Source organism: Parus major, chromosome Z, assembly GCF_001522545.3.
Source record: "Parus major isolate Abel chromosome Z, Parus_major1.1, whole genome shotgun sequence".
Lineage (NCBI taxonomy): Eukaryota > Metazoa > Chordata > Aves > Passeriformes > Paridae > Parus > Parus major.
Genome location: NC_031799.1, coordinates 10,307,099 through 10,449,557, shown reverse-complemented (window position 1 = coordinate 10,449,557; position 142,459 = coordinate 10,307,099). Strand labels below are relative to the sequence as shown.

Here is a 142,459-nt window from a genome sequence, read left to right as displayed (position 1 = left end):
CAGCCGGCGGTACGCCCGCTTCAGCTCCTCCTCGGCGGCGTCGCGCCTCACGCCCAGCACCTCGTAGTGGCACTTCATGGCGATGGCGGCGACCGGCGGGGCGGGGATACCGGGACAGCGGGCACCCCGCGCCGGCAGGGGAGAGGCCGGCAGCGGGAGGAGCGAGGCGGGAGGGGCGGGACCTGCGGCGCGGTGTGACCCGGCTGCCGGCTGGGCCCGGGGAACGCTTCTCCCCGGCCCGCGGCCGGCTTCGGGCGCTGCAATCACGCGGTGTCGGGTTAACCGGATACCTTGTGCTGGAATTCACAGAATCAGTGAGGGTGGAAAAGATCTCCGAGATCACCGAGTCCTAGCTGTGACCCTACACCTCTATGTCAACCAGACCAAGACACTGAATGCTGCGTCCAGGCTTTTCTTAAACACCTCCAGGGCCGGTGACTCCAACCTGCCTGGGCAGCCCATTCTAATGTGCGACCATCCTTTCTGTGAAGAAATTACTCCTAATATCCAACGTTAACATCCCCTGCCACGGCTTAAGGCTGTGTTCTCTTGTCCTGCTGCCAGTTGCCTCAAAGTCTGACCCCAGCCTGGCCACACCTTCCGTTCAGGGAGTTGAAGGAGGCAAAGAGGTCTCCCCTGAGCCTTCTAATTTCCAGGGGAAATTCCCCTGCTTCTCTTAAGACCTGTTCTCCAGGCTTTGTTGTGCTTTCCAGCTTGGTTTCCCTTTCCTGCGCTTGCCACAGCACCTCAAAGTCCTTCCTGAACTGAGGAGCCCAGACCTGAACACTGGACTCAAGATGTGACCTCACTAGTGCTGAGCACAGGGAAAGAACAGCTTCCTTAGGCCTGCTGGCCACACTATTTCTGAAATAGGTATTTCTGATGCCTGTGGGTGTTGAGGAGCTCAGAAGCACAGCCAGCACAGTACAAATTCTCAAGGTAGCTTTTTCCTTTTACCTGTGCTCTTCAGACGTTTTAGGGTTGGTCCAAGTGGCTTTCCTTCTCTAGGTCAGGTAAGTAGGCACTACACAAACTGTAGCATAGAGCTTTGGATCAGACAGCAAGATCTGGAGGACCTAATCTCAGTGTTTAGTCCAAACATGGCAAATTGAACACGTGTCAGGAGTGCCCTGGCAGCCAGGAGGGCCAGCCCTGTCCTGGGGAGCACAGCATCACCAGCCAGGCAAGGGATGGGATTGTCCTGCTCTGCTCTGCACTGGAGCAGCCTCACCTCGAGTGCTGGGGGCAGTTTGGGGTCACCTCAATGTAAGGATATAAGAAAGCTATCAGAGTCTGCCAGGAGGAGGGCAGCTTAGATGTGGAGAGGTCTGGAGGGCAAGACTTGGGAGCAGCTGAGGTCACATGGCTCGTTCAGTTTGGAGAGGAGGCTGAGGAGGACCTCACTCCAACGTACACCTTTGTCACAGAAGGTTTTGGCCGGAATAGTCAATTTTCATCACAGTAGCAGCTAGGGAGTACTTGGATTTGTACTGAAAATACAAATGTTGTGTTGATAGTAACAGAAGAGCTTGCATTATTGCTGAGTAGTGCTCAGACTCATGGCCTTTTTTGCTTCTCATCCACCTGCCAGAGAGGGGTACACAAGAAACTGAGAGGGGACACAGCCAGGGCAACTTACCCCAGATGACTGCAGGTGTATCCCACCACACCATGCTCAGCATACAAAGCCAGAGGAAGAAGGGGAGAACATTCAGAGTGACACATTTATCATCCTCAGTCACTGTTACATCTCATAGAGCCCAGCTTTCCTGGGAGGGGAATACCTGCCTACCCACAGGACATAGTTGATAAATTCCTTGCTTTGTTTTGCTTCTGTGCATGGCTTTTGCTTTACAGAAAAGCTTTGGGTTTTACTAAACCTGTATCTCAATTCACAAGTTTTCACTTCTACCCTTCTGATTCTCTTCACCACCCTACCAAGGGAGAGTGAGCAGGCAGCTCTGGGGCTGAGTTAAACCACAACACTGCATCAGGGAAAATCCTAGTGGACACAAAGATTGTTCATGCAGAGGGTGGTCAGTTCCCAGGGAAGTGGTCATGGCACTAAGCCCATCAAGAGTTAAAAAGGATATGGACAGTGACCTCAGTCAAATGGCTTATATGTGTTAGTTCTGCAAGGAGTTAAGCTGGACTCAATGATACTGATGGGAGTCCTTTCCAACTCAACTGTGTCTAGATAATAGATTATGTGAACTGAGGACACGCCTATATATTCACCAGTTTTTTTTCCAATCATATGAAACACAGACCACTTTGCTGCTAAAGTTATATAGGATTTCCCTCGCCTTGTTGGGTAGGTGATACTTCAAATTTAACAGGTCAGCTTCCTCTTGAGCCAGCTGTGTCCTTTCAGCATTATGCTGGAAATTGAAACAGAGGGATCACATAGAAAAAGGGCATGAGCAAGACTTTGAAACACAAGCTTGGGTGAGTGCACACAGAGACAGACTTGGCAGTGAAAGAACCAGATCATGAGGTCAGGAACTGTGAACTAGATTAATGGTATGTTATAAAGAAATAGCTCCAGAGAAGTTGTCCAGAGCAGCTGTGGATGACCCATCCCTGAAGTGTTTAAGGCCAGGCTGAATGAGATGCCATGTTATGTCTCAAAACCCAGAATCCCAGAAGACAATAGAAGAATGCAGACTCAATCTTTATAAAGAAATGTATGTCTTGTTTACTTGAAAACTGAAGTTCAGACATGTTTGTCTGTACAATGAAAATTCAAATATTTACAATATTCAGTTAATATTGTATGAAGTTTCATCCCTCGTAACACCTATGTAGATCCTTCAGTTCTGAATAGCTTTTTTTGCTTCTTCCTCTGAATTTTGCGTAGCTTCTTCTTATCTTTAACAATTGGCTTTGACTCTGGTTTCACAAGCTGTATTTCCACTGGCTTTTCTTCAGCTGGAGTTTCAAAGACCACTTCGGTAGGATCTTCTTTAACAAGGACCTTAGTCCCTTTCTTCTTAAGCTTTTGCACTTCTTTCACTTGCTGCTTCTCTCTAAACTTAGCTGCCACTGACAATCTTATCAGCCTTCGATGCTATGAAAGTAAAAATTTAAATTTCATCATGTTTCAAATAGGCAAGGTGGAAGAAATCTGGTATTAAAGAAACACATGCTAATTTCTCTGCTTAATGGTCAAGGCTCTCATCTTGTAATAATGACGTGTAATGTCATCTTTTCAGTGACATGATTCCTGCATTCATTTCATGATTACAAAACTAGTCTCTTCTCAAACTGTCATTAGGCATACAAAGGGTCATGGGGGAAGGCATATTTGATGCTCCTGCACAGACTGACTGTAAGGCTGGTTTTCAAATTAGTTTCTAAATGAAAGAGAAATTACAGAAAAAATGGAAGAGCTGCTTACCATATTTGGGGACTGGTAATGAGGATTTTCATACAGAGTTGGTCCTCCAAAACTACCTTGGAAGATTTTTATGAGGTTCAGGACAAAACGAGGTCCAATTTCTACTAGAGATGCATCTTCTTCTATTATCTGCAATAAAAAGAAAACTTTCTCTATTTCTCACAGATTGAATCAAAGCATATGACCTTGCAGGCACCTTGCACATGGTAATTAACATAGCTGAGTTTAAATCCGAGGTACAGTACCCAATTAGCTAGATTTGTATAAACTCAGTTCTATACATAAAGTAGTTCTTTGAAATTCAAGCAAGCTTTTGGAGTACAATGTATTTGTGAATTTCTTCTACAGAAAGCAAGCTCTAGATCACTTTGGATCAAGGCAGCAATTTAGGTTAAGGCACAGTTTAGGCCTTGAGTAGTATATCCTGCTACCAAGACATCCCTCACAGAATCACAACTCAAGTTCAGTGAACCAGATCTCTCCAGAGATATGGAAGAAGGTAAGTCATTTCAGAACACTGAATCTGCAAGCACTAGGGTCTGGCATATCCTGATTAAAAAAAAAAAATATTCTTATCTTATTTTAATTAATGGACTTGATAAAAAATTACCCCACTGACCTCCTGAAGAGCTAAGAGAGACCACTCACCTGGTAATTGCGAAACCAGATCCTTTCATCAGTGACGGTGAAGGTGAAAACATGATCAACAAAAGGCTGGCTTTTGGGGTGGTAGTATGGTGTACTAAATATCTGTAAAAAAAGGGCAGTGTTTCTGAACATCCGCAATTGGAGAGGTCAAATATAAATGGCTTATTTTAAACTCATTTTAATTTACTAAGATCTCAAACCCAGGTTATATTTCATAACCCAAAACTTAAGAACAAGTGTCTTGAGTCATGCTGAGAATATGACCCAAATCCTTTGTGATCTTTTCAAAGTTCAGAAGTGTAAAACTGCTACTTGAAAAAAACACTTGCAATTTTTAACATTTAAACATTTTTAACAAAAAAAACCCATCTCCAGTGAAGAAACACCAGACAGCAGAACTACAGACTGACCTGAATAAACAATTCTTTTAGCAGGGCATAGTGTGGCTCCCGGTCAAATACCTACAAAAAATAAAAATATTATTTTACATATAAGACTAAATGCAAGTCATGCAAAAAGAATAAAAATGTACCCAAATGAAATTAAATCTATACTTACTGGATCAAAAGACAAAAGAGGTCTTGAACCCCTTAAGCAATTTCCTGTCATCTTCAATTCAGCCAGTGTGTGAACTACAGTGATTTAAAAAAACCCCAAAAATTATTACTTATAGAAAACTTTTCAGACAAAACAGCAAGAATACAAACACAATAATGGCCACCAGCTTACCATTCTGCACCAAGAATTTTGCAGATGGTCCCTGTGGTGTGTTTGAAAGCCTGCAGAGGACAGGTGATGGGGAAGAGAGAAAGAAAAATGTTAACAGCATCCAGACGACATGCTGCATTTCCACATGACACCCCAAACAGTTATTCTGGTATTGAAGCAGTTTCTGTTACTGCACTGAGTTCCTTTAACATGCTAATAGACATTTGTTTTCTAAATAATTTTGTTAAATGTTTCTGCAAACAGTCTCCAAAAGCTGTCATGCATTGTAAATTTACATTATCTATGGAAGTGCAGTATTAGAACAAATTTAACTAAGCAGCACCATTTAATGCACCTTCACTATTACAGTAGAATTCAGCTAGAACTGAAGCATCTGCAGCTATAAACAGAAATGTAACAGAGCATAACATTTCCTTACCACATGTAGAGATCCTGTTTCTTTTTGGCTTCAAAAAAGATGCACTTATTGCAGTTTTTCATTTCACACACCTACACAAGACACATCAAATTAGCTGATTACAAACATCCCGAAGACAATTTTGAAAATTTTCCACATTCCTAATATTTTCCCCTCTCCAAAATTCAAGTTCAAAAGCAAAGATCTTGTCTTATGAAATGACATCTACTGATAATTTTGGCTTGTGCTTTTTTTTGGTTTTTTTTGAAATCTCATGTACTTACTACAAGGAGTAATAACTTCATTAAATCTACAGGACCTGAGACATTAGGTTCTAGATTCAAAACTCTCAAAGTCCTACTAAATTTGGGTTGGCTGCTATTTGTGTCCTGCACTGTTCAGGTATAAGCTGTATTACACCTCTCACCTGCACAGTAAAGCACATTATGCTGTATGTCTTCATGATGATAATCTGTATCTAATTAAAAGTTTCATTCTGGTTTTATTAATCAAAAGTCAATTTTCTGTTTAAATGAGTGCTTTTTGGATACCAATTATTTTCCCCTACAAAGTTACACTTTGAACTTGGTTGCCCCTTTCCCTTGCACACTGAAATTCCATTGAAAATAAAATAAAATAAAGAATTGCCAAGACAAATCCTGTATTACCTCATTGATTACAAATAACTGATCTTTACGGTCCATTTTAGTATCTGGAAGAAAAAACAGCATTTACAAGGCTGAAAAACCAATTTAGTACACGAGATTATTTTAACTATAAATTTTTGCCTTTTTAGCAAAAATTAATTTTACTAGTTTATAAATGAAAGGGTAATTATTGCATTGTTTCTGTCATGTTATGGAATAAATAAACATAGCAACAAACAAACTGCAGGTTCAGGACTGATGCCATAGGATTCACTTCCCAGAAGATATTATCATACAACAATTGCTGTACTTGTTGGCTCAAAAAGTGCTTGTTTAAGACACCAATTTCATCAAAGCTCTTCTGTACCACATTAGAAAAAAATAAAAGAACAGGATGTTAAGAGCTTTTGGCTTAAAAATACTCAAAATATAAGTTAGGAATGATGTTCAATCCCCACCTGCTTTAGAGTGAGGCATCAATGTCCTTAAGTCCTGCATTAGGTGTCTTGTTCTGAAATTAATTCCACGAGAGGAGAATATCAACACTCGCTCCTTGTTTTTCCATTTGCCCTAAAAAAAAAAAGACACAACAGTTACATGGGAAGCTTCTGGCCTTCATACTGTTAAAACACAGAAAAAATAAGTTTCCCAGACAGCCCAATGCTCTCGGCAGCAGTGGAGACTTGCCCACAGAACAGGGGGGCACTGCTTTTACAGGAGGAACCGTCCCCATCCTGATCCACAGTGTGCTCACAGGCACATCCTTTCACTCCCACCGAGGTACTAAAAAGCCACGTGCATTGCCTGTTTTCCTAAAAAATGGGCTCCGGGACAGAGCACAACCCAGCTTTTCCTGCCGACAAGCATGTTGCGAAATCTTTGTGTTTACATGCAGTACTTTACGTTTTTTTACAATCAAACAATTACCGAAATCTTCTCTGTATGATTCCTAAATGGAACAGGCACAATTTCCATACGGCCTCTGTATACAACAGAATTGCCCAACTCTTTCCAATACTTCTGAGACTAAGGTAAACACATCGACATCAACCAGAACAGCAGTTTTCCCCGATTCTCATGGAAACAACGCACCGCCACGTTTACTTTCACCGGTGCTGCCATTATAAAAGATTACGAATAAACCTCTTTGTCCCGCCTAAGCAGTCGTGTTCCCTCCGGCAGCCGGAGCCCCGGGCCGAGCGGCGGTACCTGGGACACGGGCGGCGGGATGCTGTATTCCTGCGGCGGGACGCTGCTGTTTTCCTGCGGCGGAACGCTGCGCTCCCGCGGGCCGCCCGCGCTCGGGGCGCTCCTGGCGCGCTTCGCCTGCCCCGCGGCCGCCGCTCCACGCTTCCTCTTGGCCGCCATCCGTCCGCACGCCATGCTCGCCACTCGCCTGCTCCACCTCCCGTGCCGCGCTTCCGGTGTGGGATTTCCTGTGCTGGCGGCGGTCTGATCTCACTTCCTGCGCTCGCATTGGCTGTGTTCGCTTTCCCGGGGCCGCGCTCCCGCTGCCGCCGCGCTCCCGCTGCCGCCGCGATGCCGTTCTCGGCACAGCCGCCCGCCAGCGGCGAGCGCTACGCGCTGTCCGCCAGCCTGGACAATGCCCGGCACCTGTCCAGCCTCCTGCGGGCCGTGCACTTCCAGGACCACGCCACCTGCCTCGCCACGGCCAGCGGGCTGCGCGTGACGGTGGAGGATGCCAAGTGCATCCAGGCCAACGCCTTCATCCAGGTACGGGGACATCGGCCGGGGGAGGGCACGGCTGCTGCAGACCTTGCACAGGGCCCCCACAGGTTACCGCCGCTGCCGCAGCGCCGGGAGGACAAGGAGCCACTGGACAGGGTACAGCGAAGGCCACAAAGATGATTAAAGGACTGGAGCATCTCTGTTGTGAGGAGAGCCTGCAGGCGCTGGGCCTGTTTAGTCTGGAGAACAGCAGACAGAGAGAATCTCATTAATGCACATACTTATCTTAAAGATGGGTGCCAAGAAGATGGAGCCAGACTCCTTTCTGTGGTGACCAGTGATGACAGGAAGGAGAGCAATTCAAACAAACTAAAACACCGAAGTTCACCTCAACATGAGGAAGAACTTCTTTCCACTAAGGGAGCACTGGAACAGAATGCCAGGGAGGTCGTGGAGTTTCCCTCTCAGGAGACATTCAAACCTTTCCTGGATGTGTTCCTGTGTCACCTGCTTGAGGTGACCCTGCCTTGGCAGAGGGGTTGGACTGGATGATCTCCAGAGGTCCCTTCCAACCCTAATGATTCCATGTGCTCACCTGTGGAGAAGGGGAGACTTTGCTGGAGCCAAGGCAGAGGTGCCTGAGCTGACATGGAGGAAGGGCCATGGTGAGGCTGCCCTTGTTTATGGGTGTCCATGCTGCTGGAATTCCAAATCCTTCACCCAGTACATCCCTGCACATTAACAGTGTAGTGTGTTTGTGTCCTCATCTAATGTATTGGTGTCTGCCAAACTCACGGCTCCTTCTGACCATGCTGTGCTTAGCTGCACAAAGAAGCGCTCATTGTATTCCTCTCTAAATGTTTTTATAATTCATCCCAAAGCCAAAGTGTTTGATTTATGTCAACTGTGAAAGAGTACGAATTCATAGACTCCTGATTGAAGATACTTGTGCTGTGCTCAAAACCCCAGGATGGGGTTTTCCTTCTGGGCTGCCATGAAAATATGACATTACTTTCCCAAAAACAGCTCACGACACCCTGCTTTATTTCTGAGATACTTGGTTCTTGTAGGTGCTACAAAGCAGTGAGTGCCAGTGTCAAACAGGATAGCATGGAGCAGTTTACCACCATCAGGCTAGTCAAAGGCAGGATTCAGCACATATTTCAGAATGGTGAAGTCACTGGTTTGTTCTTACATTCTTACATTCAGTACTTGGAATGTTTATTCATGCTCTGAGCATAAAAAATGTAAGTATTGCTACTGAACAAGAGTGACACATTTTAGAGTTCCATGAATTTTTCCAGCTCCAGAATTGAGCAGGTCTAGGCTTTAGTTTGTAGCTTGTACATAAATGACAAGTGTTTAGGACTTCATGTTTATGCCATCCTACCTTGTTTCAATTGTGGCCTGATAGTATTTTCCCAGTTTTAAGGATGAAGACCCATTTTTTTATAATTAATACTGTGTTGCATGTAGAAATTGCTTTGTGTTGCACTGATTTCTGTTTGGGAAACTCTGAAGTTTAAACTGGAAATAATTGCAGAAACTCCCAACTTGTCATCCCTTTGCTTTAACTTGCAGGCAGAAATTTTTCAGGAATTTTCTGTTCAGGAGGAATCGGTGATGTTCCGGATCAGTTTGTCTGTTCTTCTGGACTGCCTCACCATTTTTGGAACCAGCTCCTTGCCAGGTGTGGTGTATTTTCCATGAATCCATGAAAGTCTGTGTGGGCACTGCAGGATGTGTACCCAGGTGGAGTGGGATGACACCATGACAGCTTTCTGGGCAGTTCTACCCTTGCAGCTCTGTGTTGAACTCCTCATTCCTCTACAGTTTTGGTTTTGACTGACCTACCCATTTAAATTGAGTGTGCTAAAAGCACTGTGATTTTGGGAAAACTGAGGTTCAGGTGCTGATAACTTGCAACAGGAGGGTGTGACCACAGCACAAGCTCAGCTGCATTAACTTCAGTTTGGGTTGCACAGGTAATAAGAGTAGTAAGAAAAGATGATGAGGATGATGAGAATTTTCCAATTCCTCTAAACTATTTGTAGCGTGTCTTCATTGTCACAGCTGGTGTTTCCTGTCTAGTGGGTGAAACTATTTGGATTTCACTTGTCTCTATACAAGTAATTTCATTTTACTGCATAACCAACCATTAGCTTTTCAGAGAGTATCTAAGAGGCAGCACTAAGTGTGCTTCAGTAACATATTGGAGGCTGGACCAAACAAGGTGAATCAAATTGATCTATGCCTCTTCTGCCAGAAAAATGTGAGTTTTCTAAAATGGTCAAATGTCCTAGCTATGGTCTCTGCGGAATGTATATTTCATTCTCTTTTTCAGGAACATCAACGGCCCTTAGAATGTGTTACCGTGGTTATGGGTATCCCCTGATGCTGTTCTTGGAAGAAGGAGGAGTAGTAACAGTGTGCAAAATCAACACTCAAGAACCTGATGAGTTGTTAGATTTTGATTTCTGCAGTACAAAGGTTGTTAATAAAATTATCCTGCAGTCAGAGGGACTACGAGAAGCATTTGCTGAACTGGATATGACCAGTGAAGTTCTGCAGATTACCATGTCTCCAGATAAACCCTACTTCAGGTACTAGAAACAGCTTTAAACTCAAATATTCATGCTTGGCTTCCTCTGGTGAAGACTGGAAGTTTTCACAGTGGAGAGAGGGGAACAGTTTTAGAATACTGTTTCATTTTGGGAAGAATTGTAATGAGTATAGGAAATCACAGGATGTACTCTTAGTAATAAGCATTTTGACAGCCTGGTAAATGTGACACTGGTGTAAACAGTTTAGCATTTTTGATTTAATAAAGTGAAACAAACAGCAGTGTTTTCTGAAACAGTCATTGAGATACAGTGACTCATTTGAAGAGTTTTTACAAAGCTCTCATCAGTTATTTTGAGATGGTGTTTTTTGTCTTCCAGGTTATCCACTTTTGGAAATGCTGGAAGTGCACATCTAGACTATCCCAGGGACTCTGATTTGATGGAAGCATTCCACTGTAACCAGACCCAGACAAACAGGTCAGAAAGTCTGTGGCTGATGCCCTCTACACCAGGTTGTGCATTATTTATGGGAAGTTCAAAAAGTGGTTTTGCATTACTGAAACATTTATTTTATTAGTATGGGGGGCAAAAATACTCCCCATCTGATAAAAGTCCGTGAATGTAATCAAAAGCTAAGTGCTGACAATCTGACAATGACAGTTTAATGTTGTTACCAAGTAAAGACCAAATAAGCGTGTTCCTAATTGTTTTTTGTTTATTCTGGGTTTTTATTCGTGAGTAATGTTTCAGCTCCTCTTTGTACAATGTGTTTTTTTCATATTACTGTTTTTTCTCTTGCAGGTACAAGGTTTCTTTGCTTAAACCATCCACAAAGGCACTGGCTTTGTCTTGTAAAGTGTCCATTCGAACAGATGCTCAAGGATTTCTTTCACTGCAGTATATGATTAGGAATGAAGATGGACAGATCTGTTTTGTGGAATACTATTGTTGCCCTGATGAGAACATCACTGAAGCAGAACTGTAGGTGTGTGTGTGCTAGTGCCTGTGATATAGTTTTGGTTATATAAAATATTATATTTTTTTACAAAACTGAATGAAAGCTGTAAAGTTTGATAGAGTTAGTACTGTTTTTATTTTTTAACTCTGGAATAAGAAAGCTGAAGATGCATTTTCTTCCACTGCAAACATTTCTTATCCTTGACTCAAACTGAAGCTGAAAAAGCAGAAAGGGGGGTTGATGTCCTATGGACACTGCTTCCAGCACAGATGTTAAATTACTGTTTGTGTTATATATTGATGCTTTTTACAAAGTTCTCCAAGAATTTTAGTTTGTGTTATGTTTTTTGTCTTTGGCTTTTAGTAAGCAATTACACAAGGGAAAACCCAAATACTAGCTGTTATGTTAGCCAGTTAACTTTCAGTGACTTAAAACCAATTTTGTCCTGTAACAGAACAGCATATTCAGACTGATCTCTTAATAGCAGCAGGTCTTGCTGGCAAATGCTGACATGTTGTCAGTCAAGCCACTAGGCTTCTCCTCATCTTGATTAATTCTTAATATAACTGAAGTCTTTGGAATGCCATCTGACACCAATTTACAGTTTTGTCTGCAAACTGATGTTAAACTGGTAAATTGATATAGAAGCCAGGATTTACTTACTCATTACTCATAACTATTGTGGCAACATCATTGTTTTGGATAAGTAGTTTATTAGATATCTGCAAAGAATGCTGCAGCTGAACTGTTTCTGTATATTCATGTTCCTCTTCCTACTCTGCTGCTCTCTACTGGTGGTGTTAAGAATGGTGAGAGAGAAAAGTTTCATATTGAAATTTATTTATGAAATCTGTTTTCCTTCTCAGTAGCCCTTTTCAGCAGCAGGAGTTGCTCCTAAACTGCAGCAGGGGAGTGTCTGCCTGTGTCCTATGCAGCAGTGTATTCAAATCACTGCTAAAAATGGGGCTGACCTTAGGCTCACTGAAAAGAGAGTGTGGTTCCTGGGCAGCTTTCTGCACTGTCCCATCTCCAGAACAGTAGATGGATTGTGTTTAGGTCAAAAGTCCTTCTCCTTTCACACCAACCAGCCAGCTCAGAAGGGGAAGTACCTGGGAGCAGCCAGGCATGGGACTGGATGCAGAGTCTGCAGATCACACACAGAGTCCAAGCCCTCCCTGCCTCTCTGCTGTGGGATGTGATGGAAGAGTCAGCAATCTGCAGGTGGTCTCTACAGATTTAGACTCTGGTCAAGTTTTGTTGTCTGTCAGATCAGCTCTTTGTTTTCTGTGGAAAACAGTGTGTTCATATGTTACCAAATTGATTACTCCACAATTCAACAGAACCCTTTGGGTTTATTTTAAGTTTAAAATGCTGTTGTGGATCATTTTTCATCTCTTGCTTAGTCCAGCAAGAGTATATTTTTGGCATGCACAGTGTTAACAGTTCACTTTCATTGTTTTTTTGTGCAAATCATCCATTTATTTCAATAAAGTTTACAATAAAGTTAAATGTTTGTAATTTATAAACAATTACAAATTTTTGAACTACAAGGCTGACATAGATACCTAATATGCTAAATTACTCTTATTCACTGTGGGTTTTTCCCAAACTAAAGTATACCCAGGACAAGTATAAATGAACTTCCTTCTGGCATACTGTCTCAGTTTCTTCAACAAAAAAAGTTATGATGTCACTGGGAATTATTAATGTTATCCCTGACTACTGAGTATCAAGGATGATTTACATAATCCTTGGGTGACAGGATAAAAATGAAGTAGAACACACCACTTTCTTGGTGTGATTTATTTTAGAATATCCAAGTTTCTTGTATTGTGTTCAGGAATTGTGGCTTAAGATTTGAATTTTTATATAATTGCCTACAGATGTGTTGGGTTACTTCTTGAAATAGTACTTCTAAGGGTTTCCTCTATAGCCTACCAACAGTGATCATGGAAGTAATACACTAAGAAGTTAGAACACCTCAAAATACCAGAAAATAACTTGCATTTAGTAAATATTAGGTACTGAAGACACATGTGGTTTGTGCAGGACATAATGTCCATACCCCAAATGGGCTGAGTCCTGGCCTGGTCTCCCAGAGATAGGGAGGTGCTTGTGCACTTTTGACTTCATGGATATGATTCTAGGGAGACAAGAATGTGGGAGGTCTGGGGTACAGACTTGGTGCTGAAAGGCAGTGAATTGATTTAGGATCCAGCTGTGATGTATTCAGTTACATTTCTGCATTCAAAGAGTAAAATAAAAAGGGTGAAGAGAAGGATGATGACTGAAAGGGCACTGTGTCTTTTTGACCTAGTAAGTTACTTAAATTCTGCAGATCTCCACTGCTGCAGTAGATTTCCTGTTACACTTTGTATGGGATCAATAACTCAGGTTACTTTTGGTAGATTTTGTCTCTATATTTAACAAGACTTTTGCCCTTGCAGCCTACAGGAAACCTGCAGTAGAAATGTTCAGCTCGTGTTTTTTTTCCTTCAGTAGTATCACAGAAGAAGCTTGTCATAACTTAGATTTTTCCCACCTGCTTTCTTTTGAAATGCTGCATGCAAGCAGTCAGAATTGTCATGTAAAGTAAACCAGTTCCTGGGGTGTGGGTTGTAACCATTGCCTTCCCCCTGGGTTCAGCTCTGGTAGGTGCTGCCTGGCAGCTCTGATGGGCAGCACTGGGGGCTGTGGGCATCCCACATCCCACAAATCTGGCAAGTGATTGTCCCTCCAATTATTTTGATTTGTGATTTTCAGAGTAGGAACTGACCTCTGGTCTTCAAGAAGGCACTTCTTTGATTCTGCAGAAAACTATTGCCATTAGGCCTTGGGTCCCCACCCGTCTTTGAAGATTCCAGAAGTCAAAATAATTCCTTTGGCTCCTGAAAATCTTCATGCAACTAAACACCAACAGTACTGGTGCTGCTGTTACCTCCTGCCTTCCAATATGTTGGATTTGTCTCCTTGGCTTTCTACAATGATTTGGATTTGTAAAGGACAAAATTCCCCAGGGGGAATTCAGTTCTATACCTCTATTTTAAAGTCAGTGGTGGGAAAGAATCAGTTGCTTAACTTTTATTTAGTTTAGTTGTTTATTATTTATTTACACATGAATTTACAAGGAGATAGTACTCTTGTATACTTGACTAGATGAGTCTTTAGTGAGGTTAGTGGAGCAGCTGGAAAAGCTGGGGTAAGCCAAATGCTGTTTCCTGTTTTTAACCTCATTTTGTAGCAGCTTGAAGAATTCAGCAGGTGTGTCATACCAAAATAAATATGCAGAAACTGTGTGTAGTAGCACTAAGCAGTGCTTTTGCTAACAGTAACATTAAAAAACACTGACATTAAACTGAAAAAATACGGAATTATTTTTAAATGCTGCTGCTGCAGAATAGTCAACTGATGCTTTCTTGTTGAGAAAAAAACTCATTTTTATGTGTTTATGTGTTTGGTGGGTTCAGCCTCTTTCTACCCTACTTCTGTCCTTAGCCAGGTCTAAGGACAACAGGGCAGGGCATTAGCATTGCTACAGCTAATTGCAAGGGCTCTTCCAAGCAGAAAGTGTTAGAGGGAGATGCAGTTGGGTGCCCCACACAGCTGTGATTTCTGTGGAGTGATAGACTCTCACAGAAGTGAGAAGTGGGCTTGAATGTCCACCACGACTATGAACGCCAATCTGTGTAAGTGTTCTGGTGGAATGCATCCAAGGGGGTTTAGAAAGAACGGCACTGCCCAGGAAAAGCTTCCCTTTTGTAATTCCACTGAAAATCTGAGCAGAGAGACAATGGGAGTTTCACTCCCACTTTCACCTCCACCATGTCAGCATTTGAGGTGGGGCTGTGTCTGTGTGGGAATTAAAACTGAACGGCCTCCTACCCCCTCCAGTTCAGATGTAACCATGGAGTTGACCAAACAAGAGCAAGTGAGCAGAAAGCTGGAGGTCTGAGATAGGAAATCTGTCTGAACATATTGTTAGGATTTTACCCAGTAAATGCTGGTGGAATGCAGGAATGGGTTTGCAACACAAGGGAGGTGTGGAATTACTCCACCCAATTAGGTGCTTGCACCCCATATCAACCAGAAGCGAGATTTAATCCATGAAACACATAGCAGCTGAGAAGCCCTAAGTTATATCCAGGTGTTGGAAAGATAAATTACTTGTTGGCAGAATTGCCTTGTTAAACTTTGATGATCTCATACCTTGGGGGAGGTTAACAAAGCTTGGGAAGAAGGATGTACCACTGATAGTAGGTAGACACAAAGAATGCAGGATTTTAGGGCCACAAGGAGATTTGGCAGAAGTCCCAAGATAAGGGAGAAGCTAATAAAGCCAACTCAGCAACTGTGCTGAAACTGACTGACTGGCTAAAAAGAATTCCAGCAGGGAGAAATCATGACAGACTGACTCATGGCCCACCATGTCCAAAGAAGATGAAGACTGAGGGTGCAGACTAATTAGCACAAGAACTGAGAGAATCATTAAGCAAAAGAAGATAGAATACTAATTAATAAAAGAACTATGTCCCTTGTAGCCCATGAACATTAATGCCTATGTTTGCTAATGTTGAGGGATACATCTGGTGCAGGCAGCTGTGTTTGCACGCTGAACTGGAGATGCAGGGTGTGAGCCCAGAGAGAGACAAGAGGCCATGAACTGCCAACCCTGTGATTAACAAAGAGCACAAAGCCCGGTGAAACCAGCCCAGTGAGTGGACACTGGAAACACAGCAGAGGCAGACAATTAGGGTAACAAGAAATGAAGATGGGTGATGCCAGCAAGGTGAATTGACACGGAGAGGGTGGCAGGAGCTGACTGGAGAGGAAGAGCTACACTTGGGTAGACAGTGAGGGCATAAAATTCCCCGTTGTTCCTTTTTTGAGGGTCCCTCCTTTCTGTGTAACTGCACCATGAATAAATGGCTTTTTGGAATGAGATGACTGAGACTCTTTCATGGGATACCTGGGGTGGAACCAGCAAGGTAACCTGGTCTGACTGTGAGTGGAGTGTTTGAGGCATCAACTGCAGCCCTGGTGCCACCCACTGCGAAGGGCTTTGGTCCCAGCTGTGGAAGTCTGGCACTGGGAGTGTGACTGCCAGAGAGGCTCAAGAATGGTCAGACAGGGGAGTTTCCTTGACACTAGAATGTATAAAGCATAAAAAGTTTTGAGAGTTGGTGTGTTTGATTTGTGCAGTACCACTGAGCACCCAGGCTTGTGCAACTGGAATAAATAATCAGTGTTTCTCTTGACTGTGTAATTAGTTGCTTGTTGCACACTGGGAAATGGGATTTTTTCTGGACAAACAAGCTGGCCACATTTACTCTCCTAATAAACGAAAACTAAATAATGCTAATAAACTAAATAGTGGCATGGAACAGATTCCGGAGGAGCTGGGATATATCCAGACTGCGAGCAGTCAATCTCCAGAGCTGACCAAGGCTCCCAGAAAAGTTGTAAGAGGGTCACAGGCTGTGCAGAGCTGCTGCGTCTCCCTCCATGCTGCAACTCAGCCTGGGCGACCCCGACTGGCTTTAATTATGTAGGTATTTGCAAGGGAACACGGTGCCAGACACCCACTGGCCAAAGCATCTGCAGAGGAAACTCTGCCAGCGTGCCCCTCGCCGGCTGTCGGACGGTGACACGGATTCTTCATGTGGCAGGAAGGGCAGGAAATTTAGAGACACTCTGAAAGCCACACAGCCACCCTCGGGCAGCGCAGGGCATGGGGACAGACCCGCTCCCACCGCTGGCTCCCAGACCCTCGGCACTTCGTGCCGGGGACGATGCGGCAGCAGCACAACCAGGGAGCACCTGCGCTCCCCACCGGCACCTCCCTGCCGGCGCCCGGCTCTGAAATACTTGCACGGGTACCTGAACGCCGGCTCTGCAACATCTGTCCAGCTGTGCTCACAGTCACCTGTGGCCCCAAGTGCTGAATGCAGCGCTGCTCGTCTGGGAGCTGCACTTTGAACAGCGAGAATCCAGACAAACTATTTCTAGGAATGGTGCAGTGCAGACCTCTGTGTTTTGAGCTGTCACTCCCCACTGTTTTCCAGCTGCGAGGGAGGCTCTGAGGGGAAGGATTGACAGGTTTCTTTCTCAAGAATGTTTTGAGTTTTTTCTTTTTGTCTGGAAAATTAATACAGCATCCCCCTTTCTCCTCAGACTCTTTGGGGGATGACTCCTGCTGAGCAGTAGTGAGTTTACAAAGAAGCGAATGCATCCAACCATTTTTGGACAGGGCTTCAGAACGTGCAACAGGACTGTTGCTGCTCTACGACAGGGAGGGCAGGAAGAGTGCCGTGAACTCGAGCCCAGGATCACATTAGCAGCATTTCTGCTAATCCCGAAGGGAAATGTGATCACAGCAGAGCAACAGCTTCCCGTACAGGCACACTGGGGTGTTTTGATGCAGGCAACGCTAATCTCCTGAGGGTCACTGGGTGTAGGGTACCAGCTGCAGCATCCCTGCCGGGCAGGGTTAACACCAGCACACCGTGAGCAGGCAGGCAGGAGCAGACAGCCACCCGTGGGGACAGGGGGAGACAGGCTCCAGCCCTGAGCTCCTTGCAGGAGATGATGTCACTGACATCTGCCTGTTTCCAATCTCCAGCTGCTGGTAGGAGGCCCCATTACCAACTGTCTGAGCATTTCAGGCTGTTGGAAAATGTACAAAGAGGGCTGTGAATTTGGGCAGATCACCATGTGAGCAGTCTTTTAAAATAATAGACTGAAAGCCCGATGATTGCAAAAATACCTGTGTTAAACTGATCAATTAAGAGTCTGTCAGGGCAGCCAAAAGTTTGTAAATACCTACAAAGCATTGCCATAGAATGCCCCAGGGACTAGGGGGCTAACACAAAACAGAACCTCCTGAAGCCACCTGCAGGACTGGGGGACTGGCATCAGCAAGGCTAAAAGCACAAACTTTTGCTGCTTGTGCAAAGGCAAAAAATGGTCATCAGAGGAGACACATGTTAGTGACAGTCTGTGCAGGATGCCACTGTTGTGTCTGATGCGACAGAGGCTGTCATTTCTCCCAGAAGACTTTTTGTCACATGGTACCAAAGCCTGGGGAATGCAACTAAGAGTTTTGGGCAAAGCACATGACTTTCTTACCAGCATACTTGGCTGGTAGATCTGCTCTGTAGTTAAAAAACTTTTAACTCAGGCTTCCTCAAATTAGGAGACATTTACTAAATCACTGATTTTTATTCAGCTGCAATTTACCCCTGTAATTCTAAGACAGGGGTTTTAAGGAAATTACTGTTTAGAAGAATGAATTTGTTACTGCCCTGAGAAGAACACAGATATAAAACCAAAACAAAATACGGTTCTAGTCTGTGCTTAGTGTCTCTTTTAATTATGTTCAAAAGGATCATGAAGGATCCAAAGAGAGGAGGAGGCAGGGATGAAGAAAAGCATTTGAAACTTCACTTCTATGAAATGCTCTGCTGAGAACTGGTGAGCACCCACAAGCACACACAGTGACCCATGGCTGCAGAACCAAGTGGTGCTACAGATGAAAAGTTTCAGGGTATTCCAACTCTTATACTGTGCTTAGACAGTAAATTCAGTACTTTCAGTATCCTCTGTGGCAGACCAAACCCAGTTAATAGATGATTTAGATCACTGAACTGTCCTAAAAGTCTTACACCAATTATTATTTGACTGAAAAAATTTGCTGTGTTACAGCTGTGCCTGCAAAACATGTGCTGGGCTACATCACATCTGCTTGCCTATGCTACTCTGAAACCTCCACACCTAACTCCCCCAGAGCTTTTCCACACATTATTCAACATGCACAGCTGCTCTGCAGCCTGGATCCCAAGCAGCAGACTGAAGCCCCTGACCCTCCAGACAGCCAAAGAGAGTTGCCTCTGCCCCAGGACCTGCCCTGCACTGGGAGGCCTGACCACACCACCTGAGGCAGCAATTCTCCCCTGCAGCACTTGGGCCTCTGTCACATCTAAGAGCCTCTGCCCTCTGTGTCTGCCTCTTGCTCAGATGAGGGCTGGCATGGGTGTGAGGAAAGCCTCAGGATGCTTTGGTGGGGCTGACCCAAGTAAAAGCCTCCCTGGAGAAGGTCAGACAGGCAAAGGGCACATGAACCCCCTGTTCCGGTACCATGAGCCAGCTCTTCTCCTACATCCCTTGTGATTCCTCAGCCTCTTGGCTTACCCTCCCCACTCCTGCACACTCTAGGCTGGTACCCCCCCTGCCAGGCCCCTCCAGAGAGCAGATTTGTGGTATAAACACAATATACATACTGTAGCAGTAACTTATGTCGCTCTGAAGTACCCAACAGTGAAATCACATGCCACCTACCTCTTTCCCCCCAGCTAGCTACTCTCAGACAATCTCAAGGAACATGAACTGGGCTTTAACAGCTCTGTATAGTGAAATGGCACCCGCCAAGGGATTTCTTGCCAGCTTTTCCACTGGCCCTTTCTTGGCTGCTTCTCCCAGGGCCCTGTGTGTGGTCTGCTGCAGCACAGAGCAGCGTGGTCTTCCCTGGGCTTTTGCTGTCTTATGCTGACATGAAGCACATCACATCACCATGGAGCTGACCTGAGGAGAGATGGGAAGGCTATTCTGCCATTCCTGAGCCCCCTGCTCAGCCAGCACAGGGCAAGATTGGCCCTCTACCTGTGCTTCTACCCCACTATCTGCTCCAGAAGAAAGTCTGCTATGCCACCTGCCCAGAAACCCAGACTCATCTCAGAGGATAATGACCCCTGTGCTCAGGTGCTGGTTATGCACCACTACGTGCTGCTGCAGCCAAAAGATCTGTCCAGCAAGGATACATGGCACACTGCAAAAAGTTCTCCTCTCATTGCTGCTGAAATCTTCTGGGTTTTCATCCTCCACAATCTTCTCATGTTGATTTGGGCTGGCAAAATAAGGGCCCTGTGAGAGCTAGATGATAAATAACCTAGGCAACACCTGCTTACAGGAACTTGCCCTTAGTTTACAGCAAGAGAAAGGGACAAAAACGAACAAACAAAAAAAACCCCCAAACCAAAAAAACCAAAACCAAAACAACAAAAAACCAAAAGAAAAGGTGAACTTAATGCAGATCTAGGATGTTGTTTCCTCCAAAATTCCTTCTGAAGCCTGCTACCACTATTGTCACCATTCCCTGCTGTGACAGGACATAGGGTGGATGAGAAGAGCCAGTACACTCAAGCTCTCTGACCAAATTACACCTGTTGTGTGCAGACTATAATGAGCAAGTTGGGCAAGAGGAGTTTATTCCCAGTACTCATACATTTAATGGAGAGAGGGAAAGGAATTCACTATAATAAGGCTGCCCATGCTGTTATGACTGACCATGCAGGAGGCCAGAAACAGGTGTGGATGTTTCAGAGTAGCAGCTTAGGCAGATGTAGCCCACAGGCCCAGATCCTGCATGTCAGCCTGTCCATCTTAAAAGGAAACCTGGTGCTGGGCAGTTTACAGAAATTTGCCACAAGAGGCTAAAGAGCCTTGATGTGATCACGAGATGAAATTGTTTCAAGAAGAAGATACTAGCAAATTAGTCACTGATGGAACATTTTCTCAAATAAAACTGAGAAGAGATGATGATAAAAGGCAATGGGGCTGTGTAGCTGAAAAGACAGACATGTCCACATATCCATATGCATACACACTTACATATATTCCCATTGTAGTTCTGTGTGTGACAGAGAACCACCAGTTTTGAAGAATTGTCGGACAGCATCAATCTGTGCTACAGCTCTAAGGTATTTTAAACTTTGCTGGAATAAATTCAGTGGCAAATGGAAAACCTGTCTGACACCTAGCAGGATGTTCATGTGAGAAATGGCAATGAACTTATCAATGACATAGAAGGCATCATCTGCAAAACTCATTGCATGGGGTTTGGACTGGATTTATTCCACACAACAGATAAAGATAGTTAATAATGAAGATGCAATTTCAGGGAGGAAAATCTCGTTCTTGTGGCATCCATTTGAACAGGAGATATAGAACACATCTGTACTATGTTAGAACAGTGTAATGAGATTGCTCTCAATAAAAAAAGTAAATGAAGACAAAAATGAAAAAAGAATTGGTAATAGTTTATTTGCTGCATGAAGAAACCTTGTAAATTACATATAAAGAAACTTGTTATGCTGTAGTATATAATTTCCAATATTCCACAAAGATAATTGTAATAAATATACAAACCAAACCAAAGTAGAAGACTAAATCCATCAGGCAACCTACAAAATGGTTCATCAAGTTTTATACTTGCAGCATTAGCATGCTTAAAAATTTTGTTCTTTTTGAAGTGATGCAGCAAAATTTTTTTCACATTTCTTTGGAGCATTTTCAAAGCTGTCTAACTATAAAATACTGTTCAAAATTAGACGGCATTAGTTAAACCACTCAAGAAAAGTAACACCAAGGTCTAACTGATGCAAAGGTGGTGTTTTTCTTTTTGCTTTTAAAATCCATTTAGCTTTGCCAGAATTAGGAATTATCTGATATAAGTGCACTATGAGTCCAGTCAGCCTGAGGCACTGCTGACTCCTGTCATATTATGACTCTATATAAACTTCATAGATTATATAGCTCTGAAAGATTTCTCTATTAATAGAGACATATCCCCATAGAATAAAAAAAAAAAACCACAATACCATATTGAAGCTGCAAGCTTGTTAAAATGGTTGTACCCTCAAGTGCAGTGTGTGCTTAAAACATTTTTCCATAGTTTCATTCTATTCCACATCAGGCATTTTTATTTGACTTTAAATGTAGAAGTGCTGATAAAGGCTTTATTGATGCCCCCAGCCTCTAGAAACAACATACAAAAAATTTTGACACCTCCTGCTGTTCTCTACCTATCATTTCTAAATTTGTTTGGAACAGCAGGCTGAATTTTAGAATTCACTGCTCTGGACCACACTGACAGACAGGTCTATTATTCCATACAAATTTCTTACAAACTGAAAACACTTCACTATACTTCACTATTACTGAAACTTGGGGGTATAAAAAGAAACTCTCTAAGACACAATTACCTAAAAATATTTGTTAATAAGCTTAATGCAAATATTATATAGAAAAAATGGTTTAGTTACAAAAAAATTCATTAGAGGGCCAGTAAAAATATACCGAAGAGAAGATCTTTACAAAAGTGAGGTTAGGAAGTATGAGGCATTGACATTCACTGTAAACATCCTGTGTTCACTAGAATCCTTTGTCTAAAAGTATATGACCTGGTTTTGTTCCTGAGCTTCATGGCCAACGCTTGCATAGACAGCTAAACCTACCATAAAGGGCTGTTTATAGAGACAGTTCTGTTTGTACATAACTTCAATAAACTAATGCTTTTACCTTCTGAAATAGTTTCATTCCACTACCAGGTAGTTAAGGAAACTATGAAATATGGTATGGGTTTTGTGTACTCAGTGCATTGGGTGAATTGGGGCAGCTACATTTTAGTGTGTTTATCTTAAATAATATTACACTAGAAGAGTAGCTGTTTGACACTCTGGCTTAGCATAAATATCTACTCCTGCTCACTGTTGCAACGTTCACTTCTGCTCTGCCAAAGACTGCATATGGCAAAATGTCAGCAATCTGAGTGCTGCAGCTTCAAACACACCCAGCAGCGAGATGCAGCTTCTAATCAGTACAGAAGACCTCACAGAGAATTTCACTTTTACCCAGGCAACACCAGTGCTTTCCTCCAGGTTAACTTGCTGCTGTTGGAGGAAGCTGGAAAAGTACTCACAGGGTAAACACGACATGGAGTGGCCTATGTAAAAAGTCTGAAGAACATACTTGCATTTTGGGTATGAAAAGCAGGCATGTGTTTAGCTACTGCACATGGAAATGCACATGGAAGTGGTACAGACAGACAAATATATCCCCCTCACAAATAGCACAACAACACAGAAGCAGCAAATTGCCAATTTGTAATCTTATGTTAAGGCAAATCTAGATAAAATAACCATAACAGGATTAATAAAAACAGGGAGTTTTCATTGGCTTTTTTGTTTACTTTTTCTGTGATTGGCTTTTACACATTGATAAAATTTGTTTAAGCACTTTCTGGACATCTTCATCCATTTGACCCTAGACAAAGGGAGAGAGAAAAAATGATGACTGAATTCAGGCAGCTCTAGTCTTTAAGAATATTGACAACTATTTATCAGGTATAGTAATTAGATCAATTTCCTAAGTGGAAGCAGTGTTAAATTTGTTCTTGAACTGTCATACCTTATGGGAGGGATGTCTTAGTGAAAACATGCAAAATTCTTACTAGATCTGAAGAAGAAACATCTTCAGTTAAAATACTGAGTGACTGACAACATGCAACCATACCTGCACAGCATAGAGAAGGTGCATCCTGTAAACTGAGACAATTTCTTGGTGTTGTTTCTTTGTTTCCTAGAAAACAGTTAAGCAGAAAGGCACAGAGCATTCAGAACCATTGAACTGAGAACTAGATTCTGACTGGGGAAAACTCAAACCATAGTCTCATGTAACACATTGAAGACCATCTCAGACAGTGTTGTGTCACCAGGCACTCTAAATTTGCTTGGAAGCATGTCCAGCAAAATGCTGTAGTTCTGCCTACACCAGTAAAAGAACTGGTGAAATCATCAGTTTCAAGAAGTGCTGCGCTGCAAGGTGTGGAATGAGCATATACTCTATTTCCAAGCTTACGAGGAAGCAGAACTGAGGAAAGCCAACTCTGGCAAATGAACTCTCAACTGCAACTCAGCTCTTCCCCAAAGGCAGTGACCCTGATGCCTTAGGATTTTAGCTTTTATATTTTTCAAATCCTGTACTGCCTTAGGGTATAACTCTTTAACTCCATAGCCTGTCAGCTACTGTTTCTCCCATTTTATTCAGACATAATAATTCCTCTCTAGGCCTGTAACTTAAGAACACCCTACTGCCTCAGGCCCCAAGAAGTATAAACAAAACTGAACTGGGGGGGAAGCAAACTGGGGGTATATGACTTCACTACCTGAAGCTGTAACTGGAGGATTAAACCCTGATATGCAAATAGAACAAACTTGTAATTGTCTGAAAAGCTCCTGATCATCATCTATTTTGGGTGTAGCCCCTTTGGGGAAGCTCTGTCTGCCTTTAATGTACCTGAAGGCCCTTCATTAAATATATCTGCTTTATTCTCTTAATTCTGTCTGGCCTCTGTTTTCAGGTGAGCCCGAAAAAGGCATCAACCCCTCTGTTAGAGCTGATGCCTCCCCAGATGAAAGGAGGTGCTTACAAAGGTGTTACTCTGTAAGACCCTGTCTTAGAAAGCCACCCAATCCTTTTCAATCATCCCAGACTGCCAGGACTCAGAAGCCACCTGTCCAAAGACACATGGAGCTGTTAGGAAAGCTAAGCTACAAGAAGGAAAGAGTGCTTCTGTCCTGTTTTAAATGCTACCTGCTTTCCTAGTATGCTGCACACCTTTGCACTTTTTTACACTACTTTGCTGGTCCTAATTAGTGGGAGATGAAGGGTCCTTTCAGACATGGAGCACTGGAATAAGAAAGTCTGGGCCTTCACACTGACAGGATGCTCTGCCTACCATTTCTCTCATCTGCAAGGGAATTTTTTCTGGTGTACTGAGCCCTCTTTTTTCTGCTCAGAAAGGTAGGAAGAAGACACCACTTAGCATGTCAGCCTGGGAATTCTCCTTTCAGAGGCACTCCAGAGCCCTCAACAAAGGCCTCCAGTGGATAATACTTTCTTTTCATCCTCAACAGCGAATGAAGTGCTCCTTTGGGCAGGCAAGCTCTAGGAAATATCAATTATGACTCAACCGAGCTTAGACGGCTGGACCTTTCATGCACAAACAACAAAATTTTAAAAAAATAGATCTGAAAGGCATTTAGAATTCCAGAGAATAAACTATGCTCCCCATAAGCATTGCATTTGCTTGACTTCAAACCTCATGCTTTCTTCCAAAAAGCTTAAATACACAAAACACAAAACTTCAGCTGATGAATGTTCTTGAAAGTGCTCTGCACAGTGATCATACTTTTCCACAAATTAAGGTCTGAGCAGCAGGTTTCGTCACTCCATTTTACTACAAGAAATATGTTTCTCAACTGGTCTGAGAAAAAAAATGTGGAAAACAAGCTTTCTTTAGTTATGCTCTTTCTAAAGTGCTATTCAGGACTTGAAAATTCCTACATGTTTCAGAGAAACAGAAATTACAAACTTTTTTGATGAAGATTCTTCTCCCTGTACTCACTGATTGTACTCTATTTTAAATAAGGAAGAGTGAAGACTAGTACATGTTTCCTTGGAGAACTGGAACTAATGTTAGGTTTACGAATTATCACACTTACAGTCAGTTGGTTTTGCAACTGCTTCACTTGTTGCTGTAACACTTCCAGCTGCTGGCTTTGTCTTTTGGGGGCACTGGTTGAATAGGAGAGCTGAGAAAGGCTGTTCAATGCTTCTTTTAACTTGCTAATTTCCTTGGACATTTCATTGATCTAGGGAGGTAAAACACAGGTTTTCATTAAAAGATGCTATGAGTACTGTATTCCTGTGTGTCTTATCTTTGAGTTATTTGTGATTTAAATTTAAGAGGTAGGGAAAACTAAATTATAAATAAACTCTATGGACAAACAGAATGTCATATAAGCAAAGGGTTACAATGCTCCTCTATTCCCCATCCTAATCTAGTCTATTCAAACTACACACCTTGTTCTGAACATCAGCAATATTTAGCAAGAGCTGCATTTGCCACCTTTACCAATTTTGCTGCTGAACCAAACACAGGCCAGCTACTCACAGCTACCAAAATGCATAATTCCTTATAAAGAACTTGTAGTGAGGCATATGCTAGCTGCAGAGGAAAATTAGTGAAATCATGCTATGGTTGAGATGATGTAGTAATATCCCAACACTGAATTTTTGCTCCTTCCTGATATTTTGTTTTCTTGTCTCCCCTGGAATATCCTCCTGCTTTAAATCTGACTTCTTTGACTTCAGCGGCCTGAGTGGTGCAAACCCAACCTACAGAGACCTTAAAAGAGGTAAATTGAAAGATCATGTGTATCTCCACAGGGGAGAGAAACCAACTGCAAAGCCAAGCATACAGAAACCTTCTTTGTCTTTGATACCTGGATTTTCAAGGGGCAAATGCACTCAGAAGTTACTTGAACCAATATTGTCTGTTAGGTCACTTTTCATTCAGACACAACACGCTTTGCACTCTGAACTCACATTACCCCTCCACTGTACTGAGACACTGACCTTTTTGTCTTTATCTTCTTCTATTTTTGATGAGTTTTTCATTTCAATAAGAGCTTCTTGGACTTGGTGGTACTTATGCTGAAGATCAGTCACCTCCCGTTCCTTTGCTTCAAGCAGCGTATGCATACCTTCTTTTGCTTCTTTCAAGTGCAATATTTCATTTCTCAGTTTCATGGCATCTAAGGATATATTCTCCTTCTCTCGGATTACATCCTTCAGTTTGGATGACAGAGCACTAACTTCACCCTCTAATGAGGACTGTAGCTTTTCATATGTGGCCTTGGGTACCATGGCGTCATTAATTGCAGCTTTTTCTTCCAGTAAAGTCTTTTCCAAGTTTCTTAATTCACTTTCCTTGTTGCTAAGCAGTCGTTTGAGCTCATTTATTTCTTCCTCCATCTCCTTTATGGTATTTCTGAGTGCATTGATTACCTGACGGTGTTCAGTAATTGGCAAAGAGTTTTGTTTCTGAGTGTCTAACAGTTGCTTGAGTTCTTCTGCTTCATCTAATACTTTTGTGTACTGGGATTTCACTTCTGATAACTCATTTTCTGCTTTGTATTTCAAAGAATTTGTTATCTCCATCAGTTTTTCATGTTCATCTCTAGGAATGTAGTCTGAAGTTATATCATCTAGAGTTTTTTTCTTCCTGTAGTCTTCAAGCTCTGTTTGTGCTTCTTTGTACAACTGAGACAATTCACTAAGTTGCCTGTTGAGCTCATCTATCGTTCTGTGCATCACATCTTTCCTTTCTCCAGCTTCAGCACTAGATTCCAACTGCATCTGGTTTGTCAACTTGTCCTGTAGCCTTTTAATTTCCTCTTGCCCTTCCTTGTACCTCTCAATCAGCAGTGCTTTCTCCTGATTAATGTTATCAATAACTGAACAATATGAATTCTTCATTTCCTCACACTCTTCCACAGACAATTTCCCTGCCACATTCTGCTCTCTGTCTTCAAACATTTTCTGTAGCTCTCTCACTTTTTCTTTTTGTCTTTCACTTTCCTCCAATGCTTTCTTTAATTCTTGCTTAAGTGCTTCAACTTCTCCATATGTAACCAACATACTCAGATCAGAACTGGTTTCCTCACTTTCAGAGCAAACAAGACCTGGCTTCTTTTGCCTTTGTACATTCAAAACCTCTTTCACAGCTTCCTCATGCCTATTTTGAGTTTCTTGGAACTTCCAATTAATATCAGAACCATTTTCTGAAATGTCTGGGCTATTTAAATGACCTGTTTCTGTGACTCTAGACTGGACTTGAGTTTCCACATGCTTTCTTTTGGCTTCAGAATTCTCTAATTTTCTCTGCACATCCTTTAAGTCCTCCTGCAGGTACTTCATTTTTTCTTCTCTAGGGCTTGTCAACTTTTCTTGGATTTGAGTGGCATTTAATGTAGGCTTCAGCTCCTGTGCCAAGAACTCATTTTGTCTCTCTGCTGTTTGGTCAAACTGTGTTTGGGTTGAATAAGATTCTACAGCTGAATCCCCTTCTTTAGGTGTTCTTTCCTGTCCAAAAAAACCCACCAACATTTGCACAATAAAAACAAGTACATGATTCTATTTTTTCAGACTAGACTAAGCAAGGAATATTGCCACATCCTACAGAGGAGATGATTAAAGAGCCATGGAAGAAAGTTCTAGAAAAGCTAAAAACTCAGCTACTCCCATTTGTCATCTACAGTGAGAGAAGGCAGTAAGTGCCAAGCTCCTCTGAAAGTCTGGGCTGAGCTCCATAAGCTAATAATCAAAGCTATGCAAATTAAAATCTGCTAGCACAACTCTTAACAACATATTTTAGAATGTGGTTATCATAATAAACAAAGTTATTCAGCAATTTATGGGAATAGTGAGAAGATCAAAACACTGATTTAATCCTTTGGGGATTTTCAGTGTTTCCATGATCTTACCAACAAGCTTGTTAAAAGATCTTCACAGTACAACTCTTTAAAACAGTAAGCAGCTCTTTGTTCTGCCTAGCAGATTAAGACAGCACCAGAACAGCGCAAAAATATGCCACCTGTAATTTGTCCTGCAGCTCCTTATTGTGCAATGTCAGAGAGGCAATTTTTGCTTGCATCAACAGAAGTAGATCTTGTTGGTCAGCTTCAGAACTTGCATCCAATAAACTATCAGCACCTTTGGAGAAAAAAAAAATATCAAAAGCTTTCAGAAAGCTGAAATGCTAGTTAATTAGTTATTCCAACAGTACAAATTAAACAGTTTGTTCCCATGACCACCTAATGAGTGAGCAAGCACTGTTCCCTAAGAATGTCTTAAGTTAATGCAATAGAAGCAGGATGTTTTGGTGGGGAGCTGCTTGTGGAATTACAAAACATCACTCTCAATACTTAGTGTGTCTCATGTTCTAAGTGGAAAGGTACAGAGGTTTTCAGCATTTCATACCACCTAAAACACCTAATGAGATAAGGATTAATTGTATACCTGTTGTGCTGTCACTCAGTCTGTCCTTATTATCCCTGTGCAAGGAGCTGAATTCTTCCTGCTAAGACATCAAAAGAAAACATCTTCACAGAAAGCAGATGTAAAGCTGGACAGCTCACCAAAAAGAACTACAGACAGTACAGATTCTGCTGGATAAAGCCTGTCCAAGTGGATGTATTTAATTTCTAAGGTCTTGTTTAATTGTAGCATGTGCTCAGTATTTGAAAGTGTGCTACAGCCATTCAAGTTCCATTGCCCAATTCCCATTAAATACTAATGAAATACAGGCAACTATCTTGTAAATAGTTTGGAAGACTGCAAACCCTGAGATAAGTAATAGCAATATACTGACGTATTAAAAAGTCTTCAGCAACACAAGGTAAAGATGATATAGGACATAGTCAAGCCTTTCACTGACATCTTTTGGTAAAATGGTCTCTTTTTGCACTGCCCACTCCATGCACTTTGCTGGTATTAGAAATTGAAGTCTTGGAACATAAATACTTTCATAACCATACTCCTAAACACTAGCCCACCTATGACTATTTATAGGTACATATTTGTTACACATTAAAGTAATCCTTACACTTGTTTTATGAATTGCATTGAAATAGATTTGGATTAATTTTTGCTCCTAAAATTCAGCTAATTAAGTCATAGAAGACTCTGCAGTCATCAAAATAGAACATCAAGCAAAACAGATCCTGTATTTTCCTTCCCCAAGCTCATAAGAATGGAACACTGATACCTTGCACACTTGATCAGCAAAGAAAGCGTGCCCTTTTCCAGTCATGGGAGTTGAAGTTGATGAGTGTGGAGAGGACAAATCATTAATCTGTAAGAAATTTTATAAATAGATATGTATATGTGCATGCACATACAGATACCTCTCTAACATGTGCCCATTTACATGTATGTATATATGTGTATATCTATATCTATACATACATACACACACATATATATATATGTATACATGTGCATTAAAGAGTACTTTCACCTGCACTAACATAAGTCACAATTCTAGATTACTTTCAGAGAACAGATCTAATTATTTAGTACCCTCCTGAATCAGTATTACATAAGGAGTGTAGCTGTTACACAGATTACATTCTGGTTTAAGATTAAACCTAACTATTAAATAGACTTATATAGTATCAAAATGCAGTTAAGTATTTTATTTTGATATGCATATATTCTCATAATATGTATCCATATATACATATAACTAAAATATAAAAAACTTATTATTTACTTACTGAAATCAGCAAAAATGACAACTTCAACTTTAATTGGAAGAAGTAATTGTACAGTAAAAATTGTACAGTTGTATCCTAGGCCTTGCTGTATTCTAAGCAATTTTGCTTAGTTATTCTAAGCAACATGTGGTTTCATGATGTCATCCTAATGTTAGGAAAAGTACTCATGGTAAGACAGGCATATAAAATAACAGCAAGAGAAAAAATCCTGCCCACATAATTCTAATAATGTTCAAAATGCTTTATGTCCCCTAAAAGAATCTCAAAATTGGTCTTTTCTTTACCTGAATAGGACTGATAGGAGGAGGTGGGGCTTTGCGTTTTTTTGGAGTTCCACTTCTTTCTGAACTTAATTTAGAGCCTTGATCATGCTGAAAGTTTCACCAGCCAGAAAAGGTAGGTTTGTTAGTTTGGTTAGTATAGTCTGAGCAAGTTGTTTTATAAAAAAAAAAAAATAAAAAATATAAATCCCACATTAATATCAACTTTAGCAGCTCATGCAGTGCCTTTTTTTCCCCTATGTAAAGACCACATCTCTACTAACACAAAGTTATTAAACATGCCTGACAATAAGTATCTGCTCCCTTGTAAACCATGCTTCAGTGAAAACAAACAAGATTTAGTGAAAAAGCAGAAGCTGACAATAGGCTTAGCACCAGTGACCTTAAAACACTTCCATTCGCACACAGCCCAGTCATGCCATTCTTCAGAGCCACCATCTTTCCTCTCCACCAGCTTCTGCCTGAGCCACCCAAAAATTCCACCTCTGCACTCAGAGAAGGAATGAACCAGTGCATTGCACCCTTGTCTACTTCCCAGCCACCAGTAAGTCAACAAGGTCTACTTGCACACCAAGATATGACGCTAAATAAAAAATGTAAGAAACTAATTAAATCGCCTAAATCTGCCGTGATTCTCACAAGAAGGGGTTTCCAGCAACTAAGGATAACCTTCAATTTTATGTTTTAGAAAGAGAGAATTTTTCTAAATTCTCTTTTCTGCAGCTCAAAGAGACAGGACACATAAAAGCAAAGCTCCTTCACTACACATGAGGAAAGCAGGAATCATCCCAGAACACATGCACACACACTCGCCCTCCTTTCCTCCCCTCACCAAAGGTGCTGGCTGCTGCTACACAGGGAAGCCAAGTCTAAAAATAACGTTCCTGAAACACATTTCTTAACTAAGCAAGAAAAACCTTTTACATTACATAGTAGTCATGGCAACCCATCTCACATTGACATTTACTAGTGCTTCTGTTACTGTTTTTTGTTATGTTACAAGTCTAGAGAGTCAGAGTATTTTCAAGACCAAAAGAACAAATACCTGCTTCGCTTTTGTTGGAGACTTTGCCTCTGTGGAGCAGAAAAGAAGTGGAATTAAAAAAAATTATTAAAGGAAGAGTTATTTGCTGTTCTTAATCCACCTCTCTGCTCTACTTCTCATACCATAGATAAATGGTTGGGTTTTTGAATTCCTGTCTGAAACCTGAGAAATAGAATTTGTAATTTCCAAGTCAATCACATCCTTTCTCTTCTACTGTCTGGTTTCATTTTGAGAAAAAATTTGAAGAAATTCTTCATGACAATTCTTATTCTATTATAATCTTGCACCATTCTTACACATTAAGCTTCCTACTTTAGAAATCCATTGTAGTTTGACCATGCAATGCTCTGTCTAATTTAGTTCATTCTCCAATCCCTCTGCTGAGGTGTTCTATGTAAAAAAGAGAATCCATTCCAAATTGTATGCAAAATTTCATGATGTGGCCACATCAAGTTGTCTTTCTCCAAAACACCTTTTAAAGTCCTGCTCAGGGCTTTATCCCATGCTAAATATTACCACCTATGGCAAAGAGTTTTTGGGAAGTCTCAGCCAGATAATCTTGCAAATGGCTTTTGCAATATTTCAGGCTACACTTTGAAGTAAATTTGTTCAGTGCTAAACATCCATTTAGCCTGTTCAAGAAGTGACAAACTACAGGTCAGCCTCTCTCACATACCTGCATCCTGTGATATCTTTGACGACAGGAGATTCTGGATCCCTGTATTCTCCGAGAGTTTGGCGTAATGCAGGGCATTCTGTCCAAAGACATCTACTAAACTGACATCAGCACCTCTCCTAAGGAAAGCATCCACCATGTTAAGGCTACTAGCTTCACAAGCCATCATCAAAGCAGTTCTGAAGAAGAGAAAAGAAAACACAAATGGCAAGTGTCAATGGCATTCTCTTTAGCAGCTCATTTTTCAGGGAAAAAAAAAGGGTGACTGTTATTGTGCAATAAAGGTCAAGATTCCATCAACATGCTTATTGGTACATAAATATAATTGCTGTTTCTTCTTACAAACACCTGCCAGCTCTCCCTCCTCTTCCTCATACACGCCATCTGCAAATACAAGTCTGCAAACATTTCTAAAAATGGCTTCTTGAGGCTGAGAGGAGAGTCAAAGATAGAAAAGACTGCAGGATAAAGTCAGACTAATAAGCCTCACTGCTACACTCTGATTACAGTGGTGGTACAACATGAAAACCTTTATTTCATTCCTGCTCTCTTTCACATGTGTTCGAGACAAATCAGACAGATTTCAATCAAAAAGACAAATAAATCTAAAAGATCTTCAGTGAGTCCAAGAGATGAGTTTGACCTCAAACCCTGTCAGCCTAAAAATAAAGAAAAAAATAAGTTAATGAGAAATCACAAACAATTCCCTTTCCAATCCAGGGCAGCTGCACAGAGAAAGCTCCTAGAGTAAGCACAGCATACAGAAGGAATCTTCTCCCAACAGGTTGTATCTGCTTTTCCCAATTATTTGAAGGGGTCGAAAGAGACACGCAGAACAAACACACAGAGAAATTACAAACACACAGAAAACCTCAAGCATGCTTCCAAGCATGGTCTAATACTGCCTTCCTGCTCAGGCACAGTTCTCCTTTCTCAGCATGAAAACATGTCAAATAGGTTGGCCAAGTTTACTGTCAAACACATTCCTCAGTGCAGATATGATGCTGAAAAGTTACTACAGTGATAGTATTTGCTAACTATTAAGACAACAGTTTCACTAATGAATTAAACATACTGTAATGGGTGAGTCACTTGGAAAAGTGATGATGCTGCAGTGCTGTGATAAAAGTAGTGGTGAGTGATAATTCGGATAACATCTCCTGAGTAACAGGGATGGTTTTAGATTGCCAAAATAATTCACTTAGTCTGGACATGATAGGAATCTGGAGATGCCATTTTTGAAGGTTATCCCTCTTTTCTCCCAAGGAGGTTTCTCCTGTTTCAGTAAAATCTTAACTACTTCTGTGAACATGAAATGCAGGATTAGTCATCTTCCCTCATCACAATTAAAGCAAGAAGTAAACCAGCATATTCCACATACAAAGTTTTGTTGCTCCTACACACAGTACTATCTTAAAAAAACACAGAAATGGGATCCCTATCTATGACTCCTCCGTCCAATTAAAGCAGAAAGTCTGAACATTGTCTGCTGATTAAACACCAGGAGAGTGAGGGGAAGGCAGAGGCCCCAGCATGTGCAGCACCGTGGGTTCAAAGCAATAATGAGGCCATGAAAACTGACAGAAAACAAAGGGGTTTTCTTCAGACAATTGGAAACAAAGAGCACTCTAATGAACTTTGGACTGATAAAAAACAAGTCAGGGCCCAGTTTTATATTCACAGGTGTCGCCAGAGAACAGAATCAGCATTGTGTCACACAGAATAATCAAAATTGCTATGAAGTGTAAATGCCAAGTCTTCTCAGTATCCTACTTTACCTCCACAGTTTAAACAGCTGTTTATAAAACAGTCCACAGTTTTCTAAGACTCTTGATCTTTGTCAGTATCATCAGAACAAGTCCATTTTTCTCCACAAGGATGTCGCTTTTCAAAAAGTTTTCTGATACATGCACTACTTCTTAATGCAGAAAAATCTCTAATTGGCACCTTCTAAAATAACAGTATCTCCAATACAGAGATTTACTGTATTTTTTCCTTGCTGCTGTGGCTGCATTATGGCAGAAAAAGCAACCCTCCACAGATTTTGCTCTCAAGTAGCGGTTTTAAGTATTTAAGTTGGAGGTATTAACTCATTCCAAGAAGAGAGCAGCATTTCAAACTGGGACACTTAGAAAGTGATGTGTGGGTAAGTGCTATCAATCATATTCATATAGGGATCATTTTAAAAATGGGCTATACTGCTCTGGGAGCCTAAGGGAAATCTCACAGGCAGATTATTTTTATAGTCACATAGTTTCTGCTTCATCTTTGACTTCAGTCAGATTTCAGTAAGCCTTCTCAGCAGTCAGGATATGCTATCTAGTACACAAAGCATTATTTCACCTAACATCAACAATTTTGGGAAGGATCTGAGAAGAAATCTTCATTTTACTGTCAGCTTTGGTGAAGAATCAACATGTTAACCTGCCGTACCTTCCATTTTTATCCCTGGTGTTGATGTCTGCTCCATGATCCAGAAGGTATTTGCAAACATCTGTATGACCATGTTGTACTGCAAGCAACAGAGGTATGTTCCCATCCTAAAAATGCATACAAAGAAACTATGAACAATATTCCATCCACTTACAAAAACACACTGAGATTTAAGGTCAGCTATAAATTTTAACTTCACATAGCAAAAATGAGGTGCTATTAGTACATTCTTCCTGTGTACCGTAAACATTGTTGAGTGTGCTATAATTCCCTTGTCTTCTGGGGATGATGCAAAACACAGGGAATAGGAACAATTTTTGCCTTTGTATTCCCTTTGCTGTTTGCCTAATGCTAAAACACCATTATTTTGAAACTACAAAATATCTTTCCATAGCTCTACAACAAAAATGGTAATTTTAACTAAGTACTAGGCAAAAATACAAGCTTTCATAAAGTCATAGAATAACACAGTTGTAAGACACCTTTAGAGGTATCTGGGGTTTCTCAATCCAAAGCTTAAAGGTAAACTTAAAGTTTCAGCACATTGCTCAGAGACTTGTCCAGTCATGTTTTGAGCATCTCCAAAGGTAAAGACACAGCTCTAGGTACCAGTTCCAACGTTTGATCAACTTCTAGGTGAGGCTATTTTTTACTAGTAGCTAACTGGAATTTGCCAATTAGGTCCACTACCCAAATTCTGACCTTTGCTTATCATTTTGTCATGCACCTCTGAGGCTGGCCTCTATTTCCTATAACCAGCCATGATGCAACTCAGCACATTTTTAATATACTCCTACAGCCTTAAGACCAAACAAACCTTTTATACCTTTAAAATGCATCTACTGAAATCTTAGATCAGATGTCTGTGACATATTTGTTTTTCCTAGAAAGACCAGATATAGACCAAAGCCGAAACCAAACAAGTTTGAGTACCTTTATCACTTCCTCCTGGCCTCTGCTTTACAGATCCCTTCCCTTTGTCATTAGGTTTTCTATCAGGCAGTTGCATCATTCCCAAAACCAGACCTGGTTGGTTGTAGACATTTCACAGTAGTGAATGTAGTGTCTGAACCTTTGGAATATGTCAGGTGTATTTTTTATTTGCAGGTTTATCATACTCTGATTGGGCTTTGTGAACATTTTGCAGCCCTTGGCAACAATATTGGACCTTTTCCAAAGCCTCCTGGGGACAATGGAAGCACTTTTAATTATGTTTTGAATGTGTAAGAATTGATCCTAACTACTGATGCCAATGCCTCAACAACCAGCAAATCCTGCCACTATGTTATCAGATGGTGAAGTGCTTCCACACTTCTGCAATGGCAAGCTGCAAAAGGAACTTCTTCCAGCAGAGAAACCCCAGAAGGTATGAGCACAGCATTGCTTTGAACTACTGCACCTGAGATGGAGCGTGGTAATGGCATGGCATGAGGGCAACAACAGCTCTGAGGAATCTGCAGTACACAACAGAAGGGGTACGTACCAAATCTTTGATGTTAATGGGACACTTGTGCTCACACAGGAGTTGAACTGCCTGAAGACACCCACATGCAGCTAAAAGAAAATAAAATTAAATTAGAAAAAACCAAGACAATTGTGAAAGCCCATTAAACCCCAACTTCACAATTTTTATCTCACACTTCTACTTGCAATACTCCAGAATTACAGTGCGGTACAAAAAACAAATTCTAGGCTGATGAGCTAGGAATATCAAGCACCACAAAGCAGGACAAACTTTCATCAAAGAAGTTACCTGCATAATGTAAAGCTGTTTTCCCAGAATTGTCAGTGCTGTCAGCTGGGCATTTACTCTGCATAATTCAGTAAGGAAAAGGAAAAAAAAGCAATTAGAGAAATACAAATAAAATAAAACATATGTTTTATATAGACAGAGTGCTTAATACCTTTGCAAAAATATTTATGTGCTGCTTTAAAGAAGAACACTGAAGGAAGGTACAGCTTCTCCCTCTACCAATCTGCTATTTCCTGTCTTCATACCAACTTCAATTGAAGCCACAGTAAATACTCATGGTTAAGAGAACTGTCCCTAAAAAATGTTATGGTTTCAGAACAATTTAAGCCAGTCAATAAAAAATTAAGTAAGTAAATAAATAAATAAATCAGTAAATAAAATCTCTCCTTTGCCTCAGATTTTTTTTTTTAACATTTGAGTAAAAATCAAAGCAGCCATGTCCTAAGGCAATTTGTCCTGCATAATTTCATAGAACTGTGGTATGGTTTGGATTAGAAGAGACCTTAAAGATCATCCTGTTCCAACTCCCTGCCATGGGCAGGGACACCTTCCAACAGACCAGGCTGCTCAAAGCCCCATCCACTGTAGCATTGAACACTGCCAGCACGGGGCATCCACAGCTTCTCTGGTCAACCTGTGCCAGTGCCTCACCATTCTCACAGTAAAGAATTTATTCCTAATACCAAATCTAAACCTACCCTCCTTCAGTTTGAAGCTGTTGTCACTTGTCCTATCACGACATACTCATGTAAAAATTTCCTCTCTGGTTTTCTTGTGTGGCCCCTTTAGATACTGAAAAGCAGTTCTAAGGTCTCCTGGGAGCCTTCTTTTCTCCAGGCTGAAACACTACAGACTCAGCCTGTTCTCACAGCAGAGGTGCTCCATCTCTCTTGATGCCTTAAGTTGTAGCTTTCATATTTTCCAGATTCTGTACTGCATGATGATATAACTCTGAACTTCATATAAAGTATTAGCAAGATCTCCTCACAGTTTAGTTAGACAAAACAATCCTTTTCCAGCCTAAGAACCAAGGACACTGTTGCAGCTTCAGACCCCAAAAAGGATAAACAACGGTGAATTGAGGAGAGCAATCTGGGAGGATGGGACTTCAGAACCTGAAGCTGTAACTGGACAATTGACCCCAATAAGCAAATGGACCAAACTTATAAAAGTGTGAAAATGTGTGACCCATTGTCCATCTTGGGTGTCGCCACAGCCAGGCTCCTGTACTGCCCAAGGCACAAAAGTATCCTTTGAAGGCCTTTTTAATAAATACCTATTTTATTCCTTTAACACTGTCTAGCCTCTGTTCTGGGTAGCTTCTCAAGACATCACTCTGATCACCTTCATGTTCCTCCTCTGTGCTGGCTCCAGCAGGTCCCTGTCCCTCCTGTGCAGGGACCCCAGCTCTGGATGCTCCAGCTGGGTCTCAGCAGAGCAGAGCAGAGGGGCAGAATCCCCTCCCTCCCCTGCTGCCCACGGGGCTCTGGATGCAGCCCAGGACACGTTTGGCTCTCTGGGCTGACCCAGGTGCAGCATCAGCACCTGGCCTTGTTAAAGTTCATGAGGTTCCCATGGGCCCACTATCAAATGCAATAAAGGTTTATTAGCATTTTTAAAAATAAGCACCAGCAGTCCAGTTATATCTTGCTGTATTATAATTATCAGATACTATTGATCAATCTAGACTTTGAAGCAATAATTAGTAATGAAAATATAATTCAAGTCCTTATGAAAGCTCATTTTGGTACAGAAGATTTTTGTTTTAGTTACAACAAAGACAGTTAAAACAAAGATTGAAACTTAGGTCACTTGGGTTGAAAATAACCATCATGATGATCAAATCCAACTATTAACCCAGTACTGCCAAGTTCATCACTAAAACATGTCTCACATCTACACATCTCTTAAATCCCTCCAGGTGAAGACATTTTCCTAATATGTAAAGTTCCCTGGGTGCAACTTGAGGCCATTTCCTCTTTTCTCATTGTGATATGCTCTACCCTAAGCCTCCTCTTTTCCAGGCTAAATACCACCAGCTCCCTCACATGACTGATTCTCTAAAGCCTTCACAATGATCAGTGTTCTTCCTTGGACAGGAGAAGACAGGACCCTAAAATGACATGTTGCTAGAAAACAAACATAATTTTTGACTTTCACATGCAGCACTGTCTCCAACATGCCTATGATTATCTAGGAAAACAGGATTACACAGACTGTTACACTGTGTAACAAAAATGTCATGATTCTGCCTGTGTAAAATAATTATTCAGCCTGTTTTAGTTCAACATCAGTTAGACATTCCTTGCACACACACTAAGGTCCACAGAAGATACTCCTAAGGGCATGAATTACTGGAGAATATTACCAACATATTGCACTTAGGAACATATTTATAAATCTGCATATTGGAATAAAACTAGAGAAGCATCAACAAAAGCAGTGTGTGGCTGCAGCAGTCAAGTGGAAGGGCAGCAGATCCTTGGTGCTAAACACGGTTTAACATGTTTAGTTCTAATTTAACATGCTAGTTCTGAGCCGCGGGTGCTGCTGCCGCGATGCCGGCAGTGACGGCCTGATGGCGATGTGCATCGCCGCGATGGCACGGGCTGCGCTGGCTCGGGATAACCCTTCCCGCCTGTGCAGCAGCAGGGCAGACAGCCTGCACGGGGTACGGAGCTGGGAATCAGTGAAACTGGACTCTGTGCTGTCAGAGACACTGACAGAGGTCAGTCACAGGACAGCTGGAGAGCCCTGAGGCAACCAGGGAAAAACAGTCTGGAGGTTGGGATACAGGATCCAATCTCTTTCTGCACCATCGTATTCAGGTGGGGCTGTTAATCATTATTTCATCTGTATTCTCAGTCTGTATTCATTATTTTATCTGAGATTTACTGGTAACTCCAAACTTAGAAAAGTATGTTCTGTTTCTCTGATCACCACCATGAAAACTTATCTGTATTTCTGAAATGGAGCTGACATAAACAGCGTCTTTGCTTACTAACACTCATCTTCAACACAATGAGACTCTTCTGCTCATCTTCACTTCTGTTTCTCTTATTTTCTCTCTCCATTCTTTCAACTCCCTTTCTAACCCCTCATTGTCCTTTACCTCATTTCATTGAAGATTAGATAATTTCTATATTATTTTTGGATCCAAACTACTTTGTTTTCATCTTTCTTTGACTTTAAACTTGAAAACATTTCTACTGTGAACAGACAGAAAGCATTCCAGTGGAACATTATCAGAATTCCCTCAGAAGAGAAAAACCTCTTCCCCTGTAACTCTTCATGCACCCAATTCCAAGTCATCCAACCACAAGAAGTTAAACTGAAATTACAACCTACTTGAAACCCAACCAAGCTATGTCAGAGCAGCTGGACATGGAAATACGTATTTGCAGACCACTCAGGGAAGACACACTGTTTTATATCATCCATTCACAGTGCCCAAAAGGTTCTTAAATTCTTCGTGTTTAAACTCTTGATGCCAAGGAGAGTATAGACAGCAAACAGTACAGAAGTGTGGTGCAGATTATTAGCATAATAATCTATAATAATATTAGCATAAAGCGAGTCCACATCTAATGGAACTAAATTAAATTTTCAGAACTCAAAATAAATTTGATTTTTCTTTTACCTGAAGTAACCTCTTAACGCAATCAGGATGGCTGTTCTTTGCTGCAAGATGTAAAGCACTGTGCCCTAAATGAATAAAAGCAAAGAAAATTAATTATTCAATCATGCCAAAGCACAGGAATAAAATCATCCATGACAAAATCTTGAATTATCTGTTTTGTTCCTGTCATGACACATAAAAAGTAAGGGTAGAGAAAATAAAGTAAAAACCTACATCAAGCAGAATGTCTTTACTACCTGTTGTTCAGGCAAGTAACAGGATACTTGAAGTCTTAATTCATATAAAGGAGTGACAGAAACCTCATGTCAGAATACACCTTGGCAGAAGTAAGTGTAAGATTGTACATTATGTCTTGTTTCTTAGAAAACAATTCTCCACTATTCACAGTCTCCCTTGCACACAGATGTCTGTTATGATTCCTGATATTGGCAATGAAAACATAAAACAGCATCAAGAGCAAAACCTGGCAAATTCACCACCTACAGCTATACTAAATTTGTGTCAGCCATGAAATGCACTTGGAAGACACAGGCCTACTTTAGTTTGCAACTTACAGATTCCCTATTACCTATCAAACACAGGTCTACATTGATTTGCATTTCAAATAATTTATTTAGCCCCTCTGAATTCATATTTAGCTACACAATGCCACGATCTACTGACTATGGATTTATGATGAAACACTGAAGTCTCTCCTCCAGTTTCATCTTACAGAGCATTTGAAAAATTGAAGATGACAAGACAGTAAATGAAGAAATTATCCATGCAACTAAGAAAAGAAGGACTCAGGATGTAGTACTCAATAAATACAAAGACAGTCGTGACAGGAAACTCTCGTTGCAAATTATGTGGCTTTTACATAGAGCTGTCACTAAAGAGCACTGGGCTGACACTTTCAGGTAGAAGGTAGAAGTAGGCAGGCAACCTCTTACTGAGCAAGCAACCCATTAATCATCAGGCCAGGTGAAGCATGAATTTGGAATTATAGTCTGCATCAGGTGCATATATTCCCTTATCATTATGTAAAATACAAATACTTCTTCCAGTATCAGAGACACTTCTTTATAGAGGCAAATCATTCCCACATATGACAGATTCCCTCAGGCTGAAATGAGTGGCAAAACAGAACCCATGAGCCCAGCAATTACAGATCATTCCTGGAGAGACAGAATGCTGACAGGTCATCCAGGTGGCTCAGCTAGCCAGAGAAAATGCTGGGCACAGATTCTGCAGACGTGTCAACTGAAATCTATTAAGGAGAGTTTGCCAGTTTCAAATTCAGCTCCCATCATTCTCCTAGTGAAGCAGTAATTAAGCACAGGACTTTTGAGAACTGAAACATCATATTTAATAGCTCTCAGCTCTGTTTTGGCCTGTATCAGCTGTTTTCACTTGTCATAATCCTGAGGAAATGTCTTACTGCATCTCCTGTAAAGTTAATGGGATTAATAGCTTGGATAAACATGAAAGCCAAACTGAAGATCTTGATGCAATCTGTAGTAATAAGAAGAGGTGGGGGTAAGAATTTTTTTTTTTTGGGGGGGGGGGGCAGGGGGATTGGGTTGTTTTTGGTTTTTTGTTTTGTTTTTCACTTAAAAATAGCAATCTAAAAAAAATGAGCAACTATTTTACATCTACAAATGCTGAAACGTATAGTATTAGGACAAAAATTTTAAGGACTTTAAATTCTGAATTCTCTCTGCAGGAAAGCAAGTATGCCCAAACCTGCAAGTGTTACAACTGCTTTTCCTACAGGGTGTGTGGGGGAAAGCAAAATTGTCAAATCTGTATTTTCACTCTCCACATCAATATAATAATAATAAACAAATTGAGTGTATCATACTACTAGTATAGGTTCAGAGAGGCATACCTGCACCATCTTGGGCTGTCACATCTGCACCATGTGTTACCATGATCCTGAGGCACTCTGCATGCCCTTTCGTGGCTGCCAGGTGAAAACTGGAAGAGAACATTTATACATCTATATTATTATTAGTAGTAGTAGTAGTATTAGTATTAGTATTATTATTATTACTATATAATTTCTCTCTCATTCACTAACTGCATACTGGCAAGTTCTTTCCTCTCTGTCGTTAGATCTTTTGGCATCCTTCCACTGCCTCCCAGAAAGATAACAGTTCTGGAAGTGAGATGGCACATCAAAAAGACTTTGTAGTCATACTTTCACAATGCAGCTCAAATAACATGTGCATTTTGGGACCCTCATTACAACAAAGATGTTGATGTGCTGGAATATGTCCAGAGAAGGGTAACAAGGCTGGCCAAGATTTAGAGAACAAGAACTTGAGGAGCAGCTGAGGTAGCTGGGGCTGTTTAGTCTGGAGCAAAGGAGGCTCAGGGGGAACCTTGTCCCTCTCTACAACTCCCTGACAGGAGGGTGTAGCCAGGTGGGGGTCAGTCTCTTCTCCCAGGGAACTCAGGATAGGATGAGAGGAAATAGTCTCGAGCTGCACCAGAGGAGGCTTAGATTGGACATGAGGAAAATATCCTTCACTGAAAGGGCTGTCAAGCCCTGGAAAAAGCTGCCCAGGGAGCTGGTGGTGTTACCAGTCCTGGAAGGCTCTTGGACATGTTTAAGAGACAAGCAGATGTGCCACTGGTGGGGGAACACTGTTTAGTGGCAGACATGGGTTAATGGTTGGACTCAATGATCTTAGAGGTATTTTCCAACCTGAACATGACATGACAACCCCCATGACTCTATGCTTTTACACAGGCTGCTGTCCCATCAACTCATATCATATACCTCATGTACATCTAGTCCCACACAATTTCTTAATTTATGTCCCTAGTGAGATAATATATTCCCAAAGAATGCCTGGGCTTGGAGAATTAATAAAGAAGACAATCACAGTAACTGACTTTGTAGTAGACATTTCAGTCATAATAGTCAGATTTAGTTAGATTTAGTCAGATTTAGTTAGATTTTCCCCTTTCAGTGGACAAAATTTAGTTCCTCTAAAACATGATTCTGCATTTCCCTAAACTACATCAAGTTGTACTTCTGCACTGTCATTTTTAAAGCTCTTCTGTCCTTTGTGTCTGGGTTGGGGAAAACACTTTAATGTGCGTATCACCTGGAGAAATCAAAGACACTTGTGAGACTAGGCAGAGATGTATTTTTTCCACCTGTGGTTTTTCTGCTTACCCCAAGCACTTGCTTGTTTAGACAGTATGAAACTGTAGACATTACCAACCACACCATGGCAGGATGCATTTTCAAGCATCAATTACCTAAGATGTAATTACAGAACAAACCAAAGAAATTATACTGAATTCAAGCCTTTTTACAGCTGAAATTTTATGTTTGACATCCTCAGGCTGGGCACATCAAAATTCATAGGAGTGCTACAGAGATGCTGCTGACTTCATTTTGCCCTGAAGCAAAAATGAAGGAAAAGTTTCTGAAAACAGAGAAGTGTTTATCCTCCTGATGCATAGTGCCAATGTCGTCAAGTCTTAAGATATGGGCCAACATCCTGCTACCATGTGAGTCCTACCAACATTAGCCTGATGTGCACAGAGCAGTTTTTCAGTGGGAGTAAAGTAAAACAAAAATTCAAGACAAAACACTTCTTATTACTATTTCTTTATGTGTGGAAAGCTAGGACCATCATCAAACATGCACCAAACTGAAATAGCCAGTATTCCTGGGATGGTTTCTAGTATCTTTTGAAGGCGGTAATAATTTTTAACATTATGCACCCCTGTGTAAAAGGAATTTTCCCCTGGAATGTAAAAGAAACATGATAAATCATGGAGCCACATGGCTCTCCATCTAGGAGTTAATACTTTGAACAACTGCTTCCTTTAAGTGTTAAAGCTAACACTGAAAGTTCAGCCTGCTAACCCAGGAAACTTACAACAACAGGCAGGAATGAAATGGGTATTTCAGACACAGAGTCTGTCAACTGCAACACCATGTTTCTCTAAGCCATAGACTTCTTTGCAGCCTTCTTGAAAACTCAGCAGAGAAAGAAACCTACAGACAACATCTGACTAAGAGGAGAATTAATCAAAACAGGAGAGGTTCTGGAACAGTGCTATCATGTACAGCAACCACCTCACTTCCTAAAAGGAGTCCTTTCTTCTACACCAGCTGCTACTAACTGCAAATGGCAGACAGGCAGCACTTAAGCCTTGAACCTTTCTCTGCAAATATAAAAGCATTCTGTGTGTTCATCCTGCAAATTCTGCCGCCATAAACAAACTGAAGAGTTAACACTTCCAAGAGCACAAGCAGCACTGCTGCTGTCTGTTCTCCAGTCATTCAAAATCAAAACTTCATGTACTTGGTGACCAATGCAAAGTTGTATAAACATTCTTTGGAAGAAGTGGTTTCTCAGGCTCTGGGAAAATGACTGGGGGAGGGACACAAGAGGAGTCTGACAAATTCCAACACCTCTAATTTAGCCAGCACAACATACCAGCAAAATACCAAAACATGTTCAGATACATTTGTGTAAACACAAAATATAATCAAATTCACTTATGTATTAGGAAGATTGTGAAGCACACACTCAGCTAACTTACATTTGACAATATTCATAGTAATAATAAATACCTGAATAATAATAACTTGGCTAAATCTGGGGCACTGAGGTTTTATGGACAGACTTTGTAGGACAGTGCCAAATGCAACATGAACACGCAAGTGCTAAAGAAGTTTTATTTAGGTAAAATCTGACTGCAAAGAAGTATCAGAGAAAATTAAAAATAACTCTTTTCAGGCTATGCTCCTATGAACACATGAATCCCACCAACAAAAACAATTCCCATGGCAGTTCTCAACAAGTCATTACACACGCAGATGTTTTATTTCACTAAGAATGGCTTGCTGTGTGTCTCCTCTCTGCATACTTGTTCTAGTACTATCTCTCACACAAACCTGTAGTGAGAAATTTCTTCTTAATAGTCTCAAAGCAATTGGAGGGGAATAGGGATAGGGTTACTTAACTGCTGGTTTAGTAAATACAAGTCCTGATCTATAGAGAGAACAACTCCAGAATGGAATGAATCTATTACAGTCATATTTAAGCTAAACTATTTAGAGTGTTAGACAATCCCTCCCCGTTTAAGAACCAATTCTGATTTTAAAGGTAATAGCCCCAACTTTGGTTTGGGGTTTTTTGTGTTTGGTTTTTTGGTTTGTTTTTTTTAGTTACAAAACCCAAACAAACTAAACAGCCAACACAAAACAAAGAAAGAAAAACCCCAAACCCAAACACTTGACTAGGATACTGAAGACTCCTATATACCAAGGCAGGCTCTTGAAACAAAGAAGACTGTAGACACTCATTTCAGTACAGAATAATTCTTCACAAGCTACATAATTTCCTAAAATATTTGAGGAAAAAACTGCAGGTTTCCAAACACTGGAGTTCTCTCCATCTGGACACCTTAAGGAGTGGTGCATTTTAATTGCATCTTCTGTGAATAAACTTTCCTTGATATGAAAGCAAACAACTTTTCCTCCCATTTCCTGGTTGTGCAATGACTTAGGTAAACAAAAACAAACATGTAAGACTTGATTTGGACCAAGGGCTACATTGAGGGTTGGATTCTCATTCCCATTACAACATAGCTCATTTTCTCTTCACAATAGATAAGCCTGTTATTGCCATTTAGAGCCACATTCTTGATAGCACAGCCTGAACTGATTTGAGATAGATTTCTTTTATTGCTGTAAAACATTTCTGTTCTTCCTGAGGAGAGGGGTGGCCTCTTTTTATTGCATCCAGACGTTTCAGTGAGCAGAGGAGCAGCTACCATTCCCACCAGTTCAAGAGCCACCTCTGCAGCAGGTGAAAGATCAGTAGGTTGATCAGTGCTTTTTCCTATTGGAAATGTACAGGTCTCATAACTACTCAGTACTTAACAAGAAAAGGTGAAAAATTATGTTCATTGTGAGGAATGCAAAGCCCAGTTGGGGTAAACAGACTGTTAGAGTAAGAGTGAACTAATTTAATGAGGTTCAGGTTCAACTGGAGAACAGCTACAAGGCTATCACAACAAAATCTTGTCAGGACCCCAAATCTCTTGACCTGAAGTATTACTCAGATAAAAACCCCACATTGACAGACACTTTTTATGATGTTTTCTGCCTCAACAGAGGGCACAGCTGTGTATGACATCCCTGAACTACTCTGAAGCAGGAGATTTTTTTACAGATATGAGATGTCAATGGGTGAAGCACTTACATCTCTCCTAAACAAGAGATTATTCAGGGCAAATGACCTTTTCCGCATTTTGGTCACAATATTAAACCAGCAAGGGAATGAAGACTTCCTTAACCAGCATTTGATAGACAAAGCACAAGAGTTCAGACAGAGCCAGTCTTTGCCAAAAGACCAAGAACGAGTGTTTTCAGAAATTATTTAAATGTCAGTCTAACTTAAACTAAAAAGGACTGTAATTTTTACTACTCAGCTCACATAAACTTTCTTTATAAATCATTACACCATACGTAGAAGAACAGAAATAATCCACATTTAGGGGTTAGACTTGTAAAACTGTAGCTGATGGCAATTGCTAAGGTGGTATTAGCAGTAAGACATGGCTCTGCTGTAGTGAGGTTCTCTGCTTAACCATTTGCAGAGCTACTTCCTGCAAATCCTCTTACTGAATGGTATTTTGACAGCTGGCTTAAAACAACTGGGTGGTCCATATATCTAGGGGAAGTGCCACAAAAGTAAAGAGGAACATGATAAAATCAGAAAAAAAATAAATATCAAGTCTTAATTTAAGACACTAAAGGAAATTTTCATTTGTGTAAAGAAAAACGGGGGGGAGAAAAAGCAGAATTACACCACATCAGAGGGTTCAATCTCTGTCTGGACCTTGCTCTTGTCTGGAAGAAGGTCATGCTCCAGATTTTTTTCTGGGCAGAATTAACATTCTCTGTAATACAGATTTTCTCCAGGGCCTGAAAGTAGTTCAACACACTACTTACCAAAATCCAAAGCAAATAAAGAATACGGCTGAATTATGGATGCTAAGTGAATATTGTATTTGCTATTTCCTATTATGACAAACATGGAACCCAGTCAAACTTATATGCAAGCGTATCATAGTATTGTTCTCTGTAATTTCAATCTGAGTGCTCTGAAAATATTTTAAGTGCAAGAATGTTTGAAAAACACTATGAACTCATATACACTCATTGTCAAGGTTTATTTTGAGTAAAAACATCCCTCCCCAAGGCAGATCATTCTTCTTCATTTTCTAATGGATGTCAACCCTTTGTTGACTTTTAAAAAGTCTAACTTTCCTTCCAACTATATGACGATTTACTGTTTCCTCACCAACCAATACCTTCACACAAACAAACAAGAATGATAAAGATACAGAGCTGCCTAGAGACCCCGTTTTGCTGATTAAATAAAAGAAAAAAAAAAACTAGAAATAGAAGACATTAAAGCTTTGCTACTACCAGGTCAGACAGGCAAGCAATTCACCAGGTATCTCAGCCACAAAGTGACTCACTGATAACCTGGCTGACTTTCTGAACTAACTGTAACGTTTATATATTTTAGAAGCAGCACCCAGCTCAGCATGCTATCCCTCATTGCCTCAACTCCTCCTTCAATAATAACAGCTAAAATAAACACAGTAGATGACATCTGGCTTTTGGTGGCTTTCTACCACAGGCTGAGTGGCAGAAGCACTGAAGTTCCCGAGACCTGGCCTGAAGGAGAAAGGGCCATGAGTTACCACTAAAGCAGCACTTTCTGTGTATGAGGAAGTCCAGTGTGGTCTCCTCTTACATGCAGCACGCTGATCAGTCACTGTAGAAGAATACAATTTACTGATCTGTGAATGGCTTGAGATTTTTATCAGCATTAAAGCAATTTTAAAAATAAGCCCTTTTTGACACATCCCAAACTCAATAATGGAAAAATTACCACCCTCAGATTAAATGTTTGGGAAAACCCCAGAACAGTCCTGAAACTGGAGGTGTCTTCTGCCTTCCTCTCTGGCTTCTGCTTCCTCCTTAAAACAGCACAGGCAGGTAGGTAAGTGTGGCTGGTGAGCTGGCACAGGAAACAAGACCATTTGAAAACCAAGGCTGCCTTCCACTGCTTCATCACACAGTGCAATCTGTCTGTGAAAAATAAGGAGCAGCATGTAGAATTTCACAGACCTAAAATTAAAACATGAAGGTTTTGCTATGAAAGTCAAAAGGATCTTCATCTTTTCCTGACTGCATCACCAAGATACTCTCACTCATTTGAGTATGAGTACAAAATCACTCATATTTTGTAGGGAGAGACATACTGATGTTTGGCAGATCAGACTGTCTTAAAAGAAAAATCTAACATCTACAGGTAATCATTATCAATACTTACCAGTTATTTGGGTTTTTTTATTATTTTCTTTAAACAAATAAAAATTATAGCTTCACACTGCACCCATTTTACATACTCCCAAGAGCAACTGTAAAAAATGTGGTTTTCAATAATGGTGGCATTCCATATCATTATCCTGTCACTTGCATACATGTAACCAAAAGAGTTCAAAAATTATCTTAGGAGAAAGAGAGGAAATACATTTTGTTTTCAAATCAGACCTGGCACCAGTACAAGCTGGGAAAATTATGTATTCAGAGTTTTAAAACATTCAATCAGTGAGTTTCTGCAAACAACTTCTAGAGTGCAGTGCAAGTTTTTAAGACATTGACAGAGGCAGGTATGGATTTACCAGGAGCTGTGTGAGATTATTTTCCCCTCTCTCCCCTTTAGCACCAGCCACAGTAAAGTGAAGTGCTGCACACAGCCTGTGTCCTTCTATTTTAATATGAGATGGCATCTGCCAATACACACAGAACTCTCTGATAAAAATCCTCCATGCCCCTTCTGTGTTAGCATGTATTCTGGGACAGCTTTCAAAAAAGCAATAAAACCAAAAAACCCGCCACTGAAACCAAAACAAATGCAGTTTTCATATAAAATTTCCAGCTTTGCATCATAGCATGATAAGTCTTGTTTCAGTAATACATGCTTTGAACTACAGGGCATTAATAAAAGGCAAGCCTCTTTAATGGCTGCTTTCTTACAGAAAAGAAGCAATTGCCTTATGCAACACAGGAGCTGGCAAGCTACAGACTCCTGATTTTAGCCTTCAAACTCAGCAAAATATCCACCCAGCTGCTCTTCAGAGAGATTTCTGGGATCCCCAGAAGCTTTATACTTTTCATTCTCAGGTTGTGCTCCAGCAGCTCCATTTTCACATACAATTTTCTTTGGCAAACTCTATTACCGCATTAACACAAACTCCCACTTCAAGTCTGAAATGTATGGACTTTCCTTCCATGTACCATTAACTGTAAACACAAGTGCTCACAATTTAGATTTATCACAAAAAGTTTCTCGCACAGTGTCTATTTTAAAATTCCTCAGGAACTAATGTCAGCGAAATGCAACAGAGATTCTGCAAGCAGAAGCTTCAGGGCATTGCTAGGTGTTGACAGAAAGTCTGAAATTTAGACATACTTCTTTTTATTATTTTTGGAGTTGTAGGATAGAAAAATTGACAAATGATGAAGTTTCAAAAAGCTTAAAGACCCCAGAAATCTGTGCAGTATGGCCTGAGCCTCCAAAGCAGGAAGGCAGATAAGTAGGGAATATTACTTTAAGGGAAGTAGGGAAGATAGTTTTTTTAAGACCACATCCCATGTATAAAGTCCAAACAGCTGCTCAGTTACATTCCCAATATACATGCTCTCTCTGGCACATCATCTTTATAGCACAGGGTGAAATCCCTGAGGATGTGCCCAGCTAGCCATCTTTAGCCCTTTCAAGGCCCAACAGAGTTCAAAGTTAAAATTAAGCCCAAAAATGAGAGCAATGACTACATGCTCCAACACAACTCACTTGGTATTGCTGCCTGTGGGTCAGCAATTGCTAATAATCACCTTAGGATATGGAAAGTTATGAACATTAGAGCAATGTAATCCTGAACCATGTTGGCATAACAAGAGGCCAGGAAAAGGCTTAAAAGAGTGAGAGCAATTGAGTAAAGGTTAACCTAAACCAAATATTTTTGTAACATGAAAATGCAGCAAGACTTAAAAACTGCATCTAGTGTTCCAAGACTTGATGAGCAGAAATATCCTTATGAACCTGAGGGATATTGACAACGGATAGCTCAGGATATGTTATCCTTGCTGTTTCTGTATCTTTTATGCTCATAATACTTTCCATCTCTTCAGATTTGAAGCACCTGTTTGGATTTACTTTTTTTTTTATTTTTTATTAAGCTGTACAAAGTGAACTTCCCTTACTTCATGGGATAATTGCAAACCAATTTACTTACAGTAATTAATCTACCTGTAACACTTTCTTCAAAGACCACTGGTTACTATGACCACTTAATATTTTTTTTAAATAAACTCTTTGGATTATTATGGCAATATATGTTCTATTCTGTATTTCAGAATAACTGTCCACCTGAAGATTCTGTATTTCGGAAGAGGACTAGGGGCTGGACCAAAGGCCAATGTGCAACTTCAGAGTTTTTCTAAATTTTTCATTAACTTTCCAGCTACTTTTCAGCAGTTTCCTAACACAGAATGCATCTGTAAAGAAGGTAGCAGAAAACAGAGTGAAACACATCCAGTAAATAAGCAACCACCAGCACAGTCTATTGCCTGAGATCTCAGTTTGAAATTCAAAAAAACCCTAAGTAAACTGAACATTTGCACATTGCTCTGTTTTGGCTGTCTGCTCCCCTTCCTAGATTAGAGTACATTTTTAAGCCAGTAACAACCAGTGGGTATAATTAAAATCTACACATACAGCTCATTTGGTTGCATAAGTCTTTGAAAAACATGTAAAACAACTGCAGCCCATTATGTAGATATAAATCTGAAAAACAACTGCAGCATTAACCCTGTCCCCTCCAGCCTTGAAGAAGTTGAATCTGGCCCAACCCATGAGAGACACGCTTCCCTCATGGCTCTCCTGCCAGCTCAGATGGGACAAGTGCAGGGAGTAGCCACAGCATTCCCCATGGGAAAGTGGGGCACTGGGTTTTGCCTCCACATGAGCCAAACTGCAGCTGTTTCAACCCAGGCATACAAAAACTCCCAATCATCCAGGCTGTGCTCTGATCCAAGCAACTGACAAACTTGTTGAAAGCTGGCCAGGTCTGGCAAGATCTGGGTATTTGGCAACTCTGCAAATGGAGCTGAGTTAACAGAGAATTCCAGCTGCTGCCTGATGCTGCATTACAGGTTTGGCTGATCGTGCCTGTGGCAGGAGGCTCACAGGCTCAGCTCACAGGCTACCCAAACATGAGTACAGGGGCCCTTCAGAAGAGCATTTGCTTCCCTCTGAGAGGACAGCCCCAATAAAAGACAATGAAATACAAAAGTTCTTAAGAATAGCCATCAGCTGTGTAGAAATGCAAATACAGAACAGAAGACACAAGCTGGCTCCTACAAGAAATTCCAGACTGATTGTTTTGCCTTTGAACTTTAGATATCATCTGCATTAAACCCTATGCATGTAAGATGCAAAACCCATTGGGAGGCTTCTCAATGCTTAGAGAACTTTATATGGAATAGGGAGTTCATTCTTTAAATACATGGAATTTGTTTAATTTATAACATAGGAAATCACTAAAGAGATAAAGTAAAAAGTTTAGTATCTTTGTAACTGAAATACAACTAAAGATGATTCATTTCTGTCTCTTCAGAAGATGGCCCCTTCTCTATTTTTTATTTTTTTTTTTAATTTTTTTTATATATAACAGGAAGGTATAAAAATGCTAAAATGTCTTATAAAAATTGCTTTAAAAATGTGTATAATAGAGCCTGGATGCTACTGATTTCAAATCCTGTTGAAAGTGTAGGCAAGAACTAGTGAGGCGTTAAAACCACCAGAAATGGTCTACACAGTTTCAGTCAAGAGCCAGGAACAAACCACTGTCATGAATTCTACTCCACGGATCTCATTTGAAAGCCTGCATGATTGCCAATATGGTGATGTTTGTAGGCAGTGTGGACTTTTTCATGTATCGCCAAATTCTAAAATCAAAGTTAAGCATTACTCTTCTCTTACGGAGATAAAAGCATTCCCTCTCACCATACATTAACAATCAGCTCATACCGAACATAATAGAAAGTTAATTAGCCCAATTTAGTATCCTGGCAGTGGACACATTCATCCACCCATGGCCTAGAGTTTCATTAGCATTTCTGAGCATTTGTCTAAAGCAGAAAGCAATTTTTCAGGAAACTTAATATCAACATCTTAATTAAATTATATCCCTAACAATGCTGCAGGGCAGGGGAAGGGACAAAAAGTGAACAATCACAGTTTGAACCTAAAAAGAACTTCAGAAAAGATTTAGAGAGACAACAGCTTTTACACCCAGATCTCCCATGGAAATAAACTTTATTAGAAATTTTGGAATAAAAAACAGATTTCAGCCATCTGTTGGCTAGAGATAAAACAAAGGTTGAGTTCCCTGTGGTCTTTCTTTGTCCATGTTCAGAAACCTAGACATTATTGCTACCACCTGGACCATCAGAAATTAAATACTATGATAAAAAATAATATTTTTTTCCTCAGAGATCAAATCAATATAGTCAGTGTGCATTCTGATGCATTTGTGTGCATCCACATGACACACTCTTACAAGTGCCAGCTCCTCTATCTGGGCAGCAGTGTCTTGCCACAGTTCATCAGCCCAGATGGGTTTCCCTCTGCATTGCCAATTGGTCCTTTTCTCTCAGTCCAGGCACAACCACAGAGTGTTTGCCAACACCCACAAGTCAGTGTAGAGGTAGAGCACTGTCCATTTCTCTCATTCAGCAATATGTAAAGACAGCAGGGTGGCTTTCAGCTCTGCAACCTGTGCTTCAGTGCCCATCACTTCTGAGGCAGCCTGAACCCCTTCATAAACTGCTAGAATCTTTTTCTCAGCTGGGGTGTAGCTGGCCTCAAATCCTCTGTATCCCAGACTCCTGAACCCATGAGGTCATCCTCGAGTCTCTCCAGGTCCCTTCCGTCCATTCTCCCTGGCTGCAGCGTACAGCACATTCCACACAACACGCCCTGTTCTGACTGGCCCAAGGACTCCTGCATGGGCAACCTCCTGCTTAATTTGTTCAAAAGCTTCTTTTTGTTCAGGGCCCTGTTTGAAATAATTCTTCTTCCACGTCATTGATAGAGAGGGCTGACAATCTGACTGTGCTCTGAAATATTCATTCTCCAAACCCCACAGTGCCTAGGAAAGCTTGTGCTTCCTTCTACCTGGTTGGCAGGGACTTAGCTGCTATTTTGTTTGCCACACCCACTGGAATCTGATGACTTCTATCTTCCCATTTTACTCCTTAAATTCAATTTCCTGAGCAGGTCCCTTGACCTTTATGGCAAAACCAGCCTTCAGGAGAACCTGGATAATCTCCTCCCCATTCAAAAAATTTTCCCTGCTGTGTTTGCTCATACAATGATGCCATCAATGTTCTCTAAGTATTCTGGAGCCTTGCCCTTTTCCAGTGCAGCCTGGATCAGCCCATGGCAGGGGGCAGGACTGTGCTTCCACATGTTCTTCATGTGGAATGATGCTTCTCCAGGTGAAAGCAAACTGTGGCCTGCATTCTACTGCCAGTGCAATGGAAAAAAATGAATTGACAGTCAGTGGTGTGCACTGACATTTTAGTGCCTTGGACTCCAGTTTGTACTGAAGTGCCAGCATACTGGGTACAGCAGCACCCAGTGATGATGGTGTGACTTTGATCAGGCCTTGACTGTCCAGTGTCAGTGTCCAATCTGCATTGGATTTATGTCCTGGCTGCATGGTGCTGGCTATTAAAGAGTGATTTGTGGCTCTGTTAACAGAGAATGTGTCATGAGTGAAGTGGAGACTGGTGGCCTCAGAGATGACAAAGTGATCAAGTTTAGAATCTCTGTTGACAGGGCAGAAGTGCCAGCAAACCTTCAGCCTTGGACTTGGTGAGATCAGACTTCAGGCTGCTCAGGGAGCTAGTGAGTAGGGTCCCCTTAGAAAATGCTTTTGAAGGGGCCCCATCAGTGCCTGCCACTTGCTAAACATCACCTCCTAAGTGCACAGGAGCAGGTTATTCCTAAGTGTTGGAAGTCAAGCAGACGAGCAGAAGGCCAGCTTGGCTAAGAAGTGATCTTGTCTTGGAAATAAGGTGAAAAAAGAAGGTTTATGTCCACTTTGTGGGTGTAGGTCAGGTGCTATGGGAAGAATACAGATATGCTGCTGCCACTGTAGGGGGAAAACTCATGTGGACTTGAAGCTGCCCAGAACAGTGCAGGACAACAGAAAGAGTTATTTTAAAATACATTAATGGCAAAAGGCAGGGCAGAAAACAGATCAGCCTGTTACAGGATGGGGATGGACACCTTGCAAACAGGGATATGGACAAGGCTGAGATGTGTTAGGCCTGTCTTCAATACTGATAAAAGGCTAAGAGGGTCGCAGTGGCCTGAGCTGGAGGACCACGGCTGGGAGAAAATTAATGCTAAGTTGACCATAAACTTGTGTGGAATCTGCTGCTCCAACTGGATCCCTATAAATCTAAGGGGCCTGATGGAATTCATTTGAGAATACCTAAAGAGATGGCTGATGTCTCCACAAGGCTTCTCTCAAAGACTCTGAACAGTCCTGGGAATCCAGAGAGGACCCAGGTGACTGGAAGATGGCTAATGTTGTCTGATGACAAAAAGGGCAAGAAGGAGGACCCTGGAAACTGAGTCTGTCAGTCTCATTGCAATGCTCAGTAAGGTTATGGAGAAGATTCTTCTGGGAAGTACTGAAAAACACCTGGAGGACAATGCAGTCACTGATCACAGCAAGCATGGCTTCATGTGGGAAAAGTCCTGCTTGTCAAACCCAACTTCCTTCCATTACAAGGTAGCCCACATAGTTAAGCAAGGGAAGCCAGTGGATGTTATTCTTAGCTTTTTGCACTTCAACAAAGCTTTTGATACTGTCTCTCACAGGATCCTTCTGCGGAAAATGTCCATTTCACAGCTGGATAAACACATCCTTTGATGTGTGAGCAACTGGCTCATGGGTGGGATACAAAGGGTTACAGTGACAGGGGTGACCTGTCACTGGTGGGGTTCTGCTCCATCCTCGCCTTTTGCTCTTCAATACCTTCATAAATTACTTGGACACAAGACTTAAAGGCATACTAAGTAGGTTTGCAGATGATTGGGAGGAGCCGTTGACTCCCTAAAAGGCAGGGAGGCCCTGCAGAGAGACCATTACAAATCAGAGGCCTGGGTAATCACCAACCATATGGAGTTTAACAAGGGAAAGTGACAGATTCTGCTCCTGGGCCAGGGCAACCCTGGATGTGTGTACAGACTGGGGAATGAGACACTGGAAAGCTGTGCTGGGGAAAGGGACCTGGGGCTGTGGGTCCATGGCAAGTTGAACAGGAGCCAGCAGTGCCCTGGCAGCCAGGAGGGCCAACGCTGTCCTGGGGGCATCAGGGACAGCATCACCAGCCAGGCAAGGGAGGGGATTGTCCTGCTCTGCTCTGGGCTGGGCCAGCCTCACCTCGAGTGCTGGGGGTAAGAAGGTGTAAGAAGGGCATTGGACTGTTAGAAAGTGTCCAAATGATGGCTGTGAGGATGGTGAAGGATCTGCAGGAGAAGCCGTGTGAGGAGTGGCTGAGACTGACAGGACACCTCACTCCAGTTACAACACCCTCCCAAGGGGAAGCAAAGGAGCAGACACTGGTCTCTTCTCTGTGGCGACCAGGACCCAAGGAAACAACCTGAAGTTGTGTCAGGGGAGGTTTAGGTTGGATAATAGGAAAAGGTTCTTTGTCCACAGGGTAGTTGGACACTGGAACAGGCTCCCTAGGGCAGTGGTCACAGCACCAGCCTGACAGAGTTCAAAATGTTTGGACAACGCAGTCAGGCACATAGTGAGACTCTGGGTGTCTGGTGCAGGACTTGGATTTGATGATCCTTGTAGGTTCCACCCAACTTAGATTATTCTATCATTCTATGTATTCTTCTAATAGCTTCTTTTAAGGTAAATATTAATGCATATAAGGAAAAGTTCTCTCTCAAAGGTAATTAAAACACTACTCCTTTTGAAAAGTGATGTTCTTCATGCCAGTCACCCTCCTTATATAGTAAGATCCGAAAGGGAGAAAACAAAAAATAATACTATGTACATAATAAATATCAAGCATTTACAGTTGGAATATGCTCCAAAATTTATTTTTAGTTCAGCCTCCAAGGCATGAACGGTCTCTTTCAAATGAAAATATAAATTTTCTATTAACTGCTATGGGCAGCAGTTTTGTGGAAGAATCCTTAAAGAGCAAATTTACAGAGGTTTCTAAAGCTTTTTTGTATGATTGTTAGAGTAATTTTATTAAATAACAGCTGATTCAATTGCAGTTTAAAAAATTGTACAAAGATCTATTGTTTCACTTAATAGCCAAAAGCATTTAATTCTAGTTTAGTACCTTGCAGAAACATGCAAACATGGCAGTAATGGACTGGCACACTGACAAAATAACTTCAGGACAAGGAAGTGCTACCATTTATACACTGTAAATCCTTTCCAAAATCCTTCCCCCACCCCCATCCCTCCACTTCCCCTCAATAATGGCAGTAGCTTCTTAAAATAACAGCCCATTTGAACACTTGATCTTGTGGAAAGTACAGCACATGAATTAATCCAATCCTATAGTTCCTGAAAGAGATCTTTTTGAAAACCATTTATTGCTATTTTAAGTGGATTTAAATGATCAAATTCCAAGCTGGAAAGACACATTTTGTTGTTTAAGGAAGCTGGACCAAAAGAAAAAACAACCAGCCTATCTGGCAAAGTAAGACTACAATGGCAGAGTCAGATTTCTAGACAGGTTCTATTACAACTATGCTTGGCAATAGTCTGTGCTATGTAAGTGGGAGCAACAATGGGACTGTGTCAACTTATGCCAAAGGTGGATTTGCTCCATGGCCTTAAAAGTGATTTATTGTTTATAGAAAGAACTTAGTCAAAAGCAGGGCGATGGTGTGGAAAGTCAAGTGAGTCTTAAAAAACTATAATTTCATTACTCTGACAAGGTATTTTTTAAATACCTTTTAAATACCATTTTTTAAAGAGATACTGCTGAGGAGTTATACTTAGTTAAAATTTGTAAATATTATCTCTAAGAAATACCTGCCTTAATACTAATACCTTGAATTTAGGAAGTATCTAGACTTCACTCTTTTAAGCACCATTTTATTGCATGTCAACAAGTCACAAATGACAGGGACTAAAGAGAACACCAAGAGGAAATTATGCCCAAAACTGAGCCAAAGCTGCTGCACATCATAGCAGGACTCAGTGGGATGATACATACAGTCCTCAACAGGGTGAATAAAGAATATCATCGGTTCTGGTCTCTGTTCCTTTCAGTTACAGCATTTTATAATAGGAATCCATATAATTATAAAATAGAAATTTAAAAGTACCTCTCTGAGCATAAAAAATGATCCTCTCCACCTTCTGTTTAAAATAATGCACTATATTACTGTATCTCAAATACCTGGACAGAATTAAAATTTTTTCTTGTAGGGTTGTTAACAAAAAGAATGAAAAAGAAAAGTCTTAAAAAAAACACGTCACACTTAAGGGTACAGACAATGATGGAACTAACAAACCTGTATTGCAATGTGTAATTGTTTCTACTTTTTGCTTTCAAGCACATTCCAAAGTCTTTAATCACATTATGCACTCTGTTACATAATTGAATCCACCATGTTCTTCTGATTCGTCAGCTTCATCCCAACCAAGTAGACAAATGCACCAATATTTACTCACAGGGATCAATAGAACACTCATCCAAAGAGCTCACCTCTCACATGGCACTGCAGACAACTTCCTAAAATGTAATCAGTGAAACCACATGGGCCTTGTGGGGTGCAACAAGGCCAAGTGATGGTCCTGCACCTGGGTCACGGCAAACCCAAGCATGAAGACAGGCTGGGCAGAGAATGGACAGAGAGCAGCTCTACCAAGAAGGACTTGGGGGTGCTGGTGGACAAGAGGCTGGACATGAGCTGACAATGTCAGCTCACAGCCCAGAAATCATATCCTGCTCTGCATCAAAATAATTCTGTGGGCAGCAGGTCAAAGGAGGTTATTCTGCTTCTTTACTCTGCCCTCATGAGAGGGAGCACCGGCCCATCCCATAAATCCATGTGTCTCCAGGCTGTGCTGTGCAGGACAGTGTCAAGTGTTCTGCTCAAGTCGAGGCAGATGATATTGTTGCTTTTTCTCCATGGACCACAGCTGTGACCCAGCTGCAGAAGGCCAACAGATTTGTCAGGCATTATTTGCATTTATTGAAGATCCATGTTGGCTGTCACCAATCACTGCCTTATTTTCCATGTGCAAGGCTCATGAGAGGAGGCTCTGGAGAGACCTTGGAACACCTTCCAAGGTCCTAAGAGGGAACCTACAGGAAAGCTGGAGAGAGACCTTTTACAAGGACACGTCTCTACATGGACATGTACAAAGTGGACAAACATGGACAAAGTGAACGGCTTCAAACTGAAAAAAGGGTGGGTTTAGATGAGGTAGTAATAAGAAGTCCTTCACTGTGAAAGAGGTGAGGCACTGGAAGAGATTTCCCAGAGAGGTTGTGGATGAACCATTCTTGAAGTGTTCAAGGCTAGGTTGGATTGGGCTTTGAGTAACATGGCCAAGTGTAGGTGTCCCAGTCTGTGACAGGGTGATTGGAATGAGATAATCTTTAAGGTCTCTCCTAATCCAAACCATTCTGTGATTTTGTGAAATCTGAGCACAAGAGTGGACTGCTCTCCCAAGAAGCCCTGTGAAGATTTTCAGTGATTTCCAGCACAGAAGTTACTGATGTTAGAGATGGGGTAGCTAACTAACCAGCACTACGCTCTTGCAGCACACCAACAGACCTCAGTGCTGGGCTGCAGAAGGGTCCACTCATGTAAGCAGAGTTTCTGAAGCCAGGCACATGGCAGGAATGAAGTGCTGTCATCACATTGCAAACATAGGAGAAACAAGTCTATACCAAAATGATGGTTGTACTCCATTTTGTACACACCAAAAAAATACTGAGTGATAAAAACACAAACAAGACACAGCCCAATATTAGTAAGAGATGCTGGAGAACATTTCTGGCCCACCTTTGGTAGCTATGTCTCTTCAGGTTAGTGCCATTGCTTCTACACCTGTCAGTCTCTATCTTTTAAAAAGTAGACAGAAATAACCTGACCAGGTCTCCTAAATTTTCCAAAGCACAGGAAACAGAATGAGACTTGACATGCTGTATTTCTTCATCACTGCAATGCTGCTTTCTTTCTTCTCTCTCAAGAAGAAAACGGTGTTGTGCCTTCTAAACCACAACACAGAAAAAAAATTAAAAGTAAATGACAGTTAAATGAGCACACAGAACAAGAAGCAGCAGAGATCTTTATAGCGCTAACTCACAATTGGTGCAAACAATTGAAAGAAGTATTTACAACTGCATTATCAGTAGCAGCATCATTCATATCTATATATGCTCACTAACTTCTTTGCAGCTGCAAATAAAGAATGACAAAGGCAATTTTTTTGGTAACCATGTAAAGCAGAAAAAGCCTCGCACCAATACCTAGCTACATTCTTAAGAGTTAAGAGGTACTGATAAATTCAGTCCTGGGTGGTTCCCTAGAAAAATCCATAGTATCAATTTATACATGAAATTTGCAAAGTAGGTGCTACACTGGATACACTGTATGCAGAAGGCAGCTTAAGAAGACATTAAGAATCGAAATCTGAAGTTACATTTGTTGTAAAAACATAGTAAATACTAAATATAGCTGTAATTTTGAAGATTCAATGGCCAAAAGAAGAACCTATGTAGGCAACTTTTAAAAATTAAAAACCTATTAAAGTATGGAGGAGAAAGCCTGGTTGACGAAATTGATGACTTGGACTTGTGCAGTAAGAAATTGCAGGTCATTATGAACCAATCCATCACTCAGTTTCTTCAGATGCAGAGCAGAAATAAGAGCAAACGTAGGAAATTGAACCAGACCAAGAAAGAAGCAGAGTATGACTCAATAAATGTAACCCAGAGGTAATTTATCAGAACTTATAGTTTGGTATAGACTGCTTTGTGCTGCCTTTCCCAAGATAAAACTGCCTTGCTGTGCCCTTCCAAATCCTCCTTTGTCCACAACTATCCAGAATTTTATCAAGGTTTTGGTTCTGTAACAGGACACGTGTTTCTCACTTATCCACCAAATCATCTTTCTGTGCCATACAGAAGAAAGTATAAGCACAGCAATCTTTTGGCTGTAGTTTTCTTAGTGGAATTTTTATCTTCCACAATTCAGAACGTTCACAGGAGAACAAGAGGAAGAACAAAAAATGAAAATGCTATATATGAAATAGTTAACAAAAGGAATCTCGTTCAGTCAAACCCATTAGGATGAAAATATATCTTAGTTTCTGTCTTATTAAAGTAATGTCCATGGGAAAAAATATCTCCAAAGATTAATCCCTTTTGGAGAGTGCAGTCTTCAGTCAGCCATGAAATTTGAAAACACCCTGTCTTAAAATGGTCCCAGTCTACCCAGTAGTTTGTTAACCTTCAAGTTACCTCCATGGGTTTATGATTTTGAAATGGCATTTTAAACAAAGAATTATAGATCAAGACTTGCAGAATGTGTTGTGCTTCAGAAGAATAAGAAACCATTTTCAGGATAGTATCTGTTTTTTAATTCACAGAAGAGGCACGTGCATCTAGGGCTGGGGTTTTCTATGAGTTAATCACAGGTTTTGGTTGGACTTACGCAGTTTTTCCTTCACTATCTTGTTTGGTGGCACTGGCTCCCTTTTTACCCAGCAGTGAAGCAACCTTCTCAGGGTCTCCATTCTCCACCGCCTGCAGCAACCGATCGTCATTCTTGTTCCACTCGTTCGTCTGAGTAAAAGGAAATGAAAGAAGAAATATTTTCAGTACCAGTTCAGTGTACAGACTCTCAAGAATGATCCTGCACACATTTATCACCATTGAAAGCTTAAACAAAGGCCCAACCCAAAGAAATGGCACAGACAAAGCTGCATAAAAGCAATCTGCAAGCTGTGCAGCAGAGGCTCCCAAGGATTTGATGGCTTAAGCCAGGGCCTAAGCGATGACTAAAGATGAACTGTAACTTGGAAACTATGTAGATGAGTTGCGGGAAAAAAATAGCACATTTTCTTACTGTATTTTCAAAAATTCTCCTTTATTTTTCTAGTCCTGGTTTCCATTTCAGAGCTGCACTGGCCCCATTGGACCTTCATGACATACATCACATGGATAAGCAATGAGGTGCCTCATCTTATCCAGACCCCACCCTAACAACCCAAACCAGCCAAAAACTTTCCATATTAAAGGCTTTTCCCAGCTCACATTTAGTAGAGGTTAATGGGTGAAGAGACTGCCCTTTGCAGACTGCAGCTAGCTTTATAGGGTTTTTTATCCCACGTTGGTCTTTAAAAAAAACAAACAAATCACTCACACAGCGCTACTGAAAGAAAAGAAAACCATCGTACTTTCAGATCTTTCCAAACCTAATACACTAAATCTTTTTGATCCCTCTCAGCAGCTGAATCAGTCATAGAACATGACTTCCCAAGCTGATGACTCTCCATCCTCTGAACCATCAGGACAATGGCCTATTTCCTCTAAAAAATTTCCAAGTTGAGTCTAGCAAGATCCTAAGAAAAGAGGACAGTTAACCTTCTGTATCCCATGTGATTACAGCAAACCTAGCTCTGGAAAAGGAGTTGAAAGTTGCACACATGCATTCTAGTCTGGACCAACAACAGTGTTCAGACTCCAGGAAAAACAATCTGGTGCAGTTAAAAGCTGTATTTGAACCAGTGTTAGCACCCTGGTACACTCAGGAGAGTTAACTTCAACAGCTGTGGCTTTCTCTTTGATATCAGTCAGCTCATCTCCACCATGACTGCCTGTCCATGAGCATTTGATTTGTACACAACTTCTAAAATTACTGAATTCATGTTAATACACACCTTGAGAAACTCGACTTAATAAAAAACAATAAAAAACCACCACCACCTCCCCCACAACACCTTGTCCTGATGCTCTATATAGACTTTTTTCCTACAGATACATAAAACCTTTGACATTTCTCTGTCTGGGCTTGTGGGCAAAAGTGTATGATGTGCACACTGATAACCCCACAGGCTATTCACACCCTGAAAAACAGGAGGAGCAGGAGGAAAGTGTTCCAGGTTAAAAGTTATTATAAAACAAATTAAAAGAACCATTAGGGAGAGAGCAGTACTGTGAGGAGAGTAGACAAGAGTAGAAAGAACACCACCTGGAACCAAGAGTATGAATGGCAGCTCTGCCAAAGGAAGAGATGCAGAGAGAGCAGAGAGAGCAGCTGCAGTCTGTTTTGGCAGTGGAGTCTGGGTCAGTGCACAACCTGCAGGTTATAGTCTTTACTCTTATGGCACTGCAGTAAATTTCTATAGACACTAGAGCACTAATTACATCAGCAAAAAAAAAAAATTGTTTCTCTAAGCAATATTTAGACTCCATGACAATGAGTGGTCAGCCAAGCAGCAGGCTCCACCCAAAATGAGACTCATTGCCCATTCTGTATTTGGGGAATTTCATGCTTTAAAGGCAGCCTATTATTAAAAGCAGATGTTAAAAAAAATGTATCTCACTTGTAAATAAAAAACTTTAAAGTTAACACTCTTTATTTCACAGTACGTCTTTTGTTTTGGAGCTTGACCTGTTTCTGAGCTTTTTAATTATTCAGTCATATAAGATATTTAAATACAGGCTATTTGATGAATCAACCTTAGGCTACACACACCAAACACACACATCCAATCCAATACTAACCTATACTTTGAAGAAAAAACACAACACCTAAATTAAGATTTTTTCCTGACCTGAAATCACCAATTTACTTTCAAAGCATGAAATAGAATAAACTACAGGAAGATGTTAAGATTAAGGCCTACTGAAAATCCTTGGCAGAACAGCTTTCAGAAGAACATTCAGCTATAGAGTACAAAAATGGCCACATCTTCAAGAAGTTTCATGAATATTCCTTTAATAGTCAGCTATTAAATTGAAACGTTATTGACATATAATCCAATATTCAGTGTTCTGGTACAAGCAAGAAAGCACACAAATACTAACTCCCATATTTAAGAAATATCTGAGATGAAGTGTCAGTTTCCCCTTTGAGAAGATGCTGTGGTAACTGTATTCATCTGTAATTACACCATCATAAAAATCCCAGACCAAATAGGTAAGAACACAGTTGTGTCCCAGATTATCCCTCATGTACTGACGTAGCATGGAAACTGCACTGAGGAAATACTCGGATATTGAATTGAGAACCCTGGAGTATTCAGAAAGCGATTCTGATGATGCAGAGCAATGTTCACGCTAACAGTAAAACATTTTATGACATGTGGAATCACTCTTTTAACCTGTTTTAAAGAACAGATTCTTTAACTCATCTTTACTGAGTTAAACAATCTGTTCAACCATATTCTTTTCTGGCTTTCTGGTATTGTAAAATGAACACTCGCACACAAATACAATTAAGGAAATACTTAATGACACCTCAATTAAAAACTGCTGCTTACTTATCTGTACAGCTAAAAAGATTCCCCCATACTTGAGAAATAAATAGAACTGAACTTGGACAAGCCATTAAATGACCCTGAAAACACTCAGTAGAATCAGATGTGTCTCAGTGTCAAAGAAAGGTTATCGGTGTACATGTTTTTATTTTTCTCACAGAGCCGGAGAATTAATTCCTCTTCCTGCTTAGAGGAACGTGGTAGAGGCTGGTTAGGCTAGATCTGTATTTGGCAGTCATTTTAGATTCCTGTTTTCAGCTCTGTATCTAAGTAGTGTTTCTTCTTGCAAGCATTGTGACTCAGAGATGTTAAAGGAATGAGTAATTTTAGAGATTGTCACACATCTAAATCCTCTTATATTAGTTCTTGTAATTGCATGTTTAACATCTATTACCTACTGTACCTGAAACTTTGCTTTGTTCCTGAAAAACAAAAGAATACATGCAGTTTCTCTTCATCATTGCGCAGCAAAATTATGCTTATTTATAAACTAAAATACCTGTGTCCTACCCAAGTTGTTTAAAAGCCATCACACTCTATTTCTCACATAAAGTCATTCATCCTTTCATTAAAGCAATAAAGATTCCATTCTAAGGCATCAATAACGTGTCATCATCATAACTGTACATGAAATGTCAATTTTATGCAAGCTACAATAATCTATTTACAGAACTTGTTTTATTTTTGAAATAAAATTATGCATAAATCTGTTCACACAGAAGAAACAAGTATGCAGGCATCAATTGTTGTTCAAATATTCCTCTGATAGGATCAAACTGTTTTTTTGCTTCCCCATTGTGCTCAAAAACCAGCACTATACAATGCATTCCAAAAGTTAAAGGTACAGCTAATAAAATAAATGGCACACAATGGACTCTCAAAAACCCATTTCAATATGGAATTGTAACACTACTGTCCATGTTCTTCAAGGAAAGAAAAACCTTGAAGGGCAGGGAACACATATGACAACCAAAAATACGCTGTACCCAGGATTGGGCAAGAAAGTATGAGGTATTTAAGTCAGAAGGGCTCTCAAAGTGCCTCATGCAATCAAACATTGCACAGACACTGCTCTCCATAGCAGATCAGAAAACCCAGATTTCTGAACAGAGGCAGGGACTGTTGCATTACATTACATTTTTGGAATCTCTTCTAAGAGTAGCCTGGTTTTGACCCCACAAGTCACACATCATCAAGCATACACGGAAGACCTGGGAGGTAACTTCTGGGATACTTCATGGGTACTCCCTGTTACTGTTCTTTGTAAAAGCCACCTTGAACTGACACCCATCATGCAGCGCCAGCACTTGTCTACTGGAAAACACATGGAGATGCTCTCTTTTGCCAGGAGTACAGGATGGCCAGCAGAACTGGAGACCTTAACTTCATAAACCTACTGCATCAAGCTTCCTCCACTGCAGTCCTCCAAACCATATCCCACTGCACTTTTCCAAGCCGCCCATACGTTTCTGTAAGGCCCCTTGTTCAGCTGTGCACCACATCCTGTCCCCTCCATCTAAAGATTTCTAACTTGCCTTGCTCTCAGATCTCATCCAAATAGCATGGCACTATCCACCACACAGCCCTTGGGAAGCTTCAGTTCTGTTGTACCACTCATCAAGGTAACAAAAAAGAGTGTCGGAGAGGTCTCCACATATAACATTGAGTTAGAAACGCAGAGCACTTCAAACTCAAGGTTGGCACCAAATAGCAGCACAGTCTTCAGGAAAACCTTTATTATAGCAGAAGAGCAACAAAACCACAGCTAAGCAGGTACTTCTCACCACCAACAAAGCTAGGGCTCTTTTGTTTTGTTTGGAGATGTTTTCTGTTTTGTGTTAAGGCTGATGCAAATGAACAAGTTAGTCAACTGAGTATATATCGCAAACCTGAGCATTTCAGAAAAAACACGTCTGTGTAATGAATTTGGAAGAATCTAATCCTTGAAAAGACTGCACATGTGAGTTCTCTTCACCTCCACCCTCACCCTACACACACCCCCCACTCCTGTAGGCCACATGCCAAACAGTTATCAACAGCCTTCCTTTAAACAATTAACATTTTGCAATAACAATGGCTTGTGAACACATGCAAAACTGATGAAATGTATTTCAGCTTCACAGACCACAGCCAGAGCTCCACTCAGTACTTCTTCAGGTTTGGGGGAGGGGTAAGAGTTAGTATGTTGTTTGTTCGGGTTCTTTTAAAGGTGTATAGTCTTCAGTATAGGTAGCAATAATGAATATTACATATGCAGAGACAAAGTAATCAGAACAAAGCTCAAGACGTACAATTTTTTGGATAAAACAGGTGTTTTTCAGTCATGTCTAAAAATAGTTAACATTTTCCTATTAATGTGCAGGGAATCAGAAAATCTGTTGTCCCTAATAAATCTTAAACTGACAGCTGAAAGGATGGAATGCTAAAATCCAAACATCAGGTGGCACTGAACATCCCTCTCAAGCATGCTTTTTATTCTTGATTTTCAGTTTTCAGATGGAAAAGTGAGCTGTAGGGCCTCACTCAGAAGCACCTCCCGGGTAACAGTTCAGTTTTTCATACTGAAACGCTCATGAACCTGAGAAAGGAGCTGGCAGCACAGAGCTCACAAGCTCAGGATGGAAAGCCACTCCTGCACAAGCCACTGCGTGGTCGGTATTAATGAAGTGAGGCTGAGAACTTGATTGACTTGATCTACACCACTGATTGATTTATGACTAGTGATTAAAAAAGGCAATACTCAAGCCAATACAGAGTGCTCACACCACCATCAGGATGACCTCTCAAAACCATGGCTCCATCACAAACTTCAGCAGCACTTACCAACAGCAGCTGCACTGGCTGCTGTTGAGTTTCCTGTAAGCTCTCTCTGTGCACAATTTATTTCCAATTTAATCATTGCAAGATATTAGTACAGTACTTATCTCAGTTGTAGGGCTGAAATCATTCAGTAAAAATCCTTCATGTTTGGGATCACACATATCATGTTGACAAGTTGACAGATTTTGAATCCAAAGAGAAATCTTAATCTCAAGGCCTGTTTTCCTACAGAGTTAAAGCTTTCCCTAGCTGTTTAAAAAATGGTTTTCTCTGCCACAAAGTGAACAATTTCCTTTCCAGAAGTGAAGCTGAGGAATCAAAACATGTTCGAAAAAAGTACCTATTCTTGTTTTCATCACCACCATATCAGGATATTAAGCCTCAATTGTCTGAGATTACCAGCACATATCAAGAAATAACGAATAACAAGAGGTGATAGTTCTACTTAGCGCTTGTACAACTTTTTCTATGAGCAAATACCTGAACAAACATTAACTGGCAACAACTTTGTTTCTTTATCTTTGGCATGCAGCCTACAGGAGATGATTTAAGTGACCTTGCATTGTTGCAAACCTACTGGAGACAGAGTTATGTTATCTTCACTGAAATCAGAACTACAGGGAAGCTGAGTAGCAAATTGAAATTCCTGATAATTTCAAACTCAGCAACTCAGTGTCTGAAAAGGAAAGGAATACTTAAAGACTGGCGTCACAAATGCATGGTAAAGACACTGAACACCACTGCATCACAAGGCCATCCATAAAAGTCCACATGTGCTGGACTTCCCTAGAGAGTTTTAAAAACAAGAACAATCTTATTGTAGTGAATGCATTCACTAAACAAAACATTCCTTGAAGTTAAAACAACAGATGACAGTTTTTCTCAAAAGAATGGCTTATCTGAAAACACTATAACCTAGGAGCCAGTGGTATGTAGGTAAGGAGCTTACACCTTTCCTGGCCTTCCCATCTGTAATTTAGAGATTGTATTTGCCAGCAGCAAGCTTGGGTGGTGGGAGTGGAAATCTCACTTGCAGATGGGCAGGATGTTGTTTACCTTATCAGCAACAGCTTATTCCAGTCTGCAGCAGCTTCTCCCAGGACATTCAGAGCTCAGCAGATGCCAGCAGCTGCTGCCTCCCGGGCTCCTTCCAGTTGCTGTGACTCCCAAAGCCTGCCCTTGGTGCAGATGCAGCACAGTGGCATTGCAAGCTGACCTCTGCTGCACCGCACCTGACCGAGGCAGCGCCCTGAAGGGCCATGCCAAAAGATGCTGTGTTCATTAACTTCACCTCAAGTAAGGGCTAGACCTCTAATTAAGTTGTCAGAAAAGCAAAGTGTGACAATGGCTTTCAAAGTATTCATAGTGATATTATCTAAATGTCACTAATTGCTACAACCCAGTCTTTTCCAGCTTCACTTGAACATCCATGTGGCCTGTTTTAGGTGACTGATGGCTAATAACATTAATTATATTTATATAAGATGAAACATTCACAGCTCACAAGATGACACATACCATTCTTTAAAGGTGGAAATTGCAGTAATGCAAGTAACCTGTGCAGATTTTACAACCAGAATCGTCAGTCCATTGCCCTCCTCTTGCTTCTTGAGCTATGGTGCCTAGCTGGAGTAACTAGCCTTGTGAATTGCATGAAGTCCGTTCGACACTGGAGACTATATTTGTATCAGACCATGAATTTCATTTCAATCAGAGATAAAAAGCACGACAGGGAAGGCAGGAAGCAGTTGGAGTGAATGGACAAGGAATGGTAACAGAAGACTAATGGCAGATTGTCAGTAAACCTTGATAATTATTCATTCACTGGGTAGCTTCTCTAGATAAAGGAGTGATTATTATCCAAGCAAATCATTTTTTCATGCTGAGCCCCAGAATAACGCAACCGAACAGCAAGTCACTCAGCAGGGCACTTCTATCAGCCAGCGAGGCTGCCCGGAAACTTTCCTGGCAGAAGGGGACCAAAAGCTGTGAAAAGAAAGGGTCTTTCACCAAGAGAGAAGGGGAAAGTTGACCTGACTAAAATGGTCATCTGAGACTCTAAGTCTGGCGACTAGGGGTGTGGGGGAAGGGAAGTTGTAGAAAAAACTTTATGTGGTCTTCGCTTAAATGATGACTGGAATTTGCAGCAGGTTGTGAGCTGTGCTCGAAGAGCACTCAAGAGGGAAATGAAAGTGGAAATAAGCTTACTGTTTTGCTGAGATTTGTTTGTATTTATTGCATGCAAGTTTCTTGGGTGTTTTTTGTCTGTTTTGGTGGCAGTTTGGTTGGGTTTTGTGAGTGAGGTTTTTTTGTTTGCTTTTTGCTTTATTTTTTGTTTGGGTTACTCTAAAAAACCCCTATGGTTAGTTTCAGTTTCAGTCAGGCTTTTAATGCAGAGTAGCCATAAGGTGAGGAAGTTAAAGCACAGAAAAGGTGAGGAAGTTAAAGCACAATAAAGCAGCCACCTTGTAACTCAAATGCAAGACTTCCATTTCTGTGAGAGCAAGAAAGTGAAGAACCTGAGAGCAAAAGTCAGCAAAGGAGACCAAGAGAGTGTTACACAGCTCACCCAAACCAAGGAATACAGCTGGCCCAACTGCAATTTCAGAGGCTCATGGTGGAGTTTTGTATGTGTTGGGAGGCACACAGCTCACACATGCTGCTTGTTTCACTTCATACTGAAGGCTACAAGGATTCTTTCATTCAGATACAACTTTTCAGCCCTTCTTAAAGAGATAAATCAATCTTTGCATTTGAGGAACAGTGGTAGTTCCTGCTAACATTACATCTAGGTACATCAGGTGTTTTCTCTTAAGAAATTACTGATGTTTTCACTAAAGTCATTTCATTCCATTGAGTATAAAAGAAAAGCAATGAGCAAACAGCTCACAACATGCAAGGCATTAGAACAAAACAAGAAAAAGTACATCTAAATCATTAGTAACATACAGCCAGAGCACTGGCAATAAGTCCAGCTACTGTCCATTGTTTATCATCTCACACATCATCAGTACAGCAACTGAAGATTTATCTTTATTTTCAGATAGCAAAGGATGTAGCAGTAACTGCACCACATGCAAACAATCACTCTCAGTAAGACAGAAGAAAGTAAAGCCAAGAATTAATTGTGCATATTTGTATAAATGAAACTTATGTTTATCTTAACACAGGAAAAAACACAAGGGACTTTCTAAAAATAAAGATGTTAAATCTATTCTGTTTGAAGTGGCCATCTCCCATTGTTCTGTCTTTTCTCAAAGTTCTAAAGATCTGAGCTACACAGAACTCAGATGACTGTTCTCATCTTGAAATTACTCAATAATTTCACTAAAACTAAAACATATCTAACAAACTACTGATTAGTGCTGGACACATGGGAGCTATTCCCTTCAAAAAAAATCCATGAGGTGTCAAAACAAGACTTAAAAATGACCACATTTCTTAAATGGTTATCCAAGGATCCTCAAGTTTTCCTTACCCTTAAATATAAAAACCTACATAAACAGGAAACTGATAATCAGCATGAGACATATGAAAAAGACTGCTTCTAACAAATTATTAAGACTGAAGAACTACTTAATCAACAGACTTTAGTTACTTATAAAGGTCAAATAGCAGCCTACATAAAGCCTTTCAAGTTTTGGGATATCTGCTGCACAACTGTATCACAGTCAGCTCGGAAAAAGGAGAAATCAAGAGGTTCAAAGTAAAATTGCTTGGATAATCTAACATGAACTTTCACCTGGTAAGTATATTTCAGTAGTAAGCAGGCTGTAAGATACAGGGAGAATGCTAACTCTGCAAGCAAAATTTATTCAGCTATTGTGTTGACGATCTGGACAATCCTCAATACTGTGCTGACACTGTGGTCTGTGAAGACCACAATCCACCCAAAGACCAAGGACACATCTGAACTCCTTGGTTCTAGAAAGGAACAGGAATAGTCCCTTAGACTTCAACATTTAATGCCATAGATATATGACTTACTTAGCGGAAGGTATGTAAATTCTACACATTAAGCCATCAGAGAACATCCAAAAGAGGTGAAGGGTCTGGAGGGGGAAGCTGAGGGCATTTGGTCTGTCCAGCCTGGAGGAGACTGAGGGGAGACCTCACTGCAGGTACAGCTTCCTTGTGAGGGGAAGAGGAGGGGCAGGCACTGATCTCTGCTCCAGGGCGACACTGACAGGACCCAAGGAAATGGCCTGGAGTTGTATCAGGGGAGATTTAGGCTGAATATGAGGGAAAGAGTCCTCATCCAGAGGATGGTTGGCCACTGGAACAGTGGTCACAGCACCAGCCTGACAGAGGTCAAGAATCATTTGGACAATGCTCTCAGGTACATGGTGTGTGACCCTTAGGGTGGTGCTGTGCAGGGTTGGGAAATGGACTCCACAATCCTGATGGGTCCATTCCAAATCAGCACACTCTATTTATTCTACAACCTGGTTTGGGTATCTGAGCTGATTATGTCAGCTAGACATAATCTACCTAGATTTTTAGTAGCATGCTCCAGTTTCTGTTGACTAGTAAACTTAGAGAATACAGGTACTTAATGGATCTTCTTGATTTCTGATGGCCAAATGGACATCCATTCTGTACTGCCACTTTAGACCTAAGCCTCCATTTTCCCTCCTGTCTGTTGCTAAACCCCTCAAAATACTGCTTATCTTGCTACTTCTGCAGAGTAAGCTGATTTTCACTATGTTTAGAGCTGCTATCCGTTTTTCCTCCCCATTATTCTGCAAAGGAGAATACAGACACAAAGACTGCAGACAAGAAAAAAAAATTAAACACCAAACATAACTGTACACTGTCCAGAACTGATCCAAGAGGTACTGCTGTAAGCTGTGTTCATAAAGGTACAAGCCACCATGGCACTTTGTGTTTGTATTACAAATGCCTACATTTGGCTCACAATAAAAGTTGCTACCTTTTTTTCCCCTCTTTTAGCAAGACAAAGTACATTACTTGACTAAACTTCACCTTCTTAATATTCTCCACAAGTGCCAGAAAAGTTCTTAGATGTTTTTAAAAACACTTCACAATATTTTTATATCTATTAGAATGCCATTGTAGGAAGCAACACCATTTCTAAATGCATAACAAAATATGTATTAACATTTCAAAACTATTCAGAGTAGAAAAACAGTCTATTTATAGTTGAATTTGTCATTCTTGTAAAGGACATAACCACTGCTACAAGATTATAGCCTTCTATTCTGAAACCCATGACAAAGCCAAACAAAGCATAGTGCAAGCATAGAGACAAATCCCTATTCCAAGAAATTATTTTGTTTGGAGTCTTCAAGGACTCAACTCAATCTCCAAAAGTACTTCATGACTACATAAGAAGGGAAAAAATTTCACTATCTGTCTGATCTTCCTGAGGCCACTAACAGATGTTAGTGCTGTGGATTGACCTCTAGACCTAGTATTTGTCAGCTTCCAAGATCAAATATTAAAGAAGCAAGCTAAGTTTAGCTGCTTTTACTTCCATGACTGCAGTGAGGGATAAATCCAAGAATCCTGGGGAAAAGCAAGCAATTGTTTTGCATGAAAATAAAATCCACTTCACTGCCAGTGAAGAACATGTGAGATTTCACACCACCGCATCTTCCCACGTTGTTTATCCTCCACATCACATGCACTGAGAATCAGACAAGTCTTTTATGCGTCAGACTCTCTGTATGCAGAACATCAACTGCCCACACATGGCAGGCCTGAAGCAAAAGGAGAGAAAGAACAAGCAGACACTCACCCCAGCTCCTTTCCCTAAGCCTCATTTGAAGAAGGAGCTCCATTTCTCTACAGGCATGAATAATGACATGCACAAGTTCTCTGTTCAGCAGGCATGGATGGCCTTGCCTTTCATCTGATCAGAGCCAGAGCTTGTGCACCTTTCTCCAGGCAGCCCCGGAAACTCAGTTTTGGCTGCCCCAAGCCAGTGCTGGGGGTTTAACCCTTGCCAATTTGACCAGTGATTGAGCTATCTGCTGCCTGGCACAACCACCACAGCTCAGTATTAATGGACCAATCTGCACGTCAATAACCTGTACTCATTTGAATATTTTTATCAATAATATGTGATTTGCTGGAACACCCAGTCCTTTCACTAGAGTGCTTTTCCTAATTTGGATACCCTGCAACTCACCAAATGCACTAGGATGGTTCACACAAGAAGACAAGAGCTACAAACAAGCCTCTGCTTTTTTGTTTTGATTAAAGATTCACTTGACTCCTCCTAATTAGTCCTAGACTGGACTATATTTGCATGTCATAATCATCAAGATACTCTCCTTTTATCAAGGTAAGTGCTGCCAGTGGTTTGTCTGTCCTTTCCCACTAAGAAATACTGTTGCTGCTATATCAAGACACCCTACTGAAAGTTGTCTAGTTTATATTCTGATTTCTTCACAAGATCTGCACACATTTTCTGTAACAGAGCTCAGCAGCTCAACAACATAGAGATTTTCAATTGCCCCAGTACAAAGCTACTGCAAATTAAAAATCTATAATTAAATGATGTCCAAAGCACAAAATCCTGAAGGTCAGTCTGCTCCCCAGAGCCTCTCTGGAGAAAGAGCACACAAACCCAGGAAAAGTGAGTGGGCTGGCTGTAATACAAGCCCCTTTCACATCATCAAAAACATCCCTGCTACAGCTATAACCATTTCATCACAGTTCTTGCAGGGGCTGACATGAGAGAGAAATCCCTAGTAGTATCATAAATCTTATAAAACATTTTCCCCTTGATGCTTACAAGCAAGAATGACCTAACCAATATCCCTAGCCACGCTCCCCATCAGGATCAATTTACTCTAAACACATTTCAAAGACTGAGACTGCACACCAGGGCTACATTGGATTCCATGGAGCACATCTAACACAACAACTTTGAATAACTGCTGAATTCAGACATGTTCCCAGGAGGAAATGGCTGGTCAGTGGCAAAGTAATTCTTATCTTTTTTCAAAACATGCTTTTCAGTAATTCATGTGAAAGGGTGGAGGAGCAGAGGGAGAGCAAGGATTTGTAACAGGTTTTAATGGAAGAAGAGATAATGCCTAAGAGCCTTATGAGTCATGACAAAAATGCAAAGAATGTGCATTTGTTGATTTTTTGGTTTATTTTAGGAATCCACGTCACATATCTTAGGGGTTCCCTTCTATCTCATGAGATAGGAAACCCAGAATAACATACAAGCATCTTTTTTTTCATCCTGTAACAGCATCTTGTAGCAGAATCAATTAATAACTGCAAAGGATTATATAAATAAGCTGAAAATGAGATAGTTTTCATTGCCAGAGACAGCAGAAGGTTTCCAAATTTTATGGGGTAAAAAAGCCAATAAATTTAACAGTCTTTTGAAGATGCTAGTATAATCCTTCCAAAACTGAAGAGAACAGATGACTCAACCATATGGCTAAGTTCCACCAAAATTCTGTCTTGTAATCATAAAATATGATGTAATGCAGTTTGGTCCCAGGAGAAGGAAAGGCGTTAGACATATGTGACATGCACAAGCGTTGCCTGGATCCATCTGGATGTTTTAAAAAGGTATTACACAAATGAGCAGGGTTTTCTAGAAGACTCCAAGATAAACATTCTTAAGCCTTCTCTTGGAAAAGAAATGGGTATTGCTCTTAAAAGCTACATTAATGCACCAGCCATTATCATTACAAACTAAACAGGTATCATGAGCAAGTTGTTACACCTTTCTGCAGCAATGCAGCTTTAAAACATTTGCCTTTATAAACTTTGAAAGCAACCTGTGGTTTATTACTACTTTGCACTTAATAGCATGAAACTTCTTGGAAAAAAAAAATTAAACGAGTATTTGGAAACCAAAAGATTACCTTTTAAAATATCTGGGAAAGAGAAAAGAATGCACATGAATTCAGAATACACCTCACTAGGTGAGGAAGGATGAAATTTTCTGCATTATGTAAACTCTGAATGAAAAAAAGGTGCTGTAATGGAAATCAGAGTAATCAACTGTAAGACATAAAGTACTCTTCAATTCACTATTGAAATATGTGCAACAGACTCCATCAATACCTTGGTTACCCAAGTATCTCACATAGTCCCTTCGATTTAGTGGCAACCATTCAGCACATTGTTATCACTCTGGTCCTCACTGTATTCAAGGTGCCATTTAAGAAGGTATGCAGAGATGCCTTAATTAACATGTAATGTCTAAGTGTTACATTAAAAAAACCTCCGCATTTTATTATAGGTGGTTTAAACCCGCCCACAACTCAATCCAGGTTCCAGAAAAATAAACTAATTCTTGCATGAAAACTAAAGAAAAATGACAAGCAGGAATAGTTTTGTTTCTCATCGTGACAGAACCAGCAAAGAAAATTTCTGGGGGACTGACTGAGGTGTAACTACTCCAAAGTCTTTCTAAAAAACATCATGTTGCAATCACCCCCATGCAATAACACCTTGCTTAGCAACACAGACCTGAGCCTGTCTGCCTGAGCACCCACTGAGTATCCTTTTCCTCTAACAGTGTGTACACTCAACACACTAGTGTTGACAAAGACATCTACAAAGAAACTAAGAAGCCAATACACCACACAAGAGAAATGCATCCATACTTCCCCCATCCCAGTCCAATTCAGAAGCGTTAGGAATCATCAGGTAAGGCATAAAGAAGGAAATAGAACAACTATGGACTGGACTGACCAATGTGCAGTATTGGTCTCTTTCTTTAAAGTTGCATTAGATCTGGAAAGGTTTCAAAAGGGCAAAGATGATCCAAAACAACATTTGTATGGAGATCAAACAGGCCTAGTTAAACTAAGGGGGACACAAAGGCGACAAAAAACACAGAAAAGGGGGAGGTGGACAGGGATCAACCATTACAGCAGAGATGATGGACCATCACGAGAAGGTGGAATCAGGCCAAAGTAAAACAACAGACAGACAATATCAGACTTGTGGAAGTCCTTTCCAAGGATGTTGCAGTCAATAGGTTTATGTGGGTTCAGGGAGGGACTGACCTAACATTAGTCAGAAAGGTTCACTACAGGTTTGGAAGAGTTTCCACATGTGTGGGGAAACTGCTTGAGCTTGAGCTACACTAAGCAGCTAGGAAAGCATTAAGGAGAAGTGTCGTACACATTCGATCAGTGCTTGCTCTTCCCTAGATACGCCCTAACAGGCACTACTGGAAACAAAAGATTCTTAAACTGAGTGTTCTATTTGTAACAGAACAGAAAACTGTTCGGCTCCATTTTTTTTTTTTTGTGCCACAGCTCCTATTCCCTCTCCTGCTCTGCAGAACAAAAACCAACAACACACTGGTGTCTGTACAGCCTGATAGGCACCAGGACCAAGTCAGGCTACAAACACTGCCCTAAACCAGTGTCTAACCACATGTGACAATGCTGCTTTGCTTCAGTAGTGAGAGAGGGAAAGTAGGAAGAAAAAAATGCAAAACTGCTACCACTCATGGAGGCTTCACCTCACCAACAAGCACAGTCCTAAGCCAGGAACCCCTGTGCTGAAGCAACCTCCACAAAATAGGGCTGTACAGACCTCTCTGCTCTTGCTCGAATATCTCAAGACAATGAAGGAAAATGAGGCAGCAATCTTGAATTCAACATGTCAGCTCTGTATCACCAGACCAACATTTGTTAAAAGACAGCAGAGCAAAAATGGTTTAAAGCCACCAGATTTTGCTACACTGCCTTAACCACTCAGGCAAAAAGCTGGAATACTTTTGATTGTATGGTTGTCTCAGGCCCCAGCTACCAATTTCTATAATCTTCTGGCAAGAGATTTTAATGGAAACATGTGTCACGGGATGAAGTCTGAACCAAGGACAGGCTACAGCCACACTGTAATTCATGGTTTGAATAAAAAACCTCTGCATGGATAGAAAAGGTCATTCTTGACATGGGCTGAGGACACATCTTTATTGTGAAAGGATACAATTTCATCAAGAGATGGTATATTTTATGCTATGCACATCCCGTTATTGAATTATTTGTTGAACCAGCCATTTTGAAGGCCAAATATATTATTTATGTACCTAACTAAGGATTTGAAAAGGAAGCTCTCAAGAACCCTCATATTAGTAAAAGAATACTTTTTGTAACTGTTGAATTATCAATCACCACAATTTCAGTTTTGTTTTATCCTTCTAAAAATCTTCACTGCACTAAGGGAAAAAAATAAAAAATCAAGGACTTCTATTTGGAAAGCTTTGCATGGTATTTCACAACAGCCCTGCAATTACATCTGAGAAAACAAATTTTAAAGACTTGGCCTGCTATGTTATTTGAATGGGAAGAGGCTGACAAAGCTAATAAAGTGAAATCAACCTCCTGTTACTCTTCCAGAAGGAGTTGCACTGAAGATACCACTATTAGCAAAATCTGGGAGTAATATTACTGTAGTGACGACGGAAATTACAGTAAAGTGTGAACAGACAATTCCTCCATAATCTCACCACAGAACATTGCTATCTGCTCGAGAAAAAAAGGCTCAAAATGCTCTTCAGCATCTCTAAAGAACTCTACAAGACTGAACGATTATGCACTGGAAAGTGTTTCCTTAGGAATGAGGAAAGTTTTGGCACGCACTCTGCAACGTCACTATAAATTAAACCTCTGTGCTGCAGCTGTCCAAGGCTTTGTACTCAGTCCCTGACACAACACGTTGCCTCAGGCTGCTTGCTGAATGCCTGCCCAGCCACTGAACTGGTTTTATTGTGCTCCCCCTTGTAAAACCCACTGTTACACGCTCACTACAGCCTAGCCATCTCCAATGCCACTTTCTTTTAGGCAAATGCCTAAATTGAACAAGACATCAAACCTTGAGCCAAGGCTTTGTGATTGCTCGAAGGTTACCTGCAACCCCCATGGCATATTAAAAACAGCTTTTACACAATAGCTTTTCAGGCAGTATATTAAAAGAAAGAATCGACATCATGTATAAATGAGGGAAGGAGGATTCCATCATTCCAAATTTAGTTTTGTTTTGGTATATTGTTTTGGTTTGGGGTCTTTGGAGTTATTTCGGGAAGGTTTTTTTTTGTCTTGTTTTGTTTTGCTTTTTTTTTTTTAATGAAGGCAGAAAAAATTCTGGCAAATGAGAAACATTCTGAGAATATTACATTATTTGGAAATAGAGGTTTTAGATTAATATTGAGCTTCATGGGTAGCTAGCCACTTCCTTAGCTTTGTTTTATTTTAGAATGCGTCATTCTTTTATTTCTATGCCTATGCAAAAAGTTTTCCAAACATTTAATGTCAGACAGGAAAACTGAAGTGGAAAATGGATGACAGCCAGTCTAACTGAGCTTTATCAACACAGTCCATACATCCTGGCACATTATAGATACTCTAAGTTACCTCAAGCACTATAGCCACTGCTATTTGAAGAGACATCACAATTTTGCAAACAGAAACTATGGAACTTCAGTGTAAAGTCCAAAGTAACATACCATGTTGTTTATGATCCATATGCCGTTTGCACGAGATTGGAGCACACAATAAAAAAGGCAATAAAAATTATCCTTGCATGTAAGTAGAACTACAAAAGTTAGGTGCTGTAGTACAACATTTTTATTACTTTTAAGCCATCAAAAATGACTATGTTTAAGAAGTATATTATTAGCCTGCAAAACTCCAGGTTTCATTGTGTATTCCTCTGTCTATATATGCACTTCTCACCAAACCAAGTTGATACTGATTTTCAGTTGGCTGAAAGAGCAGTAACTGTGGAGATAAGCATGGGAAGGGTTTATGCTCAACCACATTTCAAGACATGGTCTCTTCTGACCTTGGCAACTTGGGAGTGAATTCTGAACACTTTCAGATAGGTGGCAGAGCCTGTCTTACATGGATGATCTCTACAGAAAACACTGGACCAAAAACAGAGAGCTTATTCCTTGCACTCAATAAAAACCAATGTTTCTTGCTACTGCACCGAAGCAGCCACTAACAGTACTTATTTTAGATACAGCTAAAATGTCAGGAAAAGCCTGGTTACCTTGGAGATCACTCCCAGACAGCTCTGACAGAACTCACAAGACACACTTTACCAAAATTTTTCTCTTTTTTGTACACAGTCAGTCAATTTCTGTGTGCTTGTGCAAAACACAGTGACACCAAACAAAAGAACCACCAAATTAGTTCATACTTCAACTACTCGCCCAGCACAACTAGAATTTCAACATGAAGTAAAGGAGAAAATAATTGTGTCCAGATCCTACTCTGTAGGTGAGTATTAACACCATGGTGTGATAGAAGGTTTCTGTACACACAGGGGGTTTTGTTTGTTTGCTTTTGTTAGGGATTGTACAGACAGCAAGTAGGTATCATACCAAAATTTTTAATTTAAGTAGCCTTTCTTCCCACCAAATGTAGAAAATATACCAATTTTTCAATTTACCAATATTTCATTGGTTTAATAGAATGTCTGGGATGGAAGATTGATATTTTGGGACACATGCTGGAACAAATACTCATGTTAACTTTTAAAATAACAAAACAGCAGACTCACCTTGAAATCGCCCCTTCTAAACTGAGCCTAAAATCATTTCTATCCAGGAAATGAACTGCAGAGCCCTGCAATAAACACAGTCACAGGAGAACTGGAAGGATCTATGAAAACAAGAGTTCAACACATCTGTGATGATGCACAGTATTCAAGAATACTTTTGTTCTGTTTCTGAAGACAGCATAAAAGGGCATTTCTTGCACCAACAGATGAAAAAAAAAAAAAAAAAGGCAAAGAATCCATTCAAATAGTACAATTGTATCTGATTTGCATGGTTAAGCATTCCAGTTTCCTTAACTGTTTAGGTGGGAGGACAGGAAACATAATCCATAGACCTTTTCCACAGTAAGCCATACTGAGCTGTATGCTCTGTATTTACCTGTGTTCCACATAGCTAGGTTAGCTGGTCTTCAACATGGCAAAAAAATTAATTCTTTGCAACCTATTCACTTCACAGTCAATGTATGAACAGAGACAGGGGAAAGAGAAAATTTATAACCACTCAATTAAAAAGAAAAAAAGCACAGACTTCCTATTATGTATTTTAAAACTGCCACAGGAAATTTGAACTCAATTTTCCCTCATTTTTAAGGCACATGTACATCTCAGGGCTAAGCCAGAGTAACATGGTTAACAAAAGCTACAGGCTGGTCACCACAAGGAAAATACATGTTTAGAATTCATTGCACTGATTTTACAATTTCATCCTATTTTAGCATTTCTTCAGAACAGACACATGCATCCATATTTAAGTTTCTGCCTTTCTTACTGCATCTGTGCAGCTCACCTACTCACACAAACACATGAGATACTTGCCCTTTTTTTCTTTTTTTAAAAAAGGCTTGTTTATCACCAAATTGTCAGAAGTGAATTCCTGCATAAATCAGGCTCTCGGAAAACAGACAGCTCCACCGCCTCGCTTTAATTCTGTACACAGTGTTGTCAAACAGGACTTCTAGATCCTTTCAGCAGAGATATGTTCCCCTATTGTGTTATCACTTGTAACACCCCCCTGCTCCGTAAGACTGCCTGAGGAGCTACCAGTGATGTGTGCTGTCTCTGCTGCCCTACTGACACACAGCATTCAGGCAGTGGATATGCTTTTGCAAAAGACTGACTTGATGTTCCTCTTCTCTCAGAAGTCAAGCAGACATTTCCAGGACTCTATGAAAGCCAATCCACCACCACAGCTTAAGCTCTTTACTACTTGCCCCTAACTTGGCTCCCCAACTCTCCTGATAAAACCCTTGTGTTTTATCAGAAGTACAGCAGAATTGATACCTTACTTACCACTGCAGCTACCTCGCATGCTGCTCAGTCCCTGAGCTACAAAAATCTGCAACCACACCACACCAAGAGAAAATGGAAATGTCTCTCTTCTGCTCAGAGAAAAGCCAGGGGAGCAGTGAGCAACAGATGCATTACGGGCTGAAGAACCCTCCCAACAGCACACACAACTTGCAGACAGTATGCTTTACAATACATGAAGAATGTCAAGTGTTTACAGAGGAGAACATAGGTTGCAGAAGGTTCCAGTTTCCATAGGCCAAACTATCACGGCTAAGCAAGATAATGACTTACCTTTGCATATTACACATAATTACACACCAATTTTTAACTTGAAAGGTGTGTTTTCCCTCCACCATTTAAATGTTGTGAAGTTGTACACAAAAATAAGATGGCTTTTTATTCATGACTTACATTCCAAACCTGAAACAGGCATCAAGTTCTTCTCAAGATAAAAATCGTTTTAAAATTCTTTCTGGTTTTAATTTCTTTTGGTGAGAATACTCTAAATAACAGAGGGTTGGGAATGGAACATATTTCTGTTCATATTTTCTGAGTTAGCCTTCCCCCCTCACCCTGAACTTTCACCTCCTTGCAGACATTCATGCCTGTTGAAAATTAAAACGTCTGCATTGCAGGATGGGCCATTATAATTCAACACATGCTGTTTTGGAGGAGAAAAAGCATGGTTTTGAAATAGCTCTGTTACAGGTCAGGAATGTAAAGCAGAGTTCATATTTCAGATGACAATGGGAACCAGAGCTTTTTCCTGCAAACCCAACCCAGCTTACACGCAATGAAGGAAAAAGAAATGTGTGCAGTTAGGTCTTTGCAGGGTCCAGCATCAGGCCACTGACTGCTTGTGCTTTACAAAGAGCAGCATTGCAAAGTCCTGTTTTTACCACTGAATGCAAGTTTTCAAGATCTGTTTTTTGAACACACTTTCCTGCTGTAGTCTTTGCTCTGCCACAGATGACTCAATCACTTACTCTGTACCCTTCCAGACAGCATCCCAGGCTCACAAAACAACTGCACTATTGAAACACCACAAGCAGAAACAGTACAGCTCAAATGAGATGGTATCACAACTATGTATTATATTCCTCAAAGCTATGAAGGCTGTGGTCTGATGCATTTTGCTACAAGCCCAAACAACTCCCCACAGAAGAGGGCAAAAATCTCATTGTCTCAATAAACTAATCCCACTGTTTCAGTTCATCTACTCCAAACAATCCTTTTTTGCACTTAGATTCACGTGTATGCTTAAGAAAGACTAAGAAAGTCATTACAGCTGTGTGAGATCAGTGCCAATATCCTACAGTGAAGCATCTTGTTTGCTGGCCTCAGAATACAGAGGGAAAGCCAAGCAAAGCCAAATAAGACCACGAAGAGTTCATTCTCAAAGAAAGAGCATCTGTGGAGCAGCTCCCAAGCTCAACAGAACCTGTGTTGCAAAACTTGTCCACCCCTCACTTGCATCTTGTCTGAGATGTTAGAGCCTACCAGTTGTAAGAACTTATTTGCTGTCACAGTAACACATTTTACTGTTCACTAGGCTACAGCACCTTTCCCAGGTAACAGGCTCATAGTAAGCGCTCCTGACAAAGCTCTATGTATCTCTCATACAGAAGATACAGACTTTGCATGAAAATTATTTAATGACTGCCAGTTTTTAGGCAACATCTCCTGAAGCAAGGCATCTCAATAGCTTCCTCTCCTAAAACCTCTGCTGCTCTGACAGAATGGAGGAGGCAGCAACAATGGACAGAGCAGGCACCAGGTGGACATCATTCCTGCACATGCATTTTCAGACATGAGATTCAATAAACCTCTGAAGGGTGAAGCTGGTAAATTTGTAACATACAATAAAGCACAATTATGATAATGACAAAGTACCTTATTCTCTTCCATTTCTTGTCTGAATAAACAGTACAAAAGTATCAAGAAACAGGATGTGAGTTCTATCATTAAAGTTCTCAAAACATTGACAGTTTTGACTCTTATAATATGAGTCAAATAATAATCACTTTAAATATGACTCTTCTGTGACAAGGGGTTACAGCATAACGTACATGATCCTATCAACATAACATACATGATATTCAGGTAGGAATAAAGGTATTGTAATAATGTCACAAAAGGCAGAGGTCTACTTATTTTATTAGAAACAGTGCAGGCAGACGAGTGTCAGAGTTCAGTTTATCCTAACATTTCTGTCAGGGTTGAAAGTGCCATTTCACAAAGCACTAGAGAAAAAAAAAATCTAACCTTAATTATTCTCAAATTCCAAGGATAGCCAGATGCTTGACGAAAAAAGGACAGTCTCCAGAACAGCCACGTTAGGCAGCTTTAATTAAACAAGTTCAGTGCAACACTACTTTCATAATTCCAACTATTTTTCAGAGTTGAATCAGATCTCCTAACAAGTTTATTTAGTGCAGGATGAAATCACAGCCCTACACTTAAATATAAATTGTCAGCTTTAGAAAAAGGTCCCAGCTGGTAGCTGTTATCACTGCTTTGTGACCAAGAGAAACATTCATCCCTTGATAAAGCTGGTTTTAGCAAACTCAGCAATACAGGTTTGAGGGTCCTGTTTTTTTACAGAATGGCTCCTCTAGAAATAAAACTCAATTTGGTGCCATTTCCTCTCCCTCCCCAACCCCCCAGAGATTTATGCAATCATTCTATACCAGTATACCAACCCCAAGATTACCAAAAGCTAGAAAGCAGTCTCCAAGATAAATACGCTCATGCAAGTTTCATGAAAAACTGATTATGTTGACAAGAATAATGCTGTGCTTCCACCAAAGGCTGCAGCATGAGCTTTGCTATTGTGTTTGATCTGTCAAATGCCAAACAGCTACCTGCAGTACCTACTTCAGTAACTTGGAACAGCCCCAGCAGACACTGTGTGATGCCTGGCAGGCACATGGGACCCTGGAGAGAGTGATGGGAGAGAGTTGCCTCTGCACAGATGTCAGAGAAAGAGCAGAAAAGGCAGACACTAAAGGCCAGAGTGGGAAAAACCACAGGTACTGTGATAATGTGTAGGAGTACAAAACAACCATGCAGGGGGGCCACGCTTCACTAGTTCTGCTTCTGACAAAGGACCTTGTGAAATCTAAGGAATCTAAGACTGATTCTGCCCAATCCCAGGAAAAACTGTAAACACTCTTAAGATGTTTCCTAAATGGGTCACTTTACTTTCTTACAGTTTCTGCAGGGTATGCAGTCATACCTGCAACACAAATCGGGGAGACTTGTTTCGCTCAGAAAGGAGGTTTAAATTGGGATACCAAAAAGGAAGGTAGAAGAGATCACAAATAGAATGTGTTTGGTACTTTTTAACACCAATGGCAGCAACTACAACCCTCACTTTGCATTAAAAAAAATGAGTTGATTAAATCTTTTAAAAGCACTCTCTGTATTGAGTCACTGAGGAGGGAGAACTGCATGAACACTATGCTGCTTTCCACTACTGGAAATAAGATTCTCTGTCATTCTCATCAGCTGAAATTACATTCTCCCCAAAAACTGCTGTGCCATGGCAGCCCTGACAAGCTTACATACTAAAACACTGAGATAGTTAGGCATTAACACAGAGAGCACAAATTAACGTCAACTGCTGATTTTCCCCACCACCGCTTTCTTGTAACAAAGACTAAAGGCATTGTAATTAACTTTCCTCATGAAATGCTATGTTCTAAAGTTGGGCCTAATTAGATGCAATATAATTCTTGCCAGAAACAGATAATGTGTGTCTTTCATCAACTTGGGTGATTGGAATTTATTAATGTTCGGCATGTCTGCATAGCACAAATCACGTTTTACCCGCTCCACAATCAAGCAGTGTCTCTTTTAAGGTATGATCATCTGCATTCGGTACTTTGTAAGTGGGAAATGTGGCTTTCATTTTAAAACAAAACCTCATAAAAGAAGAACCCCTCAAACTGGAAAGGCAAGAAGGGAAGATAAAAATAACAGCACTAAGCATAGCAAGATCCTGGCCCAGTACAAGTTTTCTGACAGACACACAAAAAGCTTGCAGGGAACAGCACAGGGATATGGAAAGAGGGAAAAAGGCACGGCTTAGCAGCAATGCTTTTCATTATAGCAGTAACAACAACTAAGATATGTTGGTAAGCACAGTGCCTCAAGGGCAGTGTGAAAAAGCCACATGAAGAAACTCCAAAAAGATCCTCAAAGCTGCAGGAGGACAATGGAGGCCCAGGCTGATGGTAACTCACTCCCAAGTCGGTGTCTTCTGAAGTTAGTTTAGCTTGAAATACTTTTGAACTCCACCCACTATCAGCTGAAGAGAAAACAAGGAACAGAACATGGATGATGATGATTCATGTCAGTGCAAGCTTCTATTTTTCTATTTCAAATAAAACTCAGACTCCATGTCAATAGACACATTCTCTTTTCCTCTGTTTTTTCTGTTTGTTTTGCTTCCAACCAAGAACTTTTCTCCAGGGCTCAGCAACGGCAGTCAATCTCAAATGTCTTAACCCTTTTCCCAAAAAGGGAGACTGAAGTGACCTCTCCACCCCTGCAGGAAGCAAGCAGTGTTAAAGATCCAGCAAAGGTCTCAAGCTGACTTTACCAGACTACTCCTGAAGTGGAAATAAAAATGGTAGGCTCTCTCTGTTGGTGTCTTCCTCTACCAAAAGGGCCCAGGAACAAACAGAAAAAGACCAGAACAGATATAAAACTGAGCAGAAATGCAGGGTGAGGAAGGGGTGTAACACCAGAAGATTTGTAATTTTGAGTTTTGCCTTACAACCCCAAGCTGCAACAAATCACACATTTTATAAGGATTAATTGCATGGAAAAACCAATTAAGTCTAGAATTACAAATGTCAGAAATACTAGAGAAGACCCTCTAATTACATTATAAGGTCCTGTCCCTGTGTTTAATCAGTTACAGAATTCAAAAACCATGGTTTTGATCTCATGTAGCAGGCACTCAGTCCAAGTTGTAGATTCTTTGCATATTACGTGCCTTCTACATAACCTTCAACATTCTGTGTTAATTATTGTTATGGGTGATGGATTTCATAACCACAGCTCCTAGTCCTCTTTAATAATTACTGTTGTACAAATATTTCTGACTTCTGTAAACACTGTTACAAGAGACCACCTAATCCTGGCGGTCAGCAAAGCTGCTGAACCTGGAGAGCCAAATCACTGTGTCCAGAAGCTACAGCTGCATATTCCTGTTGGGATAGGAGCTGGAGATGAGTAAGTTTGAACTCCTGATCATGTACCAACACTATTGCTCATCTTAGCTAGTTTTGTCCTACTTTAGACATCCTGGATTGATATCTAAGTTTGAAAGAGCCCAGGATAATGCCTGATGTGACTATTTAAGGACATTTTAAGATTAGCAGTAGGTCAGTTTTGAAACTTACACTTAACGTGCATGTGTTTGAAATTACTTGTAAAGAGACAAGACTACAAGAAATCCACATCATACACACTCTGTGCAGGAATTTAGTACATTTCTGGTCTAGCCTTGCATGTTCATTGTGGCAGCACTCTGGTAAACATTGTGAGTGTTTTCAAGATTTGCCCAATTAACCAACCACCAAATGCACATCTAGAATCAGACAGGTCAGGTATAAAAATATCTATGAGCTTTTAGACCAGAAAACAGAGCCTTGGAGAGCCTTCATGGCTTCTTTTCAAAGCCTCAGAAAGTGGTAACTTACTCTCGAGCAAGTAACCTTTCCCATAGAGGAAGGGACTTACCTCACTTATGAATAGCAGGAAGCCCAAGTTCATGCTGTGTACAGATCACATCTCCACAAAACAAGATACTTCCCCCACAGCTCTTTGAAATATCTACTTCCAAAATTTATTTTCTGCAAGGTGATCTTTCGTGTTACTTGGCTGGATATTTTGGTGACAAGCAAAACCAGCAAAGAGATATAAAAGGTCTTTAAATGTTTCAGTTAGTGTATGATAAAGAAAGACATATTCTGGATTTGGGTTTTTTATGTTGTTGGGTTTTTTTCTTCTGGTTTGGGTTTTGGGTTTTTTGGGGATGGGGGTTGATAGTTTGTAACAGCATGAATTTGGCAATATGTAAGTTTCTTTCAAATTTCTCTACTTAAGACTTGAAGAAAAAAAAAATGCTGCTTAGAAGAAAGCCTGTCTAGAAACAGAAGAATTAGAATTCGAGAAATACAGTGAATTCACATGCAAATTCCTGAGAACACTGGTAATAACTGGAAATTGTGATGAATATTCTTTTCACATTAACAGTGTCAGTATGATAGCACACCTACCACTTCTAACAGATCAGAAATGCACATAGCATGATCTCTGTTTCACCACACTTGGTCTGTATTTAGAATTGGTTGTATTTAGAATCCAGACAATTTTCTTTAAAATGCAGGCAAAGGAACTTGGGTGATGTAACTTAAGAACACAGTGAAACCTGCCCCTATACTCAACCCAGAAATGCTCGCAGCAGCTGAAGCATGCAATGTGAAATAAAGCTGGTTAAGAAAAGACAAGGGAATTAGTTAGGGAATAGGGGCTTCTTGGCATTCCTTTAAACCATTTCCTGTTCACCCTTGTGGAGTGTAATATAACCCTAAGAAAATATATCTGACCTCACTCCTTTCAGCTGCATTAAAAAGGTTTTATAAGCAATTTAAATATCAGATTGCACATTCATAAACAACAGAAAAGAAAGAGGTTATACATATTATTGCCTTCATCTTCCACTAAGACAAGTTGGGGGAGTTTTTCTTGGTTTTGTTATTTTTTTTTTAATTTAATGAGAACTTTTGATTTTCCCTGGGAGACGAGGTCAACAGACTAGGGCACTTCCTGTCTGCAGCAATGTCGTGTGCTTATGCAGACATGAGTCTTCTGACAAACAACTGATTTATTTCAAAGAGGGGGTCATTACAATCATGGAACATAGCAAGATCACATTCTTTCCTACTTGTTTTGCTTAATCACTATGGATTACTCAAACATACTTGAAAAGAAGATGCATTTCAGCTGTGTGTGAAAACTGACAATTCATCCAAAATCACACACACACACACTGAAAGCAGGAGGAGACATGCTCTAAGTCAGAGCAGGACCATGCACTGACAAAAACTGTGAGTAATTCTACAACTGAACTACTAAAATGTAAAAGATGTGGTCCTAAAAAGTCCTTAGCACCTCACCACAAACATAGCTCTCAGCTCCTCAGAAAAGATTATTAAAGCAGACTATGATCAGGGACATTCACAGCTTCTCTATTTAAAGTCGCCCCTCTGAATCTTACTGATGGGACCCTCATGCAGTCCTATTAGACATATTTGGGACAAACTCAAGAGCCCTGCAAAGCAGGTCTGATCTCCAGCAGCACACAACACTAACTACCCACTGATTTTAAACAGGGCTCAAGAGACAGAGTTTTTCTTGGTCACCATAGCCAGCTGACACACCAAAATCAGAACAGTCTGATGAAACCCAAGCTATCTAGAGCTCAGAAAGGTTTTAGTCTGGGTATGGTAGATGCTGCTTGTCTCTCCTTAAAGAGTATTTACACAGTCCTCCTGTTTCCACAGTATTTAAACACTGCAGAATTACTATTATACCTACAACAATTACCCCACTTAAATATTTTTCCACACCTCTTCCTTATTTTTAAGGTGCAAAAGTGGAGTAATAAGTCCCTGCACAAGGCAGCAAAAAATTACACTGAAAGACAAGGGGCTGAGCCTTTTTTCCGATCTCCTGACTTTTTCTTCCTTTACTGCACTGCATTGGCAGTTCTCATGATTTTCAACTAGCAGCTTAAATAAATTCCAGTGACAAGATTTACAGTGTCCATTCTGCCCCCCTCCCCCCAGTGAGATTGTACTAAGTTTGCTTACAGCCACCTTCAGTACATGTACCACAGACAAGGTTGTTTTTCTCATGTCAAAGGATGTAATTTTCTAATTGTGTTCACCTTGTGTACAGAGCTGAAGCAATCCTACATTCATAAAACTGAAGGTACTGAGCACTGCTGAGGTAATTTACAGGCCAGTGGAGGGTGGGAGAAAGGGAACCAAACATCAGAAAAACTATTAGTGTTTAAAACAGAAACATAAATTTAAGAAAATTAAAATTCTGCCCCAGCCACAATTATTAAGCCTATGGGAGCTACCCCGGAGACAGGAGAGGAAAATGAGTAGAAGAATCGCTACTGCCAGAGAGTAGGAAGATATGTGTCATTAAGTAATATTTATGTGCAATTTCTAGATAGCAGACTGTTTTCTTATTAGCTTATAGGCAGACACAGCCACAGCCACCACTGCAGCAAACAGGTAACTTGGCATTTCAAGAATAAATCATAAAGTGATTTGATTTTCGCCTAAAAGCATCATGATACTTTGCATTTGGAAGTGCGAGGAAACAGATTTTAGATCTAAATTCTAGGCATGGAAACTCCCTTGTATGGAGTTCCAAGGCACAATAATTACATTCTTATGCTAGCAGAAGAAACACACAAAAAATGACAAATACATTTCACATAGAAGTTAATTTTCTAAACTTGCCTTCCTGGTCTCTGAAAAACACTTACTTCATATTCTTCCATTTTGCATCAGAAATTCTCAAATTGGACAGAGCTGAATTCCCTTCGACACTGCACAGCTAAATGACACAGCTACTGAGTATTTTACAAGGTGAAACAGCAACCATAGTTGCTCGTTGGCCCAAAGCTATACAAAGATACAGTGAATGAGCAGAGTCTAGACAGGAGCTTCTATGACCAGAAGCGTGTCTCATGCTCCCCCAGCTAGCCTAAATTAAAAGAAGAAAATAATAAAGAAACTTTGGTGTTTACCACCTCATGTGTAGTGACTGAGCAAGCATCACACATACAAATGAAAAAAAAAAACATACCATGCATTATCCCAAAATCACAAGCAATTTAACAAAAACCAGTGGTCAACAGAAGAAACTTACCTATAGCCATATATAGCCATATAGCATATTTTTCCCACACACTGGGACAATGTTTGTCCTGTCCCATCCACTATATTACAGTTTAGAAAACAATATAAATTAACATAAATTACATTTATTTTCCCTAAATGATCCTCTAAGGAAAGCAAATTACTCACAAACATGAAAAACCAACAACCTACATTTGATCTCATGCATCTTACCATCATCTGAGTAAATGGAGATAGCTGCAATGCATCACCACTGGAAATTCTCAGGAACTTTTTCCTGTGACATTAATCTGAGCTAACGTTCCTCACAAACACATGGAAACACAACCTTCCTCTTGAGTGCACAACATGCTAAATAACCAGCACAGCAATCCAGCTGAAGCGAGACCTGGCTTGCACACAAGGAACCTACACTATGAGAAACAAAACCAAAACACACTGAGCAACTCCAAGTTTACAAGCAAACAACATATGCATTAAGAAGTGGTATTCACTACTGGAAAAAAACTGCTGCCCAACATGAAGCCTAGGGCAGCTTCTTGTGCTGCAACACTTCACATGCACAGCCCTATCTGCAACACCAGGGCTGCAGGGATGCACACCTGCTGCCTGCTGCATTTATCACACTTTGAACACAGGACTGGAGACAGCTGTGAGACAAATCCAGCAAAATTAGATAGCAACAGGCTGTTTGTACCAAGTGGGACAGGAATACAACTGGGTGGTCAAAATGAAATCCACAAGAATCCCATCCTTAAGTATGCTGTTACTGTGCCAATAACACACTCCAAGACAGTTTGAACTCGTAGTCTTTCTCAACAACGTAAGGCATAAGCATGTGGTATACTGCTCAGGTTCCCTTCGCTAGTGAAGGAATTAAAGAAAAGTGTTCTGCTTCTTCCCCTGATACACACATAGAAATAATGTCATCAACACATGGCCTCTCCCAAAATGCTGCTCTCTAAACTGGAGACACATGGCTCTGGAGGACTGTTGGGTGGGTAAGGAATTGGCAGAATGGCCACAGCCAGGAGGCAGTCATCAATGTCAATGTCCAGATGGAGATCAGTGATGAGTGGTGTCCCTCAGGAGTCTGTACTGGGACCAGGACTGCTCAATGTCTCCATTTGTGACACAGCCAGTGTGATCCAGTGCACTCTCAGCAAATTTACAGATGACACCACGCTGAGAGGTGTGCATGACCTGATGCCATTCAGAGGGACCTGGAAAAGCTCAAGAAGCAGGTCCGTGGTCCTTCATGAGGCTGAACAAGGCCAAGTGCTGGTGCTGCACCTGGGTGAGAGCAGCCCCCGGTATCAGCACAGGCTGGGCATGAACAGACCCAGAGCAGCCCTGCCCAGAAGGACCTGGGGGTGCTGTGGGTGAGAGGCTGGACATGCCCCAGCCATGGCACTCACAGCCCAGAGAGCCAAACGTGTCCTGGGCTGCATCCAGAGCCCTGTGGGCAGCAGGGGAGGGAGGGGATTCTGCCCCTCTGCTCTGCTCTGCTGAGACCCAGCTGGAGCATCCAGAGCTGGGGTCCCTGCACAGGAGGGACAGGGACCTGCTGGAGATCAAAGGATTGGAGCACCTCTCCTTTGAGGTGCTGAGAGAGATGGGGTTGCTCAGCCTGGAGAAGGCTCCAGAATAGTTTACTGTGGCCTTTTCATACTTTTCTCCAGACCTGTGGCAATAAGACAAAGGGGAATGGTTTTAAACTAAAAGAGGGCAGACTAGATGTAATGGGTTGCCATTGCTCCTGTCAGACAGAAACACATCATGCCATAAGCAAACATGCCCCAAAGGGGAAAAAAAAAAGCTGGAGGAACAGAACAAAAACTCAACCTCTAGACCCCAAAAAGAAGCCACTGTTGGACAACTTGCCAATGTGACCATCTTCAATATGCAAGTGTATTTCAATGCTACATTGAGGGGAAATTCATCCCTTACTGGAGCCCGCCATATGCATCCATGGAGCCAGCGTTTTGGTTTTCGTCCTTGATTCACTGCTCATCCAAGCAGCCAAAGTCTTTCTCCTGACTTCAAAGGGCCCTGTTTCAGGTTCTGGATAAGCAGACGGGTTACCCAAGCTGGCAAGATTCCTAAGAAGTTTCCACCACACACAGCAAAGAAGCAAAGATGAAAGAGAAGAGGTATGCACCCATGAACTGAACCACACAGGTATGTCAGGCACATTCATACGCATCAGCAACCACATCATTTGCAAAGTTATTAAAATACCTTTGCTTCTATCATTGTAATCAAGTCAATGCAAGTGTTCTGGACAGTTAGCTGTGTATTTCATCTGAGACAAATGCAGCGTATCTGGGGAATGAGAGTCCTCATACAGCTCTACAGGAGTAAATTTAGCTGGTTTCAGATTATGTTTTGCTAATTATACAAATGCAAAAAACCAAATGGTAGGAAGCAGCACTAGTGTCATGTGGAATAAGAGCATTTTCTACCTCAAAATACTTCAAGGTAAATATGGAGTCCACATAACAACCTAAATACAGGGAGAGATAGAACCTGTGGGAACAATAAATGTGGATGCAAACTGTGAGTCAAAGAAATTAAGATTTTTGAAGCTGTAGTTAAAAGACATTCCCCTGTGATGGCTTTTGCCAGCTCAAATTTAACAGTACTTTTAAAAGCTTAAGGCTGTAGCTTTGTCCAGATCTTTTAGGTCTTGAAGTAGGCAAAATAGCTCATTAAACAGTTTTCAGATGTCAGAACAACTACACAAGTCCACACTTCCCATTTCCTGGGAAGAATGGCCACTGACACAATGGTTCTACTCTACTCTTTAGCTTCACAGATATTCAGAACATGTATGAGACATATATTCAGCACACCTCAGGTGTGGCAATGTGCAAGGAAGCAAAAAAGGGCTTGATATGCCCCTAATGCTGGATTTTGGCCTGGACTGCACACAATCAGAACAGCTTCTTGAAGAATAGCACTGGAACACACTGCTGGAATAAGGTCTTTAATGCACCTCTCTCAGTCTGACTCACTCCTTAGCATTTGCTGTCTGCTTGTATCATTCAGTCTACCAAAATATAAACACAGAACAAAAAGGCTCAAATCTGAAGTGTGTGGGTGTTATATTCACTAGATAATATTACAGCAGATACTCACAGCAAACTGTCTTTACTAGCAACAAAAGGCAAGACAAAAGCCTTCAAACACAAAGATTAGGACATTCCTTAAAATGCTCTCCTTCACATGAGTTTTAACAGACAACTTTATATCAGATAAGGCACAAGCAGTGCCAAAAAGGAAGAGGGGATATAGTGTACCACATTAAGGACACACAGACTGCTCATTTATAATTTTTTAATTTATTTTGCTTTACATTTAAATCTAACTAAAGATAAACAAATAAATGAAAAAATTGCAAATGCTTTTTTCCCCAACTCTTCCAAAGTTGGAAGGCTTTGAAATTTTGTGCTCTCTTTAAAGGGACACAAAAGAAATGTTTCTACACAAAAAGATTCCTTTCTTGTTATTGACAGATTCAAAAATACTAGTTTTCTCCAGTTTTTTATGCCAATTTGCTTTTCTTTTTCCTACTCACTCCCATTTCATAATCCTGTTTAAGGAAATAACCATGTGTTTATTCAAAGTAAACCAACTCCAACCCAGGTATGTCTACTGTAATCCCAAACACCACAGCACAGCTCTCATTTAACCAATTCCCTCGCCTTTCTGTCTCAAACATTTGGAGATGCTGCAGGTTGTTTACAGAGTATCTGCAAGTTATTTAGCCTTAAACACTTTTTGTACTTTCCCATCCAGATACATATGATCAACAGGCAACCCACAGCAGCTGAGTTGCTTCTTCTCACAGAACAGTCACCAAAACAGTAACTCTGACCCTTCAACTGCCCCTCCTTTCTCTCCTCCTTGTCAAATCTTCTTGTTCCCCTTCTGTTTTCCCATACCTTTACTTTCCAGTCTTTGCTTGTCTTCTCCATTACATTTTCTTTTCACCATTAAAAAAGATGCTACACAACTTTTGGGCTGATATTGGCCCCTTCACAGAGGGCTCCTACATACCAGAATTACAGTTCACCTGAACAAAATAATTTCATATGTACTCTAAGGACATTCCTATCGACAATAATAAAGAAAATACACTACCTGATGGCAAGAGGTTCACCCTAAACTGCCTGAAACCAGCAGCAGGTCTTACTCTAATATACTCAGAACATATTTAATTTTTTCCTGAACAAAGCAGAGCAATCTGAGTAGAGCAGGGCTGTCCAGAACTGGAGGCATGAAGCCAAATAGCAGAACATGGAGTGGTTTTCCATTCCCAAGAAGAACTGGTTGAGGGCAATCTGTCCGGTCCGGAGATCAAGCCTTCCTTCACACACTGTATTGTAGAATCAAGGATTACAACTGAAGAACACAGTAAACTAAGCAAAAGTAACAGTCATGATGATGTATTTCAGGCTAGTTCAATCCAACACACAACAAAAGCAGGATACTGAAATAAAAGCAAGCTTCAGTAGTTCATTTTCTAAATAATTATGTACAGTGGTCAAACAACACTGCCATTACACTTTTTTTGCCAGACAGAACCTTGTATGTGGTGTTCCTTTGTCACATTTACTCTGAAAGAAAGTATCTATGTATAAAGCAGATACTGCAAATTTCAACTGCACACTCCTTTTTAGGTTAATTGTAGCTTTCAGTGGACAGAGAAATTTAAGGACTGTTTGTAGGAGAGCCTGCTTTATTACTTTTAAAGTTGCCCAACCAAGTTTTGCTCTCCCACACATTCAGCCCAGAACACATGAGAACACAGAGTTTAATTTAATGTATCCCAGCAATCTTTCCATTCAAACCCCCAAGTAGCTTAGCTTTTCATAATTTAAAAACTGCTAAATGTGAATTCACTACTTCAAACATCTGGCATTAAAAAGAAATGCCAAGCCTTAATGAGCACAATGTCTTGATAAAGACTGAGATTTTACACTACAACATGCCTAACTGCCTTATCATTTTGAGATTTATGGAACAATGATTACAGCAAAGGCCAAAAAGCAGAAATTTTCATTAGAACTGCAAACTTCTCAATGTCCATGAAATAGTACAACAAATAGGCATTTCTAGAAATATCAGAAGTTAATGCTGGTAAGTAGCATTGGGGAATCCCAGCCTGTCTTGGCTCAGCTTCTGACAATATGTACCTTTTCTGCTGAACTGCACAGTCAATTTTCAATTCTAAAATACACTCCATTATTTTAATTATTCAGTGTTGAGGATATTTGGAAATGAATCCCAATTCTAATCTTCTTGCCCATTCGACAAGATAGCAACTAGGAGAAAATTTGTCTCGGTCAAATTGCAGTCCATGTTTTTCAGATGATCTTCAATACTTAAAGAAAAGGATGCTAAAACTTTTCAGTTTCTGCCGATAGACTTAAGATAGTGAAAACAATCCAAACCATCAGAGCCTTCACACAATATGCCTTTTCTAGAGTAAACAAGAACATGGTTAAAAGCCAGTCTACCTGAACAAACCATTTACACACTTACATCATCCTAGTATCAAAGAGCTCGACACTTAAATATGTGTAGGTGCCTGAAAATGGTGACAAGCATCTTGTCATATTTAAGAAACAGGCAAAACATGTTTAGACATGTTTAATCTTCACACATTTGAAAATCTACTTTGCCACTGTTTAAGATTCAAGACACCTTTGAAGTCAGGTTCAAATTGACTAGTTACTACAGAAAACACTGTAATCTTAAATATTAGAGGACTAATAAGACATCAATAGCTATATTTTTAATTGCAATTTTTCAAAATCTGCTTTTCTAAGCAGAAGCCATGACGAACTTCTGTCTTTCTGTGTAGAAACATTCATTCTCCATTGTGTGAATAAACTATGGACCGTGTATAAACAAATTCATCTCTGAAGTGATAGTTCCTGGTATTACTATAGCAACTTTTTCAAGTGTTACATGTGATAGCCCCTAACAACAATTAAAATGGTCCTCCTTTCAGGTGGTCAGCTTTTATGTGTTTGATGGTAGCTTTTGAGTTTGATAATGAGAAGCAAGAGATGAGGAGAGTAGAGAAAATACAGCTTCTCAGACAGAAGAGTCTTGTTGCTTTGTGAAGACATGATTGCGCTTTCTGTTGTCTACACATTCTTTAAGCGTGCACATCCACTGCTTAGCTTCCAGTCTTGGCATTTGCTTCCACCCAGGCACCCTGTTCACAGACTCCCAGTCTACAAGCATCCTCCTGTGACTACACATCATGCTTTGACAATAGTCATTAGTGACAGAGCGATAAATCTCATTCCTTCTCTCCAAATACACGTGTTCACATGGCAACAGTCACCCCCAGGAAGGATTTCACAGCGATTAAGTGTGTCAAGGACAAAGGATTCTCCAGTTAATGGAGCTGGCTTCACACACAGTAAATCAGGTGAAATACAGGGATACAGCAAAAGCATGAAGTGAGGAGTCTCTCTTCCATCTGAGACTCATACTGTCATCTCTCAGCTGTGGACTGTATCAAGCCTCCTAAACATTTGAATTAGCAGCCTTATTTACTTGTGTATTCCTGCAGCTCCTTTCCTGGCATGCCCAGCCTTGTGCTTTTTGTGTCAATATTCTCAGGGTGTGATCAGACAATGAAACTAAACCAAGGAACAACTGGAGAAAGGGATGTCCTGCTATTCCTCCAACTCCCACCATTCCTCCCAGGGCTGACCCTACAGTAGCACAGAGCAGAGAGTTACCCATCTGACATTCATCCCACAAAGTATTTCTCCTTCACTTCTTGTCCTTGACCTGGCTCACTGCAGGGTCAGATACCCTCAAAATGAGAAGACCACATGTGAAAAAAGAGGAAGCAGGGCCATTTTTTTCACAAGCATCAAGACTGGTGTCATTAGAGCACCAAAGCAATGCCCTCTGTCAGAGACACCAAGAAATATATTTGAAGATCAGCAGTTATACTCATTTTCAACTCAGCCACTGCAGAAAAGCCTAGAGAGCTTCAATATGTCAGTGAAATTTCCTTTGTGGTCTTCATTCTATGTTACCAGCCCTACTGCTAGAGAAGTGTTTGTAATTCCTGTTTCTCGTGCACATCTTGACCACTTGCCTCCTACTCTCCCCACTGCTTATTTTCTAATGCAATGTTTCTAACAATGAAGTTACAGACAAGGGTATTCCTCTTTACCCCAAGACATCTTCAGTTCTAAAGTACAGTACCTTAAAGATTTCTTTTAGAGAGGAATGAGAAAAATACTCAGTGCATCTCCTATGACTTTACCCTTATCCCCAATCCAAGAGCAGTTACCACGTCTTATAAACTGAGATATAAATACAACCGACTAATTCCCATTAAAAAGACATCCTTTTTCTCCTCCTCAAAAACTGTAACTAAGAGTAGCTTCTGGAAGAGAAGGATAATTTTCCTCACTTATCTTGCACAAAATATAGGACAGCTCCTTTGGTTGCCTTGAATTATGCCCTTAAGGCTTGGCTTCAAAACAGAGGAAACCAGACTGTCATGGATTTAGACTGCTGTGCTCTTAGAGCTGCATATCTAAATTTTAGGTATCTGAAAAATCCTTTGCGGTCAACCTAGTCTCCAGCCAGTAGACAGCAGTGTACCAAAACAGCAATTACATTCAGACTGCCCTTGATTCTGGGGAGAGGTGCACACAAGTTATCAGGGCTAGATAAGTAAGAAGTAAGTGAACCAGTGCGATTTATGACAGTGGCTGAACTCCTACAGCAAGATCTGGTTTCATCACACATGTCGCTTAGCCTTTGCTCTAGAGCAGCAGCCCAGCCAAGCAGCATAAAATTGTGAACGAAGTCATCCTCATATATGGGCACACCTAACTTCCAAGTGTGTTCCTGTACTAGCCAATGGACTGCTCTCATTACCCAGGCAGATGCCTATTAAAAATTTTAGTGGTGTGGGTGAACTCAAAATAGCAATTGCTGCTGCTCCTGCGGAACTCTAGCAGCTCTAAACTGAAAGGCAAGTTCAGTGAGATGGGACACCAGAGACTTGTGATATAATTTTTATTTGTTGTGAAGTGGCACAAGACACTTTGCCATTGGCTGATTCAGTCCAGTGACCAAGGAAACCAAATACTGCTTAAATAGTCAAAACTGTTTTCCTCTGCACCCAAAATTAGAATATTTCTGAAATATTCTAGATAGTCTAGAAAGCAAAGGTTGGTTTACATATTTAGCTTGTTTATAGAGGCAGTCTTTTAAGAAATACCTCTTGCTAAACTGAAGGAGCAAAGCATCCATCAATGCTGCTGCTGCAAGGACACCAATTCAGCAGTTGTACCAATGCTAACCTAATGCTAACCTACAGCTCAAAAGACTTTCTGAGCAGTACCCAGCACATCTGCAGGTTACACCTCAACAGCAACCCTACCTTCTACTGCTACAGGCTGGCTAAAGACCCATTACTCTAATGGTGTGATGTGAGAGCACCATCTTTACATCAAAACACCCACACTGTGCACTGTGTAACTTTACTCCTGAACATCAAAACTTCTCAAGATGCTCCATTTTCAAACCTAAGCACCTTAATCCAACACAGCTGCCCCAAGACCCCATGCAAATCTGGAGATGACAAACAATACATCACGTCTTTCAAAAGGCCACAAAAAACTTAGGATGAAGAATGAAACACTGTGCTCTTCACAGATCATGAAGATTTCTTACAAATTCCACACGATACTTGGAAAAGTCAATTAAACACATCTGTTTCACAGATTTATTACTAGCAACACAAAAGCCAGGAATGAGTAGTAGTAGGAACAGAAGGACAAGAATAGGACTAGACTACAACAGTTCCACTACTCCAAGGAAGTATTGCTTGTTACATGTGTCAAAGTTTGGTTTTCCACCAATACTTCCACAACAAGCAAGGTTATGTGCAGCCTAATGTCTCTCTAAATGCTGACCTGGAGATTCTCCTGAGAACCTCTACATCTATGTCTTCCTTCCCCACTCAAGTCTCATATCCACTCCTCATGTCACACTAGAACTGGTAAACCACAGCTGCCCTAATGGCTCAGCTGGTTCCTGTATTCTTGCTGACAAAGGAACCCTGCCACAGACTGGGGAGAATTACATTAAGTGCTCAAACACCACACTGATAAGAACGGTATTAGGCTTAGACAGAAATATTATCGGGTAGCAAAGTCCTTATGAGGCTTAATCCTAAACCAGGAATAAAGCTCCAGTCTGGGCACCAGCACAATCTAACAGAAGTTCTGCAGACCCCACAGATGTGTATGATTCAGCTATGGGGAACAAGGTAGTAAAATACTGTTAATTTGCATAATAGATAATGGCTCTACAAATAGAAACAGCCTACTCCATACTGTACTCAGCTGTTGCCTTTGTGCTTTCTTCTCTGTAATTCATTAACCTACAAGCTTATCAAGGTGGGAGTGAAGAACTTGTTTCCAGCATGAAAACCAGCAATCAAAAGGAGCAGAAATACTTACGTCACTCTTCCTGAACTTTGCTTTTAAGCTCTTCATGCTGATGACATTCAACCTTCCAAACCTTTGAGGAGCTTTTTATTCTTCTTCAATATCTAAACAAAAAATAAAGAAAGTAAGATTCCAACTTGATACCATTCAGTTCATTGGCAGGCAAGCTCACGATTCAATTTGCATACCTTTTTCACTCTGAGGATTTAGCCTTCAATCTTTAAAACAGATTAACAGCCACCAAAGGAAAACTTTCTAACTCTTTCTCTAAACTTAGAAGTAAGCCTAAATCTGACCACTGAACAACAGAGCAAACATTTACCAAAAACTAACCTGTGTATCATGTTATACTAACTACATCTCCACATATTTAGGTTGCCAACACGTTCATACATGAGCAGATTCCTCTGACCACTGCCTATTTTAGTATTATCACCAGGACAGTCATTTGTAAAGTGGCAAAATCATAATTAAGCATTCATTAAAACTTCACCATCCCATCACCACAGGTCTGCACTGGGTAGCAGAAGTACTTTATTCTGTGCACATTATTCTATGTACAAGTCTAACCACAGACCAAACTCTAAACTGTACTTCAAGCATGCAGGACACATAACAAGGAGAGCTCAAAATGACACAGCAGACAGAATAGCCTGAGCTAGACAGGGGTTATTGCTGGAAGAATTGTTTTGGATTCTTCCTCATAAGAAACTGTATGTGGGTTTCTAAGAACCTTAGCTGCTTGTAACTTGACAGTGCACTATCACAGTCATGTTCCCCCTTCCTCCCTTTCACATGAAGGAAAGCAGCAGTTGAACCAACATATAAAACTAACCTAACAGACAAGCTGCAAACTCTCACAGAGGAAAGTGAGTGTCTAGAGCAGTTTCCTACAGAAAGTTTCAATGATACCCCATGTTGCCAATCCAACATAATGGTGAACAGCACATTAAAGGAGCACAGCAATGTGCTTTTTCCTAGAGCACAGCAGAAAATTTTAATGAGAGAGCAACATCTGGATTGGCAAATGCACCTAGGTAAAAATGCTCCACATTTTTAGTTTTACAGTATGCTTACTGAAATAGCTAGTTGCTTTCATCTACAAGTTTTAGCTGCTATACAAATTCTTTCTGAAGGAACAGTTTAAAGTTAAGGATGTTCAGCTGTATAAACTTCCTCTCTCCACCCTAGAAAAAACGTAGAAAAAATTTTACAAGTCTAGTCAGATAAATAAATAACTGAAATAGGGATTGAAGCATAAATTCAAATAGGTCATGCAGGGTCACTATGTTCCACATAACTCTTCGGAAACAGAAGATTACAAAGTGAGATTCAGTTGTTTAATAAAATAATAAAAATTACATCTCACTATTAAAAGCAAGTTGCTGTGTTCTACATGATGACTCCACTATGACTTTTAAAAATCCAACTACACAGCACATTGTTAATAGAATATATACGTATATGAATGCTTCTGCAAAATACAACCCTAACTACCATTCAGGAATAGCAATCAGTGCTAAGTAAACATGATATTTAGTTCAAACCCATATTTATCTGACAGCCATTTAATACAAACTCAAGTACATTTCTTAAAAAAAAAGCAAAAAACCCAAACAAAAAAATCCCATACACTGTAAGCACACAAACACATTTCCCACAGGCTGCACCTCTCCAGTAGGCAGCAGTAGGTAATCTGGATAGTGTAATTCTGTAAGTTGTTAAAAAAATCATTAAACTGAATTAAATTACCCTAAGTCTAATTAAGCAGTAATTTTCAAGCCATGCCAGATCCCTAACTGCATTCAGGTATATGAACAAGTGGTTTCATTCAAAATTCTTGTGTTTTATCGCAAGGAGAATGGGTTTGTCACATTTTGTCTAATTCCTTAGCAGGAAAAAAGAAAAAAGGAAAATAGTTTTTGCAGAACCTTTTCACTCCCTGACCTAGCTGAAAATTTCTTAGCTTTTTCCTAGGTGGAATGGAGTACTTGTAAAATAGTAAAAAAAAAAACCTAAAAAAACCACAACAAAACAACTGAACAATCAAAAAGAAGGAATTATTTCAGATTGCTCTGAGAGAAGCATGTCACTTGATGTCTGCTACACCTATCCAAACATTTGAGAACGTGTTTAAATTGCACAACAGCTGTCATTACCTGCACTGGAAAGGAGCCCGAACCTCAGCAAGACCCCAATAATCTCCAAAATTATCCTCTAGTAACATCAAGGATGATGAAAACTGCAAATGCCAGACACGACAAATACCATTACTCACCTGGCTTTCTTTACACACCAGCTAAAAAAACCCAAATCAAACCAAACAAAACAACCCCCAAACTTTTATGAAAAAAATAATATAAAGAAACTTTAAAGATGTGAAACATTATACAATATCCCACAAAACCCAAAACTTAGCAGGACTTTGTGTATTATAACTTAAATATATTTTGACATAAAAAACTTAAATGTGTAATTGTACCAGTTAATGAAGTATAAATAAATCCTGTGCACAGGGAATTGAAAACAAGAAATCTTTCCTCACATGCAGATTGCCAAAGAATTGTCTGCTGTAGGCTGTCTTTCCCCTTCCCACTCCCTCAGCATTTTTGGCTCCTATGGACAAAAGATTTATCATAGCTCCCAAGGAAGACAAAGTGCTCAACTACAAGGCTGTGAGGGAGATGAAAACTCCTTGTAGGTACACAGAGCAGCTGCAAAGCCGGACCCTCTTCTCTGAGGAACCTGTAGGAGAGTCTAATTAACAAGTTTTGCAAGCACTCCCAATACATTACTCTCCCTCTTGTGAGAAAGGAAGAAGCACACTTTATACACTGAATGAGAAACTCACATTCTCAGCTTAATTAAAAAGGCATGCTCAAGGACACCAGAACAGCATTCCCAAGCTTAGTGTGTTTTTTCACATCTGTATTTTTTCCATATGAGGTAGTTAAACACAAACATTAAGATTACTGTTTGTGCATCATAATGCTCATAATCCTTCAAATGCAGAGATAAAAATGCATGAAGTGGGGAGGGCTGCCTTTTGCTGTCACTGTTTAACAGAGGAATTCCCCTCTCAAAGGGTGTAATTATTGGAACTGATGCAAAAAGAGGTCAGCATCCTGATTCAGCAGTGCTTTATGATAACTGTTCATTTGCCAGAGGGGGGATAAAGGAAGCGCCATTAAAATTACTCTCCTGTTTTACAAGATAGGAAGTGACTACTAGAAATTCACCAGGGAGCACCAAGACACTTCCAAACAATATTTCTGCAATGAATCACAGGTATTAACAAAAAGCAATCTCTATTAATAGAGATTAAACGGCATTTCTCCGTTTTTAGAACAAATGTGGTAATAAATATTGAGCATTGTCATTTTATAGCTGCAGCAAGTTAGCAGATAAGTGCTTAACTCCAGGGATTCTCAACAGCTAATGCTGATCACGTGTTTTTAACCATTAGCTCCAAAATTAAATATCTATCCTTTATCTCATCTTCCTTTAGCTTAATGTCAAGAAACAGCCCTGAGGAATACAAGCCACAAAAAACATCTTTAGGTAGGTGGTAAACCTATCTAACTAAAACAAGAAACATTGAAGTGGTGGCAATCTTTGGCCTCAATAATTTCATTGCAACTCTGTTTTAATACACAATACAATCTTTAGGTTTAAATGTAGGAAACAGATTAAGATAATCTTCCCCAGTGATTTATAGTGAGATTTGTGCAAACCACAGTAAACAATAATACAGACATTTTTTTCCCTTTCATTAAATTGCATTAAAATCAGAGCAAGGCCTTTCAAACAATGTTACAATTAACTCCTTTAAGGGGACAAAATCCAGTGATGCAACAAGGAAAAGACTTTGTTTCCCTGAGCAAAACTGAAAGTTTACAGTAAAACTGTATACTATGAACAGTGTTCATGCTAATGAGTAATTCCTCACTGATAAGTGCTGAATTCAATTAAGGTGCCAAAATTTTATCTTACACCTCTTTCAGAACACCCTGAGAAGCTTCCATCTCATGCAGAGCTCTTTCGCAGCAAAGCATGACTAATGTTTCAATTAATTTCCCCTTTCCTTCCCAAAACCACTTCAAAAACCTTTTTTAACCTTGAAAGGTTACAGAAAAGATTTACAGACTCTAGGCAAGATCTGGCAACACACGTGGAGATGTGGGGGAAATGGAAAAGGGTCTGGAGTGTGGAAGAGTACTCCTGCTGCTGCTATACCCTTATACCCTCCTTTGTGTGACTACACATACTCTCATGGGGAAAATAAGGGGCCCCAGAAGCATCTTCCCCCAAAGCACACCATCATTTACTCATGGATGATCACTTTCTAAACCACAAGCCCAGCTCTGACCCAGAAGCACAGCCTAGCAGCAGCCAGCACAAAGCAGCCAGAGGCGTCAACTCCGATGCATCCCTTCTGCTGATCACCTTCAGTATCCAACTTCATAAATGCTTCACATCCCTGAGCTTCCCCGACCTACCCTCCAACACGAACATGTGCTCCAGCCCAGGCTGCTCTTTAACACTGCCAAAGTCACAGTACTGCCTGGAGGCATTAGCCATTGCTCAGCTTCTTTGGCTGCTCCCACATAAACGCAGCAAGCCCTCTATCCTAAAAAGAAATCCACCCAACACTCCACCTCCCCTGACTACTTCCTATTTCCATCCAGCTAAACATATTCTTCCATTTCTCAGGCCAAATCAGAGAAGCATGTATGATGAGACCAAAAGCTACAGGAACATTTCCCCACTCTTTATCAGCACAACTCAGTTTTTCCATCTTGAGTAACCCACCCTCCCATCATAGGAAAAGTCAAATGGAACAGAATTTTATAAACTCAGTGTTACCTATAAAGACAAATAATTCTTGGCTTGGTTAATCTACTATTACTTACTAATGAAAACACACTGAAAAATGCACAGAGAAGCCCAAGCACTACACAAGAGTGGGAGTGATTTATATACAGTTAATCCCACTTTAAACAGAATCAGACATCAGAGATAGCAAGGGCCTTGGGTAACCTAGTGCATTCCCTCTATCTGCTCACAAATCACTGGCAAGGATGTGCTGAACTGTACAAATTTAAGCATCTGAGCCCAGAAGTTAGAGCGCCATAGATATTGCAACACTAACAATAATACAGCTATTGCTCCTCTCTCGAGGACACTTTGTATCAACTCTACCCTTCATTTGATATTCAGAACTTGCAAACGTTGAATTTTCTTTCCATGCATTCAGCTAAAGCCATACCAGCCACTGAGGATGCCGTACAGCCAGAATAAATCAAGGCACGATGGTATATCTGGGGATACATGCAGTTTGTTTAAACAATGTATTCAAATGCACTACTAGACAGCCAGAAGACAGCACCAACAACGATCAGAAGCAGGCTACAGAAAAATAAAAATGTGACATTTCCCTAATTTGTTTACTTGGCATATTAGACATATCTGGGCAAAACTCTAACTCAAATTATGTCGAGGTAAATTTGTTGTTCACTCCCTACATTTTACATGATTTTATTCCAGTCCCACTCTTGTTCTTTTGTCTGGAGGTGTCTATCAACACACACCCAGGCACAACAAAAGAGACAAGACTTGTTGCATGAACTGGGGCATACTGATGCTCTTTCTCTGCCTTCAGTTTTCCTGTCTCCAAAACAAATGCACACACACACCCCCTTGCATGGCCCTTCATTAGTTTGATCATACATAAGATATGCTGCAGTCCTGAAGACTTTTCTACATTTAATATTCAGTTCAACTCGATTATGCTGGAAATAAAGCATCTAGCTACAATTAGCAATAGAGAAAAATGCCTTAGAGTCCCACTTCTGAAATGTCAGTTCTTAAATGAGAAATCCACATGGATAACAACAGCTAGTACTTGTTTACACTTCCTTCCTAGCATTCTGTTATCAACCATTCAATTTGGTGTTCAGAATGAAACATCGAACATGACAAACTGTACAGTTGCAATGTTAAATCTATGAAGAGATATATCCATGACTTTATGGATTAATATTCTGAAACAGCCTAAGGTAAAGCAGTCACCTAATCGGGGTGGAATTAGAAAGACAGGAACATCAAAGCAATTTACTTAAGACACTTGACAAGCCCCACTCCCACAAATACCTTGGAAGGGTATCCTACTGGAAACTACTTTAATCTAGAAATACCTTCAGAGACTGTGCTGATAACACAGCTCCCCTACTCAGCTACCAACCTCTTGGGTAAATAGCTAATGAAAACTGAACATCTTAACATTATCCAAAACTTGAGAGTTTCGTGTGCCTCCAACTTTCCATAAAAAGCACTAAAAATTCAGGTATTTTCTTTTCTGGAAGACTCCTGATGCTATAGACTAGCAAGACATAAGCAAAATTAACACCCACATTTGGTAAATTATATTTGTGGAATGGTATCTATGCTGCCATTCAATGAGATCTGAACAGGCTAGAGATCTGAGCAGAGAAAAGTTAACAGAGGCAAGAGTGGGGTGCTGCAGCTCAGGGACCAGCAGAGGTTAGGGGTTAGTCTGCTGAAATCCAGCTCTGTCCCGAAGGTCCTGGAGTTAAAAAGCAGTATGTCCTTGTGGCCAAGAAGTCCAATGGCATCTCAGAGTGCTTTGGGAATAGTGCGGACAGCACGCTGAAGGAGGTTCTTCTGCTCTGCTGAGGCCGTATCTGGAGTGCTGTGTCCAATTCCTGGCTCCCTAGTTCAAGAAACACTAGGAACTTCTGGAGGGGGTCCAGTGGAGGAACACAGATGCTTAGGGAACTGGAGCACCTCTTTCACGAGGATAGGCTAAGAAAGCTCAGTTTGTTTGGCTTGGAGAAGAGACGACTGAGAGGGGTTCTTATCAATGTTTACAAATATCTTAAAGATATGTGTCAGGAGGATGGGGTCAGATACTCTCCAGGCATGCCCAGTGACAGGACAAGGGGCAACAAGCATAAACTGAAACATGGGAAATTACATCTGAATATGAGGAGGAACTTTACTTTGAGGGTGACAGCACTGGAACAGGCTGCCCAGAGAGGTTGTGGAATTTCCTTTTCTGGAAATATTCAAAACCTTTCTGATCATGATCTTGTGCAACCTGCTCTAGCTGGACCTGCTTTGGCAGAGGGGTTGGACTAGATGATCTCCAGAGGTTCCTTTAAACCTCAGCCATTCTGTAATTCTGTGATCTTAATTATAATCAAGTGTCTTTTTTTCTGATTTTAATCAGGTTTTTGAAGTTTATATTCAATAGCAGCAGCACTAAGTGCTGTATAAATACCAGGGAAGAAGATACAGTGTTTAAGACACTTCTCCCAGCCTTCATAGACTTATGAATTTTCACATATCCCTTAGAGTTAATATGCTGGTGTCTCAAGCAAGTAGCTATAACCAAGGTTCTCAGAAAGTACTCAAATGTCAAAACTCTGCAGAGATATTTCAAAGTGTTCCAAAGTGCCTTTGGGAAGTCTGACATCTGCAAGAACTAACAGCAGCTCCCTGCCTCTCAAAAGTTATGAGAAAAGAAATAGAACATCATCAGCTACTGAAGTTACAGTCACAGGCAGACCAGCATACAAATTCTTTTCACGTTGTAATGACTGAACAAATTTGGCTTTCACTCTCCTCTACCCATTCCCGCAACAGATTCATGTGGGAGGGGGAAAAAAAAAGAAAGGCGCATCTTGTTTTACAGTATTTTCAGTACTGGCAATGGCTTTCAGGCAGAAAATCAAAAGAAGACTTTGACAGCTTTAGAAAATGTACGTAAGTTACTACAGCATTCATCTAAAATGCAAGTTCTGCCTGCAGAGGAAGGACTTGTCAAGACCTAAATCTTCCCAGGAAAATGCAATAACCATAAGGCTCTCCCTAAGAGATGACCATCTCACGCTCAGCACACAGATCACAACATCACCTCTGGGTGTTACTGGCCATCTTGTTCAGGACCTCAACATGAGGGAAGGGTGCATTCTTCCACTCCTGTGCGCTTCCACTCCTGTAGCCCTTGGCAAGTACCTGGACTGTCAGCTAGTCCAAAGTGCTAGTGAGAGCTGCAGTTGCTCCCACAGTTCAGCAGACTGGAATGTCTCTGGCAGCTGGGCAGTGCCAAGCTCTGCTCTAAAATATTACCAGAATTATACCTGTTAGCATTACTTCCCATGAACCACAAGAGCCCATGATCAGATGACTCTAAATATAAGGAGCAACCAGGACTCACAACTCTGAAAGCAAAATCCAAGCTCAAATACAGAGCTATTACCTGCATGCATCCACAGGCACTTAGACAGCAGCTCCAAAAAATGCTGACAACTGGGCAGGCTTCTCAGACATTCAAAGGTACAAACACAGCAGGAGCCAGCAGCTCAAATCTATAACCCCAGAAGATGTTATGGATTGCTGTGCTTCTACCTTGGAATTTTTAGTGCTCTACTATGTCTGCTGTTAAGTAAAGCACTAATATTTGATTTTATTTGTTCTAATTTCCCTTGGGTTTTTGTTTCTTTTTCTCTATATTTATTTCAAGCACTATCCCTGTGGAAAAAGAACTAGACCACAATAAGCTCCCAAAAGAAATGTGATTAGGGTATTGTTATAGGAGGACTTAGAAATTACCAACATCTTACACAAGAACTAGCTTTCATGTTTCTCTAATCACTGCTTCTCCCTCAAAAAAGGCATGAAGTCATCACAGCAGGAGAGAAGGAAAACTGAACACACAGATGAAAAAAAAAAAAAAGAAAGAGATGAAGCAAGCAAGTGATGAAATGTTTACATCACTTCATGAGGCGAGCAGCCTCCCATCTAGTCTCTTCTTCACTTGATGTTATCCATCTATCTCTTGGTCCACGGAAATAGAGGGAAGCATGTAGCCTTTTATTACTTTGCTAGCTGATGCACTCTTGGAAGGGGAAAAGAACAGCAGAGGGCCAATAGTTTTAGAGACTGGAAGAATGGGTGTCTGCTACTGCTCAGTGACTTATTGGCACTGAGCTTGGCTTCAAATCAAGGGAACCCTGAGCTCGTATGATGTGTTGTTCAACTCAAAACGCTCTTTCACTCTGTTCATATGTCTGTTACGCAATTCTTCTATTAGTAAATAAAATCTCATTGACAGCTTTCCATGAGTGTCCCAAGACAAGAGCCAAACAGGTCATTGACAGATATTCACTAAATTCAGTCACTCCTAGTTAATCCTGGACACCAGAAAACCTTTCTAACACAAAGTATATGTAATTTTTGGCACTCAAGATAGACATATAGATAGATATAGATAGATATTTTTATTATTATTATTATTATATTATATTTTATTATATTATTATATTATTGCTTTTAATGGCACAGCTAATCTGCAACCTGCTAGGATAGAGAAGAAAAGAAAACCAAAAAAAGAGACTACAGCTTCTACAAAAGTAGCAGTAGACTGGAAGTGTTTTATATCAGTGCTGTAGTAAGCACATTCATACTCATTATAGAAGCAAACGGGAGAATTCGTTAGAGATTCTGCAAGGCTGTTAAAGCATACTCTTTTCACAAGGAGAAAGTTAAGAATGTCACAAGTGGCAACAGCAGACTGCAGAAAGCTTGAGCTGCCAAACGCAGTGCAAGAGGAAAATAAATCTTTTGCATGCCCTGTGAGAAGTTAGAAGCACAGGTTCCCGATTAAACTCTATGCTATTCCTAAAGCAGACTACTTTTTTCTTTTTTTTTTCTTCATTTTACAGCGATAGAAAACCTGGATCTGTTAAACCTGCGCTGCCATAGGAAGGCGCAGCCCCCTGCGCGCCCGCGGGGTACGGGGATCCGCGACCGGCAGCGAGGCGGGGGGACCGGCGGGGCATTTAATCGGGGATCCGCGGCCCGGCAGCGACCCTGCCCTCCACCGGCTCCCACCAAACACCGGGGGAGAGCACCGGGACACCCGGGGCTACCCTTCTGGTCGGAGGGTCTCTGAGGGTCCCCCCCGGGGGAGGATTTACTCCCATCAGGGCGCCCCGGGACCGGCAGCGCCGCTGCCGGGGCTCAGCCGGACCTGCGCTACCAGGGACCCCCGAGCCCGGTGCGGCTCGGCTCGGGGCCGAGGGACCCGCAGAGACCCCTCTGAGGGCGGGCAGGGTGCGGGGCAGGGAACCGGCGGTGCCATCCCTCACCCCCGCGGGCGGCTGTCACTGCCCGCCACGCATCTCGAGAGGAAAACAAAACAAAACAAAGCAATCAAAACACTAACTACATAGTAAACGAAAATAAACAGGCATACGGCAGCGACTCACGGGCTGCGTTCCCCCGCTGCTCCCCGCTCCCCCACACCAGGCAAACGGGGCGCTCCGGCAGCGTCCGGCGGAGAGAAGGGAGAAGTTCCCTCCTGTTGCGCCCCTCAGAGGTTTCCCCGCTCGGGCTCCCCCGAGGAAGCGCCCGGAGCCCCCCTCGCCGGGGGGCGGCGGCGGGAGCAGGTGGGCGCCGCACACAAAGCCCCATTCACAGCGCCCGCCGCCGAGCGCGCACCGACCCGCGCCCGCCGCCCGCGCCGCGCCCTCACCTCATGGAGCGCCCGTGTCCCGCTACGCCGGCGCGGCTGTGCCGGGAGCCGCTCAGGCAGCGATCGGCGGCGCTGCCGAAGGGCGGAGCGGCGGCGCCGAGCGCCCCGGGACACTCGGGGGCGGGAGCGGCGGGCGCGGCGCGGTGGCCACGTGACGGCGGGGGCTGCGGCCCAGAGCGGCTCGGCCCGCCCCCGGCGGGGGCTGCGGCCCAGAGCGGCTCGGCCCGCCCCGGTTGGGGGCGAGGAGGGGAGGGGAGCGTGTTGGTGCGGGAGGCGGGAAGGAGACCACCCTGCCGGCTCTGGGGCGGGCGTGTGTCTCTGGAGGCGTGTGGGGAGCCAGGGAATCACTGAGCGTGCCGAGTTGGAAGGGCCCCACAAGGATCATCGGAGTCCGACTCGTGGTCCTGCGCAGGACACCTGAAGAGTCACAGCATGGGCCTGGGAGCATTGTCCAGGCACTTCTTGAGCTTTGTCAGGCTTGGAGCTGTGACCACTGCCCTGGGCAGCCTGTTCCCCTGCCCAGCCACCCTCTGGTTGCCTGTGGTTGCCAAACCAATCCTAGTACCTTTTCCTGATATCCAGACTAAACCTTCCCTAACACAACATCGGGCCCTTCCCTCAGACCCTGACACTGGTCACCCCAGAGAAGAGATCAGGGTCTGCACCTCCTCTTCTCTTCCTGAGGAAGTTGTAACTGCAGTAAGGTCGCCCCTCAGTCTCCCCCAGGCTGAAGGTGGCTGCCAGGTCTCTGCCATCTCTGGGTGCTTTGGGATCTCCTAAGGATAAAGCTGGGGACGGGGGAAGGGGCCAAACCTATCTCAAGTCCTTAAACACAAGGACTTCAGTGCATGAGGGAAGTCCTGCATCTTGGTTCTCCCCAAAGCTTCCCTGTATGTCAAATGCCCCATCGTCAGATCTCTAGGTAGAAAGGATTGTTAGAGAAGAAAGAGAAATGGGCTACTTCTTGTTCAGAATCCATATTATTGACTGGTGTAGTGTTTGACTACATAGGAGCTTAGAGGTCAGAGAATCACAAATGGGCTTTCTAGCAGTACCAAGGTTCTGATTCCCTGGATGTGCTCTAGTCTGTTTCCCATGTAGGCCAAACACTTTTCAAAGTTGAACCTCTGGAGCGCCCTTTCTTGAGTATTCTGTCAAGCCAATGGCATACCACCTTGACATCTCACCAAAAAGATCAGGTGATCTATGCAAGACCTGGCACACTTTGTCTATGAGTTAACGTGTTAAGTGCGCCTCTGCCTACCATCCCACCTCAAGGGTCCTGCCAGAGCTGCTTCCCATCATGTCCTGCCAGAGCTGCTTCCCATCTCCTGATTTCACTGACCACAGCTGGGCTCCCTGACTGAGAGGTTTTCCTTTAATCCCTGTGATCGCTCTTACCTTCTCTGTTCTCAACAGTATCCACACCTTCTGAAGTGGCAAACAGTACAGGGAGGAAATGACCACTTCAAAACTTTAGGTCATTATTGTAATAGTGGCAAGTATTGTCATTAAACAAATACACTTGATTATCTCCAGAAGTATACTTTCCTCTGCTAATCTGCAGTCCTTACCTTGGTCAATTTGTTCTGCATGTGTTTTATGTCTGAGAACAGCCATCATTGTGCCAGCACTGTTTCTTTTATTTGTTTATTTTTCTTAAAAGGACACACCCCAAAATGTTAAACTAATATAGTTAATTATAAGAACATAATTTGCACAAAACCAATAAAAACAGGAAAATCAAACTTTCCCTGCAATGCTAGCTCATCAGATACAAAACATGTTCCATTTTCTATTGAATTATCTTTAATTCCTCTTATTTTAAGAAGCCAAATATATTTGTACAGTATTGTTAGAAAGTCTCTTGCCTACTTACAGCAAAACCAGCAAATGTCTGTGTAGTTACGTGTGACTAACCTGAAAATGTTAGTCATCACCTCTTGCATTTGCATAGTTTGACCTAGTATGATTTTTATTTCCATTCTAAATGCCAACATATAATAAAGATGGAGTTTGGATATGTTTGTACAGGATATTCACATATAAAATGACACATGAATAACTGATAGTACCTTCTGTCTACAGTATCATAAAATGTTCAGTATTTGAGAAGTGGAAATATTTCCTGTTTCCCAGAGAAGTATTTTTCTTCATATAAGCTGTGGACCAAGGTAAAGGCTTTGGGGTGTGTTGTTGCTTAAATTAAGCAAGCTTAAATGCATTAAACCAATCTGATCCATGCCTCAGAACCTGACTGCCCTCTAGGTTAGTCTTCTTGCATGGAAGGCTATCCTTTCATCTCTTCTTTCCTGAGCCCCCTTTTGGGTCACCTTCCAAAGGCCAGGCATTGCCTTTTATTCAAAACACTCCTATGTAATTTTGTGGCTGGAGCCTCTGCAGACAGAGGACAAAGCAGGGAGCTGGATGAGCTCAGCTGTGTTCCAAATTTTGCCCTTGCTGTGCTATGGTATTCTGCCATAGTCATGTTTTTCCACCTGTTCTTCTACTGTGGGGCAAACACAACTCTTTGAGAGCTTCATTAAATACTCAGCATAAGCTAACATCAGTTGTTAGCTAGATGGAGAGGACTGAATCTGTGAAGTACATCCTACACAAGCAGCTTCTCTCAAAATTTAAATATTAACATCCTGTGCCCCTCCATTCCTTTGTGCAGCAGGCATGATGTGAGGATGGGGGAGCAAGAGACTACCCTCCTCTGTTCAGTCTCCTGGAAAATGTGAGAGGTTGCACTCAGTTTTGACTTGGAATTGGCTGCCCACAGTGAGGATGTAATGAAATCACCTATGCATTCCTAGCCACTTCTCCAGAAGGGAGAGGCCTGGAAGTGGCTTAAAGATGCCTTTAATCACATCTTATCACTCAGTCTTGATAACATCTGCTAATTAGCTTCCCTTGTCACAGTTAATTTTTTTATGCTGCTCCTGGCTAGTTCGTTTTTTTTTCTCTCCTGCTTCAGGCCACTGCCTTTAGCAGAATACAAAGCACTGGCCATATCTCCACCTAGAAATTATTTGCAAAGGAAATCACACTCCTGAGTTGGCTGATCATTTCCTGCTACCCCTTCCAGCAGCCTAAACCTGTTCTATAAGCTCCAAGTGCTGCATTTTCAGTTCCCCTGTTGGACTTGTTCCAGTTTTATTATTTTCAATTGTAATATAGTTTGATTTACTAATCCTGGCTGTTATTTTTCACTGACGTACAATTTAAAGAGAATTTAGGTTTAGATATTAAGACTTGATTTTGTTTCCAGACTCTTCTTTGCCTACAGTAAAAGAATTTTTTTTCCATTCTTTGTAGCAGATGTCCCCCATAAATGCAAGAATCACTGTGGTAACAAGTGAGACGGTTAAAAACTGTCATTTTTATCTGCTTCCACCAGAGCACTTTCTTTTTTTAATAACTTGTTAGCACGGAAAGGAGGTGATTGATGCCTCTTCACAATATGGTATGTTTAGAAAACTTGGTCGGGAATTTTTTGCCTTTACAGTTTCCATGCTCTTCATATAGCAACAGCAATGAGCCTGACTGGAGACAACACAGGAAAACACTGAAAGTTGCAGAAACTCACAACTGGAGTTGTTCAAACTAGGCTCTTAAATGAGACAGAATCTTCAGAGAGAGGAAAGCCTACCTAGGGACTTATTTTACTTTGAAATGAACTTTCAAAGTGTAAAGGAAAAAAACCCAGTAATAATTTCAGGGAATTATCTAGATTATTTCAACTTTCTCTTTCAAGATGGATTTCTTCCACCTCCAACAACCATTCTTCTTTCTCATGGTTTTTACATCTGCACTCACCTTTGGATATCCTTCTGCAAGGAGCCCCAGTTTATAACTTGACCTCTTCACAATCCCAGGTGACATTTCTTGGAAAGCTCCAGTGAAATTCTGCCTTTGTGATGATTCTTCCTGCACCACAGTGTCCTGCTTTGCCGTGGCTTCAAGTGGCCCGTGAGGCTGGGCTGCCCTTTGAATCTGAATATTTCTTCTCTGCCATAGGAACAGAAATCAGGAGCCAATGGAGCGGGCCATGCTGTCTGCATTACTGCTGCTAAACCCTTCAGTGGTTTTGCAGCAGAGGTCAGGTGAACCCTGGAGACCCAGCCCTAAACAGCAGCCTTACCTTAGTGGGGCTGAATAGATGTACCAGTTAGGAGAGAACAGAAATGTAGTTTACTGTTCTTTCCCTGTGAGAGAAAGGACATTTTCTGCCTCTGGTTATACTTTTCATCTTAGTTTGTAGCTACTGGCACATACAAAAGGAATTAATACAGTCCTTCTTAAGAAGAAAGAGTAAAAATTGTTTTCTTTTTTCTTTCCTCTTTCTCACATTATTATGGAAGTGCTAGTGTCTTTAATATGAAAGTGATTATGTAGGTTTAACTAGAAGAAAGAAAAGTTTTTTTTTTCCTTTTCACCAACATCCAATGTAAAACAAGTTTATTTTGTATATCTTCTCTGTAGGGACAAACTCAGCTATGCGTTGCATGGAAGTGGGCTTGATGATCTAATGAAGCTTTCCCACAAAGCCTCAGAATTACTCCATAACATATTTAATTCTGAAAGTATTTTAAAAATACAAGCCCATGGAAACAACAAAAGAAAATGACACACTCCTTACACAAACAGACTGTGCTTGAAATGGCAGGGCATCTATGCTTTTTTAAATTTAAAAATGAAAAAGTGTTTAAATTCTTCTTACAGAGAAGTTCATCAAGCAGAAAAACAACTGACCAAACAGACATCAAAACCTCTGGAGGTAAAGAACCAAGCTTTGTTAAAAGCCTATCCCAGAATTAACAGGTCATATTTCAGGTCTCAGTACCATAAATACTGTTTATGTGTAGCATCTACTGCTTAATCCTTGAGTTAGGACTATTTATTCCCTCTTGCACAGGTGCATGGAAATTCTGTGCGTATGGGCATGCTCAAGTTTTCTGTATTATTCTACAAGCAAGAGGAAGATTTTCCTCTCTGCTTGGCCCCATAGATACAGATGGGAGCCAGTGTCACTTATGAGAAAATCCTCTATCCAGACATTGCACCTAGAGGCTTCCCTGAAAGCTTGAGGGCTGAGATTTCTCAAAAGCCAGATGGGAACACCTGTGTGAAGCCACCAGACTACCACAGACAGGGAGAGCACACCTTGAACAAAGCTGACTTCCACCCCTCCACAAATATGAAGGCCTCTTTGAAGGCACACCACTGAAAGTCCTGAAAGGCCAGTTGCCCAAGAACAACCAAGAAGAAGATTACTCTAATCTGAGGATCACTAAAGACCAAAATTCTTAGTATTTAATTTCACTCTTGAGCACCTTGATTATGTTGTCATAGCACAAAAGTCAAAGCAGTTCCCACAGCGGCTACATGCCTTATAGACTCCACACAAGAGTGCAGGGAGTTGCTTTGTCTTTAGTCTTGCTCTAAGGCTCCTATTCCAGTCAGAATTTGTAAATCAATTTCCTCTTCCCATTCAAACCTGAAAAAACCACATTCCTGCATATTTTATATGACTATTTGCATTACAGAGAAGCCAAGTACCTTGCAAATGGCATTTCAAACTGCCTATTTTTTGTCTTTGCTCTTCACAGGATTTCTTAATGCATTTGGCATCAGCAAGCTGAAACTCCAGTTCTGTCCCATGCTATATTCCCATGACAAGATTTCTGCTGCTGATTTTGTTGTGGAGGTTCAAAATCCCATATGCATTCTATCTTTGTTGACATTCTTCCAGGTTTTGGAAAAGAAATTTCCTTACATCTCCAGAGAAACCAAATCTCACTTTGTCAGTCATCTGTTTTGTTTTTTAAAATGCTTCTCTGATGCAGAGTGTTTCAGACCATATTAAAAGAATCCAAGGATTGTTTCCACTGTATCATGATAATCAAACTTTGTGTCTCATTCATAATTGCATGCAAAGGCCCCTGCCTCTGCTGGGGTTGGTGTAAATGAGTGTCAGACATTCCTTTTTACTTCTCAGAGATGGTTACAGCATTTGTCCTGCATCACAAGAAAAAATATCAAAGGGTAGGAAAGTGGGATGGGATCCAAGTTTAAGACTGCGATTTAGTGTGGAGACATTGGAGATTTCTGCACTTTGCACAAGGACAGATATAAATCTTAGGTAATCCTGCTCCAGCAGAGAGGCTTTTCTTAAGGACTTCTACAAATGAAGCATCTAATTACCACCAAAAAAATAGCAAACAAAGGAGTGAGAGTAAATCTTTAATATGGTGTAGCAGTCCTTAAAGACTGTGACAAACCAAAACTTCACAGAGGAATAGAAATGTACGGAGAAGTTTAGAAATATGGACCTGAGGGCAGAGTTTCATGAAGTGATGAGGTCTGGCTTTGGCATTATCAAAGTTTAAAAATGCCAAAGCCACATTATCCAGAGTATAAGTTCACTCTACTCATAGAAATCATTCATACTTTCTTGAAATGATTTCTTTAAAGTGATTTCTTCTGTCTAGTGGAATTTTTCTCATGTGAAATATCATGTATCTGTACAATGCTTTGCTGAAATGTTGTTTATTCTCACCGTTTTACATTGTGTGCCTAAGCTTTTGCTTGAATATTCAGTCTCAGGCAGTTCACTGCCTGATGCCAAAGTATCTTCAATTCACCTGTTTAGCAGGCTCCTCTGGCCTTGAGGGAAGAAATAACTTGTCTGCCATGTGAATGACCCATGGGATCACATCATCTTCTGTGAGGGTTGTGTCAAATGGTCAGTGGTCACCCTCTCCTTCCCACACACTCACCCATCTTTCAGGACCAGTCGGAGATTCAAGGGTCTGTAACTGAGTCTAGGCCAAATTTTACCCTTCTCTCCCAGTCAGAGAAACACAAACCTATCTTCTGCTTTCCAATTACACCAAACAGACCACAAGCCTTTATTTCCTAGGAACCATTAGGTCCCTTGTGCACATCAGTGTAAACACCATGTGGTAGATGTGCAGATCTCTTGCCATACCAACACACATGTTAGGTGTGCTCAGATTTAAGGCAGATCCTGTTTATGCTGAGAGGTGCCTAGCTATGCCCAAATCCATTAAAAATTACCTTGAAACCATGGGCTGTTATAACTGATGGAATGCAGAGTTCCTAGAAGTTAAGGCTCTTATCTTCAGCTCCTAACTGGGATCAGCAAAATCTTTGAGTGTCTTACTGTTGTCCTTCAGTAAACAAAACATAGAGATTTCAATTTGCTCCTACCAGTTCTTTATGAGGAAAGAACTTTAGAACTTTTTTTTTTTTTTTTTTTTAGTTTGAACTGCTGCCCAAGAAATGAGAAAATGGTTGGTTTTTTTTCTTCTTTTTTCAAGAATGCCACTTAGGCAGAGAGATTTGATTTTACAAAAGGTTCTGGTGGTACTGACCTCTAAGGAAATACAGGGCCTGACTCTGGAACCTGTTAGCTTTTGCCCTGGGAACTGGAGTCTGTTTTGGCAGGTTGTGACAGTGAGAGCCCAGCTGACAACATGGTGCTGCTTTCAATTCCTTTAGTTTTCAGGAATAATAAGAATCATTAAATATAGTCATTTGGAACATTTGTTTCTAATCAGCTGCCCTACTTCTGATGCCCTGAAAGAAAGAATGTGATTACTGAGAGATATGGATACAGTTTATTAATCAAATTTTAAGTACATTTAAAAGTAAAAGACAAGAAACCATAGCCTCAGGTTGAAATTATTACTGGAAGGAATGGAACCATTTACAATAAAATCTAATAATAAAGCACAAAAATAATTAAGAAAGAATTGCTTGCTTGGGTACTTGTTTGTCATTTTGTTTTACTCTGCAGTTGAAAAACACTTATCTTTGCAAATAAACAGTGCATACATATTAGCAGTAAGGATGTTGTCAATTGTATTTTAAGTAGCTGAATAGCAAAATTATAGCTGCAATTTGATGCTGAAGATTGGAGACAGAAGGACATAGTACACTTTTCTTTTCTATGAACATTAGATAGTTCATGATTGTTGGAATGAAATAAAAAACAAGTACCTTAAAATAATTTTATTGCCATTTCTCAATATTTGCTTCTGCAATCATATGCAAAACCAAGAGGTTTTTCTTTAGAAAATTCAAAGAAAGGAAGAGTCTTGAGGATATTTGTGCACATGAAAGCTTACAAAATGGTTCTTAAATCATAAGTTTCTGTCATTTTATTTTAAAAGAAGTGTAGGTCACTTTCCCCCTTTTATCAAATGAGTCTTCCAAACTCCGCAACTTAATTTTCTCTAGGCAGCTATCCATGAGGAACCATATTTGAACCAGATCACTAAATAGTACACTAAAGTTATTACTTGCAAATATTTTAAATGAAGATGCTAAAATCTCTGGGTTTTGTTATATTTGTATTTTCTGTCATTAGCTGGGCCCATATTTGATCTCTGTCTAGAAATGATTTCCTGCTGGGAAAAAGTCTTAGCCTCTGCTGTTCTGCCTTTTGGATCAAGTTTCTTCTTCTCTCATTAGATATCCAACAAATTTCAATTTGGGTCAAAACATCACAATTACATTAAATCACTCCTAAATTCAGGCTTGGCATTTATTCCAGAGTCCTGCATCTGATGTTCTTAGTCCAGTTTGTATATGAAGTAGTATGCAGAATGAAATTGGAATCACATTCACCATTATTATATCTGGATGATGCATTATTATGGCTTTATTATAAGGCTGCAGTGAGATAGTATCTGGTTGAAATGAGAGGCAGACTGGTGAAGATTCAGTTTCTGGTACCAACTTCATCCTTCAACATAGCCAGTACTCTGAGAGATTTGTTTGAAGTTCTGTTTTTTCTGGAGAAAGCAAATAGGGTCCCTTTGCCATGAGAGTTTTTATTAATCTAATACATGCAATAAGAAATTCCCTTTGGAATGGAAGCCTTGCCTTTGAATTTTATGTTCACTTTTATTTCTACTAGACCTTTCATGCAGCTTTTGAACTTCACCTCTCTTTCTTAGCACCACACCTTCCCAAGACTCTGCTCTTTTTCAGGAACCTGAGTGTCCCACATGCTGTCCTTCAAAATATATCAAATCAGACCTTTTTTCTATCAATGAGAAATGAATATTATACAATGAATAGCAGGGTTCAGTGAGATACACATTCCCAGCCAGGACAATTGCTGCCAATGTCTGCTTTAGCAAGACATTTAAGGCTTAGGTCCCCATAGATTCACTACACCAGTCAGGAGTTCTTCCTTCAGACAGCATTTGGCCTTGTCCCCTGAGCAAACTGTCCCCAAAGGAGGTGGTTCAAAGACATCCAAAGAGAAAATTTCTGATTTAGACCCCTAAAATCTCCTCCTTCCATGTCTCCAACAAGGAGTTGGAATGTTTAATAGGCTTTTGGGGTGGAGGTTCTTCTGAATCTAATGGATCTCCTCTCTGAGGTGACAGGGTGACAGGGTCTGAGGGAAGAGTCTGGAGTTGTGTCAGGGGAGGTTTAGGTTGGATATCAGGAAAAGGTTCTTCCCCAGAGGGTGGTTGGGCACTGGAACAGGATCCCCAGGGAAGTGGTCACAGCACCAGCCTGACAGAGCTCAAGAAGTTTTTGAATGCACTCAGGCACATGGTGTGACTCTTGGGCTGTGCTGTGCAGGGCCAGGAGATGAACTCAATGATCCTTGAGGGTCCCTTCCAGTTTATCTGGTTCCACAATTCTGTCATTCATATGCTCCAAAGTTGCTCTTCAAGTCAACCCAAAATGATGGGAGTTAACTCTGTAGCCACACCAAACCACAATGTCATTGCACAGACAGTGCAAGCTTCCTGACTTACTCTAAACGTGATTACTTTAACCCACCTGAGGAACCAGAACCAGGACATTCCCTTTGCTTTGTACACTCTAGCAAATACCTGTCCAAATCCTTTCTCTGCATGCAAGGAAGGAGGATTGCATGGTACGCATGCATGAAAGCTGTATCAAATTAAATTGAATCCATGCCATGCCAACAGGCATTTAGGTCTCAGTTCAGATCATGAGGGAGTGAGATTGCCATCAGTATTTAGCAGAATTTAATCCACAAAGTAGAACAAAATTCTGTATGCACCTGGTATCCAAAGAAGCATTTATTCATCAGGAATGGTTTTGTGCTTTGTGTAACTTCCAGCAGGTTAGTGAACAATGGGATATTTATCATGAAAGGCGTAATTGAACTACAAGAATTTGTTTAAAAAAGTCCTTAATTATGCTGTAATTTTACCTGACCTCAGTAAGAAATATTATACAATTTATAACTGTTTATGCTTTTGTTTGGGATTTTTTTTGTGGTTTTGGTTTGGTCTATGTTTGTGTTTTGTATTTTGTTTTGGTTTTTTTCCCCCACTTCTTCCTCTCCTGGATAGTCAGAGAGCAGTCTCTTCCCCTCAGTTTACTATCCATTTGTGATCAGTCTCAGGGTAAGGAGATTAGCCCAGACTTCTGCTTTGTGGGCTTCTTGCTGTATACAGAATTGCATTTAACATCAACACTTTTATTTTCTGAGGGTATTTATTCATCAAGAACTTTGTGAAAAAATTACAAAAAAATACAAAATCTTAATTTAATACAAATTTAACAAAATGGATTATCTACTCATTTACAGGCAGTAGATTTGTATTGTCTACTACATTTTAAATTCCTTTGGAGTGGATCCAATTACATTTTCACTGCTTTTCCTACCTTGGTGCAAATAAGAACCTATCCATGTACTCCGTTTTTTCCTTTAGCTAATATTTCATAGGTCTCTGGTTGAGGAGCCAGCTCTGCTTCCATTTACATGGTTACAGCTCCCAGAAACAGTAAAGGCTGAACCCTTAGGTATTATCTCATTATTTAAACTAATTATGGGAGTGTTAACAAAAGCTGAGTAAGCACTGAATCCTAAGTTCTTGACTATATCCTTCACCAGCATTCCAACCATACCAATATAGATGGCAGATTTGAAAGCTCCTTTTCATTGGTTGTGGGTTTTTAATTCTCTTTACTTACCAACTTGGAATCTATGGTTTTCAAAACAAAATAAATTAAGTGGAAACCCTAATAATCCAAAATCTTGATGTACCATTAACACAGAGCTCCTTATCTGATTATGTACTTGTTCTTTAGGTTAGGTTGCATCACCAAAGACCAGCTCAAAACTGGCTAAGCACACAGCTAAGACAGCCACATCTTTGCACAGAAATGTTATAATACCTTTTAGAAAAGCAAATTATCCTTATAAATTTTGCTTTCAATAAGAATTCTTTTTATTGCATATCCCATCAACCAATAGTTAGAGTATTTAGTTTGGAAATGCAGAAGAGGCTCATTGTTACTTTCTGGTTCTTGAAATTCTCAAAGGACAGACAAGCATTTACAGAATTAGAATAAAGTGACACAGATGGCAGAACTGATAATGACACTAAAATCAGTAAAGAACCTGTCCTGGGAAGATTTACTTAGGTAGTTTCATCTCAAGAAAATGGTTCTACTAAAATAGAACAGATTATAAATATAAGAATGTGAGGCATAAATTACAGGAAAATACCTTAAACTGGTGGTGGTGTGTGTATTATGTCTAGTCAAAAGCACATATATTCTTCAATCTTTTTATTTCATACAAACGCATCATTCTAAGGTTTTCCTTTCCCTGCTACAGAAGTGCTCTGAAGATTTGTTTAAAAGCCTGAGTGCTTCTCATCATACCTCCAAGTAGTGGCAGGTTGAGACTCTACAGATAGCTAATCAATAGGATCAATTCCTTGGGAACACACCTTATGACTTTGTTGCTCTGAGATGAATTGAAATCCATAACAAAGGAATATAAGAAGAACATTTAGTGTTTCTGTTGGATATATAGGCTGTGTATATTAAACTGGAATTTCAGTGTGTAAGATTCTTTCACAGTCTATTTCTTCAGGGCTATAAATCAGGTGTGCAGGATGTCCTTACTAGTGCCAAGACCAGCCATCAAACATAATTTATGCTGACAGTTCTCTTCACTGATCAGAGTACAATTTGGGTTTCATAGCCATGCATCTAAATAAATTCAAAGCCCTCCCAGGTAACATGTATAAATTTTTGAGAGGACCTTGCATCTATCAGGGGTTTTAAAAAAGATTTCCATTAGTAATGACAATAACTGATTAAATAAGTTACTCTAGTTCCTCCTTTCCACGACCCTCCCCCACACCTTTTGTCTTTCCATCTCCAGCCCATTTGCTCTGTTTGTCTGAATTTTTTCCTTTACACCCCCCCTTCATCCCTTTGCCCTTTTCCATGACCTGTGTTTTCCTTTCCTGTGGGGTTTGTTCCCTTCTATTTTTCTCTATTTCTCCCACTCTTGTTTTGACACTGCCTCTTTCTCCTCCTCCCCTCTCTCTTCTTCCATTCATTGTTTCTTCCCAGTGGCAGAGAGTGCAGCCTTTATGATGGGATTCAGCTTTTCTAGGCTGCTGATCGTGAGCTGATCTTTTTGAAAACTGTGTTTTAAGTAATAAATCTAGAGTTACACCCAAGTATGAGTACTCCAACAAAGGAGCTTTATATTATAGAGCTGACAACCATTTTCTCTGAAAAAAAGAAAGCTTATGTCTTTCTGACTAATTTTTTAGGCTATCACTCCTCAAAATATACTCCCTTCCTAGAACATACTATGTTTCTGGAACACAGATCTCCTCACTTCCCCCATTAATTACCTTGGAAAACAGAAAGGAACTTGAGCAAGCCCTAAAGGTGAAAGGAATGTGGACAAAATGTCAAAGCTGAGGACAAATTCTCATTTTATGGTAGGTCAAAGTGGGCACAATTTTCACAATGGAACAGAACACAGTTTGCCACCAGGCTTCCTCACGAGCACATCAGGTAGCTATAGCTGGCCTTATGTGTACTTGGAATTTTAGTTATTTATGCATTTGAGACTTGCATTCATATTAAACTTTATCTACACGGCTCTGCCAATGAAAGGAGACCTCTGAATATCTGTAAATTACAATAATATCTCAGACTGATGTGATGGGGCGTTAGTGGAAAGTAGTAGTTGTCCCCTGTGATTCACCACAAATCCAAAAGGGAATTTTCAAGGCAGATGGATATCCTCTCAGGACATGAGTGTGAGTTCTTGCACGTTATTGGACTGGGTACAAGGTTAACTGAGAAAAATTCTGAAATACTGGCTACACCTGTGATGAGATTGAATGTTCACAGTGGTCACTTTTAACTATAAAAGCACATCTATTGCATTTTTTCCCTGTAGATCTTTGTCTTTTTGTTTGTTTATTTGTAAACAGATGTAGAACTTACAGAATTTTTGCAATGGTAAGAGAATAAAAATACAGTAACATTTTTTGCTTGGTTTGCTTTTTACCTTTGAACATAATTTGTTCACTGGGAATTTACTGGGGAAATCACAAATAAACTTTTTTAATAGGAGGAAAAATCATGTGAGGCAATGTAAATCTGATCACAATAGATTTGTCTTCTGTTTATAAACTCTGATGTTTCCAAGGAAGATTTTTAATAGAAACCTTATGTTCATACCCAGCTGCTGATAAAAACCTTTGCAATTTGGGTGCTGTGATTAACTAAGATCTGTAAGGCACAACTCCTGGTCCTTTCTATAGACTGAGATCTGCCTCTATCAGTCCATCCTCTGCTTCTGAGGAGTAACCATCTGGGAGAGACAATACCTGATGACTTTGATTAGGTCCAACTGTTCTATAAATATTTTTAAAAGCAAAAATTGAAATGTGCAAGTAACAACAGAAGACACTGGAGAACCTCTCTAATTGCTCTAAAGGCGTCACTCAAATGTAGTTTCTTTTTCAAAGTCAACAAACATAAGTTGCTTAGGAATTTTGATCTAGACTGGGATTTCCTATAGTTTTCACCCTGGGTAGACAAGCAGAATGGGTATGATACTAATTAGAGACTGCATCAGAATATTCTCCTGCACAGCCTCAAGTAAAATCCCTCTGTGGCTGTTGCAAGTTTTTATGGACTGCTGGTAGCTGGGAGGCAGAGAAAGGGCTGGAAGAGCATGTTTTGAAACCCTTAAGCTAATGACAACCCTGATCTGGATCAGCTATAAAAATACAAAGGTCATTTTCCAGCAAAACTTCTACGCTGGACAGAAAGAGTGTTCTAACTTGAAAGGCAGGGAGGATTTTACCTAGATAATTTCCAAATATGATTTGGTATTTTCCTACACTTTCCAGTGCTTTTCTATAATTTCCAATACTGCAAAAATGTGTACAGTGTGTCCTCCTAGGCAATTCAGTCAGCTCAGCTGGGGAAGTTGTGACCTCACATCCCAGTAGAAAGTACATTAGGGACTCTTTATGTTGGCTTTGTCACCAGGAAAGATCTGTAACTCTGCCCCAAAAACTGAGCTGTGTGTTCATTTTTGAGCTGTGAATATATTTAGTTTATGTAAACAAGATCAACCTGAAGTTGAAATGAAGACTCTCTTAGCCTGGCAGGAGTGCAGAGAGATGGCCTGAGCAGCCAGGGATTGAATTAGGGGAACCAAAGCCCTGATAGAATTAAATCTGGCCAGGGTTACCAAGTGCAACAAGAGAAGCTTCTACATGTACATCAGTGATGAAGACTAGGGAAAATGTGAGGATGCTCCAGAAGAAAACAGGAGACCTGGTTACCCAAAATACAGGGAAGGCTGAGGTACTCATCTACTTTTTTTGCCTCAGTCTCACCTGCAAGTGCTTCAGCTGCACTGCCTGAGTCACAGAAGGCAAAAGCAAGGAGAATGAGGAGCCATCTGTTGTAGGACTAGATGAGGTTCAAGAACATCTAAGGAATGTGAAGATGCACAAGTCCATGGGGCCTGCTGAGATGCCTCTGTGGGTCATGAGGGAACTGTCAGATGAAGTGACTAAGTCACTGTCCATTATTTTTTAAATAAAAATGTCCAATATTTTTAAAATGGGAAATAAGGAAGAATCTATGAACTAAACATTGGTCAGTCTCACCATGGTGAGATCATGGAGCAGATCCTCCTGGAAATCATGCTAAGTCACATGGAAAATAACGAGATGATTGGTGATGGTCAACGTGATTTCATTTAGGGCAGATGTGGGAAGGACTTGGGGCTGTTGGCTGACAAGAAGTTATACATGACACAGCAACATGTGCTCTCACAGCCCAGAAAACCAATCTCATCCTGGGCTGCATCCAGAGCCCCGTGGGCAGCAGGGGAGGGAGGGGATTCTGCCCCTCTGCTCTGCTCTGCTGAGACCCAGCTGGAGCATCCAGAGCTGGGGTCCCTGCACAGGAGGGACATAGAGTGAGTCCTGAGAAGTGGCACAAAGGTGCCAGAGGGCTGGAGCACTTCTCCTGTGAAGACAGTCTAAGATGGGGCTGTTCAGCCTTGAGGAGTCTCGGGGCAGACCCTGTAGCACCTTCCAGTACCTATAAGGAGCCTGCAAGAAATCTGGACAGGGACTTTTCACAAGTCTTCACAACCAGGTCTAGTGAAAGTCATCCCTGCCCATGGCAGTGGGGTTGGAACAGGATGATCTTTAACATCCCTTCCAACCCAAACCATTATGAGATTCTGTGATGTGTCCAGAGCTGAGAAATGGAAAGGAGAAAATAATATTTTAAAGATTAAATAAAACAGGCACCTCCATTGAATATAGTGGTAGAAAAAGGGAAACTATCATGACACAAAAGCAGAAAAATAAAGAAAAGTCCTCCTGGGTTTTCTGGGTGTCAGTGCACATCCCTGTCACCAGCTATCAAGTAGTTCTCATAGGCTGGCTTTAGGAGCTCATCTATGAGTACTTTGCAAGAGACTGAAGATAAGTTAGTAGCATATCCTCACTGTGCCTGTTAGTTTTTAAATTCCTTCCTTGATATTCTGGAAAAGCAATTTAGCAAAGCTTCTCTGTCTATGCAGTGCAGTCAGAGTCAGCCTAGAGAGAAAGTCCTGATGCATTGAAATCAATCTGCCTGTGATACTCCTTCCCCAGCACAGACAGGGCAGTAATTCCTTATCTGGTTCCAGAGAACTGCTGTGAAGACCTGCTGCTAGAGTCCTTACAAGTTCTGGTGTCATCTCATTTTGACAAATGTAAAGGGCAACGACACCAGGAATCTGCATCTCCTACCCAGCCTGTGGGGAGCTGGATGAAAAGGCGTTCCCAATCTGCAGTTTATACAAAAATCAGGTGTTTGTGTGTCTAATTAGAGGAGGGAACTGCTGGCCTCCAGTAGCAGACCTTGCCCTTTGTCAGTGCCTTTGTCAACGCCTTTGTCCTTTTCCTGCAGCCCCTGAGGCTGTGAATCTGGTTATGCCTGCCCAGAGGGTGATCGATAATGTATTGGCCTTACATTGATTCAGTTCGGCCTCGACATGGAGAGCAGCAGCATCAACAGAGGAGGAGGCTGCTTTGAGAGCAGAATCACTGTTCCCAGCCCTCGGCAGGGAGACACACATGTTTTTTCAGTTATGAAAGCCTAGACCCTGCTGCTAGTGGATATTTCAAAGCTGTGTATCTCGATACTTGGGAGGAAAACCAGAAAGAAGCCAGATGGCACATCACAACTTTTACTAGCTTAAAATTAAGAGTGCTTGACTTGTGAAAATCGTGCAATTTCTGCATCACCTTTGTTCTGGACAGACAGGCACATGCAGCTCATAAACAGTGTGCTGGGAAATTCTCAAATTCTAAAGTCAATAGACAAGTTAGCCTCGACCAATATCAGATTAATCCACCCCAATAAAATAGAAATGAAAGGCACAAATCTTGACAGCATTTTCAAAAAGAATTGTAGCTGCCAGCCATCTAATTATGTTTACATGTTTCCCTGCCCAAAATGCAAGTCATGGTACACTGGTGAAACAGGAAACTTACACATTCCACAGGATCCAGACATCACAAAAACAGCCGTGAAAAGTTCACACGGCAGGTCAGCTCGTCCTGCATCGCTTCAGCCAGGCACGATGTGTTTGTAACTGGGAAACCCATTTTGGGTTTAATTTGAGTGAGTGCAGCCCTGGCAGGATTGAAAGGGTGCCTGCACACTGCTTGGGGCTGCGTGGGTGTGCAAGGGAGCTGCTATTGAAAACCATTAGCTTTAGTCTGACATGAATGTGCTCACTGTTAACCAGGAATACTGCAGCTAGACAATCTGTGTTTAAGCTGATTTTCAGTTGTCATATCTCCTTTATTAGATATCCAGTGTAATTCTTGGCTCCTCCCATTTCTTTGACACTATAGTGTTTAAAAATTATACAAGTCAGTTTAAATTCTTAGCATTACAAATATAAATTCTTTCCATTAAAAAAAAAACAACAAACAAAACAACAAACTTGTTTTCCAGGAATGACCACAAGCCCATTTAGCCTTCAGCCTTCGTTATTCTGAATAAATTCATAAAAAAGGGGGTTTAAATTAGAGAGGAGTCAAAATTAGAAACCTGGATGCTCACCAACATTCTGATCTTGGACATGTTTCAGTTATTGTTAAAGCATTTCAGCTGGGCCACTCTAAAAGAAAAAAAAAAAGACCGGACCTAAATGCTTAATCTGGATATTCTGAAAATGCAAAAGAATTCAGTTTCAGATTGAACATCAGAGCTAGATTTTGCAAAGATCTGACACCAATTTCTCATAAAATGATGGCATCAGGTAACTTCTTTTTGGGGCATTGGATATGAGATAAAATTAAGATCTGATTTTTTATAATGTGAGTGCTTGAAATATTTTGAACATTCAGCTATTCTAGGAAGGCTTACACCTGAAGTCACTTACCCTGTTTAAATATTTCTTCCTCCATGGAACTGTTTAATGGCAGCCAAGCCCTTCTCAAAATTATTTGTTTGACAGATAATGGATTTAATAACAGAAAAATGGTGATTCTGTATATATTAACTTACCTGGCACACTTCAAAGTATTTGGAAGTGTAATTCAACATGTACATTTCTATGCTTCTGCTTTACCACTGTGCCAGTAATGCAATCCATATAACTCACTCAGAGAGATCCACTGAGGTTTCACACTTCAATATGTACTAAGTAAATCCTGTAAATAAGGATGTAACTTTCCCTGCACTTTGATACCACAAATAGCTATATCCTGAGCCTCCAGACTGTAATCCAGAGGGCATCCTGAGAAAAACAAGCCATCTACCATTTTGTATAAAATGTTCCTTTAGCCTGCAAGAGCATCTGGAAAGCAGGCTAAGGTGAAGTAGTGTCCCTCTGCAGAGCTTGCTGGTCTAATGGTATCATGACAATGAAGCATGGGAAAAGACAAAATTTGATGAGAAGGAAATCATGCTGGTGTAAATGGCAATGAAACTCAAGCCCAGTGTGAAGTCCGTCCTAAACCAGCTTCAGTACATTTAATATTGATAATGTCATCCACTGCATTTCGAGTTTACATCTTGTCCATACAAGTCTGCTGAAGTCTTTCAGCACAGTAGTCTATACTTGCATCCAGCTGTCCCTAAAATAGCACTACACCAAGGCTTTTGCTGAAACACACTTGCTGTTTACTGGCCTCCCTCTGCTAATGGCTGTGCTTTTTATATGAACCCAAAACACACGTTTTTCATTTCCTTAGAATAGAAAGAAATCTTTTTACAGAAACTGCTGCCTAAGCAAATTACAACTCTATAATATTTCCATTAAGAGATCTTATTTTCCCAGTGTCGAGTGCTTTTGGTGGTGTGTTATGAAGTCCAGAAACATGGAGTGAAAATTGTTCTTGTGACCACAGAACCATTTTAGATTTTCCTTGTGAGGCCCATGTCCAGGTCATTTAAACCTAGGTTTGATTTATGCTTCCTTTTTCCTTTTGTAAGTTAAAGGGATATAGAAGAGAGACAGATTTCTTTATGAAGATTGTTGTCTAAATGAGAACAGAATAACTTTCACAGAACAGAATAACTTACACTTTGCCTTACTGGGGAGAAATGAGCACATCTGGATGGTAGCTGCATCTGCAGGACACAAATATCCCAGCCTGGGGATCCTTGGCCAGTGTGGGTTAAAGCTATTGATAGCTTCTGAGGACCTGGTGGGGTAGGAGACAGGGTAAGCAGAGACAGATGTAAACCCTTACTCACTGAAGTGATTTGTCTCCCTTTTGCTCCTTTTCCTTACAGAAAGCTCTTGGGAATAAAATAACTCTGTTGAGTCCAACCTAGTGGAGCACAGTGTCCAAAGCTGAAAGCCATCTACAGTAAAACCTGTATTCCAGACTCAAATACATGGCCTGAGAGCCTGATTTATACATGTATGGAGGAGGTTCTTGGCTTTTTTACACATGCATTGTGTATGCCAAACTGAACCTCATATTTACTAGTCAGGTTTTCAGCCACTTCAGGTGTAGCTTCACATTACATCACACTGTATTTCATAATCATGTAATCACAAAACAGCTTTTGCAGGTGCTGCAGTTTTGTGCCTGTGTCCTAGCAACTTTGCTGACTGCCTGGTTGTGTGCTCACTGGCTGATAAGAACCAGGTCCCAATGTATAAGGCCTCTGACAGGGTATTTCTCTGTAAACAATGTCTTGCTTTTCTTGCACTTCTTTTCCATGTTGTCTGCTTCCCATTTCATTCAGCTTGAAGGAGACCAGGATGGGCCCTTGTATTTTATGAAGCTAAACAGATGTCACAGTGCAAACACTCAAGATGGGGAGGGTACACAGCATTTTATTTACATGAGTTATCAGAAATTAAAAAAAAAAAAAAAAAAAAAGAAAAAGAAAAGCTACCCAGTCCCACTTGGACTCCTTCCAGCTGCAGAGGAATGTAAGGATAAAGACAGAGGAACAGTTTACTCAGGAGGAAACAGGATCTGGCTTTGCATTACAAGGCTGGAAACAAGGTTACAATAAGTAAACAAATTAGAAAATCTCCTCTACTGCTTTGCTGGCCTGTCCCTTACCTGTAACTCTTCTGGCCTGCTCTGTACTGCAGATGCTGGGATGCATGTACCTGGCATCCCCTGCCTCAGCAACCAGGTGATCCAGGCTCCTTTCCTTCTGTCCCCTCAGTTACAGCCCTCTAGCTACACTGGCACTTCCATACCCATGAAAAAGCCACACAATTCAAACAAACTGTGGTATTCAAGTCCTGTAGTGGTCCTGATTGCTGTCTTGCCTGTCCCTCCTTTAGAAAGGCCACTGTCTTAAATTTTTTCCCAGCTCTTCCTTCTTCGGGCAGCATAACATGGGAAAATCCTTCTCAGCTCCACTTTGTTCATACAATGCTACGTATTTTCTGCAAAACTCTTATATTTTGTTTAGTGGTTTTGGTTTGCTGCTGAAAATCTCACACCCATAAGGCAGGTCAGACCACTGGGCACCTCTGCCCTAGCTTGCTGTGAGCTGCAGGACTTCCCTACGTCACAGGTGAAGAGGTCACTGCTAAGAACTTGGGTTCAAGCTGGTTGACTTCATAACCCAGTTAGCAATGGGTCTGGAAGGAAAAAACAGGAAAAGACTACGTCAGAAGAAGTGTGAATAAGCTGGGGGGAAGGCATCCAGACTGAGGTCTGGATGGGATAATAAATAAAGGTGTAATGACAGACTGGGAAATTCAGGTTCTCAGACCTTGATTCAATTTGACACTAGTTGTGACAGGAAGGGAAAGTCTGATCCAGCTGATTAGGGATGGGATGGGACAACTCCAAAGGACTGCAAAGGGTTAGGGTTGATGCTAGTGGGGAGTGGCAGGGTGGCTGTGTGCTGACACTGAGGCAAGGCAAGGATTCATCCCAGGGGCACTCAGAGACAGTGCTTCGGTTGTCAGGAGCTGATGAATTGGGATGTGCTTCAGAGGTGCTGCTGAGCCAGGGGAAGTAAGTAATTCAGCTGTGTCTCTGTCTGACTCTGCATGCACGGTCTGTGAATCCATTCCTGTAACCTTCTCACTTGCCAGGAGCCAGAAGGCAGCTGGTCAGGCAGGCTTCCTGTATCTCGTGGTCTCCTGACTGGCTGTGATTGCCTCTTTATCCACCACTACCTCTAACAAGTCTGAGGAAAAGATAGCATTTGGAGAAGAAGGGGGAAAGTGGAAATACTGTCTGTGCAGGGAACAAGAACTTTTATTTGAGTATCCATAAAGATTTTAAAACCGTGTCTTCTTCACCGGCACATTCACTTGAGTTAGACACAACTGCTTGATGTATCCAGCTGTATCCTCCAGCAATGGTTCTTGAAAATGCCTGAATCATGCTGTGACAGCAAACAACCTTTCATTTGGTAGGCTGGATAAAAGTAACAGTGATACACAAATCAGTCACTTCTGCCTCAGAAACAGAATCTGTAACTTCATTTTAGATCTGCCTCCTCCCAAATTGACTGACATCTCATCAATCTGGCTTCTGTTCCTCCATCCACTCAGCGGCCTCTCTCCTCAAAAAGCTGTTCTCCTTCAGTTTCACTGCTCCATCCTCTCCTAGTGCTTCTCAGACCTCCCTGATTTTCCACTCCTGTTCTGCCTTTGTCCACCCCACCACATTCAGCTGATTTTCACTTTATTACACTTTTCTCCCACTTACTCCCAGATTAACCCCTCCATTTCAGAGCCAAGCTCAGTAGATGTTTTTTACCCAACATCTACACCTGCCTAACCAGTTTGTATCCATGCTTCTGGTTATGTCACCGTCACGCCTCCCTGTTACTCATGTTCATAGTGACACATGTGATATGACATGCTGGAGCAGGTTACTACACCAACAGTCTGTGTGGAGAAGGAGGGAAAGGCAGTGCCCATTTGCAGTTCACTTCAGAACTTCCCCAGCTGCTGTATGGGAATAACACGGGGGTGGCAATGGGAGAGGAGCAAGAGCTGGGAACACTTGAAAACCACAGGCTTAATTTGTCTTCCTTCATAGCAGCCTATTGCTCCGGGCATCTGCCTGTGTGGTGCGTGGTGAGTGGGACAGCCTCGCCCTGCCTGTGCCTGAGGCTGCCTGGGAGCAGTGGGGCTGGGTTTGTGTGGCCCAGAGTCCAAACTAATGAGGTCCATTAAAGACAGGTTATACTGAACCAGCCTCGAACCACCCTCCCCTGTGCTTCATCTGTTCTTCTCACCACAGACAGAGACAGAACTGAATTCCTCTCTCTCTGGCTTTCTTCCTTGCACAGCACACAGCACCACAGGGGCTCCAAATCAACTGTGTCCAGCACATTTTTTCCTGTGATTTTGTGCACATTCCTCAGATGTCAGCCTCATGGTCTTAATGCAGTTTGTGCATGCTGAGTTTGTGCATGCTAATGGCTACGGTGGCACTAGCAGATCCTGTCAGCTGCATTGCCTCTTCTTCTATGGAAAATCTTCAGCATGTCATAAAGATGGAAATAATGATATTATATGGGAACAGAGTTGGAAATGTCTGAGATGTACCCAACAAATGAAAATCCAATACTGAAGGAGATCCTTCCAGTTGAACTTTTAGCCTCACCTAAGGAATTTAATAGAAAATTCTATCTATATTATAAAATGTTACAGGCTGGTTTAAATATTTTGTCTGAAGGTATTAACCTTCTGTGAAATTTACTTTTCTCTTTCCATAATGTTTCTCAGCTGCATACATTTAATATTCTCATTCTAATGGACAGAATTTTCTAGACTACACTTTTTGTCCAATGGTCTAATGACAAAATTAAATAGAAGTCTTAAAAATATCAACTGATTTGCATATTGGTGAGAAAAGATTCAGAGTTGAAGACTAAAAGGTTGCATTGCTCCAAGGTCTGAAATTCCTTGGCATGCCAACAAAGTTGCCAGCTGGCTGTAAAAGAACAAAAATGAGCAGAGCATCTGCAAGATATTTACAGTAAAGGGTAGAAGGAGGAGGGGAGCAGCCCTCAGAGTTTATCAGTGGTATGCAGAGGTCAAAACGTTTATCAAACCAATTTGATGTGAAAAACCCTGATGATAAAAGGGTTTTGAATACTCTGAGCAAGTCCCAGGATGATGAGTTGCATCTTCCTAAGTGCACTTTGATTCCCTTGGGAACCGGATGGAGGGGAAGAGAAGGGATCAGGGGGAGGAAAGGGGAGGAGGCTGAAGGAAGCCGAGTCCTGTGTGTGTGGCTGTATGGCAATGATGTGGAACTGCTGGGCTGCTGCCTCTGCACAGCCAAGGCCTTGACTTGGGCTGTCTGGGATGCCTTACCAGTCATCCCCATTCTGCCTGCCCTGAATGGATTTCATTATCCCTGTCTGGAATGCAGAAGACATTTCTTCCAGACAGTAAAACACATATGTAAACAAAATGAAAATGCAGAGGAAGAAGATGCTGGTCCCACTCAGTCCCAGATCACTTCTGGTAACTTCTGTCCCACAGAGGAGACTGGGGGAGGACAGGAAAATCCCCTCAGCCATCTTCTTTCTCTGGGATTATTCCCTGCTGGAAAAGCCCAGGCTCCTCTCCACCACCCTCTCCCACTGTCCTTCACCACCCCACAGCTGCCAGTGCTGCTGTTTTGCAGCATGCCCCTGTGACTGTGGTGCTCTGTGCAGACCTGTCCAGCCCTCCAGGCTGGTTGGGCTTTCCTGGAGTGCAACACTGATCATTTCTAGCTTCTCTCTTCAGACTGGAGTTGCAGGGGATTTCCAAGAATGGGCTGATTTCCCAGCTTTTGCTGTCACTGCTGGAGCACAAGGGGCTTTCCGAAACACACTCTTATTTCTGACACACAGACTCTTATTTCTGACACTGATTCAGAAGGAAGGCCAAAGGGAGCGGATGTTTTAGTCTGACTCTGCCCCAGGAGGTGAAATGTGAGCTTTAAATTCCCTGGTTAAATGAATTCAGGTCTTCAGATCTGAAGGGTTTGAAAGCAAATATGAGGCAAGTTTCATCTTCCCATTTTTCTCTTTCCAGCTCTCCCCATCATTGAAAGTGTGCAGCTCCTGTTGGCCACTTCTTCTCCAGTATAGGGATAGCTAGGGCTCTCCTGGAGAAGAAGTTTTGAATTTCATCACCAGGAGAAGTCAGTCCATCTCCTTTCCCTGTACTGGTCACTCTTCATCCAGAGTCTCAGTGACAATCAGTTCAGCCAGAGGTGAAGCACTTGGGCTGGCAGGGCTGGATGGGAAGGATCAGCGTGAGAAGCAGGGATGTTTCTGGAGTTACTGGGCAACAGGAGGACGTGTGCTCCTTGTGGAGCTCCTCGGAGCCGTGTTCAGCCCACCGTGGGGGCGAGCTGAGCTGTGAGGCAGCGGCATTGTGCAGCAGCCATCTCCCACCTGCAACCATTCCTCGGGGATTAGTCACCGACTTCCCAGAAAACGAGATCCAGTCCTGAGGGTCTAAAACTTTCTTCTCTGGTTTCTGCACCGTGGCTGGGGTGACTGCTCTGAAGCAAATGCAAGCACAGGACTGGTTTAAGCAAGAGCCTTAGTCTTTTTTCCTCCACGCCCACCTAAGGACATTTCTTAGTTGCTGGTGGGGGTTGTTCAGAGGGAGATGAGTGAAAGCACAGTCTAGACATTAACCATGAGCAATGGCAACTGATTTCAGGTATGTGACTACCTGGGCATTGTGGCACTGCCTTGCTCCTCAGGCTGTGCCTACACTGCTTGCAGCTGCAGTGTACATTTGGAGCTGTTTTCTGGCTGCTCTCAGTGAAGTTATTTAATCTTAAGAGACTAAAACCACAACAGTGCTAGACTGTATACAATCTGGTTTTCTCCTCACCCTGGCCCTCTTTCCCTTGACAAGCTTCTCTAGTCTGAGCTCTGACCTGGTCCCCTGCCTTCAGCTGTTTGAAAACATCTATATAAAAACCTGTAGTAAAGTGCTTGAGTTAAGATTGTCGAAATCAGTGCTTGACCTCCTGTAAAAATTACAGGAGCTTGTTTACAGCATTCTGCTGGTAATTTCAGTGTTGTAAAAATGGAACTAAATAGAAGTTTTGAGGTGGATGTTTCAATTAAAAATCTAGCAGCTGCTGGTACCACTGAGTGGCCAGCCTGATTAAGTGACGGGTGGAGGAGAGCAGAATAAGGTCCTTTCCTGCTCCTCAAACACCCCACACTAAGCTTCCTTGGCATGTACAAGTCACTCTACTTCCCACCCCATCCCCTGAAGATAATCTATTTTGTGACAGGAGTGACTATGGAAAGTTTTGGAGAAGACAACATGGCTTGTCTGTGCAAGGCATTGTGAGGCCTTGAGGACTGGTGTGCAGGATATTCTCCACTGGAGGTGGAGGGTTTGATGGGGAGTTTAGTCTGAGAGGACAGTGACAAATGACCAGTCTGTGGAGAAGAGATTAAGAAGAAGGGGAAAGGAGAGAAAAGAGAAGATAATACCAAAGGAATGTTGTTTTTGGAAGAACATTCTAAAGAGGAAGCAGATCATGTAACAGCCATAGGCAATACCACTTGCATCTTTCATAAAAACAGGGGAAACCAGCACTATGATTCACCTCATAGCATAATACCACCAGTCTTTGGACAAAGAGACAGTGAGGGTCAGGGCTGGCTGTGCATCTGTGTCTTGGACAGTCACAAACCTTCTGCTTCCCCTGTCATATGATTTACCTAGGAAATGATGAGGTATCCCTGTGACTATCACTCCACAGCACAGCTTACCACATAAGATCACTTTTTTCCTATATCTCTCTTGAAAACAACTCCCCTTGAAGATCCATAATATGCAGGCATCCCTGCTCTGCTCCAGCTCTTTGCAGGGAAGAGGAGTGAGCTCTGCCAGTCCGTGGAGCACCGCGGCCAGGCGTGACTCCAGCTCCGAGGGAGTGGCCGCGCAATGAGGCGATGCAGAAAACAGCTGTGTCAGACCATAATGCCACAGCAGGGTGCATAAAGCTGGTATCAGCATCCCTCTGACATTACTGGATTTCACTGCATTTGGAATCACAATTACTGCCCCCTTATATGTTCTTCCTGCAGCTGAGACCCCTTTCCATGCTCATAACCTCTTTAACTGCCCCTGTTTCAATCTGAGAGAAATCAAAACACCCCCAAAAGCACTGAGCCCTTCAGCGCTTTCGTTCCATGTCTATTTTAAAACCTATCATTGCATTGCCTTGAACTTTGCATGTCCATTCAAAGGAGCATCAGCTCTGATCTGCAGCAGGCACAGAGGAGTCATACAAACTTTTCCACTTCCTCCAAGGTCAGTGCCTCCTGCTCTGTAACATGGTTCCTTGGGGCACAGTGTTGATTCAAAACACAAATTCCATCTGGAAGGGATCTGATAGCTCATTGTCTGGCAGAAGTCATTTCCTTTAGGTAAAATGCCTTTTTTTTTCTTTTTTTTTTACACTTGGCATGTTTGACTGTTTCCAAAACAATTCTGCATGGAAGTGTTAGCACAGAATGTTTTTCTGCTGCTGAGCCTCTGGACTCTCAGTAGGAGATATTCAAGGAGACTGTTCAGGTGGGGACATCTCAGCAGAAAGCACGAGGCACCCCAGGACACACCATCTTCTCTGAGCAGCTCAGTGGGGTCTGACTCTGCCAGGCCCCTCCATGTCTCCACGCAGAAAAGCAAAGTCTGTGCCACTTGTCCTCATGGTGTAAGAAAAACACTGTCAAAGGTAAATAGGAAGGCACACCCAGCGCTGCTGGAAAGGGAGTTCCAAGAGCTATTAACTCACTCATTTCATTATTCTGCTGTTCCTTTGATAGGCCCTCTATTCCTGTTCCCTTGAGGTTTTTCAGAGACTTTATTTTCTTGGCAAGCCACATACTCCAGGGACAGGAAGGTACATATAGAACAACCTGGTGTGGACAAGCCCATCTCCTTCAGATGTGGGCTGCCAGGGGACATTGCATCCCAGTGCAGCTGCAAGAGAAGCAGGAGCTGTAAGGCCATTGCCAAACCATCAAGAAGCCTGGGGCAGGAGGTGGCTCACAGCAGCCTCACCACACTGGTCTCCCCCCACACCACAAAGGGTGGCCTGAATCTCTCCCAGATGTCCACATACCACAGCCTGCTTTTCCTTCCAGGCAACCACAGAAAGATTTATTTGTCTAAAGAAAGGGGAAGAAAGGATTTTAACTCCTCACTACTGCAACTGGCCAGTGCATTGCTCCCTTATGTAGATATCTACCAGGTGGTCTGGGTCTACAAGTCAGGTAGCCCTGGGATCCTGGGATGCTGTTATTTAACTCTTCTGTAACTTTGGAGCGATGAAGACCTCCCTCAGCACAAGAGGTAACCCTGTAAATTGCTCCAAGTGTTCTAGAAGTGCTTGGTCCCAAGCAGCTGCTACAGATTTCAGCTGAACGGTCTCCCCAGTTTCAATACAGCTGTGCAGAAATATATTTCCTTTGGTTTGTGTTCCAGACACTCCCAAGCAGCAGCTCACCCTTGTTTCTTGAGGTCTTAGTCTGTACCCACACAAGTGTCCCTTGCAGCATGAGCCACAGGCCTTTTTTTTCTGCTGGGGTGTTTCAATTTCCATCACAAGTTCCAAAGAAACTGCCACAGTCCATAGGCTTTATTCTTGTGCAACTCTGCCACCTTGGCAGATGTCATGTGGAAAATGCAATCAAAGCAAATACTGACACTGCAGGAAATGTGCTTGGCAGTGCAAAGGCATTGCTCTGCTCTCTGCTCTCCATCTCCATCCCACTGCCCCAGCCTTTTCTGGGCTTGGATTCACCCTTGTAATCATCCTGCTCAATACCTTATCCAGCAAAATTGACTCTGCTTGTTTTTAGCAGCTTTGCCCTAAACTATGCCACAGGCCATTATTTATTATTTTGTAAGACATGCTGAAACTTTGAGAAGCTGCATGGCTATATTTCTACTTTGTTGTGGCACAAAGTAGTAGTAGTTTGTTTGCACCTCCTCTGTCAGAAGGAAAGAACTTTCTTAACACGTACCCAGAGGAGTAGAGACTGCAGACTTCACACAAAATGCCTGCAGTAAAAGGCCTGGATTTAGACATCTTCTCATTTTCTAGCATTATTCAGCTGGTTCCTTGTTCAGTGTCTGTAGAAAGTGTCCCGTGGTGTGTTTGTTTAACTGCAAAAGCAAGTGGTGCTGGGGGACCACAAATGCATTTTACTAATAATACACACTTCCCATTCTGTTAAGTCACTATGGAGCACACATAACTTAGACTGGATTTTCTTCCTGTCCTGCTGCCTAGAGCTGCATTTATCCTCCTCTGGAATTCTGCTGTTGTGCTGAGACCTGAGACCTCTCTTTGGAGCATGTTTCTCTAAATACACAAGAACACTTGATATAATTTTATCAGCACTGAAAGATGGAAAAAATTCTCTCTCCAAAAAAAAATTGGGTCAGGAAACCTACAGACCTCTGTGATTACAGAGTGGGATACCACACATTTAATTTTAGCCATCTAAAAGTCATGGCATCTCACCTAAGCTATTTGTCTGGTCTCTCTCTATAATCAGTGAAAGGAGATAAGCCTGTCTGGTCATGACTCATTCCATCTATTTTAGGGTGGGGTGAATCACCCCTTTGCAGCTGCTTTGCTCTATCTGTTGACTACAGAAGGAATAAAAACAAATCCCTTAGACCAGAGATACTTAATCTGAAGTATCCAGAGTTGCAGCTGAAATCACCACTCTTGGTAATACTGAGAAGCACAGCCAAGGAACCCTTTCTGCGGCCTGGAAGTTGTCCTGTGTGGGGAAAGGATTGAATGACACCAAAAATAAAACGATGCTTCTTCATCTCATGTTGCTGTGAAGGACTCCACTATTCCTTTCAGCCTACTACACTTTCACCTCTGTACCTTCTGTGGATGCTAGGGAAGTTTCTCAGCAGTTAAATAAGCTTCTGAATGCAGCAGTGCCGGCTGTCCCAGCCCATGTCCTGCATTCTCCCAGAGCAATGGAGAGGTCTCCACAAGCCACACTGGGGACAGGTGGAAGAGCTAAAGGTCATTTCCTCAGGAACTTCCAGTTCTGGATTGCTGGCTGACTGCAGAGGCAGGAAGAACACAATGTATGATATAATGTATAGAGTAACTATAAATGCAACTAAGCATCACAATGCCTTTCCTATGACTTTGACCTAGAGCTGCCTCCGCTCTGTATTCCTTTTTGAGCACGATAGCTCACTTTGATCTCGCTCTCCACAGCTGCACACCAGTATATTCTCAAGTTAAATACTAGCCCACATGAGATGTGAATCCAGCCCAGCTCCTCACTATGTTTCTGCTGCCATCCTGCTCAGTAGGAACAGCCACAGGGTGGGACACCTTTCCTAGCCCAGGTGGCCCAGCTTTCACTCTGGCTGGCTGGCTGGAGCTCCAGACAAGAAGGCCTGTAGAGGGGCATTGGATATTTGTTGGGGGAACAGCTGGTTCCCCAAGGGCATGTGGCCCTGGCTGGCTCTGAGGGAATGTCATGTGAAGCTGAAGTGGGGTGCGGCAAAGGGAAAAAATTCAAGAAAAACAGTTGTGAGGCAGGGAAAGGCAAGTGGTTGTTTTTTTAACACCATGTAAGATCAGTTCATAATTGCTGTTTTTATGTCTTAGTAGGTGCTTGGGTGGTCTTGTTACTCTTGTGCTTCTGTCACTGTCTAAAATTGTTTGAGCAGTGTGTAAATTACAATTAAAAAGTATCCACGCTAGCTTGTCCCAGGGGTTGATTTTGTTACTCAGAAGGACCTGGTTCCAGGCCAAGGTCTTTTCCTCAGGATGCCAATGTGCTACGTGGCAAGAGCTTCTGTTTCAGAATTTTCCAACAGGGCTTTTGAATCCTAGGCAATTGCCAAGCTGCCTGCCAGGCTGGTTAAGAGCTTGCTCAGGGTAGCAGACCAGAGACTGTTTAGCTAACATTTTCCTAGTTACATAAAGGAGGGTGTAGAATACCACTTAGGGAGGAAAATTTAAGCTTGTCTCTAAAAGGCAAAGTGAATTTCCCCCATCTCACCTGTTGTATCTGAGCAGCTCTCTGTCACTCGATAGCTGTTTCCATTTACTGCCCTGGTGCTGTTGCAGGAACCTCTTTTAAGAGCCCATTCTCTGGCCAAGAATATTTGCTTATTGAGTATTTCTTTATCAGTCCTGGCTATTTGTGGGCCCTTGGTTTGCAGATTCTTCTTTGGCTTCCTTTTCAGTACGTCCAAACTGGCAGCATCCTCTGCACTGGTTCTGCACTGTGTTCAGTTCCTCCTCAGGGCCTCCCCCAGGCTGCAGCTGCACAGTCCCATCTTGGCCAGGCAATCTGAATCCAGATTCTCACCAGCCACAGTGCTTTTTAAAGAGCAAGGATGTGAACTCTGGGATAGCTGGGCAAATTCCAGTTGGAAAATCTTACTTAGAAGAGCTTCCTTTAGAAGCAACTGCAGGAAATGTTGTTCTTCCCTCTCCATCCTACCAAAACTTGGTACAGTCTCTTTGTTGTCATCCCATCCTTGGCTGAATTTCAATAGGAGGATGCAAATAGGATAAAAATGGCATGACAACAGATTTATTTTAAAAAGTCTCCTCAAATAATCAATATGAGGATCAGTCTAGGGGGAAACTGTTATTAACTATTCACATGTAGGAGTTAAAGTGTCAACTCCCAAAACCTGCTTTCATGAGTCACCTTAGAGTATCCCAGTGCCTTGATACAAAGAAAAATCTGTCTGCAAAAGAGTTGTCATGGAAACATAAAAATAGCTCTGCAAGGGATGTTGTAGGGCCAGCTAGTCTCTTCCCCTCCTACAAGATAAGATCAAATATAATTTAACCATTTCCGACAGATGTTCTCTAACCTATTCTTAGAAACCCCTTCAGCTTCCCAAGGCAACCTGCTTCATTAGTTCCATTTTTCTGAAGAGGTTTCTAGACAGCAAATCATTCTTCTTGGTATCCTTGTTCCTCTTGGGTCTACAACATTTCCAAAAAAATGTTTGCCCCAAACAGATTTGCTCCAAACAGACTCAGGTTCTGCAAGTAAAGCTCTAGTGGTGGCAATTTGAGGCAAATTATAACTTTCTGCATCTTATTGATTACATACCAATGTGGTGTTTACATTTTTCACATCAGTATGGCACTGTTGGCGTGTGGCTGGATTGTGACTGCAGAGCTGCCAGAGCACATGTTCCTTCTTCAAAAGAGAGTGAATGGAGTGTGAATACCTTGTTCAGTTCTAATAGCATATTACCAAGTGGGCCTTCCCTTCCCACACCTCTGGAAACCTTTCACAATGGACTAATGTGGATGGCAGGAGCGATGGCGAAATTTAGGTTTGGACTGGGATGTCTGAAGCTGGGACAAACACCACATCCTTACGTATGGGCTCAGAGTTCACCGCCTGAAGCCTCAGATGTGTGTGGAGAACAGGCCCACAGTGGCTGTTCCCATGCACCCAGAGGTGACACCTTCCCTCTGGGAAATCACTGTTTGTGTCCTGTGTTTGCCTGTGAGCAGGGCTATTGGCAAGGTTTGTGTGTGAGATTATTGATTAGGTTGTGCTGGGAAAGTTGAACCACCCAAAGTCCACAGGCTGTTTTGTTTCCTGTTGGAATGTGCCTGCTGGGGTGGCCTGTCTTCTCACGCTGTCTTAACCATTTTTTTTTCCTCTTGGTATTATTTGAAACAAAATTATTTTATAAAATTTGTTGGATTAGTTTATTTAGTCTGTTTTACCACTGATAAATATGTGTCTTCACTGCATGTGCTTTATAGAGGGAAAAAAAAAAAAGATGTTTCTTAAAATTTCTCTTTAATTCATACACTGAAATTATCTAGTTTGGACATTGCATTTGACCTTTCAGAGAAATGATGCAATCTTGTTTCTCTATGCCTCTGAACTTTTCTGCACTCTGGCTTCTCAGCTGATCTACATCTCCTGTGATATGGTTCCTGCTGTATAACTGTCTCTCTTTATCATGATGGATGAACGTGATATTTACAGTTTGATAAACTTCTATTTAAGACACAACTGAATTCCAACTTCTGTTTTTTAAAGAAAGGTATTTCAAGGTTCAGCCTCTGTGACAGTGAAAAGATACTTTTCTTTTCTCCAGGGAAAATTAAATTATAATATTCTGCTGAAAATGAAGTTTGTGTCCTGAGCAACTCTGGCTCTGACTGTGGGCTTGAGAGATACCCATTTGCAGCAGGGCTGGTGGGATGCCCTGCTGTGATGACACCTATCCTTTATCAAGGAAACCCCCTTAAACATGCTGCTTGAAGGTAAATCCTGGCACCCTCATCTCCTCACCCAGGAGGAGCAGCACCACCCTGCTCCCCATCCCCTCTACAGCTGCATTCTCCCTGCAGGTGCCTGCTGGGCTCACAGTTGTGCTGTGATTAATTGGCAGTACTGCTCATCAAGTTCAAAAGGCTGCAGCAATTTCATGTGGCAGAGGGACAAGAGACAAACTTGCTGCCAGATTTTGTTAGCCACAACTGAAATATTAAAGATCCTTGGCCATTGCATAGCAGTGCTGGCCATGTAACCAGCAATTTCAACCTGCTTGCTAACAGGTAAATCAAACTCTGCAACATCATGTTGTTTTAGTGCTTGGACAGGTGTTTGACATCTGGTAAGGGGTGGACAAGTACTGCTAAGGTGGAAATTTAGATATTGTTTAAGGAAACGTGACTGGCCAGGAAGAAGAAACCTACAGCAAGGGCAGCTTGTAGTGACCCCAGAGCACACCAAAGGGTAGGCAGAGCGCCACTGCAAGGAGTCCCCAGGGAATTTGTTGCTCACCTTAGGGCAGGAGACAACTCATGCAGGGGGTACTGTGCATTCAGGACACATCTGCCTGTGCCAGCTACAAGGGCCAGGGCAGGGCCTCACCTCCCCCTGCTGTTTCACACACAGAATCACACAGAATCACTGGGTTGGAAGAGACCTCAAGATCATCGAGTCCAACCGATGCCCTAACACCTCAACTAAACCATGGCACTGAGTGCCATATCCAGACTTTTTTTAAACACATCCAGGGATGGTGACTCCACCACCTCCTCAGGCAGACCATTCCAGTATTTTACCTTTCCATGAAGAACTTTTTCCTAACGTCCAACCTAAATTTCCCTTGGAGCAGCTTAAGGCTGTGTCCTCTCGTTCTGTCAGCTGTTGCCTGGTGGAAGAGACTGACCCCCACCTTTGAGGTTGTAGAGAGTGATAAGGTCACCTCTGAGTCTCCTTTTCTCCAGGCTAAACAACCCCAGCTCCCTCAGCTGTTCCTCACAGGGTTTGTGTTCCCAGCCCCTCACCAGCCTCGTTGCCTCCTCTGGACGTGCTCAAGAGTCTCAATGTCCTTCCTGAACTGAGGGGCCAGAACTGGACACAGAACTCAAGGTGCAGCCTCAGCCATGCCAAGTACAGGGGGAGAATGACCTCCCTGCTCCTGCTGGCCATGCTATTCCTGATACAGGCCAGGATGC

At 41.3% G+C, this 142,459-nt stretch overlaps 4 protein-coding genes across 7 annotated transcripts in view; 1 reads left to right on the top strand and 3 right to left on the bottom strand.

Annotated features, from left to right (window-relative positions):
• The window catches only part of DNAJC21 (DnaJ heat shock protein family (Hsp40) member C21), a 14,088-nt gene extending 13,957 nt beyond the window's left edge, over positions 1 to 131 (bottom strand). Inside the window, exon 1 of the mRNA XM_019005277.2 lies at positions 2 to 131. Coding sequence (XP_018860822.1) covers positions 2 to 78 — 77 coding nt within the window. The 5' untranslated portion in view covers positions 79 to 131. The remainder of the gene's footprint in view (position 1) is intronic.
• Positions 132 to 2,672: 2,541 nt separating this feature from the next.
• BRIX1 (biogenesis of ribosomes BRX1) lies at positions 2,673 to 7,220 on the bottom strand. The gene is made up of 10 exons (XM_015615261.3): positions 7,031 to 7,220; positions 6,280 to 6,391; positions 5,843 to 5,886; positions 5,196 to 5,266; positions 4,778 to 4,827; positions 4,607 to 4,680; positions 4,459 to 4,509; positions 4,049 to 4,150; positions 3,401 to 3,529; positions 2,673 to 3,070 (listed from the first exon to the last, which is right to left on the bottom strand). The coding sequence occupies exons 1-10, from the start codon at positions 7,202 to 7,204 to the stop codon at positions 2,801 to 2,803; spliced, it is 1,077 nt and encodes a 358-aa protein (XP_015470747.1). The 5' UTR covers positions 7,205 to 7,220; the 3' UTR covers positions 2,673 to 2,800.
• A 52-nt stretch (positions 7,221 to 7,272) lies between these two features.
• RAD1 (RAD1 checkpoint DNA exonuclease) lies at positions 7,273 to 12,541 on the top strand. The gene is made up of 5 exons (XM_015615263.3): positions 7,273 to 7,555; positions 9,092 to 9,200; positions 9,855 to 10,113; positions 10,453 to 10,551; positions 10,876 to 12,541. Exons 1-5 carry the CDS (start codon positions 7,361 to 7,363, stop codon positions 11,057 to 11,059), a joined length of 846 nt encoding a protein of 281 aa, XP_015470749.1. The 5' UTR covers positions 7,273 to 7,360; the 3' UTR covers positions 11,060 to 12,541.
• Positions 12,542 to 21,102: 8,561 nt separating this feature from the next.
• On the bottom strand, positions 21,103 to 109,243 carry RAI14 (retinoic acid induced 14). Of its 4 annotated transcripts, none has more exons than XM_015615082.2 (18): positions 109,137 to 109,243; positions 98,588 to 98,679; positions 60,651 to 60,781; positions 41,687 to 41,775; positions 39,817 to 39,881; positions 36,177 to 36,234; positions 35,907 to 35,977; positions 34,424 to 34,530; positions 31,991 to 32,169; positions 31,315 to 31,343; positions 30,273 to 30,359; positions 29,478 to 29,564; positions 28,730 to 28,790; positions 28,305 to 28,423; positions 26,285 to 27,793; positions 25,369 to 25,518; positions 23,378 to 23,443; positions 21,103 to 23,128 (listed from the first exon to the last, which is right to left on the bottom strand). In XM_015615082.2, the coding sequence occupies exons 2-18, from the start codon at positions 98,621 to 98,623 to the stop codon at positions 23,051 to 23,053; spliced, it is 2,922 nt and encodes a 973-aa protein (XP_015470568.1). In that variant the 5' UTR covers positions 98,624 to 98,679; positions 109,137 to 109,243; the 3' UTR covers positions 21,103 to 23,050. The 4 variants fall into 4 exon arrangements, with proteins under 4 accessions (XP_015470568.1, XP_015470569.1, XP_015470570.1 ...); XM_015615083.3 differs by lacking the exon at positions 109,137 to 109,243 and adding an exon at positions 100,735 to 100,752; XM_015615084.1 differs by lacking the exon at positions 30,273 to 30,359.
• Between the last annotated feature and the right edge of the window lie 33,216 nt (positions 109,244 to 142,459).

What these genes read in the sequence shown, in the direction of transcription:
- BRIX1 (XM_015615261.3), bottom strand. Translation starts at nt 7,204, where the DNA reads ATGGCGTGCGGACGGATGGCGGCCAAGAGGAAGCGTGGAGCGGCGGCC. An exon ending in GATGCCTCACTCTAAAGCAG is followed by an intron (nt 5,887 to 6,279) that starts GTGGGGATTGAA and finishes TTTTTCTTCCAG; the next exon opens with ATACTAAAATGGACCGTAAA. An exon ending in CTCTTTTGTCTTTTGATCCA is followed by an intron (nt 4,510 to 4,606) that starts GTAAGTATAGAT and finishes TATTTTTTGTAG; the next exon opens with GTATTTGACCGGGAGCCACA.
- RAI14 (XM_015615082.2), bottom strand. Translation starts at nt 98,623, where the DNA reads ATGAAGAGCTTAAAAGCAAAGTTCAGGAAGAGTGAC. An exon ending in GATAGTGAAGGAAAAACTGC is followed by an intron (nt 41,776 to 60,650) that starts GTAAGTCCAACC and finishes GTTCTCTTCCAG; the next exon opens with TTTTCACCTGGCAGCCACGA. An exon ending in AACAGCTTTACATTATGCAG is followed by an intron (nt 35,978 to 36,176) that starts GTAACTTCTTTG and finishes ATTTTCTTTTAG; the next exon opens with CTGCATGTGGGTGTCTTCAG.
- RAD1 (XM_015615263.3), top strand. Translation starts at nt 7,361, where the DNA reads ATGCCGTTCTCGGCACAGCCGCCCGCCAGCGGCGAGCGCTACGCGCTG. An exon ending in AGGCCAACGCCTTCATCCAG is followed by an intron (nt 7,556 to 9,091) that starts GTACGGGGACAT and finishes TTTAACTTGCAG; the next exon opens with GCAGAAATTTTTCAGGAATT. An exon ending in AACCAGACCCAGACAAACAG is followed by an intron (nt 10,552 to 10,875) that starts GTCAGAAAGTCT and finishes TTTCTCTTGCAG; the next exon opens with GTACAAGGTTTCTTTGCTTA.